We start from the raw sequence: 144,179 nt of genomic DNA on the forward strand, positions 1-144,179 counted from the left end.
CTTGAAATCTCTGCACTGTGCTGTGCGCAGTCTCTCAGTTGGGCCTGACTGTAATCCTTTGGACTAGAGCCCTCCAGGCTCCTCTGTCCATGGGATTTTTCAGGCAAGAATACTGGAGTGGGTTGCCATTTCCTTCTCCAGGGGATCTTCCTGGCCCAGATTTCTTGGTTAAAAGTACAAAGATATTAAACCTGATTTTCACTCTTCCAAGGATAACCAGAAATTTGAAAGAAACTAGTAAAAAGGAGAACCATATAGTAATAAAACAAATCAATTTTAATCAGTGTTTTTCCACAAGTGATATTAAATATATGAAATTACAAATGGACAGAATATGCTTACATGCTTTGAATTTTAGAAATTCAAAAATATACCCATGCATTTTTAAAAGATGAAATTCAACAAGAAGACTTGCTGGTAGTGAAAATCACATCATAAGTTTTTAGGATTTTTAAACCAGAGTCAAACACGTCAACAGTGCTGCCAGTTGTCAAGATTTGCAAAGTTTTGCTGGGTTGAAGCCTTTCTAAAAGACACCTCGCTTTACTAAATCCTCCCAGAATACAGAAGAGCATAGGCAAAAATAAAAACAAATGCTTTGCTGCCTGATCTATTGAGAGATGAACATTTAGATAGAAATTATAAAAAAAAATGAGACTATCAATCTATCTAATGTATCTTGTAGTTTCACATACAACTGATACAGATCCAGTTCCTATTGACTAGAAATAATATATGCACATGGGGGCATTCAGGTCTATCTATCCCACTGACCTCATCATTCCCAACCCCCTCTTTTTGTTGGCTCAACATGAGAGAAGCTTTCTGGAGAAAAAGAACTATAAATTTTCTTTCTACCTCCCTCTATCCCTCCTCTTCTTCTTTCCTTCATTTTTTTTTAAGTTAGAATGATAAATTCCAAATAATACTAGGATGAAAAATAACTGCAGGAAAAGATAAGTATTAGAGTAGATTAAAAACGCAGGTTTAAAAGGATGTCAAGTTAGAAAAATAAGCATTAAAGCCTTAAAATCAGCAATATTTTTCAAGCAATGTTTTATGTCCAGGAAAGGAAACTATGTTCCTGGAGAAAATTCTATCAAATTGTGTGCATCTGTTGGTGGCTCAGATGGTAAAGAGTCTGCCTGCAATGCAGGAGACCCAGGTTTGATCCCTGGGTTGGGATGATCCCCTGGAGAAGGAAATGTCAACCCACTCCAGTTTTCTTGCCTGGAGAATCCTATGGACAGAGGAGCCTGGCGGGCTACCATCTATGGGGTTGCAAAGAGTCAGACAGGACTGAGCGACTAATACTTCCACTTTCACTTCATAATTAACAGAGGGGCACTTTAGTTCAGACACAAACGTAGAGCCTTTCAGAAACTACATAAAGAACCCCTTTCACCTCTGGTACTCATGCTTAGCCTTCCGTATTTAGTTTTGCTATTGTCTCCCTTGGAACTTGCTCTTATTCTGATAGAGGAAAGTCACTTTTGATTTCTCTTGAGATAAGCATCAGTACTATTATTAATAGTAATAGTAGTATTATTTAGCAGTAGCTGCAGCAGCAAACACTTAGGAAATACCAGGTTCAGTTCTGTCTGATCTGGGTGCCTTTACTCACTCTTCACACCACATCATACTGTAGATACTATGACTCCCATTGACATTTGAGGAAACTGTGGTGCTGAGCTATTTATGTACTTGGCCAAAATCACATTGCAGATATCGGAATTCACACTTGAAATAACTTTGCCGTACTAAATGTCCCTCTTTTTGCACATTATTTTAAAACATGATGATTAATTTTAAATTTCTCCTTTTAGAAAGACCAAGGACTGTCTCAAATGTGTATGTCTAGCACCTTACTTACTGTCATTGTAATTATAGATCACTAAACGGTTAAATGAACGGCCGAATGTGGATATCTCTTTAGCAAGTAAGATCTATGTGTATATAGTAGGTGTATACAGGAGACATAAGTTATCAGGTCTGAAAAAGTTTTCATAAGATCCTCTTGGTATGAAATAAAAGGAACTAGTCACGGTATCTATCGGTCTCAGTCATGATTTGGCTGCCCAAATTATGCAGAAATCTCATTTATCATTCTGGTATCTATCGGTCTCAGTCATGATTTGGCTGTCCAAATTATGCAGAAATCTCATTTATCATTCTGGAGTAAAATCATCTCCTGTATAGAAGGGCTTGGGAGAGTAAGTAACGTATATGGAAGCATTTAAAAATATCTTCCTCTCATTTCGCGGGATGTAAGGCGTCAGGGTGCTGATTAACTGAAGGAAGACAGTGACAGAGCTGTTTTCTGTTTTGCCTGAGCATACCAAGGCCAGGCAGCCTCTGCAAAGCCCTGACTCAGGGCTGGGGGTTGGGGGTATCCCAGTCACTGCACACCCCAAGCCTCTGCAATGGGGATGGGGAGGGGAAGGGTTGGGAATGAGGCGCACTTTTTGTCACTTCACTACCCACTTGCTAACCTGGAGACAGCTGAGCCAAAGCGGAACTAAATTAAAAGCAGAGCAAAAGAGGCGGAGGGAAAGGGAGCCGGACTCCGGGTGGTTCAGGTGCGCCCCGCCCCTCCTGCTGCGCTTCCGGCTCGACGCGCTCCGCCCCTCCGATACCCCTTCCCTGCCGACTGTACCTGAAGGAACAGCTCGTAAAGAATCTCTTCCCGCACTCGAGCCTCTAAATTTCCCACAAACACCGTCCTGTCGGCTTCCTCCTGAGTAGGCAACATCCCTCCGGCTCGACCCCAGGATGGAGGAGGCTCCGAGGCCACGCCCTCTCTCCTTGCTGGCGGAGCCGACGAGGAGAGTAAGAGCGCCAGGGGCGGGGCGAGGCTGCGGGGCCACGCCCCCAGCACCCCGTGGTAACCGCCCACCGCACCTTCGCCAAGTCCCATATCCGACCAGGACCATGGGAGAGTGAGTGAGACTAAGATTGGTCTGCAAGGGGCCTTGACATCTTGCTTGTGGAGATCCGTTCGTTTCTTCAGGGCACGACATTATTAATTGATTTGGGGTTTGTTCAACAAACATTTTAAATAAAATGACTTTAGAGATGATTTAAGACATACTAACTTCATTACCGAAGCTCGCAGGCTAATGGGGGAAGACTAATTTCTTTGTTTCCAAAGAGTAAACGAGTAAGTCATTGGGGTTTAAAATTGGTGTTTTTCATAAAACTCGTTTTGAAACAATGAGCGCATACGTGCATGGATGTGGATAGAGTACTAGAATTAATTTAGCCAGGAAGTGTTCCCTAGTGAAGTCTTTGAAAATGGACACAGGATTTAGGTAGACTGCAGAAGGCATTTGAACTTGAGAAAATAGACTAAATCAAGGAATACTGGAAAGATTATAGCAAGTTTTGTTACTGAAGCCAGAATTTTTGAGGATGGCTGCTGGGTGACTGTGGGCTTCCTACCTGGCTCAGTGGGTAAAGTATCTGCCTGAAGTGCAGGAGACACAGGAGACAGGAATTGGGTCCCTGGTTTGGGAAGATCCCTTGGAGGAAGGCGTGGCAACCCACTGGAGTATTCTTGCTTGGAGAATCCCATGAATGGAGGAGACTGGTGGGCTACAGTACATAGTGTTGCAGAGACTCAGATAGGACTGAAGTGACAGCATGCACGCCTGCTCGGTGACTAGTAGGATCTAATGTTTGTATTTTATATCAGGACTGTACTTTGTAAACTGTGGACCGAGGTGAAGAATTAACTCTTACTTGAGGAGGATTGGGGAAAAAATTCCTGAAAACAGTAAAGATAGTTGAAAGGAGGAAGAAAACTTACTCAGAATCTCACTATTTTGATAAATTAATCAAAATATTGTCAACTGTTAATCTGGCTTCCTTTCTGATACCATATGTCTACAAAGAAATGTGGTGATAGTTCGTTTTGAATTGAAAAAGTATTCTTTTACATGGACCAAAGAAGAGTACTCTTTTACATGGTTACTGGACCAAAGAAATCATCTTTTTTGATGGAAAGGGACACATCTTTGGAATCCAGATTTCTAACTGAATTCTGACATTACTTAATTTTATAACTTCAAGTCATTTCACTTTTTAGAATTCAGGATCTATTTCTTAAGGATTGGGTTGGACTAATAAAATTACCTCATTTAATAGCTATTTTCTGAGTGCTCCTTATGTGCCAGGCACTATTTTTAATCCTTGGAAAACAAAGGTGCCTATACAGATATGCCCTTCTAAATCACCTTAGAGCATAATGGGAGAAGCAGATTTCTTGAACATATGAATAGAAAATTATGTGTCAATGACTTCAGTAGTTTACCTTCAGTTGATATATCATAAGTCTTTAAGTCCTGTCTCCACTTCTTTCTTTCTTCTTTCATTGGTGTTGTAGTATAGTAGGAGGGGGTTGTGAAAACGTGCACATTGTATGTGTGTGTGTATGTTCAGCTGTTCAGTCATGTCCGACTCTGCGACCCCATAAACTGTAGCCCACAAGGCTCCTCTGTCCCTGGGAATTCTCCCAACAAGAATACTGAAGTGGGTTGCCATTCCCTCCTCCAGGGGATCTTCCCAACCCAGGGATCAAACCCAGGTCTCTCACATTGCAGGCAAATTTTTTACTGTCTGAGTCATGAGGGAAATCCTGCACATTACAAGCGGATAGCAAATATATGTTGATCAAATAAGTGTATACTTGGAGGTCTCTATTATGAGTAGATCTATTGATTTTTAAATTCATTTACCTCCAAGTTTGTATCCAAACCAAGATATTTTCTCTTTAACTCCCCCTCAGACATTGCTTATCTGGAAGCTGTAATTTCAGGTTTGACTGTAAAATATGCAGGGCATGTAAGTCATCATGTTTTCTTGCTGGACTGAAATTTGCATCTTTTTTTTTTCTTTGTCTACAGTGTGTATGATTTTGGTGTTCTTATCACATCTTTTATTTTGGAAGTACATAAGTTTATGGCATGTGTACCTCAAGAGTAATTATTTAATGTTTTAAGGTCTGAAAGTCAACTCAATGCAGTTAGCTGTTTGCTCAGAATTTGGCCTCTCTTTGTATTTCCTAATTGATACTGAGTAAATGAATGGTGATAAACCTAGTGGTAGCTTAAAAAGAATCCACTTTATTCTCAGCATTTCTTGTACCATCAATCACATATAATCACATAGAAGGTCTAATGGGTTAGATGCATGGATAAATAGTCTTTTTTCACTCATATCAGGATGCCTTATTCCCCTAACTGCATGAAGACATCAAAAATGTGTGTGTGTGTGTGTGTGTGTGTGCACGTGTGCATGCACACACTTCCCTGATGGCTCAGCAGTAAAGAATCTGTCTGCGATGAAGGAGATGCGGGTTTGATCTCTGGGTCGGGAAGATCACCTGGAGGAGGGTATGGGTGACCCACCCCAGTATTCTTACCTGGAGAAGCCCATGAACCGAGGAGCCTGATGGGCTACAGTCCATAGGGTCACACAGAGTCTGACATGATGAAGCGACTAAGCACGCACACATGCTCACATGTATATGGTGATGGTGGTTTAGCTGCTAAGTTGTGCCAAACTCTTGAGACCTCATGGACTGTAGCCCACCAGGCTCCTCTGTCCGTGGGATTTCCCAGGCCAGAATACTGGAGTGGGTTGTCATTTCCTTTCCCAGGAGATCTTACCAACCTAAGGATCAAATCCATGTCTCCTGCATTGACAGGCAGATTCCTTCCTGCTGAGCCACCAGGGAAGCCCATATATGTATGTTTATGTATATATAACTAGAGCGCCAGAGTTCCTTTCTCCCCTTCTTTGTCCAGATGAGTTATTCTCTTTTGTAGTTCAGCCCAAATAGCATTTCTTGCAAGGCTTGCCATTCAGCACTGTAGATTCAGCACTGGTTGCTCCACCTGTCTGGTTCCATAGTTTTCTTGATGTACCTTTTCCAATCCCTCCTCTCTGTGAAATACTATAAGGTAATATGTTTCAGTATCTAGAACAATCCCTGATACCTCTGTAGATATATCATAAATAGTTGTTGAAATAATACAGTTTGACTAAGTGAGTGTCTCTACTTTTTATGTTCAGCAACCAAGTTAAACCTGGGAGTCAGTAGATGCTTAATAAAAGTTGCATAAATGAATGAACACATGAATAAATGAATGGAGAAACTTGGGAAATTAATGTTAAGGGTGTGCAGTGGATGTCTTTGAAAAATTAACCTCTCCTGTCTTCTTTATTTTTCTTACTCTCATTTTGTCTTTGTTTTGATTTCCTTAATCATATTTGTCTCAAGTAAATATAACTTGTTGTGTTGTTTTACTTGCATTAGATGTTTATTATAAAGAAATGCTTGTAGTATTAAAGAGATAACTAAGACAGTGAATTCATCAAGGAGTCTACCATGCAGATATAAATATTCTGGAGGAAAACCTTCCTAACATACATATATACAAGTCAGGATGCATGTCCTTTCCCCAGGAGACTCAACTCCTGCAATGTTCACCAGTCCTGCCCATGAGAGCTAGTCAGGCTGGTCCCCCTTGGAGCAGGGGTTGAGCATCCACACATGTGTGGTGTTGGAGCGGTGTGCAGAGCTGGCGTGCCTGGGTGTGTGTCTGCTTCTGCAGCCAAGAGTGTCCTGAGAAGGAGCCTGCTTTTGTAGATAGCTATGTGATTTCAGAGAGCTTCCCAGGGCGCTAGTGGTAAAGAGCCCACCTGCCAATGAAGGAGATATAAGAGACGTGTGTTTGATCCTTGGGTTGGGAAGATCCCCTGGAGGAGGAAATGGCAACCCACTCCAGTATTTTTGCCTGGAGAATCCTGTGGACAGAGGACCTTGGCAAGTTATAGTCCATAGGGTCAAAAAGAGTTGGACACTACGGAAGTGACTTAGCATATACATAACATAAAACATATTTTAGGAAAATACATGTGTATCTTACTATGTACGTTACTATACGTTTTATCTTTAGCTTGCTTTTTATCAAAATGCCAACAGCTGTTGGATCATAGAAAAAGCAAGAGAATTTCAGAAAAACATCTATTTCTGCTTCATTGACTATGCTAAAGCCTTTGTATGGATCACAACTAACTGTGGAAAATTCTTAAAGACATGGGAGTACGAGACTACCTTACCTGCTTCCTGAGAAATCTGTATGCAGGTCAAGAAGCAACAGTTAGAACCAGACATAGAACAGTGGATTGGTTCCAAATTGGGAAAGGAGTATGTCAAGTCTATATTGTCACCATGCTTATTTAACTTATATGCAGAGTACATCATGTGAATTGCCATGCTTGTTGAAGCAAAAGCTGTAATCAAGATTGGTGGGAGAAATATCAATGACCTCATATATGCAGATGACACTACCCTTAAGGCAGAAAGTGAAGAGGAACTAAAGAGCCTCTTGATGAAAGTAAAAGAGGAGAGGGAAAAAACTGGCTTTAAACTCAACATTCTAGAAACTAAGATCATGGCATGCAATCCTATCACTTCATGGCAAATAGATGGGGAAACAATGGAAACAGCGACAGACTATTTTCTTGGGCTCCAAAAATCACTGCGGATGGTGACTGCAGCCATGAAATTAAAAGACGCTTGCTCCTTGGAAGAAAAGCTATGACAAACCTAGACAGCATGTTTAAAAGCAAAGACATTACTTTGCCGACAGAGGTCCATATAGTCAAGGCTATGGTTTTTGCAATAGTCATGTATAGATGAGTGAAAGTGAAAGTCACTCAGTCGTGTCCAACTCTTTGTGACCCCATGGACTATAGTCCATGGAATTCTCCAGGCCAGAATACTGGAGTGGGTAGCCTTTCCCTTCTCTAGGGGATCTTCCCAACCCAGGGATCGAACCCAGGTCTTCCACATTGCAGGTGGATTCTTTACCAACTGAGCTACAAGGGAAGCCCAAAAGTACTGGAGTGGGTAGCCTATCCCTTCTCCAGCAGATCTTCCCAACTCAGGAATTGAATCGGGATCTCCTGCATTGCAGGCAGATTGTTTACCAACTGAGCTGTGAGGGAAGTGTTTAACCATAAAGAAAGCTGAGCACTGAAGAACTGATGCTTTTGAACTGTGGTGTTGAAGAAGACTCTTGAGAGTCCCTTGGACTGCAAGGAGATCAAACCAGTCAATTCTAAAGAAAATCACTCCTGAATATTCATTGGAAGGACTGATGCTGAAGCTGAAGCTCCATACTTTGGTCCTCTGATGTGAAGAACTGACTCTTTGGAAAAGACCTTGATGCTGGGAAAAACTGAAGGCAGGAGGTGAAAGGGATGACAGAGGATGAGATGGTTGGATGGCATCACTGACTCAATGGACATGAGTTTGAGGAAGCTCCAAGTGTTGGTGATGGACAGGGAGGCCTGGTGTGCTGCATTCTATGGGGTTGCAAAGAGTTGGACACGACTGAGCGACTGAACTGAACTTATCACCCCAAAACCATGTAATGAATGCTTTCTACACCAATAAATATTGATTTCTCTGCATCACTAATTTTAATTCACAGTGTGTATTAACATGTAATTCGCTAGTGGCTCAGTGATAAAGAATCTACCTGCCAATGCAGGAGACGTAGGTTCTCTCCCTGGGTTGGGAAGATACTCTAGGGAAGGAAATGGCAGCCCACTTCAGTATTCTTGCCTGGGAAATCCCATGGACAGAAGATCCTTGTAGGTTACAGTTTATGAGTCAACACAATTTAGCAACTAAACAAACAGCAAAACAATGTATATAATTAGATGAATCCCCCACTGTTCAGCATTTATGTTGTTTTCACTTTTTTTGACTATTATAAATGTGCTGAGATGAACTTCCTGGCGCATATATCTTTGTGCATGGGTGTGATTATACTTCTTTGGCAAAGTATCTGGGATATTTAATTATAGAACCAAAGGGTGAGAACATTAAGCATTTTGACACATATTGCTAAATTACACAACTTTTTGTCCAAACTATATTCTGACAAAAAATGACTCCTTCATCTAAGTCTACTCAACTACCTACTATAACTAACTATAACATGCCTAGAAAGTTACTTGGTATATAGGGCTTCATCAATTTTATATCTTCATTATCATCATCCTCATTTTCACTCTTATAGTATGATTTATACTGTATACATGTCTGGAAGGTCTTAAAATCATTCTTTTAAATACAAGGAGACTAATTAGTACATATATATTAGTAAACTATATTCCTTTTATATAATATTTTGTCTTCCCTCTAGTTTTGCTATTTAATGCAGTGGACATTAATGGCCTCAACTTTCTCACAATTTAGAGTAAGTGAAATGTATGAAGTAAAGCATAATTTTATATTTTGAAATTTGGCCATGAATTGTTTTGTCCTAAATGCCAACATGATATTTTCAATATGAGCTCTTTAGGATGGTTAAGATGAAAATAATATGCAGGGTTCATATTAAAGTATGACATCAAAAGCATAGAGCAAAAGGAAAATGATATGTGAAGAAAGACTTATCTGTTAATTTGACTATAAACTTGTTTAGAGTTTCTCTTAAAATGTATGACATTTATCTTTCTTCCCACATTCTGAAAATATGTAGTTTACTTATATCTTTGTTAGAAAAGTACACTTGTTACAGCTAAATGATTATTTGTTGGTCTCCAGTCAAATTATCATGTTGGCACCCTTTTAAAACTGAAGTCTCACATAAAACTCCCAGAGACTGAATAGGTCAAAATAATGACGACATCTCAGCAGCAGTTACATTTTTCATGATTTTTAAATGAATACCTCATTTTGTTTGTGGCTCCTCTGAAACATCTCCCCAGACCTCAGCATAGTTTATACTGATTGATGTGAATTAAACAGGCCTGTTCTTAAAGTATCTTTTGAAATTTACAGAGACTTGAATTTCCAAACATTTAATTTTTGAACTTACAATGCACGTACATAGAGAATAGCGATTCTCTCTTTTTCTTGCCTACCAACATCTATTGTTAGAAGGAAAATAAGGGAAAAATGAAGTAAATCGTTGAAAAGAAATCTTGTAATAATTTTAAAATGTTTGCTATGTTAAAAACAAAAATATTTTTAAAATCTTCAAATAGTAGATCTCAAGAGACAGGCTAGCATTTTCAATTTTAAAATAGCCACTGAGTTTGGGTTGCAAAATGATATATGTATAAAAAGGCCATATTTTATACTTGGAAGCTTGGTGGATATGGATTTTATTATTGATTTTATGGTTATAAAGACAACTTAGTTTGTAATCAGAATGAACATAAACCACAACTTTTTCTGACTCTTTTTATTTCTAGCATTTCCTAACATCACATTTGGTTTAAGGTTTCAACAAATATCTTCTTCCCAACCACTCCTGAAATCCTGAGGTTAAGAGGAATAAAGAAAGATATAATTATCTTTTTCTTTCCCTTAAATTCACCTCATGTAGTTGAATGTTTGTGACTTATTACAGTGTTTAACTTATAAAACCTTCTCACAAGTACAAGCTAAATGGGAGAAAATGAACTGCCTCACCTTTTCAACAAACAGGGAGGAGCAAAAGCCAAGGATATTTTACATTAAAACCTATCAGACTGTGACAGTCCTACCAAAGAGAAACCTTAATGAATTTTAGAATTTCTTTTTTGGTGAATCTGAGTGCTTCTTTTACTTTTATCAGATTCCAAATGAGAGTATACATTTTCCTCTGTTTGATGTGCTGGGCAAGATCTGGTAAGAACTGATACTATGATTTATATTAAAATATGTATTAAATATTCAGTATGGCTTGAATTCTTGGGTAAAGAATGATATGACATTATGGTGTAAAAATATACTGTAATTATGGGTATTCATATAGAAACAGATTATCATGAAGAATGTGTGCGTTTGGTACATTGTATGTTCTGTATTTTATTTTACTTACTAGAAAGCTTTTTCAAGGAGATATAAATAGAACAAATACAAATATTCAAGAGAAATTTAGAATAATTTAGTACTGGAGAATTTTCTTCAGTACTAGAAATCATGGCTTAATAAACATCTTGTTTTTTTTTTTTCATTTATTTAAATAACCCTACTTTTGAGGACAATTTTTTCATAGGTAAATTGTCAGTTGCAAAAGAAACAATAGAAGCATATTCTACAATGTTTTGTTTTTTCCTATTACGTTACAGCAAAACAAAAACCAGAACAAGTTTATGATAATAATGTAGAACTTGATTGTCCTGGTTTACTGGCTTACGGTAATAAAATTTACTAATTTTAGTAATATCATTTACTACTTTATGGTAATAAATAGTTCAGTAGAACTACTTGTTCTCCTTTATGATAATAAGTAGCAATTTTACAACCACAATGGTTTTCTGTAGAGATTTTGCAAAAGAAGGCCATTTCGTTTGTTTTAAAATTCTCTTAAAAAATTTTTTGAATGCATACTTGAATAACCTTAAAATATCAACTAAAAATTCAAATTATTTCTTGTTTCTTTTCATTTGTATATATGAGCTTAAAAAGAAATTCTGGAAATGTTTGTTTTTTATTCAAATACAGACTTTGAATGGTAATAATATACAGTTCATTATTTATATTTTACTTACTTGGAATTCTTTTGATAGGTATTTTATGTTTTTGTAATGTACAGTGAATGTGAAAGTCACTCATGTCCAAGTCTTTGTGACCCCGTGGACTATATAGTCCATGGAATTCTCTAGGTTAGAATACTGGAGTGGGTAATCTTTCCCTTCTTCAGGGGATCTTCCCTACCCAGGGATCGAACCCTGGTCTCCTGAATTGCAGGAGAGCCAGCTGAGCCACAGTGTACAGTAGTGGTACCTTAATTTGAAAGAATTCTAAAGTAAAGACCCCTATCCTTTGTGTCATGTCATAGTTGACATCATTCTACATCAATATCATGGTAGACTTTCTCAAATTATTGCTTTGATTAGTAGATAGTAAGTTGTTCTCAACTGAGAAAACACAGATGTGATTATAAAGTGTGTTTCTGGCTCCGTCGACAAATAAAATATCAGACCTTTTAGATATTAATAACAATAAATAAAAAAATAAGAAAAATTAAAAGATTTGCTGAGTCTTAGAATCATCCTTAACCCATGCAAGTGTTCTCTCATTTTACATAAGTTCCTACCTACGTAGGATATTTTGTTGAAATTTCAGTGATTTATTTCAGATAAATATGTTTTTATTCAAATTATACATGCTTTTCCCTTCTTCACTAGAGGTTCTGAAATATATTTTTCAGAGAGCATTTCTTACACTCAACGTGAGAATCATTACAATTACATCTGCCTTCAGAAATGGAAAAACATCCTGAAAAACTGGAATTAGATCATTTCAAATCTTAAATAGAATCAAATAGAAGTAGAGAAGTAGCTGAACAAACTTCTGTATATACAAATATATATGTATATGCATATATATTTAAATTATATGCACATGTGTTCTTAGTACACTTTTGAGTCCTAGTATCTGCTGAAATGGTGGTTGTGGCTGTTACTATTATTACTATAGCAAGTGTCAGCAAATATTTCTGTAAAGGGCCGGATAGTGAATGCTTTAGGCTTTGAGGGCCCCACTGTCTTGATTACATCCTTTCAACTCTTCTATCATGACGTGATACTAGCCATAGACAGTTCGTAAGCCAATGAGTCTGGCTGTATTCTAATTAAAACTTATTAATGGACACTAAGTGCTTCCCAGGTGGCTCAGTGGGTAAAGAATTTTCCTGCAGTGCAGCAGATGCAGAAGACACAGTTTTGATCCCTGGGTTGGGAAGATACTCTGGAGGAGGGCTTGGCAACACACTCCCATATTCTTGCCTGGAGAATCCCATGGACAGAGGAGTCTGGCGGGCTACAATCCTTAGGGTCACAAAGAGTTGGGCACGACTGAAGTGACTTAGCACGTATGCACAATGGACACTAAAAGTTGAATTACCAAAATTTCACATGTCACAAAATATTCTTTTTTAATTTTTTTTATTGTAAAATCATTCTTAGCTTGCTGGTCAGATTTAGCCCACAGGCCATAGTTTGTCAACTCCTATGCTCCAGTAAGTAACTAATAGAAGAGATGTTCAAGCTAGACTAGTTCATCTTTCTCATTTCACAGGTGAGGAAAATGAGATTCAGAAAGATGGAGTCATCTTGTTACGATGATAGAACTTACAGTCCTGGACTCCTGGACTCTTGGGCATTGTGTTTAAAATGCAGATTCTTCTTCACAGGATGGAGGGTGAAGCCCAAGATTCTGCAATTTTAATTCACTCCCAGTTGATGCCCATGTGTATGCAGACCACACTTTTAGTAGTAAGAGTATATTTGTAGAACCTTACTAAGTGAACTGTCTATAGGGCAATAGTCATTCCAAAAGCCATGGAATTCTGAGCCCACTGACTCAGCAAAGTCATCATTATTTTTCTCTAAACTTTATAAAAATCTTTCTGATGTGATTAGTAATTTATTTCTATTGATTTACTAACATCAAATGTCCACAAACAACTTTGTAATTTATTGTACCAAAGTTTCTTTAAAATAAGAGTGTTATGAAACAAGCTGGGATTTACAGTTAAAAGACTCAGATTCAAGTCTGGTGGCTGTTCTCCCAGGCCAAATCATTTAACCTCCCTGAGCATCAGTTTCTTCATTTTTAAGTGGAAGTAAAATTTATAATACCATTCAGTGCATTGTCAGGCTCAAAGGAGATAACATAAATGAGTGATTTGGTCAATTATAAAGCAATATAAATTAGGTTAGAATAATCCACTGTTTTCTTCCAGATGCATTTTCTCTTTAATTCTCTAAGATTGATTTCCAGCTGTAGGGCTTCATGCTGTATCTACCCATGTACAGTTATGGTAGACTTGTATGTACTATGTATATCAGAATTCCCTGAGTTGTGCCTTTAAAAATGTAGATGTACCTTCCAAATCAGAATCTCTGGGCATGGCCCAAGAAACCACGTTTGAATAAACTCTTCTTGTCATTTTTTATACCCATTTTTAAACTCATGCTTAAGAATTCCTGATCAAAATATTTATCAGTCACCTACTGTATTTTGCTTGTTTGGGCAACTGTTAGTGTATTTTCAACAGCTTTTCAAATATTTGCACAGTTGACAAGTTACTGATTGAATATCTTGATTTCTTATTACATGTTAAATAAATGTATCTTCTAAATGTGCTTTGTTTGCTCCAGAATCATAAAATTAAGCATACTATGTCACTCTCTCCTGGAAGCCTTCAGGGATTTTAAAGTTCTGCCTAAAGTTTTGTGCCTCAACTGGCTCTATAGCCATGCAAACCTCTGTCTTCAGTTTGGTCAATTGGCTCATAGTATCAAGTTAGTGGTCAGTCATTTGTACCTGGAATTCTACTGGCCCCTGAAAGTCTTCATTTTTATCACACATGAATAAATAATCAAGCTAGTGGACTCCTGGTAGAATTTTATTTATGTTGCTCGACAGTTTACACAATAACTTACACAATCAATAAGCTCATGCCTTTCAGATCTGTCCCACAAATGTTGTGTTGCTTCTGTATATTTGTATATATATATACAAATTTATATTTGTATATAACCTTCCACAGGTTATTTAATCTTTTAAAATTTCACTTTCTTGAGGAAAAAGATAGCAAATATAAAACAGTACAGTGCCTGACATGGAGTGATTGCTAAATAACCACAAACCATCATTAATATCATTGATGTTATTGCTGTTAACAAGTACATTTTTGCTTTTAGAAATGAAGAAAGAGGAGGAAGTACATTTTGCTTTTAGAAATGAAGAAAGGGAAGGAAGGAGGTTTTCATGCAGGCTTTTGGGGATGAATGTGGGTTTCAGAGGATTATCAGAGGAAGAAAGTAAACCTGTACAGAGTGTGTTAGGATTGGTAATTTTTTATGACTGGGTTTTGAGGACTCTTCTGTTATTCATTCTGTCAGTGCTTAAAGTAGCAAGACAGACTAATTTGTGTGCAAGTGGGTTTGAAATCAAAGAATATTAGAATAATAGAAGTCACAGGGGACCATTTATTTCAACTCCTTCCATTTAAGGAAACCGAGGCTTAGAAATGAGAGCAGAAAAACATTTGCTCAAATTCACAAGAGAAGTTTGAAAGAAATTGGAGGCATTTGGGTCTCAATGGTCCATGTCCAAGGTGCTGTTCACACCTCTGAACCCTGTCAGTTTGGATCTCCTTGTTCTCTTCACAACCATTGCAACTATAATGGAAATATGCTTCAGAGTTAGAGCTGAACAGCCTAGAATCATTATTCCTATGTCATATGTCTTTGATATTTTTAAAAAATGTACTGCTTCTATAATTTGAAACCTAGGAAGATTTTCAGAATTCTTTCTCATGCATTGCTCTGTTGAGATTATTGCTAGAGTTATTATCTTTCTGCATATTTGATAATGAAATCCAGTATTGTGCCCTTGCTATTGAATTTCTAATCAGAGTAATTTAGACTAGTCCCCAGAACTTCAATTTGTTAAATTTTCAAACAACATCAATTCTTATTTTTCTGTTCTAAATATCTTTATCTTTCAGCCAATAACATTATTTGTTATCATTTTTTTAATCAACTCGAGTCTATTTAAACCATTTCTTCTCCTTATAACACTCACAAATAAGTATGTTAGTTAGATTTAGAACATTGAGAAATATTAAAATTCAGGAGGGAGAAACACAGAGAAAATACAAAAAGATAGACAAAAAATCTAATATTACCATCACCACAAACTACAATTATCATAGTGGTTTATTTCCTACCAGTTCTAATGCCATAAATATGTGTGTATGTGCACAAATGTGAGTTAGAGTTTACTGCATATATACTATGTATTATAGCTAAAATTAGGACCATATGTGTATATTTATCGACTCTATAGATTTCTTACTTCCTGCATTACTATGGATACATCATAATTTATAGACTCTGCCATGTATTTAGTTGATTCCTAAATAACCACTTTAAAAATAATGTGATATATATCGGTGTTAATGGTCATGGCATAATGGTAAAATGATACAGTCATGTTATTTTAATTAATCTTTACTAATCTTTAAGAAGATTGAGCACATTTTGATACGTTTATGTTTGAATATTTAATTTTGTAAAATGTCTTTATATTCTTCACTTGGTGTTCACTTGGGGTATTCTTTTTCTTCATTAATAGTTCTTTATGTATATTAATTCCTCTTCTACTTTGTATTGAAAATATTGTCCTAATTTTTTTTGTCATTTGGCTAGCTTATCGTTTTTATGTTGTTGTTGTTTAGTTGCTAAGTCATGTCCAGCTCTTTTGTGACCCCACAAACTATAGCCTGCGAGGCTTCTCTCTCCATGGGGTTTTCCAGGCAAGGGTACTGCAGTGGGTTGCCATTTTCTTCTCCAGGGGATCTTCCTGACCCAGGGATCAAACCTGCATCTCCTACATTGGCAGGTGGATTCTTTACCACTGAACCACCAGGGAAACCCGTAGTGTCTATGTGCAGAAGTTTTAAATTCACCTGCTGTGAAATCTATTGGTCTGATACTTTATGGTTTCTTCCTTCTTTTAATGCTAAAAAGTCATTCCTCAATCTGAGATGAGATATGTATATATATATATATATATATAAATAATTGTATTCTTCTAGTTCACATAATTTTACTTTTAAATGGAATGTTTTTTTATATAACTCAAATCAAGTAATTATTGTAGTAGTTATTATATTTAAAAATCCATTCCCTTTGACTACGCATGATGTTGAACATTGGTTTTGAGCCTTGTGGCCATTAGACCACTTTCTTGTGAAGTGCCTTCAATTCCTTTGTCATTTTTTTAAAAGTAACTTTTTAATTTTACATATATGTATATGTGTACTGGAGAAGGAAATGGCAACCCACTCCAGTATTCTTGCCTGGAAAATCCCATGGATGGAGGAGCCTGGTGGGCTACAGTCCATGGGGTCGCAAAGAGTCGGACATGACTGTATACGTGTATACAGGGCTTCCTAGGCGGTGCAGTGGTAAAGAATCTGCCTGCCAATGCAGAAGACGCAAGAGATGCAGTTTCGATCCTTCAGTAGGAAGATCCCCTGGAATAGAAAATGGCAACCCACTTCAGGTTTCCTGCCTGGAAAATTGCATGGACAGAGGAGCCTGGCAAGCTACAGATCATGGGGTTGCAAAGAGTCCAATATGACTGAGGGAGCATAACAGCACACGTGTGTATGTACACACATAAAATATACACACATAATATATATATATTATATATATACACACACACACACACATATGTATTTGGGATATAGGTGCTTTTTCATATGTACATTTTGCAAACCTGAACATCCACATTCTTATCAGTTCTTTTTAGGAGCAGACATTCTTCACTATGACAGTTTCAATTTATTATCTTTATGTTTCATGCTTACTGTATCATATCTGAAAAGTCTTTGCTTACCTCAAGATTGTTAATATTGTCTCTCAATATTTCACACACGTAGCATGTTGTCTGCCAGAGAATGAAGCCAAATCAAAGCCAGCAGAGCTGAGAGAAGGAGGAGAAAGGATGGGCCTTAGTTCTTTTTTGCTCTAGAGCTAGTTTAGCTCCGTTACAGTAAAGTCTGACCCTTCTGGAGTCTCCACTGAATGTCTGTGATGCTCATTAAGTTTTCTCCACTCTGGCTGGTCAGAACTGCAGTGCCTCCTAGCAGGCTGTGGCCTTTGAAGTTGTTGAGCTCACAGCTCTTTGTGGAGTTTCCCCCTCTGCAGGCACGTTTGTCTTCAGCAATGGATTTGAAGGGACTCCTGTCAGAGTTTGGAGCTCTGCCTCTGCATAGCCCCCTCCTTTGTGGTACGCTGTGATACAAATTCTAGTAGATTCAACTTCCTCAAACTCCAGTCTTTGTCCCCAGCTTGGCAGAACCGCCATGTTTTGTTGGGTTCAGCCCTCCTGCACTGAAGTCTGGAAACTGCCTCCAGGTAGAAAGGTATTAGATATAGGGTTCAAATAATTTGTTTACCTTTTTAAAGATACCATAGCTGTGTGCTTTCGTTGTCCAGTGTGTAAACTTTTTTTTCATATATTTTGTCAAGTGTTCTAGTTGTTTACAGAGGTAAAGTAAGTGTGGAATCACATATCCATAATATAAGGATGGGAATTTGATTCTGTAAGATTTTTGTTTTTGTTTTATTGGTGTGTGTGTGCGTGTGTGTGTGTGTGGTCACATAGACATGTCCGACTCATTGTGACCCCATGGTAGGTCACTCATTGTGACCCTGTTGGGCTTCATTGACCCCAGTGTAGCCCTCCAGGCTCCTCTGTCCATGGGATTTCCCAGGCAAGAATACTGGAATGGGTTGCCATTTCCTTCTCCAGGGAATCTTTCCAACCTAGGGATCAAACCCAGGTCTCCTGCATTGGAGACAGATTCTTTACTATCTGAGATACCAGGGAAGCCTTTTTTATTTTGGTAAGACATATATTAAAAGTTACCATTTTAAGTGTATAGTTCAGTGTTATTAAGTGCATTCACACTGTTGTGCCATCACCCATCTCTAGAACATTTTCATCCTCCCAAACTGAAAATCTACACCCCATGAACTCCACATTTACCACTTTTTTCCCAGCCCTTGGCAACCATTGTTCTATTTTATGCCTTGATAAATTTGACTCCTTAGGTACCTCATTTTAATGAATCATATAGCATTGATAATATTTTGTGACTGTCTTATTTCATGTAATATAATATATTTAAAGTTCTCCCATGTTGTTTCATGTGTAAGATTTTCCTTCCTTTTAAAGGCTGTGTAATATTCCACTGGATATATACACCAGCTTTTGTTTATGCATTCACCTTTACTGGATACTAGGGTTGCTTACACCTTTTGGCTATCATGAATAATGCGACAGTGAACACAGCAGCTGCACCTTTCAGCAGTGCACGCAAGTTCCAATTTCTCTACATTCTTGTCAACAATTATTTCCTGTTTTTCTTTTTTTTCCCCCAATAGTAGCCATCCAAATGGCTTTGAAGTGTCATTTCTTCCTTTTTTTTAGTTGATTGTTTTCTGCTGACATATTTTGATCTCTTTATCTTTTTTGCTGTATATTCTATATATTGTATTTATCACAGGGATTATGTATAATATCTGAAGTTATGACAGTCTATCTTAAATTGATACTACTTTAGCTCCAATAATGGCAATAAAGACTTCAGTAAAAACTTTCACTTAAAATACTCTACTCCTTTAAGCTCTGTTTTACTCACTTTATGTTATTGATGACACAGTTATATCTTTATATATTGCATACACATTGACATAGATTTGTAATTATTTCTATACATTTGTCCTTTAAATCCTATGGAAAATAAAAAGTGGAGTTACAACTCAAAATTTCAATAGTATTTTTTATATTTGTTCATAATTTGCCTTTACCAGAAAATTTTACATTTTATATGATTTCAAGTTATTGTATAACACTGTTTCACTTCAACTTGAAGGGCTCCCATTTGCACTTCATATAGAGCAGTTATAGTGTCAATGAATTCCCTCAGCTCTTGTTTGTCTCATTCACACAAAAAATGTGTTAGTCGCTCAGTCGTGTCTGACTCTTTGCAACCCCACCAGGCTCCTCTGTCCATGGAATTCTCCAGGCAAAAATATTGGAGTGGTAGCCATTGCCTTCTCCAGGGGATCTTCCCAACCCAGGGGTCAAAACCCGGGTCTTCTGCATTGCTGGCAGATGCTTTAATGTCTGAGCCACCAGGGACGTGAGTCTGGGGATGTCTTAATTTCTCTCTCATTTTTGAAGAACAGTTTTGCCTGATATAGAATTCTAGGTTGAAAGTTTTCCTCTTTAACCACTCTACATATATTATCTTACTGCCTTCTGGTTTGCAAAGTTTCTGCTGAGAAATCCACTGATAATTTTATTGAGAATCCCTATAAGTATTACTTTACCTACAAAGGTCTGTCTAGTCAAAGCTGTGGTTTTTCCAGTAGTCATGTATGGGTGTGAGAGTTGGACCATAAAGAATCGGATATGACTGAGCAACTGAACTGAACTGTTGAGTATTTGATTTCTAGAACTTTATTTTTTTTTTCTTTTCCTATAATCTACCAGAGTTGAGTCAGTTTGATATTCTTCAAGAGCTTTACAGTACACTAGTTTGAATTTTTTTTGTGTCATTTGAAAAGTTTTGTTTTTCTTTACCTGATATTAATATTATTAATGAAATTGACTCTGTGTGTGTACATGCTGAGTTACTTCAGTTGTGTCTGGCTCTTTACAACCTTATGGACAGTAGCCCGCCAGGCTCCTCTGTCCATGGGATTCTCCAGGCAAGAATACTGGAGTGGGTTGCCATGCCCTCCTCCCTGGGATCTTACCAACCCAGGGATTGAACCAGCCTGTCTTATGTCTCCTGCATTGGCAAGCAGGTTCTTTACCACTAGTGCCACCTGGGAAGCCCAAAATCGACTAAACAATGTCACAAAAAAAGCTAAACAAAACAAAACAAAAAACACAGACACTCCGGGGTGTTTAATGTAACGTAGCTGCTACATTTATGGATTCAGGTGGGAATTGTATAGGCCCTGCTCTTCTTTGTTGGGTTTGCTGGCATGTTTGGCTTTTAATTGGGTGTCAATCAACTAGGGAGACTACACAACTTAGCTCTTTTACACCTGTCTCTCCTTTTCTAGCAGGCCAGACCTGGGGTATTCTCACTGTGATGGCAGACGTATGGGATGCCCAGCTCTAACGTGCAAGCCCAGTTCAGCACCTGTTTCCATTACATCACCAAGGTCCTATTTTCCAATATTTCAAGGTGTAATACTTGTACCCATGTCAAAAATTGGGGCAAGTCATCCCGCTTATGATGGGAGAATACCTCAGACTTACAAGCCAATTGACATAGATTCAGGAAACAGTGATGTATTGGAGCCATGATTGCATCTAGTATATCAACCTAGTTTGTCTTTATTTTATTTGTGTAGAATATACCTACCTATCCATTTATTTAAAATTTCCTGTGTACCTCTTTATTTTATAGCTAAGTTTCTTTTTTATGAAGCTGATTTTTTTTAATAGGAAGACTTTGTTACAGTTACGCAACTTTATCTTTTGTGTAAGTTTATCATTTTGTTTCGTGCTTTCTATATTTTTCGTTTTCTTTGTATCTTTTGTATATGTACACATTTGCTATGCTTTCATATATTTTAGTGTATGGAAAGTCATGTCTATTGTTTTACATAGCATAATGGTTAATTGTTAAGGTTATTGATATTTTTTAAAACCCACACGTATCTATCTATTAACATTTTTTAAACTGAAATATTCTGAATCCCCCAGTTCAGGAATTTTCGTACCACTTTATCTATACCCCTTTTAACCTAAATTCCCATCTTACATTAGTATACGTTGAGGCTTCCCTGGGGCTCACACAGTAAAGAATTTTCCTGCATTGCAGGAGACCCACATTCAATCCCTGGGTCAAGAAGATCCCCTGAAGAGAAGGCTTCCTACTCCAGTTTTCTTGCCCTACAGAATTCCATGGAGAGAGGAACCATCTTATTAGTATATATTGACTTATACTAAACATTCTTATTAAACATTTGAATAAGAATAATTTCTGATATTGCATTTATGTTTTACTCAGTTTTATCCTGTTTACACTTACATTGGTATCTAACTTGTTTTTATGCTCACTTTCTTTTTTACTGTGAGTTTCTATGGATTTTGTCTTCAATAAATCTCTCATTTATTTAATGGTGATGATGTCAGGAACTTTACTTACTCAACTTTTGGTGGTATACTTTAGGAAGAATAGAAAATTTTTGGGCCACAAACTTTTGCACTTATAGTCTTCATTTATTACACTTTTATATGTCTGATGTATTATTTTGGAAGACAAATCTGAAGTCATCATAAATTCATTCTTCTATCTGCAACCTGGATTTTCTGCCTTAAGATGTTTAGGATATTTTTCTTTTTCATTGAAACCAAAACTGATTCTAGGAGGTCTGTTAGTAAGTCTGATGAACTGAATTTCTCCAGATACTGGTGAACCTTTTTCAGTTTGCATACCCTGGTATGCAGTTATTTCCTTAATTGTTTTAACTGCTACCCTCTCTCCCCATTTCCTCTCTACCTGCCAAGGGGAATGATGATTTTTAATTTGATCTTTATTTTCTATCCCATGTCTATGTTTACCTTCATAATTTAAATATCTTTTCTCCTTCATTTCTTACTATATATAAGGTGAGATTTTCATGTTTTAGCATCTGTGAAATGAATTTTTATTCTGCAATTGCACTTTTCCTTTTTGTGAATTGGAATATATTTTTATTCCATTTTAAACTTAACTTATTGTTTTTGCCTCAATACATTTTCTCTTAATACCCTCCTATTTTTGAGATGTGTTTTTTCCTTGTATTCTAACGAGAGTTCTAAAGAGCTTCCTGCAATTACTTCTGCATCTGGTAATAGACAGTAGACTTTTCTGTTGCTTGTTTTAGGTGATTTCTTTCCCATATTTCATCACGGGGGTTTTGTTTATTCATTATTCATTCCAGGGCCAGGTAAAATCTACCTTGGCTTTTAGTGGACCATCAGTTTGGATGTATCAGTTGCATTTGGACTTCTCAGAGTTCCAGCTGGTGGGAAGGTGGATAAGCACAATTGTCTACCCTGTTTGTACTCTGTTAAGCATTGATATTGCCTTGAGGTTTAATTTATTCCTCCTCTCCACTTCCTCATTCCTTTGTACTTAGAACAAATGAAGTATCAAAGTTTTTCACTTGTCCAAGTGTCTCTCAGCTGTTAATCTGGGAATTCAATTTCACTTCCTTCCTTCTTTGTCTTCTTCTGAATAATTATAATATCACATATATAATTTCCCAACTAGAATGATTGCAACTAGTGCATATTATGTATTTTCCAAATATATTTGTGTATAAATAGATGTATAGTTTTAAATGTGTATTTATATATGTTAAAATATATATTTAAATTTATCAAATACATATAAATGTATGCAGTGACTTGACCACATTTATTTCTGTGCATTTAAATCACCTCTATTTCTCCAATATTCAAATAATGTATATTCATTTTTTATGTGTTTTCAGACTATTTTCTTGGTGTAAATTCTTAGAAGTGTAATTACTGGCATAAAGTTTACTAACATTTTGTGAATTTTTTCTATGTATTGACAAATTTTTTCCCAACTCTTCTTACCAAGTTAAATCTCCAGAAGTAGTACAAGTATATGCTCTCATTAAAAAATATTTTGAGATTGTATCCTCATTTTAAAAAAATTACAATTTTTAAAAATTATGAAAAGACAAAACAGCCATGTTTCACTGCCTAGTAATAACGATTGCTTTGTTTTTTTTTTTTCATTTATTTTTATTAGTTGGAGGCTAATTACTTTACAGTATTGTAGTGGTTTTTGTCATACACTGACATGAATCAGCCATGGATTTACATGTATTCCCCATCCCAATCCTCCCTCCCACCTCCCTCTCCACCCGATTCCTCTGGGTCTTCCCAGTGCACCAGGCCCGAGCACTTGTCTCATGCATCCCACCTGGGCTGGTGATGTGTTTCACTATAGATAATATACATGTTTCAATGCTGTTCTCTTGAAACATCCCACCCTCGCCTTCTCCCAGAGTCCAAAAGTCTGTTCTGTATTTCTGTGTCTCTTTTTCTCTTTTGCATATAGGGTTATCATTACCATCTTTCTAAATTCCATATATATGTGTTAGTATACTGTATTGGTCTTTATCTTTCTGGCTTACTTCACTCTGTATAATGGGCTCCAGTTTCATCCATCTCATTAGAACTGATTCAAATGAATTCTTTCTAATGGCTGAGTAATATTTCATGGTGTATATGTACCACAGCTTCCTTATCCATTCATTTGCTGATGGGCATCTAGGTTGCTTCCATGTCCTGGCTATTATAAACAGTGCTGCGATGAACATTGGGGTGCACGTATCTCTTTCAGATCTGGTTTCCTCAGTGTGTATGCCCAGGAGTGGTATTGCTGGGTCATATGGCAGTTCTATTTCCAGTTTTTTAAGAAATCTCCACACTGTTCTCCGTAGCGGCTGTACTAGTTTGCATTCCCACCAACAGTGTAAGAGGGTTCCCTTTTCTCCACACCCTCTCCAGCATTTATTGCTTGTAGACTTTTGGATAGCAGCCATCCTGACTGGCGTGTAATGGTACCTCATTGTGGTTTTGATTTGCATTTCTCTGATGATGAGTGATTTCGAGCATCTTTTCATGTGTTTGTTAGCCATCTGTATGTCTTCTTTGGAGAAATGTCTGTTTAGTTCTTTGGCCCATTTTTTGATTGGGTCATTTATTTTTCTGGAATTGAGCTGCAGGAGTTGTTTATATATTTTTGAGATTAATCCTTTGTCTGTTTCTTCATTTACTATTATTTTCTCCCAATCTGAGGGCTGTCTTTTCACCTTGCTTATAGTTTCCTTTGTTGTGCAAAAGCTTTTAAGTTTCATTAGGTCCCATTTGTTTATTTTTGCTTTTATTTCCAATATTGGAAATAACGATTGCTTTGGTTTGGCGTAGATATTTCATTTTCTGCTCTGCTTTCATCCAGGTTGGATGGCTGCATAGATAGATATGTAGGTATATAGATGATAGATAGATAGGATGCACACATTGATGAAATTACTTATGATGATAACTAAGGTGTTTTAAATTTTTGTGTGATTATGCATAACCCTATAATTAGTATCTTTATATTTAACACAGTGCTTGTTTCGTTAGTATGACTCTAGAAAGAAAATCAGGAAGATTCACAAAAAAAAAAAAAAAGAAAATCAGGAAGAGTAAATATTTTATTATTTTGTATGTGTGGTATACACATACACACATATACAATTTCAAAATAATATATCAACTTTTGCTCTCAGCATTCATATATATGAATCTTCGTTACATTTACCCTTATAAGTATTACATATTGAAAGGATTTTTTCATTGTGTTTAATTTGATAGGAAGAAATTGATATATTTTTGTTTTTATTTGATCACTAGTCAGGTGAAATATATTTTTCCTAATGCTTATTATCTATATCTTGATATTCTTCTGCAAAACTGTTAAAATTCATAATCAACTTGTGGACTTTGTATAACACTGTCCTTATTAACAATATTAATTATTTCAATCACATCATTGCTACTTTGTACTGATAAAACTAATTCTTAATTTTTAGCCAGCCACATTCATTTCTATATTTCATTGTAAATTTTGAATACATCTAGTTCAAAATTCTACTTAAGTAATCAATGAATTACTTTCAACATTGCAGTTGCTCAGTATATTATGTTAAACTGCTAATAAAATGAAATCCTCTACACTCTCCAAGTTCAATTATTTTCTTTGCAGCAGTGACAAGAATAGAATCAAATAAATACTATCCCAATACTCAGCTTAACTGACTTTTTTTTTTTTATTTCAGATAATAAGGCACCATGCCTTGAATTTTCTCAGCTAAGTTTAAAGGATTCCTTCAGAGATCTGTTTAATCCCAAAATGGAGATATCTTTGATGTTGTATACAAGGAACAACCCGACTTGTGCTGAATTACTGTTTGAGAAGAATGACTCACTTAATGTTAATTTCAACACAAGCAAGAAAGCAGTCTGGCTGATTCATGGATACAGACCACTGGGCTCCACTCCTTCATGGCTTCAGAACTTTGTGAGGATTTTGTTGAACCAAGATGATATGAATATAATTGTAGTAGACTGGAACCGAGGAGCTACAACTTTTCTTTACATTAGGGCAGTTAAAAATACCAGGAAAGTTGCTGTGAGTTTGAGTAGGTACATTCAGAATCTTTTGGTAAGTCTGGAATTTTATGGGTTATATATATATGTTATACAATAAATGGTGGCTTTATAATACTACAAAATGGTGATAAAGAAAATACTATTTATTAATAATTTGTTAATCAAAAATTACTGCACAAGTGTGAAGAATTACTGTGTTGATGTGCTTCACATATGCAGTCACTTTTCTTTTGTGTTAATGGATAATTCTATACCTAGACATGACCTATCTTATTTTTTAAAGTTCTCTTAAAGACTCAATTATTGTATTTTATCTTAAAATATTTTAAGATTTTTATTTTTTAACTCTGCCTATGCTGACTTCAGGATTAGTTAGTGATTTTATGTGGACAGAGGAAATAAACTATTTGATCATTAGACTTTTTAGATATATTTTCTAAGATATGTCTAAAATTATAAAAGTGTACATTGGTCAAAGTGAAAAACAGCTTGAAAAGTAGCATACCTTGGAGGCAGGTCTCAGTTCCTTTTAGGCTTATCCAGTTTAAATGAAGTTCATTTAAATAAATTCACGCCAGTTCTAGGTTCATCTGTGTTTCAAATGATCTTTAAGTCAATGCATATGGAGATCTAGAGATCTATGTCTGTTCCAGAGAGAGGTTGTATTAATGGCGCTCCAGAGAAAGAAAGGTGTTATATGACTTGGGGTCATTCTTGAGCTTGAAATCCACCTTCGAGTTATATTATGCTGAACTTCCAAGCCTCTCCTGAAATTCAGCAAGCATCATAGATCCAAGAAGCAGTTGTACGCAGTTGTTAGAAGTCAGAGTAGAGGGATTCAAAGATTACTAAATCCACACCATCAGTGTGAGTCTGAGCAATAGCTCAACCATTCTGCCTCATTTCCTTGTCTATTCATTGGGGATAACAAAACTTTATAACAATATTTTATTTGAGTGTTATGGGAAATTAATTCTTAACCAGTGCTTGTTATGTAATAACCATTGAATGAAATCAGCTATCATTATTATTTTTACATCCACAAATTTGGGCAAAACTAAACCATCCCTCTGGAGACACAGAAGGCTATTGATTCACTTGTTCTTACTGGTAGCCTAAAAATTCCATAATTAATTTTTCTTTTTTGCAGTGGTCTTTTCTATACTTAATACATATACACGTCAAAGTGTGGAACTTGTGAATATTAAATACAGAAGTTTAGGAGAAGTCTAATGTTAGATATATTTCTAACAGTGCTTTTGCTTGCAATGGCTCCATATTAATAAGGAAAGATGAAAAATTCAGTAGCACAAAAGTTGAGAGGGATACTCCCTGGAGGTTGCAGGTACTAGTCTGAGAAATTTTGAAGAAAATTATCACCCTGTGCCTGGGAAACCAGAATCTAGTTTCTCATTAGAATAAATGTTCCACATCTTTCTATCAGCCATCAGATGTGTGACTGTGTAGACTGGACCATGACCTGCTTCCTGAGAGTGTAAGAGAATGTAACAAGAGAAGTTCTCCCTTGTTTAAGCTCCCAATGTCTCCATACTCTTCTCCTGGTCTGAGAGTCTAGGAGGTGATCAAAACTTGGGCTTGAAAAATCAGACTCCATTTCTCTCCAGCTTGTTATCAGGGGAAGTCACTTAAAATCCCTGCGTCTCATTTTATCATCTCTAAAGTAAGGGTGGATATTCACATTGTTCAGTCTTCCTCAAGTTTTTGATACAATTTACAGATAAAACAAGAAGGCAGGTTAGTTTATATTTTGAAGTTAAACAGACCTGGACTTGAAGTCTATCTTTTTCCCTTATAGTAATAAGTATATATGACTTTGGGCAACTCAATATAAAACCATATTTGTTAAGCATTTAATAGGTAGAAGGGAAAGTTGTAGGCAATGGATAAAAATAAATAGCTCATAGGACTTTGTGAATATTAAATATGAGATTTATAAAGCACTTATCAAGGTCACTAGCACAAAGTATCCAAATATGTTTTATTTTTATTACTACAAAATACTTAATTAAATATATTATTTTACATATGCTTTTCTAGATAAAAATTTAATGGTATTAATATGTAAATAAAAATCAGATATTTTATGAAAAAAGTTGAACAAAGATATAGTTGTTTGAAATTATAAAATTGCATTCTCTGTCTCCCAGAAGTGGATTAAATCAGAAAAAATAATGATTTTTAGAACACTGATGCAACGAGGCATAATTTGTGATTTCTGAAAATTGTAACACTGCATTTTGAATTGCAGAAGCATGGAGCATCTCTTGATAATTTTCATTTCATAGGTGTGAGCTTAGGGGCTCATATTAGTGGATTTGTTGGAAAGATATTTCATGGTCGAGTTGGAAGAATAACAGGTAAAATATTTTTAAAGTTATATTTATTTATTTTAAATATTTCTGATAAAATTAATGTTTTATTATACTTTTAAGTTTCAGAAATTGTTACTTTATTTAACAGGGCAATATTTAAGCAATGGAAATGATGCACAAACGTTCATCATTTTTCTATATTATATTCAAAGGCTGGTCTTTGTTTTAGTTAGACTCTTAAGTCTTACTTATTTCTTAACCAAACTTAAGTTACCCATATAGAAATGGAAGGAAAATGATTTATTTTTGCATGAGAATTAATTGTGCATGTGAATTTTAAGGAGACCTTATTGTAACAATCCTGAGGAAAGTTTTACCCATTAAAACTTTTACACATGCAAAACTTTTTTCATGTATTAACCAATAATATAACCTGTTATCATATATTTAATTTTTAGAAATTTGATATAATTTAATTCTTTTGAAATTTTTAATTGAACACCTGAAGAGGGAATCATGAGTTGGTATTTATACCTGGGAGATTCTGGACCCCAGTTCTTATTGTATTTCCTTAACAAAGTTACTGCATTCACAAAGCTTAGTAACCAAATAATACTGACATGAATTTTCAGGCCTCCCTTTAGGAATGGCAGTGATTTTAAAACTAGAAGGATCGTATCCTTCCCCAGTTAATTTAGCTTTCTAGAATTATTGAGATCTATTCCATAGAATTATAGTAATTTCAAATGTTAATACTAGAGTCTTAAGCAAAGGGGGAGGGGAGAAGTGAATAAATTGTTTATAGATATTTAGTCTTTAAAGACTTTAAGTATACCTTACTTGCTTTGATTAGTCTTAATTTTATCTTCCTTATAAAGGATGTGAAAATTGATGTTAACTGAATAAATTCAGGAGGGTCAAGAATTTAACATCTAAGCCAGGATTTATACAAAGATCTCTGGCATCCAAAGCCTGTTCTCTTTCAACCACCATACTAGCTCAGTTTGAACTGTTGGTCAGCCTACTTTATTTTAAGATGTGTTTATTCACGTATTAGACTAGTTAGAATGACTCCACATGCCAAGCAATCATCAGGGTTTAAAAGCCAGCAAATGTGTTTGATCTACATCAGGGCAATTTACAGGAAGAGAGACATTTCTGCTTCATTCAGTCATGTCGGATATAACAACCATTGGATCATAGAAAAAGCAAGAGAATTCCAGAAAAACATCTACTTCTGCTTCCCTGAATATGCAAAAGCCTTTGTCTGGGTGAATCACAACAAACTGGAAAATTCTTAAAGAGATGGGAATACTATACCACCTTACCTGCCTCTTGTGAAACCTGTATGCAAGTCAAGAAGCAGCAGTTAGAACCAGACATGGAACAACAGACTGGTTCAGAATTGGGAAAGGAGTATGTCAAGGCTGTATATGGTCACCCTGCTTATTTAATTTATATGTAGAGTATATCATGTGAAATGCCGGGCTGGATGAATCACAGTCTGGAATCAAGATTTCCATGAGAAATCAACAACCTCAGATATGCAGATGACACCACCCTTATGACAGAAAGCAAAGAGGAACTAAAGAGCTACTTGATAAAGGTGGAAGAGGAGAGTGAAAAATTTGGCTTAAAACTCAACATTCAAAAAACTAAGATTATGGCATCAGTCCCATCAGTTCAGTTCAGTTCAATCACTCAGTTGTGTCTGACTCTTTGCGACCCCATGGACTGCAACAGTCCATGCCAGGCCTCCATGTTCATCACCAACTTCTGGAGTTTGCTCAAACTCATGCCCATCAAGTCGATGATGCCATCCAACCATCTCATCCTCTGTCATCCCCTTCTCCTCCTGCCTTCAATCTTTCCCAGCATCAGGTTTTTTTCCAGTGAGTCAGTTCTTCACATCAGGTGGCCAAAGTACTGGAGTTTCAGCTTCAGCATCAGTCCTTCCAATGAATATTGAGGGTTGATTTCCTTTAGGATTGACTGGTTGGATCTCCTTGCAGTCCAATGGACTCTCAAGAGTCTTCTCCAACATTACATTTCAAAAGCATCAATTCTTCGACACTCAGCTTTCTTTATAGTCCAACTCTCACATGAATGCTGAAGAATTGATGCTTTTGAACTGTGGTGTTGGAGAAGATTCTTGAGAATCCCTTGGACTGCAAGGAGATCCAACCAGTCAATCCTAAAGGAAATCAACCCTCAATATTCATTGGAAGGACTGATGCTGAAGCTGAAGCTCCAATACTTTGGCCACATGATGTGAAGAGCTGACTCATTAGAAAAGACCCTGATGCTGGGAAAGATTGAAGGCAGGAGGAAAGGGGGATGACAGAGGACCAAATGGTTGGATTGCAGCACCTACTTGATGAACATGAGTTTGAGCAAACTCCCAGAGATGGTGAAGGACAGGGATGCCTACTGTTCTGCAATCCATTTTGTCGCGTAGAGTTGGACACGACTGAATAACTGAGCAACAACCACTACTCAATCATGTGAGCCAAATAAACTAAGGTTAATAGAAGATTGAGATAAGCAACATTATATTTTATTTTTAAAGTATCCTTTAAGATAATTATTGCCCTATTGAATAGATGTTCTCAAGGCATTTCATTTCATCTCTTCCTCAGCATTTTTGATACTCTGCAGTAGATCATGAGCTTAGAATTTTGTAGAATTCTGAATACACTAGAACTATTACTATCTTTTATAACACTTTTAATGTATTTTTTCTTTTTTGTGTGCAGTAAACTTTTGTGAGAAATGAATGATAAGCTAATAATAAATATGTTTTATCCCACAGCTCAAATTGCACTTAAAATCATTTTAGCCCTTTCAATAGACCCAGGATGAGCTGGTATAGAATGAGGTTGAAGATAGGACCAGGATAATATTTATTGTTTTTCCCTCCTCAAGAGGAGTAGTAGTTACTTTCTATTAGATAGAATTTTACTACCAGCATATGCTTAATTACTTGTTAAATGAAAGTGCTAAAGAAAGCCACAATATTTTGTCAAGGTATGTGTAGTGTGGCTTGACATTGCATCATTGATAAACTCAAGATTGGGAATAATGTTATTCAAATAAAACAGATACTTGCTATTCATCTAATTTCGTTTATCTTTAGATTTGTTTTTGGACAGATTTAAACTTGTTATGTTTATAATTAATAATAATGTAAGTGTGTGATATAAACTCTGTAATATAACCTGATTAATATATTAATAATTTCCTTCCTGAATTTCAGGTCTTGATCCTGCTGGGCCACAATTCTCTGGAAAACCAGCAAATGGCAGATTAGATTACACTGATGCAAATTTTGTGGATGTCATCCATACTGATACCAATGGTAACAATGCAGGATTTGTTGCTTACTTATTTGAAAATGCAGAAAGTGATGTGGACACTGGGGAAGAGGAAAAAGGAAACAGTAGTGGATGAGGTGTTAAGTCTGAAATTATATGATTATTATATTTCCCACAAGCAACATTTCTTAGAGTTAGTTTATTCTGTGGTGTAAAATGACACTCTGCCCTTAGTTTTCAGAAACTGTCAGGTCATCCTAAAAAACTGAAATTTGATAAAAATTATACTTCATCCTTTCATTCTATTAACAATTTTATTGATTTGATCACAATTTCCCCCATGCTCAATATTCCTGATATATTTAGGTTATTCTTCTCTCTTCTCATTTTATTGCTTTGTTGTGTATCAACTCAAACTAAGCACATATATTGAAGCACAGAGAAAGAATACTTTTCCCTAAAGATTTTAAATTATTTTCCTCTAAATGTCTAACTGGCTATTGATAGTTTTGACCCGAGTACCTTGGACAAACACTTTCCAGAAATATTTTAGATGGCCCTGATCTCCTTCCTGTATTGAAACTGATATTGAGTACTTCCTATACACTAATCACTTTAAATTATTTATGTGGATTAATTTTGGAATGCTCCTAAGTCCCCATGAAATAAGTAAACATTTTCATCCCCTTTTTTGCTGACGTAGAGGCTCGGGTCAAAGTGACAAGGTCAGTAAGAGGCAGAGTCACAATTTGAAATATTATCTTTTGATTCTGATGTGTTCACTTCACCAGTATGTTGCTCAGATTAACTGGTAATTTCCATGTGTTATGGTTGGTGGCATGGGAAAGATATAGTGCCATGATACAGACAGGAGAAAGTGACCCAAAGATGGTTCCCAATTCCCTGTTTCTTCAGGTCTATTTTCTCTTAGACCCAGGTAATTTATTTGCTCCTATATTATCCTGAGTTTACTCTGTGAGAATCAATATCAATGATTTTGTGAGATATAAAGGCCGTTAATGCAATAGGTGACAAGTTTTCAACTTCTGTGTCTACATGCCAGTGTGCTGAGCCTGTAATCAGAACAATTATGCTCTTTATTTGGAATGTAACTTCACCTACATCATACAGAGTCATTGTCGAAAGTTTCATAACTCTAATATGATAGCCTCAGCCTTTTATGTCTTCCTAATCTCGAGCCCTTTATTACACACGACAGCACACCTAGTACCCAGGTACTCTGCAGTTCTTTTGAAATTCCAGCTTCAGTTCTGCTTATGGCCTTTTGAATTAGTGTTTCATACATTTTATTGCTTTTAGTTTTCTTAATAAAATTTTTGGATTGTCTTATATTCTTAATATCTTTTGATGACTCAGTTTATCTAATACGACTTGCTACTAGGTGCCATAAATTGGCACCTTTAATTGACCTTTTTATGACTATCACCAGTGAGGAACATAGATTTTTGATACTGCATATTCAGTGGTTTCAAGGAATCCCTGAATAAGACACTTGAGGTCAGCACATAACCTGACAGATTTCTCTTTCCTGAAATACTAACCCACGAGTGCATTTTCTACTTGCCAGTAATTCTTGTCCTTTTTCTGTTGTTTATGTTAAAGAAGCTTTGTTGCCTTTCATAATTGTTGATTAGGTAATCTGAATAAATATTCTTTCTGGGATATCAGGAAAAAAGTATCAGTTCAATATCCAGAACATTAAAAAAAGCACAAAAAACTCCAGGGAGGTGAACTAGTAATTTAGAGTCACTTGTCTCAGGGATGGTTTTCTGACTCAGAGAGTATGAAAAGTGTCTTTGAAACCCTCATAAGAAAACATCTTATGCTATTTTTTTAGACCCCAAAGGGTAGCACTATAAAAGTAACAGTAAGCTTGAAAAAAACCAGACTTTTTATAGTCTTTAGCAAGCTTTTAGTAATTCGATGTTGTCCAGAAAAATCTCACATATTAAGTTTTGTTTAAGGAGTTCCTACATTATCAGACCTTCTAGGTATCTGATAGAAGCAAATGATAGTCCTTTATGTACAAGGGTCATGTCATCTCTGGTCTCAAATTATTTTTATGAATATATTTTAAAATGCCCAGCATCCATTGGAGATAGCCAGGTACACTTGAAGCAAGAAACACATATGAGAACCAAGAAACAATAGTCAATAGAAAGAGCCCCATAGGTCTCTGACTATTGGAATTATTGTACATCAGCTAAAATGTGCTTATTATTTTCAAAGAGATAGATAAGGTTAGAAATATCAGCAGAGAATGATATTTAAGTATAAATATAACCTATTATATTTGATAAAAAATAGTTCTTAACCTAAGTAAGTTAATTGACAATTATTGAGTGGGTTTATCAAAAAATTTGAATCAGGTACAAAGAGAAAGCATGTGACTTGGAAAATGGTGATAAGTCTATTTCTAGAATGAAGGAAAAAGATCCAATACAGAGCAAAAAGCAAATAAAATAGACAATACAGAGAGGTAAGAGGTTCATAGGATAAATAGCAAGAAGGTCAATCTTATTTCATTCAGATTCCAAATAAAAAGAAAAATGGAACAAAAGTGATATTTAAGGATAATGTCTCTGAATTTCTAAAAACTCAGGAATTATAATCAGTCAAAAAGTTGAAATGCCCAGTCAATTCCAGTGTGAATAAATGGACAAACTCATTGAGACATATGATGATAAATTTACAGAAAAGACCACATCAAAGCATATAACATAAAATTAAATGATAAAAATGATCTAAATTACAACTAATTCCTCAAGAGAAACAATGGAAGTTAAGCAAGAATAGAGTTATATTTTCAATATGTTGAAAGAAAATAGCTTCCTAGTATTGCAGTGTGTTTCAGGAAAAACATGAAACTATACAGTTTCAGACAAGTATATACTGAGATAAATTATCACCAAAAGAAGGAAAATTATCCTTTTATGGCTATTCACGAAGGAAGAGCACTGAAAATGGTAAAACATACTTCAGTTTAAATGTATATTGATGGCATAAAACTGTCATTGTTTTATAGAATTTGGAATATATGGAGAATTAAAATATGTTACAAAAATAGTATATTGTTAGGGCTGTTAAATGAAATTCAAGCATTCTTTGTTCCTTAATTATATGTAAGAAAGTTTAAAAGTAATTGTCAACGTTTGGTGTTCATAAATCAAGGCTTTTTGTTAAATCTCTAGGTATTTAAAAAGATAAAAAAGTATATAAGAATACCTGACTTCCATTCTAATGGAGGACAAAGATGAAATAGTTGTGTTTAAGTCTAAAAGAAGGCAAGGAGAGAAAGAATCACATAGCGCAGGCAAGTAAATAGAAGTAAATAATTGGAAAATTAAACCAAGCTATACTATTAAATGTAAATATTTCATAGAGGTGGAAACATAAAGAGTAATGTTCTCTATAATCAAAGAAATTTTGATCAAATTTCTTCTCTATAATCAAAGAAATTAAACTATAAATAGATAAGAAAAATATAGCTTGAAAATCTATATATTTATAGAACAAACATAGTTTTAGATAACTAATGAGGGAAGAATAAAAAAGACACAGATGTACAGAATAGAATTTTGGACTCTGTGGGAGAAGGCAAGGAAGAATAAATAATAATGGAAATATAAAATATTTTAATTCAATAGTATTGAAGTTACTACATATTAAAATTTGTTGGAATCTTGATTAGAAGTAATGTCCAGCTTTTAATACAGATATTTTTAAAGACTAAAAAATCAATAATCTAAGCATCTATCAAACCTAGACCATGTGTTAAAAAGCAGAGACATCACTTTGGTGACAAAGGCCCATATAGTTAAAGCTATGGTTTGTCTAGTTAGTCATATATGGATGTGAGAGTTGGACCATAAAGAAGGCTGAGTGCCCAAGAATTGATGCTTTCCAACAGTGGTGCTGGAGAAGACTCTTAAGAGTCCTGTGAACAGCAAGGAGATCAGACTAGTGGATCCTAAACGAAATCAATCCTTAATATTAATTGGAAGGACTGATCTTGAAGCTGGAGCGTCAATCCTTTGGCCACCTGACGGGAAGAGCTGACTCATTGAAAAAGACCCTGATGCTGAGAAAGGTTAAAGGCAAAAGGAGAAGGGGACAACAGAAGATGTTTAGATAGCATCACTGACTCAATGGACATGAATCTGAACAACTCTGGGAGAGAGTGAAGGACAGGGGAGCCTGGCCTGCTGCAGTCCATGGGGTTGCAGAGTTGGTCATGACTTAAAGACTGAACAACAAAAAGCATCTATCTTCATAAATTAAGAATTAATCAAAAAGCACACCCATACATATGGAGAAAGAAACTAATAAAAACATAAAAATGGAATAAAAAGTCAGTTAGAAGTGATTTAAAAAGCCAAAAATTTGCACTTTACTTCCAGATTAAGTAGTCCTTGTAGAGAAAAAATAGAAAGGATAAGGAGAGAAAAAATAGTATCAATACTAGTAAAGGAAATAGTGTTACAGATACCATAGGTATTAAAATCATCGTAATACAATATAGTGAGCAACATTTGCAGATAAATATGAAAATATATGACCATCTGCTATGATATGTAAAGTAGAAAAATTCTTATGAAAAAGCAAAAACATTTTCTGACAAACGAAAAGGGAAAATTTGAAAAGTTTTATAATTATTGACAAAACAGACACTGCAATTTAAAGCCTTCCAACTAAATACTCAGGCAAATTTTTGTTCTCTACTAAACAATTAAGTGATAAATAAGACCACTTTTACACACACTTTCAGTTAATAAAAAGTAAATAGGAAATGGTTTGTAAGCGTTTGAGAAGGCCATCACAAACTTAATGTCAAAAGAAAGACATTGCAGAAAAGATAGTTTGCTGGACATCTGTTAAAAACAAAGATGCAAAAATTCTGTATCAAGTATCACACTAGTAAACCAGCAACATATAAAGTTGGTATTGAATCATCCAATTTGGATTTATTATTAACAAGCAAATTTAGTTTACCATTCAAAAATCAACTTCTTAATTCATCTCATCAAAACAACGAGAGAAAATTCATTTAGTGATCTCATGTAAATGCAGAAAAAGCTCTAGGGGGATTTATGTATGGCAAAAACTGGCAAATTGTAAACAAAAGTAAAAGTCCATAATCTGGTAAAAACATATGTATCCAAAAATCAATAGAAAATGTCACATTGCCAATGGAATATGGAAGACTTTTTTTTTGAGACTGGGAACTGGACAAGTATACCTATCATTGTCATTCTGCAGCAATATTTAACTGTATGTCTTCAGTGCAGTAAGGGGAGAAATGTATTAAAAAATATGAGTATAAAATCATTTTCAGATGATATGCTTGCATAAATAGATAACCCCAAAGAATCTCCAGATAATTAATTAGAATTCACAGGAAAAATTAGCAAGGTTGTTGAATATAAGTTATATATACAAAATTCAATTCTTTCTAGAAACCAGCAATAGGACTTAGCAAATAAAATTCTAGAATTATGCCATTGTAATAAGATACAGCATACCTGGTAATAACTCAATAAAATTGCACAAGCACATTATGCAGAAAACCACTAAACATTGCAGACCAAAGTACTGATCAGAAGAAAGCAAACCACATATTCAAATGTGAATTATTATTATATACATGTCAAATTTTTGCAAGCTAACTTGCAGCCCTAGTGCAATCTTTATTAAAGCCCAATCATTAAAAAAAATAACCTCACAAGCTAATTATAGGATTAATGTGGAATGCAAAGGGTCAAATACCGTTGAAGTATTCTTGCAGAAGAAAAAAGCACAAAGACATGTTCTTCCAGTTATCAAATCTTACGGTAGTAATGAAGACAGTGTCATATTAGTGTAAGGGTAGACAAAAAAGTCAGTGAAACAAAATACAGAGTTATGGAAGTTATTAGATTTATTATGATTTTGATACTGCTGGACAGTGTGAAAATGATTCTCATTTTTTCTGGGTTTCATTTTTTAAATTGAAGAAGAGTTGATTTACAATATTGTGTAAATTTCAGATACACATCATAGTGTCTGTTTATTTGTTTTACAGATTATATTCCACTATAGGCTATTACAAGATATTGGGTGTCATTCCCCATACTATGCAGCAAAGCCTTGTTGCTTATCTGTTTAATGTATTAATCCCATGCTCCTAGTTTGTCCCTCCCCCTATTTTCTCCCCTTTGGTAGCCCCTTTGGTAGTTCTGTTTACTGTGTTTGTGACTCTGCTTCTGTTTTTTTTTATATACATTTATTTGTATTATATTTTAGATTGCACATGTAAGTGATATCATATAGTATTTGTTTTTGTTTTACTTATTTCACTCTGCATATTCTCTAGGTCTATCCACGTTGCTGCAAATGGCAGTGTTTCACCTTAAGGCTGTATAACATTCCATTCACTTCTTAACCCGGCAGTCTGTTGTGGGCACTTGGGTTGCTTCCTGTCATGGCTCTTGTACATATTACTGCTGTGAACACTGGGGAGCATGTTATCTTTTTAAATTAGCGTTTTCATTTACTCCAGATATATACTCAGGAGTGGAACTGCTGGATCAATGGTAGTAGTTCTGTTTTTAGTTTTTTAAAGGACTTCCATACTGTTTTCCATAGTGGCTGCACAATTTACATTCCCATCAATAGTGTATGAGGGTTCCCTTTTCTTAACAATATCTCCAACATTTGTTATTTATAGACTTTTTGGTAAGTGGTTCTGTGTCAATCAATTGAAAACTCAAAATGAAATAAAACGTCTCTAATGCCTGTAAAACACAAAATAGGGAAATATAGGAAATATATAGGAAAATTCTTTTCCTATGGTGAAAGGAAAAGCAATAAACATATTATGAGCTATTATTTTAAAAATATTCATAATATAACATTTTTCTAAAGTGTGCATGAAAATCCGTAACCCAAATTGAAACATTAAGATGTTTGATTGTATTAAAATTAAGAACTCATTAAAGAACCCTTCATGAAAGCTAACAGCAAGCCAAAACAGGAAAACATATAAGTAAGCCCTATACATCAGTAATAAAGAAAAATGCAACTTAATTAAATCAAGACTTGATCAGACATTTTACAAAAAGGAAATTCCAACTAGGCAATGGAAAGTTCTTAAAATCTTCAGTAAGCAGAAACATGTAAATTAAAACCTCATGTAATACCACATGCCTACCAGAATGACTAAAATTAAAAAGCCTGACAAGACCATCTATTGGAGGGTATGTAAAACAGCAGAGATACTTTTATGTTGTTGGTAGTGGTATAAATTGGTACAACCTCTTTGGCAATTTATTTAGGATCATTTATTAAAATTGAATATACTTATATTTTATAACACAGCAGTTCTATTCCTAGGTATGTGACCAACACATATACTTTCAAATATGCATTAATGTGTGTGTTCAAGGATGCTCATAGTATTAACACATATGAGTTACTACGTTTATACCTGACAATGTGGTCTAATATCACAAATATACTGATAACTGAAAGAAGCCAGACACAAAAAGATGCTGGAAATATGAGTCAATTTGTATATATTTCCAGAATGACCTAATATAAAATATATTGTTTTGGAAGCATCCTTATAAGGTAAAGAATAGAAATAAGAAAAAGTGTGAAAAGAAAACATGATTTTTATTTTTATAGAAAAGTAAGGTGCTGGTTATTGGGTTATTTCCTGACATTGGTTTGGTAGCTAAGTGGCTGTTTGCTTTATATTCATTAATTAATCTTTAGTTTTATGTTCTTTTCTGCATGTATGTGTTATATTTTACAATAAAAAGAAAATTAAAAAACCATACCTGCTCTCCCTACCCTTCTTGAAACCAAGAGAATGAATGAGCCAAGCAGACTCAACTGCCCTGCCCCTTCCGTCTGATAAAAGGGAAATGACATGCCTGAATCAAGGGCTACTTGTAAGTTAATAATAAATATTTTTTGCTTCTTCCTGATTCCTGAGCAGTCTTCTTAGTTTTGACTCTACTTCAGATGCAGATTGGAGAAAATGATGGCTCTAAACCTGAAAACCCCCTCGTTTTAGAACTCTTATGATGAGTTCAAATATGAGGAGTTTTTAAAGATCTCTAAAATTGTTGGACTTCATGGGGGTTATATTTCAAAGACTGTTCTTCCTTACTAAAATTCCACAAGCTAAGTGGGTGACGGAATGGGAGGAGGAGTTGGTTAGTTTATCCTCACCACTGTCACAATCAAATCCTACATGCGCTTCCCTGGATTCCAGGGGATTCTGAGGAAGTCACCTGAGTTGCCTTTTGTCTCTCCTTATACCCTGTATCCCCTTCCCTATAATGCTCCTGCCCAGTGTCCCCAGGCCCTGGTAATGCCTCTCCTGCGGTTATCTTGTTCTGATACAAACTAGAACTAAATCAAGTAGCTGCATCTTGATCCTTACTGTCAGACCCAAGTATTTATCTTTGCTGTGCTCAATCTATTTGCTGATCTCGCTCAAGAATTCATTATGTTGTAGGAAATTTCTTGAAACCCAAGCCAAAGCATTGTTATCTTACTTGGTAGAGAGATCACAGTCCCAAATATTCTGAGCTTGCTACTTTTTTTTTTAAATTCCTATGGCTCCCCTAGGTTACAGACCCCATATTGGTTAATGTACCTAGAAATTGCACCTCCTCTAATGTCCCAAGGCTGTACAGATACAGTTGGCTGTCCATATCCATGAATGTGGAACTTGTGGGCAAGGGGAGATGACTGTGCTGTACCATTTTATGTAACGGACTTGAGCATCCTCAAATTTTTGTGTCTCTGTGGGAGAGTGGGAGATGGAGGGGCATTCCTGGAACCAATACCCCATGGATGCCAATGGATGAGTGTATACAGAAGTTCTTAAATCATAGCTACATGTTTCATGTCACTCTGGCCCAACTTGTTCCAGTTGAAGTAGCATCTTTTGATTTTTCCAGTTAGTGTGTCTAGCATCAAATGCCATGCATTATTATCCAGAATGAGAGTGAATGATCACACCTAAAAAGTCCTAAATGACTTAGCTTCATTTCCTCCAGTGCGCTTTCTCACATGTTATACCTGCTAAACTGGATTCTTTAATAGCCCATATGCACACAGATACCTGCTTGATTCTGCCTCACTCACATCCTTCACACTTCACATCTTTGTTCACTTCTCACCTCTTCAGTAAGAAATTTCCCAAACTATTTAAAAGTCCAACCTACCACATTCACTGTCCCTTATTCTGCTTAATTTTTCTCTGCAGCACTTATTATTATCTGACATACTGCATTTTTACTTGTTTATGATGTCTCTCTTCCGCTACAGTGAGAATTTTTTGCTCTATTTTCCTTTTTTCAATTGTACTGATATATTCATAGCATAAAGAACTGTTATGGGCCCATAATACACTGATCACATGTAAATGCATTAAATTAATGAAACAATTTGCATGAGAAGTTAAATTGAGGAAATAATACTAAAAAAAGTCATCTTTTGAAAAACAGAATTTTATTTTCAATTCACATTTTGAGTTACTGTCAATGAATTTTATAGGAAACTTTGTTTTATGTGTGTTGCTGAACTGATTATATATACTTTGTGATTCTTGGGTCTTTTCTTCTCAGGTTTAGGCATTAAACAACCCTTGGGACATATAGATTTTTATCCAAATGGAGGGAAAAAGCAACCTGGCTGTCCTAAATCAATCTTTTCAGGTACACAAAAAATATTTTAGAATAAATTGTGCATGCTTCAAAAGAATGAAAGAAAAACAGTTTTTTTTTTCCTTCTTAATCTGTGGGCAACAGTTTTTTCACCACTGCTCATCATCCAGGAGTTATTGGTTGCAATGGTGTAATTTGATCCTTCTGAGTTCATAAATGTTACCAGTAGACATCTCATTTGATTATGGATGAAACCTATTATCTTATAGTCTCAACATTTTTAGTTTATCAGTTTAAACTAAGTTAGTTTATCAGTTTAAACTAACTGATTAACTTTTATTAGAAGTTATGTCAGTGAAGAAGCATGTGTAGCCAAAGTATCATATAACACAATAGTTTCAGGATTTAATTTTTACCATTGTTGTTGTTCAGTTGCTAAGTTGTGACTGTTTTGTGACCCCATAGACTATAGCCCACCAGGCTCCTCTGTCCATGGCGTTTCCCAGGCAAGAATACTGGAGTGGGTTGCCATTTTCTTCTCCAACCATTACCATAGTATTATTGTGTGTTACTCACAGATTATCAACTCTTGCACTTCGTCATTCTGTACATAAAGAGCTGAACAACTGCTCTGTGTGTGGAGTTTGGCTAACTTTAGAGCCACGGTGAGAAATGTCCTGAGATCTACAGTGGGAACTGTCAAGAACCACATCTTTAAAGGCCACAAAAACTAGAGTAGTTTAATCAAAGGGACAGGAATGTGAGAAGTTAGGAAAGGAAAGGGACATGATAAATCTTTAATGTCACCTGTTTTCACAGGTATCTTTGACATTGAGTAGGAATGTTAGGGATGAGAGTTTAGAAGGGAGTTATATGTACACTAATCATTAAATATGGTAGCAGTGTGTGTGTAATTTGTTAACGTACTGAAATTAAACATTTTTGCTACTTTAGAAAAAATTCTTATATATCTCATGTAAAAGGCATACTATATTTAAGCTTTCAGTGGTACCATTTATTAAGTTGCCTGAGATAAAACTGCATTGTAGTCAGCACTGTGATATTCATAAAGTACACAGCATTAGCTAGAATTTAATCTTTAAATTTTTTTTCTAATTTACTTGAACTTGGCTTAATACATCTAACTGCTTGATTTTTTAACATTTAAGGACTTGAATTTATTAAATGCGACCACCAGAGAGCAGTTTACTTATTCATGGCAGCTTTGGAAACGAGCTGCAATTTTATTTCATTTTCTTGTCGTTCATACAAAGATTATAAGACTGGTTTATGTGCGGATTGTGCTGACTTTAAGGAAAAATCATGTCCTAAACTAGGTAAGAGAGACTGTTATAATTACTCTAATTCTTTGTGGAAAGTGAACAACATAATTGTGTTATTGCTTTCTGCTGGCAGCTTTCATGTTTACTTGTTAGCATACTAACATTTTTTGGAAAACTCTTCTGTGGGACAGAGAAAATAATTCATTTCCTAGTAAATGGTTTTAAGATTCTTAGTGAGAGGAACTTGGTCAACCTCTTTTCTGTGCTGCATGTAGTGTGTGCATGTGGTGGCCTCTTGATGATCCTTGTTCTTAATACACAGAAGGATCTATCATCCATCTATATTTCCACTAAAGAGAGGAACTTCATTTTTAGTGATACTGAGGGTTTTGTTTGCTGTTAGTTTGTATTTTTAAGGGAAGTCTTAAGAAGTGAAGAGATATGAGCCATGGTTAGCTTTGCATTTGTTATTAGTAAGTAGACATGAATTACACATGGTTTATACTTTCTAAATCAATAAACTTGGTAAGAACAGTTAAGTATGGCAACTTTTGATTAACTGAAGTCTGACGGTGGGAAATTAAAGAGAAAAAAGAATCCACATAAAAATAGAATTTTAAAGCTGGAAATGAATCTCAGAGGCTATTTGTTCAGTGTTTGCCAAAGATAATGACAGACCCTAAGTATGTCATGAGCATGTAGACATCTAATCGTATCACAACAGGTCTACCAGAAATGTTTCCAAAGCCAAGTAGCTTCAATTAAATGGGTGGCAATGACAAAGTCTGAATTAAACAGCCTCCTGTGATCTTTCATAGGAGGTTTATACTAATATACGTAGAGAATCATTAGAAGAGGCAAGCAGTCTGCAGGCTTTGCTAGACTTATTTCCTCATAGACCCCTCTGTCTAGAATATATTTTAGTTTATATAATATATCTTAGTGGGATTGGTTTTCTTCAGGCCTCATGTTGGGGATTGCTTTTCTAGTTCCATTGCGTTTCCAAAGTAATTTGTGACCCCCATCTGAACATGTGGATTGCTTAAGGGCACAAGTGAAAACTAGAGTTAAATCTCTGAATTTTCAATTCAATATTTGGTCTACTGCATTCAGATTTCAAATTTGGAGGTAGCAATGTAGAAATAGACACATACATGAAGTAGAAAGCATCTTAGATATGTGTGTATATATTACATATTCTATATGTACAAATAAGGTTTATATCTGAAATATATATTATACATACAGTAATAGTATTGTGTGTGTATATATATATATATATAGCAGAGATGATATATATATTTCATATATAATAGAAGTGATATCTATACTATATACCTTGTATGTATAATATGTACATATACATGCTGTATCAGCATGAATATGTATATAAGAGAATTGGAGGCTGTGCTTATGGAGTTAAATTTTATGTTCAAGTTTTATCTAATCAGTTTATTCTGCTGAATTCACTAAAAGGAGTTTCAAGTAAAATTACCAATTTATAAACAAAAACTTTGACAAATGGACTTTAACCATATGGAGTATGCAAAGATCTGATATGATTTCCAGGGAGTAGATTTATTTGTGAATCTTCAATGTAAGAGTTGTTACAGTTGAAATAAATAGGATGTGAAATTATTTGAAAAGTGATTTTTAAGTTATAAAAATGCATAAATTGTAATTATTATTATAATACATTGATCCTTTAGTTCTTTTCAGTAATTTGATATTTTTGTATGCTATTTGATGAAAGTTCAATGACTAATATTCTATTTCTCAAATCTCAGGTTATCAAACTGAGCTATGGAAAGATATTTTAAAAGAAAGGATAGAAAACACAACTCTCAGGACAACTGTATTTTTGGATACTGTTGGAACAAATCCATTCTGTAGTAAGTTAATATTTTTTAACAAATGAACTAATTATTAGTTTTATATACTAATTTCAATTTTTATCCAAAATTCAAATTTCATAATGTGCTTTCAAGGAACTTTAAAATTTGCTAGAGGGTCAATTGTACAAATTCAAATAAAACTTAATTTTTAAATAAAATGAGCATATGCTTTGAGTAGTATTCTTCCAAAAAACAATTAATGTCTTTTGTTTTCCCCCCCAATTTCCATGATTATTCTCCCATGTTTAGTATTATGTCAGCATATAACAACTCACAGAGTTTAAGACATCTATCTACACTGTTAGTGCCGCTTTGGAAACTGAAACTAAATCATATAAATACAAAATGCTCAAGTAAATAATAATCTTCCCAATTTATTTAGAGTTAAAAGAGAAAATTTGGAGAACAGGAGAAAATCTCAGAAACTTATTAACTAATTAGATTTATGAGGAAATATTAAAAAAGTAAAATTATTCTGTTTAGCGATCGGGAGCTTAAAGTGGCTTAAATAAAGCACATCCTATTATGTGAAAATATTATGAAATACATTTCCATAAGTTTGCCATTGGTTCTGGTTCCTGAGGAATGAATATTTGAAATAGACCCAATAAGATATTTTTGGTAAGTTATTGTAGATATTTTGCAGTCAAAGTTGTTATCAATTTTTAAGATATTCTTTAAACGTTTATGATGTGTCCTGTCATTCAGAATTGTTCAGTTGCTAAGTTGTGTCCGACTCTGCAACCCCATGGGCTTCAGCATGCCAGGCTTCGCTGTCTTTCACTATATCCTGGAGTTTGCTCAAACTCATGTCCATTGAGTCAGTGATGCCTTCCAACCATCTCAGCTTTTGTCGCACCCTTCTCCTCCTACCCTCGATCTTTCCCAGCATCAGGATCTTTTCCAATGAGTTGGCTCTTCCCATCAGGTGGCCAAAGTACTGAAGCTTCATCTTCATCATCAGTCCTTCTATGAATATTCAGGGTTGCTCTTCATTAGGATTGACTGGTTTGATATTCTTACTGTCCAAGGGCCTCTCAAGAGTCTCCTCCAACACTAGAGTTGAAAAGTATCAGTTCTTCAGCGATCAGCCTTCTTTATGGTGCAGATCTCTCGTCCAGACATGACTACTGGAAAAACCATAGCTTTGACTCTGTGGCGCTTTGTCATCAAAGTGGTCTTTGCTTTTTGATAACATTGTCCAGGTTTGTCATAGCTTTTCTTTCAAGGAGCAAGTGTCCTTTAATTTTGTAGCTGCAGTCACTGTCAACAGTGATTTTGGAGCCCAAGAATATAAAATCTGCCAGTATTTCCACCTTTCCCCCATTTATATGCCATAAAGTGATGGGACCAAATGCCATGATCTTAGTTTTTTTGAATGTTGAAATTTAAGCCAGCTTTTTCACTTTCCTTTTCTGCCCTCATTAAGAGGCTCTTTCAGAATTCAGAATTGGGCTCATCCATTTTTTTTCATTAAGATTTTTATTGAATTAAATTTAGATTCACATGCAGATGTAAGAACCAATGCAGAGGGATCCAGTGTGCACTTTACTCAGTGGTAAAATTTTGTAACACTATAGAATAAATATAATATCACTATGACATGATATTGTGGCAATTCATCCATCTTATTTATATTTCCTCACCGGGGGTGTGTCTAGTTCTCTATAACTTAATCATCATATATAGAGCTCTGTGTCTATCACCCCAGTGAAGATATTTAGCTGTTCCATCACTATCAGACCTCTTGGGTGGCACTTTTATAGCCATATATATTAATACCACTTTCATATCCTGCTGTTTCTAATCCTTGACATCCATTAATATATTCCTAAAAATTTGTCATTTTGAAAAATATTTTATAAAGGGAATTATTCACTATGTTACCTTTTAATTGGACTTTTTAAACTCAGCATCATTTCTGGAGGTTCATTTGTGTTGTGCTATGTATCAATAATTCATTCCTTTTTATTGCTGAATGGTATTCCATGGTATGTATGCACTAAAGTTTGTTTAATGGTTCATATGTTGTAGAACATTAGGGATGTGTTTAGACTGGGCTATTATGATTAAAGCTGCTTTGGATATTTGTATACAAGTTTTCATGTGAATTTATCATTTCTCTGGTATAAAGTCTCAGGAATAGAAATACAGCATCAGAAGTTAATTGCACATTTAGCCTTATAAGAAACTGAGAATTTTTTAGTGTGGCTGACCATCTTATATTTCCCGCAGCAAAGAATGAGTGATCCAATGAATGATTTCTTACTAGCATTTGGTGTTTTCATTATTTTTTAAAAAAATTATCCTTCCTGATAGTATATAGTGATATCTTGTTAAGGTTTTAATTTTTGTCATCCTAATGGCTTATGAGTTTGCATATCTTCTCTGTATGGTGAAATGTGTGTTTGTGTCTTTTGCTCATTTTCCAATTGGGTTTTTTAAACTATTGGCTTTTGAGGGTTCTTCATATATTTTTATTGGTAGTTCTTCTTTCCTTGTTGAGGATTTGGTCTGCAAATATTTTTTCCTAGTTGAAACTTGAGTGGCTTTTCTTCTTCCTTACAAGGGCTTTCACAAGGGCACAAGGGTTTACTCTTGATGAAGTCTAATTTATCACTTTTTCTTTTCAAGGAACATTCTTTTGATATTTAAGAACTCTTTGATGAGCCCTCCATCCTGAAGATTTTCACTCAAATTTTTTTCTAACAGTTTTATAATTATATATGTTCCTTTAAACATAGACAGTCTTGTTTTAAATTTATATTGAAAAGCACATATCTTAGAATATCTAGAATAATTATTACAAAGAAGAATAAAGAAGAAACAATCACTTTGACCTTCCTTCTGCATTGCAACTCTTTTTCTGATTCTCTTCTTTTGTCCTCCGCTTCCACCTTTAAAGGCTTTGTGATTACAATCTTTGGAACTGTATGGTGCCCACTTGGGTAATTCAAGATAACCTCTGTCTTCTAAGGGCACCTTATTAGCAACCTTAATTCCATTTGAATTCTTAATTATTCTTGGCCATTTCAGGTAACATATTCACAGGTTCCAGAGATTAGGACATGGACATATTTGGGGAGGTCTACTGCAGTTAAATATTCATATGTGAGTTTTCACAGTTTACTGGTATCAATATTTACCGCTTCAAGTGAAATGTGAGAACTTCACTTCCATTTAGGTTATTTTACGTTCTCCACTTTTTAATATTATTGTCTTGAGTATCAGATCATGTGGTAATTTTTATTTCAGGTATCAAATATGATTTATAAATTCACAAGGGTAAGGATAATTTATTGTGAAACTTAGTCACTCAGTCCTCTGCGACCCCATGGTCTATAGCCCGCCAGGCACCTCTGTCCATGGAATTCTCCAGGCAAGAATGGTGAAATGGGCTGCCATTCCCTTCTCCAGGGGATCTTCCCAATCCAGGGATTGAACCCAGGCCTCCCTCGTTGCACGCATATTCTTTACTGTCTAAGCCACCAGAGAAGTCCACTTTATTGTGTGTACCCATATTTTTTCTTTTCTCATTTTCCCCTTTTTGTTTCTGATACTCCAGAATTATTTACTTCATCAATTCCTCTGTGTTCCTTCTTACAATATATAAGAATGGGTCTGCTAAAGAGAAATTGTTTGTTTTCTTTGAAAATGTCTCTATTCGTCCTTTATTCTCAAAGTATAGTTTTTCTGTGTGTAAGTATTAGAGTTGAGTCCCTTCTTTTAGCACTTGACAAGTGTTATCACTTCCTTTTGGCCTCTGTGGTTTCAGATTCATTGTAACTCAATTGGTTGTTCTCCTGTAGATAACACATCATTTCTCTTTGGCTGCTTTCAGGATATTTTTCTTTTTTCTTTTAGTGTTCTGAAGCTTGATAATAATTTTTTTTGCTATAGTCTGACAGGTCCCTGGGGCTCTGTCCTTTTTTTTCTCAGTCTGTTTTTTTCTCTGTTTTCAGATTGAATGGCAGATTGATCTGTCATCCAGTTCACTGATTTCTGTCCTCTATTATTTGCACTCTACTGTTGAGACTATCCCATAAGTTCTGTGTCCATTATGGTAGTTGTCATTTATGTAATGTCTACTTTATTTTCTTTTATAGTGTTTATTTCTTGGCTGAGATTTTTCTATTCCTTCATTTTTTTTTCAACAGCCTCTGACTCTGAAGCATTTTTATGATGGTTCCTTTAAAATCCTTGTCAGATTTTCCCAGCATCTAATTCATCTCAATGCTGGCATTAATTGATTGTCTTTTCTTACCAGAGTTGTGATTTTCTTTGTTCTTGGTATAACAGATAATTTTCAGTCACATCTTAGACATTTTCTCTATGTGACAATTCAAATGCTGTTTAAATCTTTTATTTTAGCAGGAGTTACATTGTTTAGGTTTTAGCTTTATGTATTCTGAAGCTGTGAGTTTTAGCTGTATAGTTTCAGGATTTTCATATTTTCCCGCTGACTTGCTTTTTTTTGCTTCATAATTAGCAATGCATCATTTTTTGCCTCACAGACATTTATCAGATTCTGACATAACAGCAATTTGTTTCATAGAGCCTTTAAATCTTGTGCCTTTTTTTCTATCTTCAATATTATATTCTGTAGTATTTTATTTTACTTATTCAACAATGAATAATTATTATGAATATTATCATTAATCAAATGCTCACTTATATTTACCAGTTTATTTTCTACATTTTAACTTGTCCTTTTTTCCCTCCTCATCTTCTTCCTTTTGGACTTAATCTTTATCTTGCTAAAATAGATCCTTAATAACTTTTCACTAAGTAATGTCTCTCAGTTTGTTTTCCTGAAACTGTCCTTATCGTTTTCTTACTCTGGAGTGTAATTTTAGTCTAGAATAGAATTCTACATTGAGAATTATTTTCATTGAGTACTTTAAAGATATTAATTCTCTTGTTTTAATATAAATTTATATTTTCATTTATTAGTAATCTAATGCAGGTAATCTATAGTTTTCTTCTTGTTAAATTTATATATGTATATATGCATTTATTTATTAGTCTGTAAATTTAAATAATCTATTGTTTTCTTCTGGTTAAATTTATGTGTATCTATATTTATTCATCTAATAATTTAGTCATGATTTCTTGTTATTTTCTAGTCAATGGTCAATCCAAGTCTCTATTAAAATTAAATGAAAAATGTTTGTGTTATTTCAAAATAAATATTCATGCCACATTTTATCATAGAAAACTCTCATCACTCTGCTCTTCGAAATTCTCCCTTCAGAACAAGGTGGATTTTGTTTTTTCCAGAATTTATGTACCATAACCCTGGAGGATTTTTCATGTAAATTTATGGAGGTCCTTAACCAATAGGGACTTATAAATTTAAATTCTGTGTTACCTGGAGTGTATTTTAGTCTCAGGTAATTTTTTTTTTTCCACTTAAGACTAATACACAACTGGTAAGAAGAACTTTCCAAGTTTCTCTTTCAATGACAAAGCAGAGGGTTAAGGTCCCTGACTCTGTGCAGGGTTTTTCATTTCAGCTCCATCACTTCGTGTTGTGTGGAGGTTGACACTCCAGTCTCCGTCTCTGTGCTACAACCAGTTCTCAAGTCCTTTAGAGACCCAGGGCTTCAATTCTTAAGACTTGCCTTTAATTTCTCTTCATTGCTGCCTCCTAGTATTTTGTATTCATCTCTGCTTGGTTATATATCTAAGTTATGAATTTTAACCCAGAGTTTCTATGTAATTATACCAGGAGTCAGGGTGATTTTATAACATCTCAATATATCATACTTCCAGGAATCATCTGAGCAATATGAGCACCCACTTTTTTGGGTGAGGGGACCAAGATATTTTATCTAATGCTGGGCAGTCACTACAAAGTAAGAAGTGTTCCTTTATGTCTTTTGTGCTGTCAATTGATAAGGGCCAATTACTTTGAGGTGTACTAAGGATCTAAGTACTCTTAGCTGTTTAATAGAAACATTTAACAGCTAACATGCACAATTTTTGTACATGTGTGTCTCAGAAGAAAGGTTCATCTATTCCACATTCTGTTTATATACATTGTCTTCTAAGAGTTTTGCACAACACTTGGGAACATTCACAGAGAGTAGGAAATTTCTGTGTAGCCCAGACAGTAATGGGTAAGGGGATGAGTTCAGCATCTTTTCCTCTGAAAGATATATCAGTTTTTGTAATGACATTTTGAAAAAGAGATACTATGATCTCACTCTGTATAGGATTGTCTAACTTTATTGTCTGGCTTCCCTGGTGGCTCAGTGGTAAAGAACCCACCTGTCAGTGCAGGAGATGAGGGTTCCATCCCTGGCTTGGGAAGATCCCCTGGAGAATGAAATGGCAACCCACTCCAGTCTTCTTGCTTGGAAAATCCCATGGACAGAGAAGCCTGGCAGGCCATGGTCCATGGAGTCGCAAAAGAATTGGACATGACTTAGTGACTAAATAACAATTTTACTGTCATTCCTAAACAGCCAGTGAAATTGGGAATTACATTTGTCAGGCAAATTTAGGTAGGACTATTAATCATACAATTAAGGAACCTTATGATGTTTACCTTAGATGTACTGATAGAGAAAGATTAATTGATTTAAATTATGATATTTTTTGTTTTTTTTTTTCATTTATTTTTATTAGTTGGAGGCTAATTACTTTAGAATATTGTAGTGGTTTTTGTCATACATTGACATGAATCAGCCATGGATTTACATGTGTAGACCAGTTAGTATTTACTAATTATTTGACCAACTTTTCACCATACTTATGAATTACTGGCAAGCTTTCATTCCTCATTTTTTCAAGACAAGTTAAAATTTAACAAGAGGGAAAATATATTACCTGTGTGCCAAATGAATGCCTCTCACTATTATTTGTGGATATAATGTGTGCCAAAATTATATAAATATATATTTACATACATATCTGAACCAAAATAAAGTTTAAAAATAACATGAATTGCATTCCACATTTTTGTTTTGTAGCCTATTATTTTGTTCTCAGTATAGTTGTTCTGGATGAAAATATGAAGGATGGCTATGTTACATTTAAGTTATTAAACCAACTTGGAATCGTTGAAGAGCCAAGGCTCTATGAGTAAGTATAATTTAGTGTCTCTTACTTTTGTAAAATATATTTTCCCAAGCATCCACTGTGCAAGATAATCCAAACAGTATAAATTTTCTATGCAGTGAGTCTTAAATTGTTAAACATTAAATGGATCCCTGGTTGTCATATTCTAATTCACTCATTCTATGAATGGAGATGCAAAATATAGAAGAAACTAAATAATTTGTTCATGTTATACATCTAGATACTGCAAGAGTCAAAAGAAAAAAACTTTCCACCTAATTCTGAGCACTGCTAGGATGTGTTATAATAACTATTGATATTATTCCATAATATTGGGTTGGCCAAAAACGTTCTTTCACATTTTTCTGTAATGTCTTAGAGAAAAACCCAAATGAACTTCTTTGACCAACCCAATAGTTTATTACTTTAAATTGCTTAAAATTGTGTATAAACATATATACCCATGCACACATATATGTGTGATTCATTACTTATTCTTATCAGACACATGCTTTGTTAACTTTTAAATTTACTTTTTCAACAAGTGTTATTTAGTACCAACCAAATGTATTCAGGTGCTTCACTAAATAATGGGGGTCCAAACTGATATAAGAATGTTACCATTCTCGAGGTCACAGAATACTGGAGGAGACTAATGCATAATTACAGCTTTGAGTAATAAGTCTTGGAGTAACAGAACATTCATGAGCTATGGGAGTCCAGAGAGAGAAGCAAGGAAATGTTCAAAAGGATGGTATTACTGTCAGAGAATGGATGAGGGTGCTTTCAAAGGCATGGAGATAGAAAGTGGCTGAGTTCAGTAATAGCACACAGACTGCAGTCCTAGAGCAATTGTTTCAAACTTGTTCAGAAGGCAAACAAATTATGATTCTTGATTTCAAAGAATCATGTTCTGTGCAGAACACTATTTTAAATACTGATGCATTTTATTCAAATACCTGATGAGTACATTTTTCATGAAACATGTAAAAATATGAAACCCATACACAAGGTAAATCTGTCCATCTAAGCCTGGTCAATGACCTTCATGTTTTTCTATCAATAATTGTTTGCTAATGAAGTTAGTCATGCTTTGGGATATTAACTGTTTTAGATGCCATTAGAGTGAGATACTTTTAAATGATCTTTTATTTCCCTTTTCAAAATTAAAATAGGAGTATTTTCTTGCTGGAGAAAATGTGCTATACAGTAGAAAGTGAGAATAATCTATAATTACATCATGCAGGGATATTCCCATTTACCAGTTAGTTTATAACCATTCCTTTTTCTCCTCCTCCTCCTCCTATTTCTCCTTCCCTTCCACCCCCACCTCTTCCTTTTCCTCCTTTTTCTTCCTCTTATATATGCCCCTGTGCATGCATACATTATTTTTCACTTAGCAAAATTAGGATATTTTTGCAAATGTGTTCTGCTTTCTGATTTTTGCACTGGATGCTATAGCGTTCTTTTTTTTTTTTTTTACTATGTCACTAAAGATCACTTACACATTGTAATATGATGCCAAATATATTGATATGCCAATATAGGATTTTAAACCGAGTGTCGATATTGTGTATTCAGGTTAGAGTGACTCCTCACGTGATGAGTAATGGGGAGATTGGTGTGAAACAGGTGCAGAGTGGTGGCTATCATAATAATTTATATGAAAGATAATGGGGGCTTGGATCAAGTCACTGAAAGTGGGATTTTAAGATTTAGAATAGATTTGTTTTTGTGTTTAATTAAACGTGAAAGTGAAGGGAAAAGTGATTAGGAGTGACTTTGAGTTTTAAAGTTGGTGCCTATTTGAATTATGGTGTCATTCATTGAGCTAGGAGATACAAGGAGAGGAACCAATTTAACCATTCAATAACATTTCTTGAAGTGTACTAGAAATTAAGGACAAATTTAGGGAAAATTAGATTTCTGTTCCTTCATACTTTCAGTCTAGTGAGAAGATAGAGTTTATAAACACAGTAAGTTCCCTACATATGGATGAGTTCCATTCTGAGAGTGTGTTCATGAAGCCAATTTGTTCAGAAGTCCAACGAAGTTAGCCTAGGTACCCAACTAACACCATCGGCTACCTAGTACTGTCCTGTAAGGTTTATAATACTTTTCAAACAAATAATACATAAAACACAGACACAAAAATAAAGAAGAGGTTTTTAATCTTACAGTACAGTACTTTGAAAAGTACAGTAGTACCAGCTACATCACTGCTGCTTTTACACTTGCTCTCGGACTTCCTGCTTGAAATAACGATGCTGGACTACTGTACTCCATACAGTGCTTTTGTGTACTTAATTGTGCACAGCTACTTGTAGCAGATTAAGCATGTGACAGTCTACACCAGACACATGAACTAACTTGTGATTGGACGTGAGAACACATGTTCACATCTTCGAAACTTTACAACTTGAAGATTCGTATGTGGGGAACTTGCTGTACATAATACAAATAAAATAATGATATTCACCATTTCCATTTCCAAACAACTTTTAATATCTATATTGAGCTCTGGAGAAGGAAATGGCAACCCACACCAGTATTCTTCCCTGGAGAATCCCATGGATGGAGGAGCCTGGTGGCTACAATCCATGGGGTCACAAGAATTAGACATGACTTGTGTTCATTGGAAGGACTGATGCTGAAGCTGAAACCCCAATACTTTGGCCACCTCATGCGAAGAGTTGACTCATTGGAAAAGACCCTGATGTTGGGAGGGATTGGGGGCAGGAGGAGAAGGGGACGACAGAGGATGAGATGGCTGGATGGCATTACCGACTGGATGGGCATGAGTTTGAGTAAACTCCATGAGTTGGTGATGGACAGGGAGGCCTGGCGTGCTGCGATTCATGGGGTCGCCAAGAGTCAGACACGACTGAGTGACTGAACTGAACTGAACTAGCAGCTAAACCACCATCACCATATTGAGCTAGGCACTGTACTAGGAGCTGAATATCCTGCTGCTGCTGCGGCTGCTAAGTCGCGTCAGTGGTGTCCGACTCTGTGCGACCCCATAGACCAGGCTCTGCTGGCCCTGGGATTCTCCAGGCAAGAACACTGGAGTGGATTGCCGTTTCCTTCTCCAATGCATGAAAGTGAAAAGTGAAAGTGAAGTCGCTCAGTCGTGTCCGACTCTTTGCGACCCCATGGACTGCAGCCTACCAGGCTCCTCCATCCATGGGATTTTCCAGGCAAGAGTCCTGGAGTGGGGTGCCTTTGCCTTCTCCAGCTGAATATACTAGGATGAGAAAAACATGATACTATCCTCATTAAATTTATAGTCTAATAAAGGATATAAAATAAACAAGCAATGATAAAATTATGTAAATAAGATCTGTCTGTGAAAAATGTCTAGAGGCAAACCATAGAACGTATGGGAACATAAAATAGTGGAGTCACTAAAGCTTTTTCTAAGGACTTTTTATATTTGTTGAGACAAAACTGAGGAGCAGAAGTTAATCTGCTCTGCTGATTCCAGGCAGAGGTGCCAACAAAGGCAAAACTCCTGAAGCAGGAGGAAGTGTAGTCCATTTCAGGAGCTGAAGGAACTTTAATATGTCTGAGAACAGAGACAGGGAGAGGAAGAGGATGATGAGACTGGTAGAGAGCACCGAGATTTTGTAGGAATTAGAATTTTTAGGGCGTGTTCAAGGGTTTTTATTTTAGTCACTGAGTAAGTGAACACCAATAAAGTATTTGCTTTGGGGCAGTCTGGATAGAGCCAGGACTGGGGTTTTGTTTTGGAAAAACAGTTTGACCAGAGTGGATTGGAGAGTGAAAAGACAGGATGCTGTTACAAGAACAAAGGCACAGAACAATGGTGCCCTGAGATAAAGTGTTCTCAGTGGAAATGGAAAAATGAGGATGAGGATGGATGCAAAGGAGATTCAAGATATTCCATAGAGTGTAGGCACATAGGATAGATTAGATGTAGGAGTTGAAAGAGAGGATGATCTGAAGCATGAAGCCTAGTTGTCTGGTATGGACAGTGCATTGTGGTGCCATGTAAAATTATAAGGAAATTTCTAAGTTTTAGGGTTTTTGGTGAGAGGTGAGTGTTGGGGAAGATGTCATTAAATTTGAACTTACTGAGCTTTAGGCATTCTTGAGATATCCAAGTAGACATGGTGAATAACAGTTGTCTGGGTCTCATTAGACAGGGCTCAGCTGAAGGCAGAAACATGGTGATCAGGAGCAGACAGTTGGTATTTGGAATGAATGGGATAGATATGAGTTTTGTGGGGAAGACAACACGTTTCCATCTGGATACACTGACTTTGAAGTATCTCTGAGAAATCTAGATAAGTTCTTGGACAGAAGTTAGAGATGTGACCAATGACATTATGTTCCGTGAAAGAGGAGGTAGTCACTCTGACAGGGATGGGTTTTGAGGGGACTGATAACAACCTTTTTGGGGTCTAGATGCTTAAACAGGCCAAATATAAGATGGCACACGTGCTGGGTGTGCCGCCGGTTGGTTTTCAGCCATTCTGCGTTTGATAGTTGCCTCAAGGAAATTATTTAACAGATTTAAAAAAAATTTCCTGTCCTCTACTTTCCTTTCCCTCCCCTCCCCCGCCTTTCCCCTCTCCTCTCTCCTTCCTTCTTTCCTTCATGTCTCCCACCCATCCTCTCTCCTTTCCTCCTTCCCTTTCTTTCCTCCTCCTCTTCTTTCTTATTTTTTCCTCCTGCTCCTTTGTTCTTTCCTTTAGAGGCTGGCAGACCCATGATATGATAAAGTGGCACAGAACAGGCAAGGATTATTATTTGTGGGTCCAGTCTATTCAAAGAATGGTGATAGCTATTCAGGGGCTTATAAAAAGTAGCAAAATATGGATTCTCTAATCTTAGACAAGTGTAGAATCTAGATATTGAGGTGGAAAGACAAGATGTCCCAATTTTTCTCCAAAATATATTCCCAAAATATTTGCATGTGGGAGTTACATATCTTTTTGTTTTATCTTGCTTTTAATTAGTTTAGATTATTTTAATAAATGTCGCATATTTTATTGTTTGGCCTTTTCCCTGTAAGATTGGTATTTCTAACTAACATTGATAAGGTTATATTGATTTTAAAGTTGTCTTACATTTCAAATTACTAATATGATGAGATATCAAATTTTATGTTTAGGAGGCACAAAATATTTTACAAACTTCAAGAATTCAAGATTCTTGGTCAATTTTTAAATGATGTTGCAAATATTTCAAGCATTGGTTTGGCATATTTTCAAAGTTCAAATCAGCAATGTTCCACATGCAAGTACACTATTCGGCTTCTCAAGCTAAAATCACTTACATATCCAGAAAGGTAAGAAAACTAAATTCTGATTCCAATGTTATCCTTTAAACGTGAAAATATTCCTTTGCTAAGGAGTGGTTTAAAAATTCATGTTCTCGAATGTTTATTGTATATTTTAGATTATATTTATAAAAACAGTAGACAATCTAAAAGATATATAAAATTGTTTGGCTTAAATGAGATTTATTTTGGAATCACATTACCCAAGCAGAGAAAAAAGATATATAATTACTTCATGAGATACAGTAAACATGAACAAAAGTTAAACAAAAGTCTGCCTTCGAATTTTAACAGTTATTTCAATAGGGTTCTGGATTGCTAAAAAATGTCTCTGCCTTTGTTGACTGCAACACTTTCTCTTTATGTTCCTATATTTATATACTTGATTTCCCAATTAACTTTTTGTGAATGTTGACATAGTAAATAAGAATTTTTGGAGAATAAAAATGATAAAAGTGGTAAGTGGTAAGAATATTCATTTAGATGAGGTCTAAATTCACAGAGGGGAGGGCTGGAAAATTCTTTGAAATAATTTATAAATTATTTTGTAAGCTTTTGGCATGAGAATATTTAGTCATTCAAAAGTTAATGAGTGAAAAGTTATTGTAATGGAAAAAAAATCAAAGGGTAATTTTACTTTTGCCATTGACTGAAATACTTACAAAAATATCAAGTATGTGGGCATCTTCAGTTAGGAATATTAGCAACACCATTCCCTGACAAGTATATCAGACAGAAAGAAACTTTGGTAGCAGGGAAGGCAGTCATATATAAAGGACTAGAGCTGCAAGATTTTTAATCTTCAACTGATCTCTATATCTATTATTTTAACTATGTAAAGTCTATACTAAATATAAGAGTAGAAACTATATTTGTAGTGCTCAAAAAATAGATCTTAGAGAGGTCAAGTTTATTGTACCATCATATTCCCCTGGTCTCCTCCATTAATACCTCTCTGAGCCTCAGGATGGTAAATATAAATAAAGAAGTGTAGTTGTTGTAGTTTTACATCCTCTGTTTCTGGCACTTAAATGGAATCAATATACCCCCACTGTACAGATTTCACCAGATGACTTGCTCATTAAAAAACTTCTCCCACTCTTCAAAGGTAAAGCAAGAGGCCAGCTCCCTCCTTCTGCCCGCTTTGTCTAACTAACTTATTCATTGTTGTCATCATGGTAAGAAAACTTAAAGAGAGATCTACTTTCTTGGCAAAGTTTTAAGTGCACAATACAGTATTTATAATAGGCACAAGGTCTACAGCAGGCAAAAACAAGCAAACAAGAACCTCTTACAGGGCTTTCCTGGTAGCTCAGTAGTAAAGAATTTGCTTACCAATGCAGGAGACGCGGGTTCAATCCCTGATCCCATGGGATTCCACATGCCCGGAGCAACTAAGTCTGTACTGAGCCTGTGCCCTAGAGCCTAGGAGCCACAGCTACTGAGCCCATGCAACTACTGAAGCCTGAAGCCCTAGAATCCATGCTCTGCAACAAGAGAAGCCACTGCAATGAAAAGCCTGCACAGGGCAACTAGAGAGGAGCTCTCATTCGCCGCAGCTAGAGAAAAGCATGTGCAGCAACAAAGACCCAGCACAGACGTTAGTAAATATGAATTTTTTTTAAAAAATGCTGCACTTCCACCGAAGGGGGTGAGGGTTCAAAAAAAAAAAAAAAAAGCAACTTACTAAAGACGGAAAATCCAACCACAAATTCCAAAAGATAAAGGGGATAATGTGCATGCTAAGTTGCTTCAGTCATGTCTGACTCTGTGACCCAATGGACTGTAGCCCGCCAGGCTCCTCTGTTCATGGGATTCTCTAGGCAAGAACACTGGAGTGGGTTGCCGTTTTCTTCTCCAGGGGATCTTCCTGACCCACGGAAGAAGCCTGCATCTCTTTGTCTCCTGCATTGGCAGGTGAGTTCTTTATCACTAGGGCCACCTGGGAAGCCCAAGGGGCTATGTAGCCAGTTGTAATTGAAAACCCCATGGAAGATGTGGTTTCTGGCTTGGCCACATTCTGAGGATGAAGGATTGTTTGCTTGGCATCTCTTGGCTCAGGCATTAACATTGCTTCATTCTCAGTCTTCATGGTATCGAATCAGCTGCCCATACCTACTTGATTCCAAGTTCAAATCCCACAGGAAAAGAAATAAAGTTTTAAGATCCCACTGCATCTCACTGATTTTCATTAGGCAAATTCATATCTCTGGACCTCACAATGTGTTCAGGGAATTAGATTCTTCTGATTGTCCAGGGAAATAAGTTCCTTCATTGGTTTATGCTTAACTTTGAGACAAGATGGGATCAAATTTATCCAAAGTTTATAGACTGAGGATAGAGTAAAGGAAGATGAGGGTATTATTACATGAACGGGATAGATGGTTGGTGACAAAAATTACAGGCCACTACAGAGAGACTGAAAATATTTTGATATCAGGCAAAACATTAATTAAACATAGATTGTCCTCCTTGGAATATAGCCTGTGTGTGTGTTAGTCACTTAGCCGTGTCTGACTCTTTGCAACCTCATGGACTACAGCCCACCGGGCTCCTCTGTCCATGGGATTTTCCAGGCAAGAATACTGTAGTGGGTTGCCATTCCCTTCTCCAGAGGATCTTCACAACCCAGGGATCAAACTGAGGTCTCCTGTATTGAAGGCAGATTCTTTATCATCTGAGCCACCAGGGAAGCCCAATATATCCTACTAAAGTTAAATATTGATTTTACTAAAAACCATAATTTTGATTGGCTGACACAGTTAACTTGTGAATGAAAGCAATAAATGAATAGTTATGCTAGAGAATGCAAATTAAGATCATTTAAGATCTGGGTACTTCAAGCAGCTGGGGGTTAGGTTTTTTAAATAGATATGTTTATGTTTCTGCAAGGCTATAGTTTAATATTTTGACTTGATAAGACAGGTGAGAATAAGCATTGAAGTAACTCCTCAAATAATTTAATCCAGTGTCATAGAGGGTTTATGTACAAATTTAGACATTTTTCTTTTTTCAAATTAATTAAACATTTAAATCTCTAATTTTGTAGCTTTGGCCTCTATGTTTGACTTACTTTAGGATAACTTCTCTTGTTAATTCAGTATTGGTTTCATTAAATATTTTCAAGGTTCTTTTGAAAAATATAAAAATATTGAATTTTATATTGAAAACATTATAAATGAAGCTTAGATTTAATGAGGTTAATTAAGTATTTGGCTAAGAAGAGCCAAAAACTATCTTTAGAGAGTAACCTCAGAAAACCAGTTCAGTTACGCTATTTGTGCTGAAGTCATTCACACGTCATTTTGTCTTTTAAACTTCCCAATTAAAAGTCCAAGGTACCTTGGGAGAATGTGGGAATTGAAACTCTAGAATTCTGAAGGGTGTTTAAAGGAAGCAATTTTGGCAAAACTGTTTTACATTTTTGACAAAGTTTGCTCATTTATCCTGAGACTTGTCCACCATCTTCACTATCCACACTCCATTTTCTTCTGGATCCTCAAATGATGTTCTAGGTCAGGGTAATGTTGAGAGGTGATACAGATTAAGAACTCTAAACAATGTCAGCAGTGTGAACAACCGCTGTGTGTTTCTATTGATATATGCAATGTAAGCTATGCCTCGTATATGAAGAATTCTGTAGTTTTAGGATGACTGGATATGAGCTTTTTTACATACCATTAGAGTATTGAACATGAAGGTTATTATACCTAAATGTTTTTAGAAATCCAGTATTTTAATTGCCATATTAAGGGACAAGATATTATTTTCTACTTCTAAAATTGTTTTAAAGTTTTGTTGAAGTTGTATATGATTTTTGAAAATGTTTGATAATTAGGATAAGTGATTATCTTTTTAAGTTGTCTAAAATTATGACATAATTTTACCTGATAATTGTATAATTGGGCAGTGTAAGCAGAAAGTTTCAGGTTAAAATCCTAAAAACTACAGCACATGTATTTTCAATAACTATGCTTACCCAGTGGCTCAGTAGGTAAAGAATCCACTTGCAATATAGGAAACCTGGGTGACACAGGTTCACTCCCTGGGTCAGGAAGATCCCCTGGAGGAGGAAATGGCAACCCACTGCAGTGGTCTTGTCTGAAAAATCCCATGGACAGAGGAGCCTAGTGGGCTATAATCCAAAATGTAGCAAGGAGTCAACTGAGCAACTAAGCATGCAATGCTGTAAGATGTAATTATACTTATGTAAATACCAAGTAATCAATACACATCTTAACACAATTTGATTAAAAGTACATTATATAAATAAATATATAAATAAAATAGTAACTAAATATAAATGTATTTTACAATCAATCCTCATTCATAAAATAGTTGCTGTTCTTTATGTTTTTGCCTTGTAATATGTTCTGTAGGTTTTCAGTGTCATTTATAAAATATATATTTGTCTCTTAGCAGATGCTCGACTAGGGGCTTCCCAGGTGGTGCTAGTGGTAAAGAACCCAGCTGACAATGCAGGAGAGATGCAGGTTCAATCCCTGGGTTGGGAAGAGCCCCTGTAGGAAGGCATGGCAGTCCACTCCAGTATTCTTACCTGGAGAATCCCATGGACAGAGGAGCCTGATGGGCTACATCCATAGGGTCACAGAGAGTTGGACACGACTGAAGTGACTTATCACTCATGCACAGATGCTCAATTTATAGCAGTCCTTTCTTTTCATTTTCATTCCCTTCTCTTGTTGGTCCCCAATTTAACTTTTCTTATACTCATTTTGTCTATACACATATTTTTCAAGCAACAGACTGGACAAGTCAATAACTATATGAAAGATATTGGTCTGTTTTGCTGAAATAATTCATCAATAAAATGCTTTGTTCCCCAAAATTCTATGAAGCTATGTCTCATTCTGCAACCTCATAAACACCTCTACCTTTTTGTAAAAGTTCATTCATTGCTAATTTGTAAACTTCTTATCCAAATACTGTATTCACTTCTACCACACTTCTCACTCTTATAATTTAGTGATCAGAATAATCCTCATCCATCAGAGTTGTTGGGGATATAGGAAGACTCTAAGCAGAGTTAAGAACTTCAGAAAAAGAAATCTGCATTGATTGCAAATTTATCTGATAAAATGGAATTTATCTTGTGAGTTATTTGCCCTAAAGTCAATTCAAGCTTCTCCTTTAGGGAACAAATATTTTAAAAAGTGTTGGAGAAGACACTTGAGAGTCCCTTGGACTTCAAGGAGATCAAATCAGTCAATCCTAAAGGAAATTAGTCCTTAATATTCATTGGAAGGACTGATGCTGAAGCTGAAACTCCAATACTTTGGCCACCTGATATGAAAAACTGACTTCTTGGAAAAGAGCCTGATGCTGGGAAATACTGAAGGCGGGCCAGAAGGAGACAACAGAGGATGAGACGGTTGTATGGCATCACCAACTTAATGGACATGACTTTGAGCAAGCTCCGGGAGTTGGTGATGGACAGGGATGCCTGGCATGCTACAGTCCATGGGGTTGCAAAGAGTCGGACATGACTAAGCAACTGAACTGAACTGATATAAGAAAGATTTTTAATTTTTTTCCCAAGGTGTATTTTTTGGATGATGTATATGATTTAAGGAAAAATTATTGTATGTAAAGGATTAATGACTTAATTGAAGATTTAGGCATTAAAGGGAATCCCAGAGATGTTTGGCTTGTTTTACTATTAGTGAACTTCTTATAAGATGAATAATAGTAGTTAAATTTATTTTTGGTTGTTGTTCAGTTGCTCAGTCCTTGTGACCCCATGGACTGCAGAATGCCAGACTTCCCTGTCTTTCATCATCTCCCAGAGCTTGCTTAAACTCATGTCCATTGAGCCAGTGATGCCATCCAACCATCTTACCTCTGTTCTCCTCCTGCCTTCAGTCTTTCCCAGCATCAGGCTCTTTTCCAGTAAGTTAGCTCTTCCCTTCAGGTGGCCAAAGAATTGGAGCTTCAGCTTCAGCATTAGTCCTTCTAATGAATATTCAGAGTTGATTTCCTTTAGGATAGACTGGTTGGATCTCCTTGCAGTCCACAGGACTCCCAAGAGTCTTCTCCAACACCACAGTTCAAAAGCATTAATTCTTCAGCGTTCAGTCTTCTTTAAATTTATTTAGCATCTACTATATCTCAAATGCTATTTTTACAATCTTTGTAACAACTCTATAAGTTAAGTATTTTCTTTGTTTTGTTAGTAAAGGAACAGAAACTCAGAGTTTTAAAATAACATGTCTAAGGTCTCTTAGCTGAGAATTGCCTTTGTCATGACAGGAAGCCAAACTTTTCTTGTTGTTGTTTTTTTTTCTTGTCTTGGTTTTTTTCATTTGTTGTTTCCTTCATTTTTAGCTGCTGCTATTTTTATAGGAATAAAGTTTTTCACTAATTAATATAGTCAGTTATTCCAATTGTGGGACATTTGGAAATTTTAATTCACATGTAGTCCTATAACTAAGAGATAACACCATTAATATTTTGTCATGTTTACTTATAATCACACATGCTACAGTTGAATCATGAATTTAATTATTTGATTCACTGTCTTCTTAATCATGTTTTACATAGACAAGTGTTACATACAACTCCATCGCTCGTTAAGTAGAAACAGGGTAAAGTCATTAGGATATGCCACAGAGGAAAAAATAAGCATGTGTGTCATTTTAATTTTTATGTAAAAGTCTAATCTATTTTTTTACATAAAAATTTAATTTTTATGTAAAATCTAAAATCTACAGTCTAAATAGTGTCATTTTAAGTTTTATGTAAATTCTAAACAGAAAGTCACTAGGATATGCCACAGAGGAAAAAATAAGCATGTGTGTCATTTTAATTTTTTTGTAAAATCTAAGCAGAATTTTGATGTAAAATCTATCTAAATAGATAGACTATGAAAATTTGCTAAATTTATAAAATTTAGATGCAGTTACTTGTACTCAGGGAAAAAACTAAAATACCTTATGTGGGTGGTTAACAGAACTCTTAACATTCCCTGTTGGCTGTGGATGCTAACAGATGCTTGAATGAAATGCTTGCTTTAAGTTTAATTACCTAGATAATTGCAGTAACCATTTAGTTGCTTTTCCTGTTTAGATCTGTCCATATAGATAATGTGCGATTAATGAGAATCAGCACTGCCAAACTATTGGGAGTGTGAGTGATAAAAATGTGATGCCTCATGGTCCAGAATAAACTGTGTGTCTAACTCAGTCAATAATTAGCTGTCTGTAACAAACAGTGATGGAGACTACACAAACAATATAGTTCTTCTGAGCATTTCCAGTAGACTGGCCTTCCAGACTTAGGGACTGAGAGGAATATTTGTAGTGGAGGTACCTGTGTGACTTCTTGAGAAAAGTTGAATTAAATCTACTTTAAAATTTTTTGCTTAATAAGTAAAATGTACTCTTTTCGGCATATAGTTCTATGAGTTTTAGTAAGCACATAGAATCATGTAACCACCACCACAATTAATATACAGAACATTTTCATCAATCGCAAAAGCTACTTATGCTGTCCCTTTATTGCCAACTCCCCACAGCTACTCTCTCGCAACCTCGGCACCTAGATTGGCCTTTTCCAGAACTTTATATAAGTGGAATCATATGGTATGTTGCCTTTTAAATATTGCTTCTTTCATTTAGCTTTAGACATTTAAAACTCACCCATGTTGTTGCTTATATCAATGGAATGTTATTGATACATAGTATTTCATTGTGTGTATATACCACAGTTCCTTTATCCTAGTTGGAGGAAAAATATAACTTGTTCATAATTTTTTATATCTGTCCAGGATAAAGCCAAAAGAAATATTTACCTGCAGCTTTTTATGTGAACCTAAGTTTTCGTTTATCTTAAATACTTAGAGATTGTAAGGTCATATTATGAGTGATGGGGCTTCCCTGGTGGCTCAGATGGTAAGAATCTGCCAGCAATGCAGGAGACCCAGGTTTGATCCCTGGGTTGAGAAGATCCCCTGGAGAAGGGAATGGCTACCCACTCCAGTATTCTTGCCTGGAAAATTCCAGGGGCAGAGAAGCCTGGTGGGCTACAGTCCATGGAGTAACAAAGAGCCAGACATGGCGGAGCAACTAACATGTTCACTTTTCACTTTCATTGTGAGTGTATGTTTAACCTTATAAGCAACTGCCAGACTGTTTTCCAAAATGACTGTACATTTTGCATCCCCAATGGCACTGCCCAGAGTTCCATTGCTCTCTTACACCCAAAACTGCACCTTCACCAGTTTTTTGTTGTCTTTGCTCTTCTAACACGTGTGTAGAAAACGAAAACACTTCTGTTCACTATGTTTTTAACTTTGTCATTAACTCTAATAACAAATGATGTTGATGACCTCTGCCATTTAATTGAGGGTATCTGCATCTTTAATGTAATTGTAGGTACAGTTGGGTTTAAATCTGCCATCTTGCTATTTTGTTTTCTGTTTGTCCCATCTTTTCTTTGTTCCCATTTTCTCATTGTCTGCCTTTTGGATAAACTGAGGAGTCTATGATTCCATCTAGAGGAGGACATGGTAACCCACTACAGTATTCTTGTCTGGAGAATCCAAAGGACAGAGGAGCCTGGCAGGCTATAGTCCACAGGGTTACTCGGAGACGGACATGACAGAAGCAACTTAGCATGCATGCTTATGATTCCATTTAATCTTCTTTATCAGTGGAAGAAGTTGATTATTTAGTGGTTCCTATGGAGTTATATTATAATCTTCATTTTATCACAGTCTACCAAGTGAATTTTACCACTTCACATATAACATGAGGACCTTACAGTAGTATACTTCCATTTCTCTCTTGTGCTGTTCTTGGCATATATTTTAATTATACATATGCTAAAATCTCTATAAAGTGTATCACTTTTCTTTAAAGAGACATTTCTGTTAAAATACATGAATAATTAGAAAGTCTTACATATTTTTTCCATACATTTACCATTTCTGGTGTACTTCTAACCTGTATTAGATGCGTATTTTCATCTGGTACAATTTACCTTATGACAAAAGGAGCTCCTTTAAGATTTTTTTGTAAGATCAGATAGTTGTGAATGCTTTCAACTTTTGTGTGTTTTTATGATGTCTTTATTTTTAAAGATGATTTCTCTGGGTGTGGAATTCTAGTTTGACAGTTGTTCTTTTACTTTCAATACTTTAGGGATGTTACTGTGCTGTCTTAAACCATGCATTGAGTTTAATGAGAAATATATTATTACTATCCTTCCTTTGTTGCTATGAACAAAATAAAACTCTTCTGTGACTGGTTTTAAGAGTTTCTCCTTATCACGGATTTTAAGCAGTTTAATTCAATGTGACTTTTTAAAATTTTTTCCATACCTCTTGTGATTAGTGTTTGTTGACCTTTATTGGATCCACGGGTTTATAGATTTCATCAGATTTTATCTAAACTTTTCACTTATTTTGAAATATCTCTTGCTGGTGTCCCTACTCTCTAGTATCTCTTTGGGGACTCTAATTTTCAAATTTATTAGGTTATTTGAAGATGTCCCACTGGTCACTGAAGCTCTGATTTTAAATTTAATTTTCTCCCTGCATTTCATTTTGAATGTTTCTCTTGCTACGTCTTCAAGTTCATTATTCTTTTCTTCTGCAATATCTAAGCTGTTATTTAACTATTATAGGACATTTTTCATCTCAGATATTGTACTTTTCATCTATGGATGTTTCATTTTAATCTTTAAATATGTTTCATGTCTCTACTTACCTATTTGAACACATGAAATACAATTATAGTAGCTCTTTCAATACCTTTACCATCAGAGCCACCAGGGAATTGCCATCTGTTGGATCATAGAAAAAGCAAGAGAATTTTAGAAAAACATGCACTTCTCTTTCATTGACTATGCTAAAGCCTTTGACTGTGTGGATCACAACAAACTGTGGAAAATTCTTAGAGATAGGAATACCAGGCCACCTTACCCTCCTGTGAAACCTGTATGCAAATCAAGAAGCAAGAGTTTGAACTGGCTTTGGAACAACAGACTGCTTCCAAATTGGTAAAGGAGTATGTCAAGGCTGCAAAGAATATAATCAGATTTTGCTGTTGACCATAAGGTGATGTCCATGTGTAGAGTCTTCTCTTGTGTTGTTGGAAGAGGGTGTTTGCTATGACCAGTGCATTCTCTTGGCATAACTCTATTAGCCTTTGCCCTGCTTCATTCTGTACTCCAAGGCCAAATTTGCCTGTTACTCCAGGTGTTTCTTGACTTCCTACTTTTGCATTCCAGTCCCCTATAATGAACAGGACATCTTTTTTGGGTATTAGTTCTAGAAGATCTTGTAGGTTTTCATAGAACCGTTCAACTTCAACTCCTTCAGCATTACTGGTTGGGGCGTAGACTTGGATTACCATGATATTGAAATGTTTGCTGTGGAAACGAACAGAGATTGTTCTGTCGTTTTTGAGACTGCATCCAAGTACTGCATTTCAGAGTCTTCTGTTGACTATGATGGCTACTCCATTTCTTCTAAGGGATTCTTGCACACAGTAGTAGATATAATGGTCATCTGAATTAAATTTACCCATTCCAGTCCATTTTAGTTCATTGATTCCTAATATGTCAATGTTCACTCTTGCCATCTCCTGTTTGATCGCTTCCAATTTGCCTTGATTCATGGGCCTAACATTCCAGGTTCCTATGCAATATTGCTGTTTACAGCATTGGACTTTGCTTCCATCACCAGTCACATCCACAATTGCGTGTTGTTTTTGCTTTATCTCCACCACTGATCTCCAGTAGCATATTGGGCACCTACCGACCTAGAGAGTTCATCTTTCAGTGTCCTATCTTCTTGCCTTTTCATACTCTTCATGGGGTTCTCAAGGCAGGAATACTGAAGTGGTTTGCCATTCCCTTCTCCAGTGGACCATATTTTGTCAGAACACCCCACCATGACCCGTCCGTCTTGGGTGGCCCCACATGGTGTGGCTCATAGTTTCATTGATTTAGACAAAGCTGTGGTCCATGTGATCAGATCTGACCCAAGAAAAGGAAGTTCAGAAAAGCAAAATGGCTGTCTGGGAGGCCTTACAAATAGCTGTGAAAAGAAGAGACACAAAAAGCAAAGGGGAAAAGGAAAGATATACCCATTTGAATGCAGAGTTCCAAAATATAGCAAAGAGAGATAAGAAAGCCTTCCTCAGTGATCAGTGCGAAGAAATAGAGGAAACCAATAGAATGGGAAAGACTAGAGATCTCTTCAAGAAAATTAGAGATACCAAGGGAACATTTCATGCAAAGATGGGCTCAATAAAGGACAGACATGGTATGGACCTAACAGAAGCTGAGGATGTTAAGAAGAGGTGGCGAGAATACACAGAAGAACTGTACAAAAATATCTTCATGACCCAGATAATCACGATGGTGTGATCATTCACTTAGAGCCAGACATCCTGGAATGTGAAGTCAAGAAGGCCCTAGGAAGCATCACTACGAACAAAGCTAGTGGAGGTGATGGAATTCCAGTTGAGCTATTTCAAATCCTAAAAGATGATGCTGTGAAAGTGCTGCACTCAATATGCCAGCAAATTTGGAAAACTCAGCAGTGGCCACAGGATTGGAAAAGGTCAGTTTTCATTCCAATCCCAAAGCAACGCGATACCAAAGAATGCTCAAACTACCACACAATTACATGCGTCTCACATGCTAGTAAATTAATGCTCAAAGTTCTCCAAGACAGGCTTCAACAATACATGAACCGAGAACTTCCAGATGTTCAAGCTGGTTTTAGAAAAGGCAGAGGAACCAGAGGTCAAATTGCCAACATCTGCTGGATCATCAAAAAAGCAAGAGAGTTTCAGAAAAACATCTATTCCTGCTTTATTGACTATGCCAAAGCCTTTGTGTGGATCACAATAAACTGTGGAAAATTCTGAAAGAGATGGGAATACCAGACCAACTGATCTGCCTCTTGAGAAATCTGTATGCAGGTCAGGAAGCAATGGTTAGAACTGGACATGGAACAACAGGCTGGTTCCAAATAGGGAAAAGAATACATCAAGGCTGTATATGATCACCCTGCTTATTTAACTTATATGCAAAGTACATCATGAGAAACGCTGGGCTGGATGAAGCACAAGCTGGAATCAAGATTGCTGGGAGAAATATCAGTAACTTCAGGTATGTAGATGACACCACCCTTATGGCAGAAAGTGAAGAAGAACTGAAAAGCCTCTTGATGAAAGTGAAAGAGGAGAGTGAAAAAGTTGGCTTAAAGCTCAGCATTCAGAAAACTAAGATCATAGCATCCAGTCCCATCACTTCAGGGCAAATGGATGGGGAAACAGTGGCAACAGTGGCAGACTTTATTTTCTTGGGCTCCAAAATCACTGCAGATGTTGACTGCAGCCATGAAATAAAAAACGCTTACTCCTTGGAAGAAAAGTTATGACCATACTAGACAGCATATTGAAAAGCAGAGACATTACTTTGCCAACAAAGGTCTAATCAAGGCTATGGTTTTTCCAGTGGTCATGTATGGATGTGAGAGTTGGACTATAAAGAAAGCTGAGCACCGAAGAAGTGATCCTTTTGAACTGTGATGTTGAAGAAGACTCTTGAGAGTCCCTTGGACTGCAAGGAGATCCAACCAGTACATCCTAAAGGAAATCAGTCCTGAATGTTCATCGGAAGGACTGATGCTGAAGGTGAAACTTCAATACTTTGGCCACCTGATGTGAAGAACTGAATCACTGGAAAAGACCCTGATGCTGGGAATGATTTAAGGCAGGAAGAGAAGGGGATGACAGAGGATGAGATGGTTGGATGACATCACCGACTCAGTGGACATGAGTTTGAGTAAACTCTGGGAGTTGGTGATGGACAGGGAAGTCTGGTGTGCTGCAGTCCTTTGGGTTGCAAAGAGTTGGACACAACTGAGTGATTGAACTGAACTGAACTGAATTGATATCAAGGCTGTATATTGTCACTCTGCTTGTTTAACTTATATGCAGAATAGATCATGCAAAATGCCAGGTGGATGTAGTACCACCTGGAATTAAGATTGCTGGGAGAAATATCAATAACCTTAGGTATGCAGATGATACTACCCTTATGGCAGAAAGCAATGAGGAACTAAAGAGCCTCTTGATGAAAGTGAAAAAGGAGACTGAAAAAGTTGGCTTAAAATTCAGCATCCAAAAATTTAAGATCATGACTTCAGGTCCTATCACTTCATGGCAAATAGATGGGGAAACAACAGAAACAGTGACAGACTTTATTTTCTTGGGCTCCAAAATCACTGCAGATGGTGACTGCAGCCATGAAATTAAAAGACACTTGCATTTTGGAAGAAAAACTATGACCTAGACAGCATGTTAAAAAAAACAGAGACATTACTTTGTCGACCAAGGTTCATATAATCAAAGCTATGGTTTTTGCAGTAGTCATGTATGGATGTGAGAGTTGGACCATAAAGAAAGCTGAGCAATGAAGAATTGATGCTTTTGAACTGTGGTGTTGGAGAAGACTCTTGAGAGTCCCTTGGACTGCAAGGAGATCCAATCAGTCAACCCTAATGGAAATCAACTCTGAATATTCATTGGAAGGACTGATGCTGAAGCTGAAACTCCAATACTTTGGCCACCTGAAGGGAAGAGCTGACTCACTGGAAAAGAGCCTGATGCTGGGAAAGACTGAAGGCAGGAGGAGAAGGGGACGACAGAAGACGAGATGGTTGGATGGCATCACTTTTTCAGTGGACATAAGTTTAAGCAAGCTCCAGGAGATAATGCAAGACAGGGAAGCCTGGTGTGCTGCAATCCATGGGATCGCAAAGAGTTGGACACAATTTAGTAACTGAAATCCACCACCACCACCAACAATGTCTTTGCTGCTTCTCACATCTGTGCTAGCTCTTGGTTGATTTCAATTGGTTGCCTTCATATGGGTCAATTTTCCTGCTTTTTTGCACGCTTGGTGTTTCTTGATTAGATGCCAGACACTGTATTTTATCATGTTAGGTGCTCCATATTTTTGTATTCTTATAAATCTTCTTTTATTCCCAAGGTACTATTTAGTTACTTTTAGGAAGATTGGTTCTTTCTGGTTCTGCTTTCAAAGTTTTTTAGGTAGGACCGGAATCATGCTAACTTTATGGGTAATAATCCCCACTACTAAGGCAAGATCATTCTATTCTCTTTACTCAGTTACCTGCAGGTAGGAACAGATACCTTTGTTAGTGCTAGGAACCTTATCCTAAGTAACTTTTTAAAAGAACCCTAGATGCCTAAATGTGATATGTTGTACAAAAGCCTTAGGGGAGATGTTTTAGAAATAAAGAAGCATGTATACTTATTGTATTTTGTAAAATATATATGGATTAAAAGTAAAAAACTAATTATATTTGAATTCTAGAGATTTTTTTAATTCTTGGATTTCTTCTGTATTTTCACTGAAGTTTATGCTTTATCAATGTACTGTGCTCATTTCTGCTAATTTGTGGTAAACAAAGCTTTAGAAGTGTAACATTCGATGCTTTTTTTATTTAAAAAAAACACTAAATATTCTTATCCCTATAATATTTCAACATATATCACATTTTTTTCTAATTATACAGTTTAACTTTTTTTTTTTATCCTGGGGATAAGGAACTAATAATAACATAGAATAAATGATCTCAATATTAGAGTCTCCTGGCAATAGAACTATATAGGCTTTCACAATGTAAAAACAGGAAAATTATTTTTCCTCATATATTATGGTAAAATTTAACTCTGAAGCTGTAATGAACCTGACCAAATTGTTTTATAATGCTTGTGAAAGCTTTGTAAAATGTGGATATTTAATAAAATATATGCATTTACTATATTGAACATATGTCAATCGTAATAGGATAGTGAGCTTTCATTTTATTGTAGAAAATAAACAGAAACACACTTGCTTTAAGGTTGTATTAAAATATGTTAGTAGGACAATTACTTGATGACAGATACAATTTATTATTAGGTTGGTGCAAAACTAATTGCAGTTTTGTGTTGTTGAACTTTGCCATTTGATATTGGAATACATTCTTAAATAAATGTAATTATGTTATACATCATTTTAATGCATATTTCTCACCATATTTATTTATATTTTTGCTAATGACTTAACACTTCCTGTTTATTTTATATTTATTTTAGACTAGGGAAATTATGTTAGACAGAAAGCAATTCGAGAGATTTGAGTTCAAAATGGGTCAGAAAGCAGCACCATCAACAACACGTTTGGCCCATGCGCTGCTAAGGAGCATTCAGGGCAGTGACGGTTCATGGAGCTCTGCGAAGGAGACGAGAGCCTTAACGCGAGGAGCGTGGTGGCCGGCCGTAGGAAGTTGGCAACAGCAAATTGAGAGCCATCATCAAAGCTGATCCACTTACAACTCACAAGAAGTTGCTGAAGAACTCAGCATTGACCATTCTATGGTCGTTTGGCTTTTGAAGCAAATTAGAATGGTGAAAAAGCTCAATAAGTGGGTACCTCTTGAGCTGACTGAAGATCAAAAAAATCATCCTTTGAAGTGTTGTCTTCTCTTACTCTATGCAATAATGAACCATTTCTCAATCAGATTTTGATGTGCAATGAAAAGTGGATTTTATATAACAACCAGTGACTATCAGTTCAGTGTTTAGACTAAGAAGACGCTCCAAAGCACTTCCCAAAGCCAAATTTTCACCAAAAAATGGGCTGTTTGGTGGTCTGCTGCCTGTCTGACCCACTAAAGATTTCCGAATCCCAGCGAAACCATCACATGTGAGAAGTATGCTCAGAAAATGGATGAGATGTACTGACAACTGCAATGGCTGCAGCCAGCATTGGTCAACTGAAAGGGCCCAGCTCTTCTCCGTGACAACGCCTGACCCCACATCACAAAATAAATGCTTCAAAAGCTGAAGGAATTGGGTTACAGAAGTTTCGCCTCACCCACTATATGCACCTGACCTCTCGCCAACCGACTGCCACTTCTTCAAGTGTCTCAACAACTTTTTGCAGGGAAGACACTTCCACAACCAGCAGGAGGCAGAAAATGCTTTCCAAGAGGTCATCGAATACTGAAGCATGGGTTTTTATGCTACAGGAATAAACAAACTTATTTCTCATTGGCAAAAGCGTGTTGATTTTAGTGGTTCCTATTTTGTTTAATAAAGATGTGTTTGAGCCTAGTTACAGTGATTTAAAATCCACAGTCTGAATCCGCAGTTACATTTTCACCAACCTGATAATAAATCTGACAACCTTGTCTGACTATGACAACTTAATACTGAAGTGAATCAGGGACATCCAGACCATTGAAGGCTCACTCAGTGAAGAAAGTCTTTAATTTAGTAGGCTAAATGAAAAATTGACATAAGAATATATGCATTTGTTAGGGGAAGTGTTAAAGTCTTTCTTCCACTTAATAATGGAGAAAGGATTATGTCTGATTTTTCAATTACATTCTGGTCTCTGACAATTTACCACAAAGCTACTTTTGCTAATATCTAAGAATCTTTTAAGATTGAAGTACTGATATTTCACACTTCTATACTATTAAATTTTCAAATGTATTTATTACTTCAAGTGGAAAAATACTGTAATATTCTATATCAGCTTTTATAATTAAAGATAAATGTGTCCATATTTGATTAATTTTCAAATGTTATCAGATATAGGAAGTTGATGTAAAATGGAAGAATTTAACCTAACAATATTGTTGAATATTTTAAAATATGTTTAGTCAGGAAGTTGATGTAAAATGGAAGAATTTAACCTAACAATATTGTTGAATATTTTAAAATGTGTTTAGTCATGTCCCAAGTTAGAAGAAGATGGGGAGAAATGTATCTCTTGATCTAGAGCAGTGCACTTGTCAAATAAGGGTGAGCTACCAGCACCTGTGCAGTTGAATTGTCCCCTTTTCCTTGATTACATTAGTATGGCTGGTACTGGAAATTTCCGTTTATTTCTACCATTTTTTTTCCTTTAGCTCCTTTCCTCAACTTTGACCAATCTTTGTTTATTTTAGTTGATTACTTTTTTGAGGGTTTCAAGATATTAACAAGAAGATAAATTACTGGACATGATTCACCACAGTGACTTGAATTCTCAGAAATCTTGAAATACTGAATACACAATTTCTCCAAGATATAGAATGATTTAAATGTTATTATTTCCATTTTAACAGGTGGCAGAGGATTGATTAAATATTTTGGCAAAATTGTCTGTGAATTCAGTCCAACTCTTCCGTGGTGGCTATCATGATAGAAGTGGCCTAGCCACTAAGAGTTGAGTTCAGTTTTCAGCTGTTTCAGTATCCCAAAATATTTCCTATTCAGTGTGAGTATTCCAGTGAAGCAACAAGGAGAGAGGGTGTTGAAGTACAGAGAATTTTTTCTTTCTCACAAATATTATGTCTGTTCATCTCTACATAGACAAATGAGATGGAGCAGAAATGATCCTGTAGGTTTTTTTCCACTCCCTGCTTTTAGAGAACTTGTTAGTTATAGGCATGTGCTATGCTTAGTCCATGTCCTACTCTTTGTGACCCCATGGACTGTAGCCTGCCAGGCTCCTCTGTCCATAGGGATTCTCTAGGCAAGAATACTGGAGTGGGTTGCCCTGCCCTCCTCCAGGGGATCTTCCCAACCCAGGGATCGAACCCAGGGATCGATCATGCATTGCAGGCAGATTCTTTACTGTCTGAGCCAGTTATAGGTATAGGATATTTTTATATTTATGAGAAGAAAGTAAACTTTGCTGTTATTACTAACAGTTATTTTTTCTCTCTTTTTTTCTCTTTCACAGACCACCACTGTGCATCTATAATTTTGTACTTAAAGAAAGCAAGGAACTATTTCTCACTCCAAGCACATGCAAACCACATGAAATATAAAATGCCTTCATCCATCAAATGTAACAGCTTGTTTGTGAATTGAAAAACTTGTAAATGGAAACAGTGCAATTAGTATTTCTTTTAGACTGCATTGTTCAATCTGAAATTTGTATATTTATTTTTCATGTACAAGTTTTTAAGAATCAAAAATATAGAATACTTTAAGATGCATATAGTAAAGCATTCTGAATATATTTTAAAGCTGTTTATTTCTGTTTACCTTAATCAAATATTTCTCTTTGAATGTTTCCTTTTTTTACTTATTATTAACAGATAAAATGTCTTTAGAAAAAAAAGAAGCTTATTGCTTCAACACACCGTCTAAACAGTATCGTTCTCCACTCAGAATGCAGTAATGAAATAAATGAACTTTTAAAAAATGTGTAAATTTTGAGAAGTTCCTTGGATTCATGTAAATCCTGTAAACAGAAATATGCCTGTTTAGTGATCAATTTGGCATTTTATAATGCATTGTAAATAAAGGCTTTGTTTCATGGAGCACAATAATTTATAGGCCCATAATCGTTAATGTCAGATCCGGGGTCTGCCACTTATTCGCTTGCTAGTGGTGTGATCATGAGTAACAAAATTTACCTTACCATATTTCAGGCACCTAAAAATTTCTGTGAATATTGATTCAACACTTTGACTAGTGTCTGCCTTTAATGATAATAAATAATAACAGCTAACACATGCATCACTGTATTCTTGGCCCAGTTTAATACTATATATATATATATATAAATTAATTCGATCCCTACAGAAATCTTCTGAGATTGGCCTTGTTATCTTCACTGATGAATAAACTGAGACATAGAAATATTAACTAACTTACCCAGGATTGTGTACAAAATAAAAATTGAAACCTAAGTCTCTTGAGTCTGTGGTTTTTAACCCCTATTCCTGTTTCTCCAGGCTTCCCTGGTGGATCAGTTGGTAAAGAATCTGCCTGCAATGCGGGAGACCTGGATTCTATCCCTGGGTTGGGAAGACCCCCTGGAGGAGGGCATGGCAACCTACTCCAGTATTATTGCCTGGAGAATCCCCAAGGACAGAGCCTGGTGGGCTACAGTCCATTGGGTCACAAAGAGTCAGACATGACTAACTTTCACTTCACATGTTTCTCAAAGTTCAATACATGATAATTGTGATATTTATAAATGATCACTTTTGAAATACAGTCATCCCTCGTTATCCTGGGGGATTGGTTCCAGGACCCACCACAAATACCAAAATCCACTGATGCTCACATCCCATAGTTGGTTTTCATTATCTGTGGTTCCACCTGCGTGGATTTAACCAGGCACAGATTACATAGTGCTATAGTATATTTTGGGGAAAAAAAACCCTCTGTAAGTGGAACCCATGCAGTTCAAACCTATGTTGCTCAAGAGTCACTGGGAATAATCTAAATGTCCTTGGCATTCCCCCATTTACCCATTCAGTCCAGGAATTCCTATTCCTTAGCTCCCCCTCACTTGTGTCTGGAAGCTCCCAAGATTTGTTTAATGTGTGTTTCTAAACTCATCTGTCAACTACAGTCACAGTCTCTGTGCTTTTGCTTTCCTGCTATATTAGTTTGCTGGAACTTTCATTAAAAAATTCACTGATCGGATGGCTTAAACAACATAATTTATTTTCTTACAGTTCTGGAGGCTAGAAGTCCAAGGTCAAGTTGTTGGCAGGTCTGGTTTCCTTGAGACCTCTCTCTTTAGTTGCAGATGGCTACTTCCTGACTATGTCCTCACATGGTCTTTCCTCTGTGCTGGGTGTCGCTTTTCTGTGTCTTGATTTCCTCTTTTATAAGGACTAATAATATCACTTACATATAACACTGTATTCTTGCTACAGTTTAATACTTTATATGTATATATACATATAAATATATAGATGTGTGTATATATATATATATGTATATATCAATTATCATATATCAATTCATTTAATCCCCTACCAGAATCCTATGAGACTGGCCTTTTCAATCTCCACTGGTACAGAAATGGAGGCCATAGAAATGTTGACTTAACTTACCCAGGATTTCATACAAAATTAGAACTGACTGGTGTCCTTATGTGGAGAAGGCAATGGCAATCCACCCCAGGACCCTTGCCTGGAAAGTCCCGTGGGTGGAGGAGCCTGATATGCTACGGTCCATGGGGTCGCAAAGAGCCGGACACGACTGAGCGACTTCAGAGATTACAGCATATCGAATGGGCTCGTTTTATTTATTTATTTATTTTTTTATTTTATTTATTTATTTTTTTCCAGTGGGTTTTGTCATACATTGATATGAATCAGCCATGGATTTACATGTATTCCCAATCCCGATCCCCCCTCCCACCTCCCTCTCCACCCAATTTTAATTTAATCCTTTAAACCTCTTTAAAGACCCTGTCTCTATATAAAACCACGTTCTGAGGTACTGGGAATTCATCTCATAACACCATCCATCACTCATTAGCACCACAACGATTGTTGATGTTGTTCAGTTGCCCAGCTGTGTCCAACTCTTTGTGACCCCACAGACTGCAGTATGGCCGGCCCTCCCTGTCCCTCACCATCTCCTGGAGGAGTTTGCCCTAGTTCATGTTCATTGCATCGGTGATGCCGTCCAGCCATCTCATCCTCTGATGCCCTCTTCTCCTTCTGTCCTCGCTCTTTCCCAGCTTCAGGCACTTTTCCAATAAATCATCTGTGAGCATCAGATGACCAAAATACTGGAGCTTCGGCTTCAGCATCAGTCCTTGCGGTGAATATTCAGATTGATCTCACTTAAGATTGACTGGTTTGATCTCCTTGCTGTCCAAGGGAGTTTCAGGAGTCTTTTCTAGCACCACAGTTCAAAGGCATCAATTTTTTGGCATTCTGCCCTCTTTACGGTCCAGCTCTCACAACCGTACATAACCACTGGGAAGACCATAGCCTTGATTATATGGACATTTGTTGGCTGAGTAATGTCTCTGCTTTTCAACATGCTGTCTAGGTTTGTCATTGCTTTCCTGCCAAGAAGCAATCATCTCTGATTTCATGGCTGCAGTCACATATGCAGTGATTTTGGAGTCCAAGAGAAAGAAATATGTCACTACTTCCACCTTTTCCCCTTCTATTTGCCATGAAGTAATGGGGCCGAATGTCGTGATCTTAGTTTTTTAATATTTAGTCTTAAACTGGCTCTCTCACTCTCCTTCACCATAATCAAGAGGATGTTGAGTTCCTCTTCACTTTCTGCTATTAGAGTAGTATCATCTGCATATCTGAGGTTGTTGATGTTTCTCCCACCTATCTTGATTCTGGCTTGTAACTCATCCAGCCTGGCATTCCTCATGATGTGTTCAGGGTATAGGTTAAACAAAGAGGGTGACAGCAGACAGCCTTTTTGTACTTTTTTCTCGATTTTGAACCAATCAGTTGTTCCATACAGGGTTCTAACTGTTGCTTCTTGACCTGCATACAGGTTTCTCAGGAGACAGGTAAGATGGTCTGGCATTCCCATCTCTCTAAGAGTTTTCCAGTTTTTCATGATCCACAAGAGTGTTAGCCTAGTCGATGAAACTGAGATAGATGTTTTTCTGACATTCCCTTGCTTTCTCTATAATCCAGTGAACGTTGAAAATTTCATCGCTAGTTCTTCTTCCTTTTCTAAACCCAGCTTGGACATAATGGAAATTCTTGTTTTGCAAAATGCTGAAGCCTAGCTTGCAATATTTTAAGCATAACCTTACTAGCATGGGAGATGAATGCAATTGTCTGATGTAGCACATTCTTTAGTACTGTCCTTTTTGGGAATTGGGATGAGAATTGGCCTTTTCCAGTCCTGTGGCCACTGCTGGGTCTTCCAGATTTGTTGACATAATGAATGAAAAACCTTGATGGCATCCTCCGTTAGGGATTTGAATAGTTCTGCTGGAATTTCTTCACATCCATTAGCTTTATTAACTGCTGTGTTTCTTAAGGCCCACTTGACTTCATACTCCAGGATGTCTGGCTCTGGGTGACTAACCACACCATCGTAGTAGTCTGGTTCATTAAGGTCTTTTTTATACAGTTCTTTCATTTATTCTTGGAGAAGGAAATGGCGACTAACTCCAGTACTCTTGCCTGGAAAATTCCATGGATGGAGGAGCCTGGTGGGCTACAGTCCATGGGGTCGCAAAGACTTGAGCATGACTGAGCGACTTCACCTTCACCTTCCATGTATTACTTCTATCTTTTCTTGATCTCTTCAGCATTTATCCTCTTCATGGATCACTGCCTTGTCATGGCGAAGGGGCTTGCATAACTCAATGAAACTAAGAGCCATGCCATGCAGGGCCACCCAAGATGGACGGGTCATAGCAGAGAGTTCTGTCAAAATATGATACACTGGAGGAGGAAATGGCAAACCACCCCAGTGTACTTGTCATGAGAACCTCATGAACTGTATGAAAGACCAGAATGATAATCTTAGCCTCATGTGGTATTTGAAGGTGAATCAGGACCATTATTGATGCCTACCTGGAAAACACTGATATGTGAAGACTCGATGTACTAGATATGTGTTCCAGGCAGAAACTTGTAGAAGGGTTTCCACATTTTGCTTAGGGATTTTGGCAGTGCTCCCTTCATCTCTACTGTCAGACATTCCTTCCTCAGTGTCTGCCTCAGCCGTTCGGTCCATGGGCCTCTGACTCCAATTGATAGAAACACATCCTCTCTCCTGTCTGTCATTTAGCCATTTTATCACGAACTTCTCATATTCTAAAGCAAAACCAGAAACCCTTTTGTAATTTCACTTTTCCAACACCCCTCAATTAGTTTTCCAGATATCCCCGGAAATTCTGAATCTTTGTGATATTAATTAATTTGTGATATTAGTTTGTGATATTAATGACATTTAAAATTAAATAAAGTGCATTAGAGATATCTTCCTAGGGGGAGAATTCCTATTCCAGTATTTGAGACTGCCTTCATAGCTTGTTAAAGGACCCTGTAACTCTCATAACAAAATTTCCTTGTCATAGGTGATGGAATCCTTCAAGGATAACTTGAGGATATAAACTTATGAAATGTTTATAGGTTTCCATACTGCAATATCTGGGAGAAATATCAACAGCCTCAGATATGTAGATGACACCACTTTAATGGCAGAAAGTTAAGAGTAATTAATGAGCCTCCTGATGAAGATGAAAGAGGGGAGTGAAAAAGCTGGCTTAAAACTCAACATTCAAAAAACTAAGATCATGGCATCCGGTCCTACCACTTCAAGGCAAACAGAGGGGGAAAATGTGGAAACAGTGTCAGATTTCGTTTTCTTTAGCTCCAAAATCAACGTGGATGGTGACTGCAGTCGTGAAATTAAAATACACTGCTTGGAAGAAAAGCTATGTCAAACCTAGGACAGTGTTTTAAAAAGCAGAGATATCATTTTGCCAAAGGCAAAAGGTCCATATAGTTAAAGCTGTGGTTTTCCTGCAGTCATTACGGATGTGAGGGTTGGGCCACAAAGAAGGCTGAGCACTGAAGAACTGATGCTTTTGAACTGTGATGCTGGAGAAGACTCTTGAGAGTCCCTTGGACTGCAAGGATCAAACCAGTCAATCCTAAAGGAAATCAATCCTGAATATTCATTAGAAGGACTGATGCTGAAGCTGAGGCTCCAATACTTTGGCCACCTGATGGGAAGAGCTGACTCATTGGAAAAATTGATGGCAAGAGGAGAGGGAGACAGCAGAGGATGAGACGGTTGGATGGCATCATTGACTCAATGGATATAAGTTTGAGCAAACTACAGGAGATAGTGAAGGACAGAGAAGCCTAGCGTACTGCAGTTCATGGAGTCGGAAAGAGTCAGACACGGCTTAGCAACTGAACAACAACAACAATGCTGCAATATCTTCTCCAGTGTCCTAATTCCCTCTACTTTTTTTTTTTCATGATGAACAATGAAAGGAAAACTTTGGAACTTGTCTTGGGGATGAGAGGAAGTAAACTCTGACCCACAAGTTTATAGTCTTCAAACAATATTTTTAATCACGTTTTCCCCAAATTTGTAGAAATCATAGATCAAAAATAGTAGTGAGAGGGAAAAGTGCACTTTTTGGAGGACTGATGAAGCACAGATATTTTATAGCAATCATGTACGACAACAGAAGGAACAGCTAGCCATTCTGCACAAAATGGGTTACACCAGGCTACTCTGAAGAAACTCTGTCTGGGTCAGATACAGAAAACTGCAGAGAAGCACAATTATGTAGTAATGCTTATAATCAGCTATAATCATGTAAGTGTTGTTGTGGGTCATAACATCTATGCATTAATCCTGTTTTTTCACATAGTAATGATAACAGTAACAACAAATACATAATGAGTAATTACGATGTGCCAATCTGTGTTTTAAATCTTTGATTTTCAATATTTCATTTAGTCCTTACAAATGCCTCATCAGGTATGTAGCTGTTTTACCTTCTGTGACAGAGGGGAGAAGTGGAGAAGAAAATCTATTAGACTATTTCTTTCAATACCTGAAAGGTATGTTTGTTGTGTTTCGATAGTTATCTATTGGGTATATATTAGGCATTCTGTAAATGCTTGTGAATGAATCAAGGGATGGGTGGGTGAACAGGAAGTCAATTCCTCTGGATAAAAAGCACAGGACAAAAGGCAGCCCCTGGCCCTGAGAAACTGTAATGTGGTTAGTGAGTGCCTGCCAACAGCCATGGAGCAGTAGCCTGGAAACATCCTGGCAAGTCCTCAGACACATGTGTTGGTTTTCCATTCTGTTCTGTCAAGATCTTAGGATGAAGACACTGCGAACAGTTACCCAATACCTGAATTCTTCCCCAAGATAATATAACCTGCCTCTTCAGGTGGCATAAGCAACATTGTCAGAGAACATTTGGGGATGACGTTGGCATTATGCAATGTAGGACTTCGAAGCACAGATAACATTTTCATTCATGATTTCTTTTTTCCCTATGAGCATGCGTTACATGTAAAAAGAAGGAAATTTGGGAGGTGAACAGCTGGTTATGCAGATGGTGTTGATGAGTTGAATTTGGATCTCTGTGCCATGACTTAAGTTTCTGGAATGTGGGTCTCTTGGCTAGGGGTAGGATTATATATCTTATAGGGACATGGAAGAATGTGTTTGCATGTAGACTAGCAGTCATGATTAAAGTGCTTTCACTGGAACATAACATTACAGGAAGTGTTTGAAGATTTAAAGCAATAGATCACTCACCCAGATTCACCAGGACCCTATTGAATATTCTTCCAGATTTCCTATTGATCCTGTCAGCACGTTGCCGTTCTTAACTCAGGTTTGCCCTCACAACTTCCTTCCACTTCAGCCCTTTCGTGGCCTTTTCCGTTGTTAACTGATCTCTCCCAAACTCATTCCTCACTTTGCTTTTCTTCCTCCTCTGCTTCTTAAAGGTGATATTTCATGTCTCTGTTAAGGCACTTGCTTACTTGTTTGTGTCCACCACTAAAACATAATCTCCTTGAGAGTAAGAAATTCTGTGTTACATACATATTTTTGTATTTTCAGGGTCTAGATAAATGCCTGGACTATTCCAGGGGCTCCAAAAACATTTGTTGAATGATAAATGCAAAATTTTAAAAATTAAGCAGCCTCTTTTTTGGCTTAGCTGGGGAAGAGTGGGCAGATACAGTGTCTGCTGGCTATTTAGAAGAACAAAATGTTTCAAGTGGTTCTGGTTTGAGATCAGGGAGCTCTCACAGTACAGCAGACTTAAGATTTTCTTTGTCTTACATTATTTTCTAAGAATGTAGTAAAACCAGGTATGATTTTAATATTAGATAATTTTAGTCAAGACAGATATAGTACTGAAGAATAATTTGCATTTATAATTAAATTTGAAACTTCTTTTACATATATTGTTAAAGTGTTAAAATGTTAGCATTCTAAACACAGATGAATTATAAATTTCAGGTTTTTCCTTAATAGTTCTCTGGGAAAATAAACAATTTGAAGATTTAAAAAAATAAAGTCTATTGCAGGCATAGATTCTGAAATCATTGAAGCTTTGTCAGTGGAACTTGTCATCAGTTTCCAGAGCATTTTTTTACTCTTTAATATTTTTTTTTTTTTTTACTCTTTAATATTTAATGTTATGTTTCTCTTTAACACTGGGTAGGAGAGATGTTTAATTAGGAAAATGTCTATGGAATGAACATGCAAATATGTGTTTTCTCCCCTTGTGATGAACAAATGTATGGGAGAAAACAACACAGTGCTTCTCACACTGTCACAGTTTTTTCCCCCGAAATCTCATTTTACAAAATAAGCTGCAGGACGACATTGGTCATCCTTCAAGACCTTCATGTCTTGAGCAATTCTGAATGCATTTCGCAGAACCGGAGTATCTGGGGTTCTGACTTTGTTGGAAGATGGCTCCTGCCACAGGGATGTGGTGCTCAAGAGTGGTTTCAAATACAAGCCTGGGCAACAGTCTTCCTGAGTCCAAATCTTGGATCTTCCATTTGCCATCTGGGTGCTTTTCACCAGACTACTTAAGTCCTCTGTGTCGCAGTTTCCTTAAGTGAGAAGTGGTGGTATTAATTATACTTTCTTTGCAGGGTTGGTGTGAGAATTAAATAAGTAAAATGTCTAGAACACAATGACAGAATTCACAGAGATATTGTAATTATTACAACTATTACCTGTATGCACAGTGGAGATCAGAAGCAGGACCTTGGTCATTGGTGTCAGCTACTGCAGGAGCTATGGAGTAGTCGTCAATATGTGTCAGGGTAAGATTCTGTTCAGACATCACTGAAAGCTGGTCCTTTGGCCTCATCATAAGCGAGGTGGTCTCAATTTGAATATTGCCTGAAAATTTTATTAAGACTTAACATTTTAAAAGCAGTTGAAGCTTCACAGTAAAACTGAGAGGAAGGTACAGAGATTTTCCACATGCTCCCTGCTCATGTGCTTACAGAGCCAATGGCATTATCAACACGCCCCACCAGAGTGGAACATTTGCTACAGTTGATGAATCCACATTGACACATCATAAATATCAAAAGCCTGTAGCTTACATCGTGGTTCAATCTTAGCATTGTACATTCTGTGTTTGGGAAAATTCCATAGCTGTACTTTTTCCGGAATGCTATATAGTTGGAATCATACAGTATGTAGCCTTTTCGGATTGGCTTTTTCCCTCAGTTATATGCATTTATGTTTCCTCTATGTGTTTTCGTAGCTTGGTAACTCATTTCCTTTTAGTCCCCAAAAATTATTCCATTGTCTGAATATATCACAGCTTATTTATCCATTCACCTACTGAGGGACATCTTGGTTGCTTCCAAGTTTTGGCAACTATGAATAAAACTGTTATAAACATCCACGTGTAGGTTTTTGTGTAGACATAAGTTTTCTGTTCTTTTGAGTAAATACCAAGGAGCACAATTGCCGGATCATATGGTAAGAGTGTGTTTAGTTTTGTAAGAAAACCATAAAAACTGCCTTCTGAAGTGGCTGTACCAATTTGCATTGCTACTGGTAATGAATGAGACTTCCTGTTGCTACACATCTTACCAGCATTTGGCGTTGTCAGTGTTCTGGACTTGGGCCATTCTTATAGATGTGTAGTAAAATCTCATCATTGTTTCAATTTAAATTTTTCTGATGACATATCATGTTGAGCATTTTCAGTACCCTTATTTGTCACCCTTGTATCTTCTTTGGTGAGGTGTCAAAGTCTTTTTCCCATATTTTCTTATTGTTGAGTTTTAAGAGTTCTCTGTATATTTTGGATAAGTCTTTTATCAGATGTGTTTTTTGTAAATATTTTCTCCCAGTCTGTGGTTTATTTTCTCATTCTCTTGGCATTGTCTTTTGAAGAGCAGAGTTTTTAATTTTAATGAAGTCCAGCTTATCAATGACTTCTTTCATGGATCATACCTTTGGAGTAATGGACATGAAAAAGGTCATCTAGGTTTTGTTCTTTGTATCTTGGAGGAGTTTAATAGCTTTGCATTTTACATCTAGAACTGTGATCCATTTTGAGTTAATTTTTGTGAAGGGTAAGGTCTTTGTCTAAATTAATTCTTTTGTATGTTGATGTCCAAATGTCCCAGCACTGTTGTTGAAAAAGCTGACCTTTGCTCATCGTATTGCCTTTGCTCCTCTGACAAAGATCTGTAGACTATATTTAAGTGGGTCTGTGTTCTGGAATGCCTGTCCTGTTCCATCAATCTAGTTGTCCATCCTTTCACTGCACCATCTTGATTACTGTAGATTTATAGTAAGTCTTTGCTCCCCTTGTGGCTCAGCTGGTAAAGAATCTGCCTGCAATGCGGGAGACCTGGGTTCAATCCCTGGGTTGGAAGGATCCCCTGGAAAAGGGAAAGGCTACCCACCCCAGTATTCTGGCCTGGAGAACTCCATGGACTGTATAGTCCATGGGCAAAGAGTCAGACACAACTGAGCAACTTTCACTTTCACTTTACACTTTCATAGTAAGTCTTACAGGAGAGCAGTCAGTCCTCCAATTCTGTCCATTTCCTTCAGTATTGTGCTAGCTAATCCTTGAAACAGGTTTGAGAGAGTATACCTCTGAAGACTTATTTCTTCAGCTTTAAAATATTTGTAAACACTCATGTGTTCATTGTGTACCTGTCTGAAAGGAATGAGATTAATGTGTATTTGACAATGAGCCTTGCTCAAGTATGACAGGTATTTGGAACATAGAAAAGAGAATAATTTGAATCCTTAGACTCCACGAAGTTATATTCTATTAGGAAAGCTACCTGGTTGAACACATGTTGTCATACCCCTTGATTATTGCAGAAATAATGATGATTCTGAGGGCTAGTGTGGAACAGAGGCTGAATATCAGCTGCAGTGGAGGTGTGTGAAGGTTGGACTGGACAAAGATGATATTGGATGGATGTTTAGGGACTAGCTCATGTAAAGAGGGAGCTAGAGAGGAGAATGTAGCTTTTTATAGATGTAGAGTATGAGGAAGAAGGGAGAACAGATGTGATGCATGTAGGTCAAATTATATGAAGTTGTGTATATCATGGAAAGGAGTTATTCTAGTCAGGAGCTATTTAAGATTACCAAGTGAGAACAGGGCATGACCATACTTGTGTTTTTAAAAGAGATACCTCTCAAATGCCTAACTGGAGAGGATGTTACCAACCCCTCTGCTGGTGTTCTGACCAAGGCAGGATAATAAAAGGAGACATGAGGAAAACAAGTGGGATAAGATGGAGAGACTCAGAACAGAGATGCACTGGAGTTTTGCCACAATAGCCTGGCAAAAACAAAGGAAACGTTCATATGTTGTATAGACGCGGCCCTTTCATGTGACATGATTTTCTTCATCCCTTCTCTAAAACATGTTGAGACCCCCTTTTGAGCTCCAAAGGGAAAACCTAGTAGGAGTTCTATTAAATGTCCTCAAATGTAATGAGTGAAAACAAGAGAAATGATTAAGGATTGCTATATGCCATCCACTTAAAAATTGTATGGGTTTTAATCTGAAAGAGCACATAGGCTTTTTTTTTTTTTTTCTGACAATAGCAGGGACTTGAGGAACGTGGCAGATTGAGTTGACTTACATAATAAAGTCAGGATGGGACCCGCTATTTGAAGGGCCACTAATAGTGGTGGTTTGAAAAGCCACGCCTGCCCAACGTAGAGATCCCAAAGGAGTTAGATCTATGCTCTCTAGGTCAAAATTGCATCATATCTCTGCAATTCCTTCTCCAGAACAGGGTAACTTTCGTTTGCTCAGTTTTTTAAGGAAATCCTAATAAGAGTTTTAAGTGTTATTTTTTTTTTCTCTTTCTTCCAATTAAAAAAATCGCATACTCACACACACAACACACACACACACACACACACACACACACACACACACACACTATGTCCCTGTGTGGGGAAAGGGAGGGTATTAGAGGCATTAGAGATCTCCCAAAGTTTCCCACTGAGAAGATCTTGTTTTTCATGTGAACAATATTGAATATGTAAATTGAATATAGAAGTTACGCTGTACAGAAAAATTAAATATCTAAGATTTATGAATTATATACATTATGTAGGATGGCATGCTGATTTAGAAATTCTCACATTTTATGAACAATTTACCCAAGCTCTTCACAGGCATTTTTTTATATAAATATATCTTTTAAATCAATTAGGTCCTCTTTAAAGTTACCTAACAGGGTTTTCTAGGCCATCGTTTTTCTGTGTTATCTAAGTTGTCTGAGCTGCAGAACTTTTGGAACCTATATGTAATGTTATAGGGAATTTCCCATTGCTCATTTAAGGGTTTCTCTCTCAATATGATGAAGAATAAAAGTGCACCAGAAGGGCATATATTTAGAATTCCTTGCTCCAGAGATGAAACTATTACCAATTTCTTATATATCCAGCTATCTGTATCTGGAGTTAAAACTAATCATTTAAATAATCATGAAGTGCCATGTTAAATTGCAATTTTGACTTACACTATTAGGATTCATTATCAAGTGTTTGGTAAATTAATTTACTCCTCTTTTGACTCTGAGGGGGCCAAAAATTTCTTCCAAATCAGAGTAAAGAAGTCATATCTTTTAGGCCCACATGACCAGTCCTTGGCTATGGGCTGTCCATGGGAAGGGGCTGTGAACGTAGATGAGATCGTTTTATTTATCTGGGGGCATTATTGCAAGGAGTCAGCTGCCAACACTCCCAGGAGCCAGAAGAATGGTGCCCTAGTCCTGAAGATGGCATGAGGTGGCAGAGCATAGCCTTGGGGAACAGAGCATGGGGGAGGGGTGGTGGGTAGGCATTTAGAGCTTGACCATCTGTTCACACAGTCTGCTGGCCTTTTTTCGTCCATTCCTGCATAAGACATTTAGGACAACCAGCTCAATTTATCATACTTGGAGTGCAAAAATCCTCCATCAGTCACCACATGGCCCCTTCTACCTACCCCTTCTACCTTGTTGCTGTCATTTTTTTTTCTTTTTCTGGGACCTTTACATATCCTAGGATATTTCTAGAGACCTATTCTTAGATCTCTGTGGTCTATCAAGAGGCCCCTCTGTTTTCGCTCATCTGAACTACGGGGAGAGAATGTAGAGATGTGGAAACTGAATTTTTTTCCCCAAATCTGGGGACAATCTTTCTCCTTCCACATTTGTACAAGTCTTTCTCACTCAGCAAAATACTTATCTCCACCAGTTTCCTGATGCTTCTAAATTCTCCCTAAGGCTTAGGCTTCAAGATGTCAAAAGACGGAAAGAGTTGCAGGCTTTACTTTCTTTCCATGAAATTCTTCCTTCTTTGCTCTTTGTCTAAATCAGTGAGCCCAAAATAGTTTTGCTCCTAGAACTGGGGAAGAAGACCTAAGCCAGGAGATAGGTACCATTCACCATTCCATTAGTGATGTTTACTGATTTTAACTGATTCTTTAATCTGGAGGTGACATTTACAGTTACAGTAAAATAGATGATAAGTTATTAAGTTATATGATGTGTGCCACTGATACACGATCTAGACTGAAATTTATTTATTTATTTTTAAACAGAAGAGTGGTTTACCAATGTTAGAAATATATCCATTAGGTAAGTTAAACAATGAGAGAAGTTTAAACCTTTAGTTCCCTGGAACATTTATGTAATCAGAACTATCCATTATCCAAAATTTCCATATAAACAAATGTTTTTAAAATACTCCAAAATACAATCAAGTTTTATTTCTCTTTAATACTATTATGAGTTGATTTCTAAAGGGTATAAGGTCAAGTTTTACCAATAAAACATACAACACATTGTCACAAGAGGGCAGCCTTTTAACATGGATTGTTCCTCAATCTGCAGCCATTCCTTGACAATTTAAGACAGTTACTTTAATCCATGTAACTAAATAATGATAAAACAATACAAAATATTCAGGCATATATTTTTCATTGTGCATGTTTTTTGTATTATTATCAGTAAAATATTTAAAACCCACAAGGAAAATAAGAACTGAATTGTTTCATGTAGAAAGAAGGGTTTATATAGGTTGTATCTTTTAAATATCAACTGAAGGTCAGTGGCTGGGTTGAGTGCACCAAAATCTCACGTGATCAAATGTGAAATTCTCCTCTGAGCTACCCAAGATTCTAATCAAGAAAGGGCAAGCTGGAAGGATCCAGACTGATATATGATCCACGGGCAAATGAATGTCAGTGGATGTGTGTTTCTAATTTTTAACTTAGAAACTGCCTAAAGACACAGTGCTATTTGGACATATTGATCAGGAGTACATTTTCTTGGTGGATGGCTGGTCTTGTCTATAAGACACAGAGAGTGCACCCTCAGATGAGCAGGGTCACGTCTCTCCCAGGCTGTCTGTCTGTCCCTGTCCGAAGCTGACCAGTTACTTCTCTCCAAGTCAGTGTTCTTCTCAGGAGTAGCCCACAGTGCTATAAATGTCCATCTTGCCCCGACTTGATCCAATCTGGGCTTCTTACAGAACTGGAAACTCTCCCAGCCAACTGTGGTTTCACAAGCCCTCCAGGTAACTCTGATTGAGAGCTACTGGTAGCTGCTGGCAGACAGCAGCAAAGACCAAATAGCCCTGTGGGGTATGAAGACTGCGTAAGTTTTTAACCTTAATACCTTTCTCCTATCCTTAGCCTCAATCCTTCGGTGAATTCTTTGCCGAAGGATTGAATCTTTTGAACTGTGGTGTTGGAGAAGACTCTTGAGAGTCCCTTGGACTGTAAAAGATCAAACCAGTCCATCCTAAAGGAGATCAGTCCTGAATATTCTTTGGAAGGACTGATGCTGAAGTGGAAGTTCCAGTACTTTGGCCACTCGTTGCAAAGAACAGACTCATTGGAAAAGACCGTGATGCTGGGAAAGATTGCAGGCAGAAGGAGAAGGGGATGACAGAGGATAAGATGGTTGGATGGCATCACCAACTTGATGGACACGAGTTTGAGCAAGCTCCAGGAGTTGGTGATGGACAGGGAAGCCTGGCATGCTGCAGTTCATGGGGTCACAGAGAGTCAGACATGATTGAGACCCTAAACTGAATGGATCCATAGCCTGGTCTCTGCTGCTAACACACACTTGTCAGTAGGTTTTCTCTCTTTCACAGTCTCTAGGACCAATCCAGGGATTTTATTTCTGCATCACCTCTGACAGTTATGGAGTTTTCCAATGATGTTCTTCGGCTACCCCATTTATTTCCAGTCTTCTGCTCTTCCTCTCTACCACTTTCTACCTTATAATTATCTGAATAATTTGGCAAGTAAGTTTCTGTCCCCAAAGAATCTATATTCCTGCACTCCTGTTTTGGTAATTGGTTTAGTAATCCAGTCATTCTCACTGCCTGGAGGCCCAGCAGAAAGCCTTCTCTGCCTTGGCTGCTTCTAAATTTTTGGATTATACATCCTCGTAGGGTCTAATTTTATTCTAAAACTGGATCTCTGCTTTTTTCCTGCATGTGTCACTCAACCTAAAGGTCTAAACGCTTTCTGAATTTCAAGTATTGACTACTTTAAATGTCCTTTTGTGGGAGATAGACTTTTTCATCTGAGACACTGTTGCTAATCCACTTTTATTGGATGTAACTGATTAGTTTAATCTGTATTATTTTCCAGTAGCAAGGACCTTCTTTCCCAAACCCTATAAGTGTACACGCTAAATCACTCAATTGTGTCCGACTCTTTGCGACCCCATGGACTGTAGCCCACCAGGCTTCTCTGTTCACAGAATTCTGCAGGCATGAATACTGGAGTAGGTTGTCATTTTCTCCTCCAGGGGGATCTTCCTGACCCAGGGATCAAACTCAAGTCTCTTGTATCTCCTGCATTGGCAAACAGATTCTTTACCACTGTGTTCCCCCACTGTGCCGCCCCCCACCCCAGGAATCCAACTCTGAAGGCGGGGAGGATTTGGGGGCATCTATCTAATAGCATGTGATCTACTCCTTGTGCGGACTTCATGTCCGGGAAACTCCTTACCTAGCTTGTCTCCCAGTAACTAGATATGCCCCACAAAATTCCAAGATAATGCTCATGAGTCTGCACAGTTCCTGGGGTTAATACAAACTGAAATAAGCCTCACTTACATATGGAATTGTAGTGTAAAGGGGAGGGAAAGAATTATTTTTTTCTTTCCTGATAGATCTTTAATTGTTCAACTGTATTCATGGGCTTGTGAGTTTTGAAAGCTTTTTTCTTTTTGCCTTTAATTAGTGAAGAACTATTCTTCCTCTTAATGTTCCTTTTTTGGATTGCAAGTGGAAATTGTAGATGACCTTGATACCAGCTAAGCCAGTTTGAAAGAATTTGAGTATTACTCTAGGATTTCAGGTAAAATATCCATTCCTTGAGAGGAAACTAAATTTTATTACCATTTATACTCAGATGGTAAAGAATCTTCCTGCAATGCAGAAGACCAGGGTTTGACCCCTGGGTTGGGAAGATCCCCTGGAGAAGGGAATGGCTACCCACTCCAATATTCTTGCCTGGAGAACCCCATGGACAGAGGAGCCTAGCAGGTTACAGTTCATGGAGCCACAAAGAGTCAGATAGGACTGAGCAACTAACACAATGTATTTAAAAATATATCATAAGAAAGCGGCAGGAACTTTTTCCAAAATAGGAGACAGAAATACACTACAAACACCAATTGTTTGGTGATATGGCATAACTGTGAAGGCAAATGTTATTTAATTTGAATATGGATGACACTGCATAGGGTAAAAAAAGGGAAAAATAAAACAGTCAAGTTTTTGTCAGGCTCTTGGGTTTTAAAACCTGGGTCAGGACTCAAATATTTTGGTGTGAAAGATGTCTTCCCCTTGATTCCCTGGGTTAGGTTGTGGGTAAGGAAGGGAAAAGACAGAAGAGAAGCCACATAGCAAGCAGTTTCTAAGATAGCTTAGAAATGGATGGTGAGAGCCTCTCTTCACTTCAGATTGAAACTGGTATTCGGGAGTGATTGTTGGAAATGGATTTGGAGAATTCAAGACGAGTGGTTAAAAAACAAGTTCCTGCAGTTCCCCTGTACCAGCTTTTAGACAAGCAGGAGACATATCAGCCATGTGGTGGAATCAGATTGGCCTGAGGGCACTCTGTGCCTTTATTCTGGACACTGCTCTCAAGAAAAAGTGAGGCATCTCAGTCAAATTAGTGCACTTGGTTCAGTCAGGGGCTTCATCATGAGCCTGTGGACCTGATCTCAGAAGTATGTGCTCCACTGACCTGGCAGGTCTGAAGAGGTCTTATGGTTGTGTTTGGAACAAAGTGGACCCGGCAGTGATCCTCATGGACTAATGACTAAAAATCCAGTAAGAATAAGTCTATCTCAGTGGTTAACATTTTGTACTACTTCCTACCCACTGCAAAATCTCAACAGTATAGGAGAAAAACCTTCCATGGTCCTTGGAATCTATGTTCAATTCCGGGGAGAGGGTGAAGGAGAACATAAATTGACAGATTTTCCTACCCAGTGGCTGTGTACATGACGATACATGAATCAGCCATTGTCACCCTTTGGGGGCAATTTACAGCAATTCTCAGCCTTGCCACCAGGAGAAAATGACTTTCTGAGCATAATGTGACCCTCACCTTTATAAATTTAAAAATGATGGAAACTTTACATACTTGTCAAGGCAGATGTAAGCATAGAGCACAGGATGGTTTTTGCTCTGAAAGATTGACACCGTCTACACAGTTAATCTTTACGTGAGATAGAGTGGAACTTATTTAAACTAGTAAGATTTAAAAATCTACATTTTATCTTCTGATGATAAAAATCATAGTAACTCATCAATTTTCAATCAAAAATATAAATATTTCAATGCATTTTAAGCTTCATTAAAGTTATTTTATATCAGGGGGAAAACTCATTAAATTCTGGAAGAACTAAAAGTGAAAGCTTAAAATATAATTTATGAGGGCTCTTGGATAGTACATCTGTGAAACATGTAAAGCATTTAATCTAATCACTATAGTCAACTTTGGTCTCAAACTAGAACAAATTTGACTAAAGCAGAAGAGAATTATTAATGATAATCATTTTAAATATGTATATATCATGTATGTTATGAACTTGGCTAATTTTTAAAAATCTCTATTTTATAATCCAAGCCTGCACCCCATTAATCAGCATTTCACAAATTGAAATCAGGTAAACATTTATCAACTTATGATTGAAGGATTTTTAGACCAGCAAACTCCAAAAAAAAATACTCTATAAATAAAATATCTTTAAAAGGCATTGATAGTAAGTTTTTAATGCTTGAAGATTATTTACCTAAAAGTTAAACCATTTCTATGTGACATGGTGTAGTCATAATCTTGTGTATTAGCAGAACTTCAGCCCATATCATAAAAACAGTTGGGAATTTCATGAAATAATGTAGTTCTATTCTTGGAACTTTACATTTCTTTTTAATAAACTGAGTATACTTCTCTTTTTGTCTTTAAACCAACACAAAATAACTTAGATAATTTTCAACTACATTTCTGGGTCTAGCATATAACTGAAAATATAGTCAGTTGTCAATATTGGTTGAATAAATGGATGTACTATAGTTGCAAAGTAACTAAATGGTCAAGTTTATGGTTGAAACTGGCTTTCACATAGAAAAGAAAATTGAATTTGGAAAAAATTAATGAGGTGCATGTGGTTGAATAAGGCAGAGCTAGACTGCATAGTGGAATCACTAGGGAACTGACAACAACAAAAATTTAGAAGCCTGGGTGTTACCCTCAAAGAGACTAATTGAGTTCTTACACATATATTAAATTTTCAAGCAAATCTGCTGTGGTGTGAAAAGCACTGGATTTTAAGTGAAGAGAGTTGCAAATGATATGACAATGAACATTCTAGTCGATTTAAGAAATTACATTCCATTATTTAGAAAGTGTAGAATTTAATCAGTATTTTTTCCTCTGTATTTTTCATATTGGAAAATTCCTCTTGACCTGTCTTCAAGTTTACTGATATTTTCTTCTGACATTTCTGGTAAGCCCATCAAGTAAAATTTTCATATCAGATATTGTATTCCTCAGTTTTAGAATTTCTATTTCCTTATTTCTCCACAGTTTTTATTTCTTGCCTGAAATTCCCCATATATGTATGAAAACACATTCCTTTAATCTTGAACATACTTATAATAGTTAATTTAAAGTTCTTGTGTTCAAATTCCAACCTGTACACCATCGCAATGTCTCTTTCTATTCTCTGCTTTTGTTAAAATATCATATTTTCCAATTTCTTTTTACATTTGGTTATTTAAATAATATACTAGATTTTGTGGCTCATATATTGTAGAGACTCTGGGTTCTGTTATTTTCCTTGAAGAGTGATCCTTGTCTAGTATTATCCACCCATCTGTACTCAAACATCAGAATTTCATTCCTTTGTAGTGGGTGGTATTGAATTCTCTGCTCTAATTCCCGAGCTATTGGTTTCTGCTGAGGTCTAATGGCATTTCCTCTATGGGTGTGCAATTTACAAGTTACTCATAATTTGAATGGTGCTTAGATACATAGTTCAAATCTTCATTCTCCTTTGTAACTTTCATTTGCATGATTTCCTCTCCCACCCCATTCAATTTCCCAGCTCTTCTGTTCTTTTAATCTGTAACCATGTACTTATTCCTCAAACTGGAAAAACTTTGCTGCTTTGTATAGTCATTCAGTTCTCCACAGAATGCAGAGTATCGTTAGATATAAAACTGAATTAGTGCAAACTTATCCAACAGTGTTATCTCCCTTTGTACTCTGAGAAGTTCTATACAGTCAGCAAAAACAAGACCGGGAGCTGACTGTGGCTCAGATCATGAACTCTTTATTGCCAGATTCAGACTTAAATTGAAGAAAATAGGGGAAACCACTAGACCATTCAGGTATGACCTAAATTGAAACACTTACGATTATACAGTGGAAGTGAGAAATAGATTTAAGGGACTAGATCTGATAGACAGAGTGCCTGATGACTGTGGACTGAGTTTTCTGACATTGTATAAGAGACAGGGATCAAGACCACCCCCAAGAAAAAGAAATGCAAAAAAGCAAAATGGCTGTCTGAGGTGGCCTTACAAATAGCTGTGAAAAGAAGAGAAGTGAAAAGCAAAGGAGAAAAGGAAAGCTATACCCGTTTGAATGCAGAGTTTCAAAGAATAGCAAGGAGAAATAAGAAAGCCTTCCTTAGTGATCAATGCAAAGAAATAGAGGGAAAAAATAGAATGGGAAAGACTAGAGATCTCGTCAAGAAAATTAGAGAACATTTCATGCAAAGATGGGCTCAATAAAGGACAGAAATGGTAGGGACCTAACAGAAGCAGGAGATATTAAAAAGAGGTGGCAAGAATACACAGAAGAACTGTACAAAAAAGATCTTCATGACCCAGATAATCATGATGGTGTGATCACTCACCTAGAGCCAGACATCCTGGAATGTGAAGTCAAGTGGACCTTAGGAAGCATCACTACAAACAAAGCTATTGGAGGTGATGGGATTCCAGTTGAGGTGTTTCAAATCCTAAAAGATGATACTGTAAAAGTGCTGCTCTCAATATGCCAGCAAATTTGGAAAACTCCACAGTGGCCACAGGACTGGAAAATGTCAGTTTTCATTCCAAGCCCCAAGAAAGGCAATGCCAAAGAATATTCAAACTAGCACATAATTTTACTCATCTCACACACTAGCAAAGTAATGCTCAAAATTTTCCAAGCCAGGCTTCAACAATACGTGAACTGTGAACTTCCAGATGTTCAAGTTGAATTTAGAAAAGGCAGAGGAACCAGAGATCAAATTGCCAACATCTGCTGGATCATCAAAAAAGCAAGAGAGTTTCAGAAAAACATCTATTTCTCTTTATTGACTATGCCAAAGCTGTGTGACTACATGGGCCACAATAAAATCTGGAGAATTATGAAAGAGATGGGAATATCTGACCACCTGACCTGACTCTTGAGAAATCTGAATGCAGGTCAGGAAGCAACAATTAGAACTGGACATGGAACAACAGACTGGTTCCAAATAGGAAAAGGAGTATTTCAAGGCTGCATATTGTCACACTGCTTATTTAACTTATGTGCAGAGTACATCATGAGAAATGCTGGGCTGGATGAAGCACAAGCTGGAATCAAGATTGCTGGGAGAAATATCAATAACCTCCGATATACAGCTGACACCACATTTATGGCAGAAAGTGAAGAAGAACTAAAGAGCCTCTTGATGAAAGTGAAAGAGGAGAGTGAAAAAGTTTGCTTAAAGCTCAACATTCAGAAAACAAAAATCATGTCATCCAGTCCCATCACTTCATGGCAAATAGATGGGGAAACAGTGGCAGACTTGATTGTTTTGAGCTCAAAATTCACTGCAGATGGTGATTGCAGCCATGAAATTAAAAAACACTTACTCCTTGGAAGAAAAGCCATGACCAACCTAGATAACATATTAAAAAGCAGAGACATTACTTTGCCAACAAAGGTCCATCTAGTCAAGGCTATGGTTTTTCCAGTGGTCATGTATAGAAGTGAGAATTGGACTATAAAGAAAGACGAGTGCTGAAGAATTGATGCTTTTGAGCTATGGTGTTGGAGAAGACTCTTGAGAGTCCCTTGGACTGCAAGGAGATCCAACCAGTCCATCCTAAAGGAGATCAGTCCTGGGTGTTCATTGGAAGGACGGATGTTGAAGCTGAAACTCCAATACTTTGGTCACCTGGTGCGAAGAACTGACTCATTTGAAAAGATTCATGCTGGGAAAGATTGAAGGCGAGAGGAGAAGGGGACGACAGAGGATGAGATGGTTGGATGGCATCACCGAGTCAATGGACGTGAGTTTGTGTAAACTCCAGGTGTTGGTGATGGACAGAGAGGCCTGTTGTGCTGTAGTCCATGGGGTCGCAAAGAGTCGGACATGACTGAGTTACTGAACTAAACTGACTGAACGGATCTCTACCTATTTTCTTTTTCATTCTGTTACATCAAATGTGTTTTTTAAATGGTTTGATCAGAGTTTATCAGTTTTTCTCTGCATTTGAGTTAGTCACATATGAGCTACTACCACATCATTGTAATTTAAACATTTGAACATCATATTTTGAAAAACTTTTCTAAAATTTAAAAAAGTTTCCAAGTTGTCAATCCTTCTGTAAATAAAATCAAGTTTTGAGTTATCAACATCTCTTGTAGGCAGATGTGCATATGAAACTTCGGCTCAGCTAATCAGATATGCCCATACATTTGAAAGTAAGAAAAGTGATAAAAGATATTGTTCATAGATATTATTTGACTTGATACACAGAATGAAAACAATAATCAACTTTCACCAAAGAATTCTGTCTTCAGTGACTGTGGATAAGACGTTAACTTCATGGTGAAAGTGAAAGTGAAGTCACTCAGTCCTGTCCGACTCTTTGCAACCCCGTGGACTATAGCCCACCAGGCTCCTCCATCCATGGGATTCTTCAGGCAAGAATATTGGAGTGGGTTGCCATTTACTTCTCCAGGGGATCTTCCTGACCCAGGGATCGAACCCAGGTCTACCTCATTTCAGGCAGACGCTTTAACCTCTGAGCCACCAGGGAAGCCCTTCATGGTACAGAAGTGAAATTGTTTTTGTGGTAATGGTTGATTTTGGTAACATTCTGGTTTTTTCTTTGTATTCCTGCTACTTATTATATAATCAATCCCTCACATATGATTCAATTATAGCCTTTTGTTCCCCAGTTTACACTAGATATTTATGGGCAGACTTCTCACTTTTGAATGAAAAAAAAAATGGTTCTGGTTGATATTAGAAATGATAAAGGAAAATAAGGAAATATGGCATCTTATTATGTTAGTGCAACACTGAAAATTCAACAATCCTCTTATCTAAAAAATAGAAAGTTTCTGTTTCTCGTCATCTTAAAATCTATATCATTAAATCATGAAGAGTTTTCAGAAATGTGTCATACTTAGTAGCATCCTGATCACTGAGGGGGAAATGAAGTGAAATTTGAAAGAGGTAGCACTGTGCAGTAATCTAGTTGGGACACAGGTGTGCATGGAGCTGTGTCATCGTGACATTTGTAAAATTAAAGTTAGGTTCCCATGAACTTGCTAATTAGTATGACTTTCACAGACATTTCATTAACCTAAATAGTTTAGATTTCCTGTAGATAGACTGCATGTATTCTCATCTTTAACCTTTTCATAATGGTCCCTAATTATAGATTTCATTGATTCCTAATAGCAAAGGAACAGTAGTGGTTTATAAAGTTATGTTCTAATTTGTTTTTTTACTAATATGTGAAGTGATTTTTATCTTTCACTTCACCTCTAGAGCTAATTAAGCATTCTAGGTTAATGAAATTTCCTGATCATGCTAGCATTGATTTAAACTTTACAATGAAATCATTATTTCCATGTATTACTCACTTGCATTATGGTGATATTTGGCTAATGAGTTCTCAAAATGTTGTCTGAGAGGTTAAACAGTCCTTAAATGAATGCCAACATTAATTTATTTGTGTGAATTTTCAAAAAAAAAAAAGTTTTCTTTTTAACTCTAAAGGACATTAATGAAGTTAGGGTATAAGCACTCTCTGGTTAATGAAATTTAAAAAGTTAAAGTAGATTATTTCATTTTTTCCCCTCATCCTCTGATGGTTATATAATTTCTTAAAATAGTTAAAATATTTAATTTTAAAGACTGTCTAGTATTTTTATTCAAAGGGATAAGCTTTTCACTTCGGCTGGTTGTTGAAATTTGAGCAATCTTTCTTTCTTTTGTTTAATATAGTTATTGACTAGCCCAGGCCTCCAGAGTTTCTGGTATATATATAAAATTATACAAACAGTCATTAAGCACATGTATATGGAAGACAGCTTTCTGTAGCAACCTTTGTGCTTATATTATAAATCCTATGCAACTGGACATTGATTCCTTCAATTTCTAAACTTTGAAATACAAGTGGAAGCACTGTATAGTAACAATAGCAGGCAATTTAAATTTTGTAAAACTTTTGATGTTAAAGGAAATTCTTCCCAAACGCATATACATAGCATATGGGATCTATAAATAGTTATCTATAGGTGAGCATGTCAAGACATCCATGAATAAAACAGAGTTTAATAAAGTGCTTTTTTTCCTGTATCTAACACGTTTATGTTGAAGGGTTTCCAGATTATTTAAGGCTATAAAGCACAGATCATGAGGTAAAGGCAGGAGGCAAAAGATGAGGCGGGGGGGGGGGGAGGTGAAAATGTGGAGAAACAAAAATAGGCCTTCAAGTGGATATGTTCTTATAAAAAATTATCAGAGGAAAGGAAACTTCAAAACTCGACTTTACCAGGTAGGACTTTCTGAATATACCGCAGAAGATGGCTCATCTTTTTATGTAGATCATGCCAGTGCAATAAGCAATAAGCACTGTTTATTGGACTCTTCAAAGTGGTTGATAGTGAATGAAGTAGTTATATTTATGTTAAAATCAGTAACTTTGATTTACAGGTGGTGTGATGACCTCCTGAAAATATCCCTAACAGATTTCCGAGGCGTATCTAATTTGCAAAAGCTCAACTCGAAACAGCTACCTCTATCAAAGTGTATATCACACTTAGTTTGATTTTCAAACAAGTTTCAAGTTCTACTATTCTTACAGGTTTTTAAGAGGAATGCCTACCAGAATAAAATATTAAGTGGCAAATTTAATTGGATCTTACAAGTGAAAAGCTAGGTTACAAAAGTTCTTCCTTTGTAATTATTAATTTTCCTAAGTCTATTCATTCATGGCCTTGTAGGTGGAGCAACACTCGTGAGACCTTTTTGTGAGACCCATGCCCACCAATATAACTGTGATGTATACTAACTAGCCCACCTCCAGGGGACTGGTTAAAATAACTTGAAAGTAATCTCCCAATTGGCATATCCTAATATGCCATAAAAATCTAATGACAGCATTTGTAAGAGTATAAACTTAAAATGAATGCATTTGAGCAAACCATGGGAGACAGTGAAGGACAGGGAAGCCTGGCATGCTGCAGTCCACGGGGTCTCAAGAGTTGGACACAACTTAGCAACTAAACAACAACAACAACAAAAAATATTTTTACCAAATTTTATAAAACACAAAATATACATTTTGGTCTCTTGTTTTGAAGTCTGATGGTGTGAATGTGCCAAAGTACAACAGTTGTTTAATAAGCAAATTTATGCAAAAGCTTTGGGATGGGTCCAGCTCTATGTAAAGTTGATGCTTGTGTTCAGAGTTTTTCTTCCTTAGAAGTAACTCACATATCAAAAGATATATGCACTGTGGGTAAAACTTCTCAAAATTACTTGTGGGAAATGTGCCTTGCATAAGCAAAGCTCCATAAGCCAGCATTTCGATCTCACAGGCAACAAACACAACATTGCAGGCTCTCTATCTCCACACACTTCTGTACAAAGCAAGACCAAGGAATATGCCTGGTTAAGATGTGCCCAGCTTCCAAGACATATTTATTTGTTACAAAAGAAATGTATTATTCTCACTGTTGAGTTCAGTAAATCAAGTGTTGATCTAACAAGAATCAAGAAATAAGCAGAATCTTAACAGCTGTTCCTTATCAAGACAAGTAAAGTTTAGGGTTTAAACCTAAATTAGATAATTGGAACACACAACTATAGATAAGGGCAGTCAAAAGTACAGGATGAGGTTATCAATATTCAGTAGTATTTTCTCTACATTTAGTAACTTTGGCGGTGGAAAGTGTAGCCCAGATATACCTGGAACTATTGACAAGGCATAAATAACAACAGCACTTTGAATCTATTTAGCTTTGGATTAAGCAGGAGGCCAGGTAGCCTATTTCTCCTTTGCTAACCCTTTATTATTGCATTTTTATCTATCAGTCAGTTCAGTTCATTAAGTTCAGTCGCTCAGTCGTGTCCAACTCTTTGCTACCCCATGAATCACAGCAAGCCAGGCCTCCCCATCTATCACCAACTCCCGGAGTCCACCCAAACCCATGTCCATTGTGTCGGTGATGCCATCCCCTTCTCCTCCTGCCCTCAATCTTTCCCAGCATCAGGGTCTTTTCAAACGAGTCAGCTCTCTGCACCAGGTGGCCAAAGTATTGGTTTCAGCTTCAGCATCAGTCCTTCCAATGAATACCCAGGACTGATCTCCTTTAGGATGTACTGGTTGGATCTCCTTGCAGTCCAAGGGCCTCTCAAGAGCCTTCTCCAAAACCACAGTTCAAAAGCATCAATTCTTCGGTGCTCAACTTTCTTTATAGTCCAACTCTCATATCCATATATGACCACTGGAAAAACCATAGCCTTGACTAGACAGACCTTTGTTGGCAAAGTAATGTCTCTGCTTTTTAATATGCTGTGTAGGTTGGTCATAACTTTCCTTCCAAGGAGCAAGCATCTTTTAATTTCATGGCAGCAGTCACCATCCACAGTGATTTTGGATCCCAGAAAAATAAAGTCAGCCACTGTTTCCCCATCTATTTGCCATGAAATGATGGGACCAGATGCCATGATCTTAGTTTTCTAATGTTGAGCTTTAAGCCAACTTTTTCACTCTCCTCTTTCACTTTCATCAAGAGGCTCTTTAGTTCTTCTTCACTTTCTGCCATAAGGGTGGTTATCTATGGACTCTCCCATTTCAGTGTTCTCTAGATGGTTGTAGGTATGGCTGCGTTTGGCGTTAGTAGAATATGGTGTCATATATAAGCAAGACTTCACTGGCCAGTGCCTACATCATATCAATGAGTGAGACCCATTTTTTTGTTGCTCAAGATGGCATGGTGACATTATATGATTCAGTAGTTAGGACGTTAATGTAAGAAGCTTCTATAACAACTCACAGAACAATGGAATCAAATGTGAATAGGTGAACATACAGGAAAGCTGATCAGACAACTAACTCATTATCAGTAGAGCTAATAAGTGAATTATCCGGGAGATGTGATCCTACAACTGTGCTTTTATGGGGATTCTTATCATTAACAAGACCTTGTTTCTATTCGTGATGGAGCTCTAGTGACCATTTCCCATGAAGTTCTCGTAGCATTATCTTATAATGAAATAATTAATGATAGCACTGAAGTACCCATTGTAAATTCAATAAAGGAAGGGTGCTTGCTAAGTTCTGATTACCTGAAATGAGAGTTGACTTTCTTCCTTCCCTCATGGCTTCCTCTTGAAAGGTCAGCTTCCTGAGAAACTGGAATCTCACACATTCTAGAATTCTCTATTGCTGCCTAATGATTACCTGTTATCAACTAAGATAAAATTTTGCATTTTAAGAGTGTGCACTTTCTTTTTAATCTCTAAAGAGAGGAGGCATTGATCTCTCTTGAGTGTTTTGGCAGTCATTATAGACTAAGCTTGGGTCATGACTTTGTGGCTATTAATCATGAAAGACAATGCTTAATTTGAGGAATGTTGTTTTGATATATGATGTGGATAGTAAGTACCATTTTTGAGTCTTTCAGTCATTTTAATTGTTAAATTTGGTGTAACCCAGAGGCATGGTTAGAGGCCTTTACTAGCACTATAAAATAGAGATCTCTATCTATGATAGGGCAGGGTTTTAGCCTTTCTTCTAGATTTCTGGGTTGGGGAGCTGGGGATATGTATTCCTTTTACATTTTTCCAAATAACCTTTATGTATGTTTTCCATGGGCTTGAATTTGGAAACAACTGATGAAGGAAATAATTAGAATTTCTATGTTCAGGAAGATTTCTACACCTTTTCATATATACAATGGTAATTTTCCCAGATCAATATCCAATTTTTGAAACAGTAAATTTTGGGTATTAACTAAAGAGTGTTATTCCCTAAGGCAATAATGTTTGACTCAGGTGAACTGTGTTCTATGCTAAAGTTGTATGGGCTCTGAATCACCATTTACTCATTTGCTGGTCCTTTGTTTCCTAAGTTTCAGGACAAGCTTTTCCCTATAGACAGTCATAAATCAGATAGTTTATGTAATCATTCTGTTTATTAGAAACACATACTCCAAACTCAGTGTCTAAGGTTTGACAGCCATTGAGAAAGTATCAATTTAACCTTTCCAGTATTTACAACTAAATTTATACTCATGTTATTGCTGTTCATAATATTTAAATACATCTCTACATACAATGACAAGAGAAAATATTGCATATATTAGAGAGCAAGTTAGGCATCCTTGGCAAACCTATACATCTGCTGGTATTAGCAGAAATACGTGAATATAATAGCAAACTTGCTATCCAGAAGTGTTGAGAAGTTTTTCAGACTGAAACGTATGTTAATTCAGGAGCTATATAAGTAAAGATCAGTTAAAAGATCAAGTATTTGACCTTTTTAAAACTTAAAAAGTTTTACTTAGGTTTCCACTAAAAAGGTAATATAACACTCCAGTAATTTTCTCCTAAGTTCTCTGGTTGTTACCTCTCTATCTTTTGTGAAAGTTACCATTAGACTCTCGGTTATCTACCTCTAGCCATGGGTCATACTCAGCACTTTTTCCTCTACTTCTACACACACTTGCTCTCCACAGCCCAACTCTTTCAACTCTTTGGCTTCTATGACCCTTTCCTTCCATCTCCACTGATGGTACCTGATTTTAGAATCTCACGTCATTGGAAGATTTTCCTCCTTCCTCAACATCTTCCAAACTGCTGTGGGACTGCTCTAAGATACACGTCTAAGCTTGGCTTTCTTGTATATCAAGTTCTTCTAGGTCTTCTTACAGCCATAAAGAAGTCCAAATAGCTTGGCATTTTATGTAAACACTGTTGTCATAAAATTTAATTATCTGTATATCCTCCTCTCATGGTTTTCCTTTCACAAACTTTTCTCCAGCCATATCATGCTAATGAACTTTCCTATATGTTCTCAAATCTATCTCATCTCCAAGATCCTTTGGCCTAGATGGATATCCTTTCCCTACACTCCTGTCCATATAATCCTCTGTTTCCAGTTACTTCTATCTTTATTGTTCTTCTGGTCACAGCACATTATCATCACTTTTGAGAATTTTCCTAAATAGTCTCAATTGGGTACATGCTCATCAGCTTCTGGAGACTTACCATTTTGCATTTTCATTTCTTGTCAGTATTTTAGACTGGAAACTAGTTGCTTATAGGCAGAGACTAGGATTTATTCTTACTTTATAATGCCTAATATAGGGTCTATTGTCATAAATACACTGTGGGGCCATAATTCCTGAGGAAATATACACATTGTAGGGACACATGGCTTGGAGTAAACAAAAAAATTTGATAAGTTAGAGGGTCAATAAATTTTGCATTTGTAAAAAGCAGGAGTAGAAGAGGTAATAGGTGATATGCGGAACACTGGGAAAGAAAGTATAGTCAGAAAGCAAGAAATTGATTCTAGGGGCTTAGAGGTAAAGTTCAGAGAGAAATACTTAAAGACATAGCTCAGGAAATGGAGTGGGAAACAGAACCAAGTAACCGCAGTCACCACTAGAAATACAGTCAAGAACATGCATTGGTGGAGAGGACTGATACAGGACAAACAGAATTCAGGATTAAACAGAAGACTAAGCAAGAGGCTGATGGTCTGCGGATGACAGACCTAAAAGGTGCGGAGATGCCATGATCTTCACAGAAGATGTTTTGCACAGGAAGAAAGAATGTCAGGAATGTGACAGAAGATAAATAGTTACATTGTTAAGCACTGTAATATGATCTGAGAGGTCTTTCCAGGTGGTGCTAGTGGTAAAGAACCCCTCTGCCAATGCAGGAGACTTAAGAGATGTGGGTTCCATCCCGGGGTCAGAAAGATCCCCTGGAGGAGGGCATGGCAACCCTCTCTAGTATGCTTGCCTGGAGAATTCCATGGGCAAAGAAGCCTGACAGGCTACAGTTCATAGGGTCTGAAAGAGTTGGACATGACTGAAGCAACGTAGCGTGCGCATGACTTGAGAAGCCACTAAAGGTAAAGGTGTTGGTGGTAATCCCCACTTTACTCACTGACAATAGGTTTTTAAATCTTAAAAGTGGCATTTAAAGACGATTTCACCCTAACTGTTAAGGGTTTCCTCAGCCCTACAAGATATTACTGATACCTCTGATTAGATGTTATTGGTATTCTGAGGCACAGACAGTTGATCTCACATGGCTAGGTGACCTAGCTGTAGCTGTATCAGCCAGGAAATGATCCTATAATCATAGTAACTTACATGTCACAGGTTTTACACACGTTACCCTTTAGAAAGCACTTCAAGTATGTTATTACTTGTTTCCCTTTACTGCATTTGTCTTGCTTGTTATTGAACTGTCATATCTGCTGACTTCAGAAATGTCCTTTCCCAACACTCTTCAATCATCTTTTTTCCTCTGTCAAAACTTTTAAGTCTCAGGGTCTCTAAGAGATAATTCCAGACAAGCCTGGTCAGTTTCCAGTCACTGATTCCCAACTGTGATCTCATCCTTAGAGGCTTTCCCTTCCCCTTCTCAATTTTACAAGCTTTCAATAGTCTTTCCAGTAAAATGTAGTTGTTTATATGGTTTTATATTTCCTTCTGTTGCCTTTATAAGCATTTATCCATATTGACATTGATTTCTATCAGGCCATAAACTATTCAAGGTAAAGAAAATGGTACAGGATGGCTAATCTTTATCAAGAGCCAGGCACGGTTCCGAGTGTCCTGTAAGCATCAGCTAGTATAGTACCCACCAGCTCGCAGGAGAGGCACAAACTGATGTGTATGTAAAGCTAAGACATAGAGAGGTAAGGGAACTTTCCCTCAGATCACACAGATACTAAGGGAGATGGTCTAGAATTTGAATCCAGAGCCCACACTTTTATCCACCATTTGCATTTGTTTCCTAAATTAATCTCTAATAGTTGATGACTCCAGGCCTCAACTATGCCACTGATTATCTGGATGTCATTACAATGTACTCTGTATAAAGTCAGTGTATACCTCATAGTTTTATTGTAATTATTGCTTGAAATAACATGTACAGGATTTAGAAGGAACTGGAAGATGGTAATCTTCTGTTTTCTCAGTAGTATATTACTGTTGTATATGGCTGGTGTTACGTATGTTTTGGCTCAGGGAATGAAATGTTAATGCTTAATAATGCTAACATATTATTAACATAAAGGTAATAAATGTAATTAGTTGTTGACTAATACTTATTTTCTATTTCTTTTTATTTACTTGTTTGCCAGGCCATGCAATTCTTAAGTTTGATAGAAGAATTCTAGAGAATCTAATTTTAGACTTTCCTTAGTAAATGCTAAATTCCATCATGTAGGAGAAAGTTTCATTATTGTTGGTGCAGTGGTTTAATATTCACTTTTATCCCGTGTGTGGTGGTTCTGATTTGATTGGTGTTTAAAATAAAGCTTGCTATTTATTATATGTTTTTATAATTGCAAATATATATATATATACTATATATATACACTATAATATATATATATATATATATATATATATACTGTGCTTTCCTTTATTTCCTTAAATCTTTTTCTGTCTCATAATCATGGCATTTGAAATCTCATAAAACATTATTTGGGGACTTGCTAGAAATGTCATCTACATGGCAATGGCTCAAGTTTGTAGCATTCTTAAAGCATAATAGGATATAGAATTCATAGCAGAATAATAAACATCTCTCTTTTAGGGTCTATGTTTGTGGCTGGCATGAATTTGTTCCCAGAGGGCAGTTAGCAAAACAGCATTAGGACTGTGTGCAGAAGCATAAAACAGACAAGAAAAAAAAATCTTTGAACTGCATAGAATTATTTTTTGTTAGATTCTGAAGTCTGTGAACATTACACTTGTAACCTCTTAGTTTAGCTTTATAAACAGGATTTTCAGGGTATGCTTGGATGAATAAATGAATCTGAAAGAACATTGTTTGTACACATCTTTAGAGCTTGCTCTAGCTTGGCTGTATCAAGCAAAGTATTCCTGTTGGGCGCTGGGTTTTCCATTCCTTCCTATGGAAGTAGCTCTGCTTGTACAGGTAGAAAGTTTATTACACATCACCTGCAAAGGCAGAGAGTTTAGAAGAAAGTGCTAAATTTAATCCAGAGGAATGCCAAATCAAAGAACAATTTGCTTTCCATATGTTCTTTTCCCCAGGGGTCCTACTTTCAAGATGCCTTGTGTTTCTTACTCAGTCTTATCCAACTCTTTGCAACCCCAAGGACTGCAGCCCCTGTCCATGGAAATCTCCAGGCAAGGATACTTGAGTGAGTAGCCATTCCCTTCTCTAGGGGATCTTCCCAACCTAAGGACTGAATCCAGGTCTCCCACATTGTAGGTAAATTCTTTAAGATCTGAGCCACCCATGAAGCCCAAGATAGCTTAAATCTATTTGAATTCTATGAATAGTTACAAAAAAACTTTACTAGTGACATCCTAGCTAAAGAAATCTCTTGCTTTGTGAGCCCAAGCACATGGATACATAGTTTCCCTTGGATATCATGAAGTTTACAAAATAATCAGTTGATTTTCCTCTTTATGTTTATATGCCCATGTTATAATTTAGAAATGAGCATCCCTCATAGCTCAGTTGGTAAAGAATCTGCCTACAATGCAGGAGACCTAGATTCTATTCCTGGGTCAGGACTATCCCCTGGTGAAGGAAATGACAACCCATTCCAGTATTCTTGCCTGGGAAATCTCATGCAACAGAGGAGCCTGGTGGGCTACAGTCCATGGGATCACAAGAGCCGGACATGACTTAGCAACTAAACCACAACCACATAGTTTAGAAACTAGAATTACTCAAAGTCAAATTGTTGCAGCAAGTTTGTTAGGCTCTTGAATGACTGAGTATCTATGGATTTTTGCATGAAAAATCAGGATCTTCGCCTAGTTATGAGAAAAGGAAAAAAAAATCCTATTCTCAAATTAATCTAATTAGAAGATTTGGCAGGTTTTAGTCTTTAACACATTATATAATTCTCATAATAGCAGAATACAAGTAAAGGATTTTGACTAAATTCATAGAGAAGCCAGAAATTATTTCCAAGACTAAAATTTATAAAAGAAAGTGCTGTACTTAGTTGTTCAGTTGTGTCTGACTCTTTTCGACCCCATGGACTGTAGCCCACCTGGCTTCTCCATCCATGGAGATTCTCCAGGCAAGAATACTGGAGTGGGTTGCGATGCCCTCTTCCAGGGGATCTTCCCAACCCAGGGATCAAATCCAGGTCTCCCGTACTATAGGCAGATTCTTTACAATCTGAGCCACAAGGGAAGCCCATGAATACTGGCGTGAATAGGAGTGGTTAGCCTATCCCTCCTCCAGGTGATTAAACGGGGATTTCAGGCATTGCAAGCAGATTGTTTACCAGCTGAGCTAAGACAAGATCTCTGGTATTAAGGATAAGGTCCTCAGTAATGATACAAACTGTGTAATTGTGAGTTTAGGTTGGGGAAAGATAGTGTTCTATCTTCCTTGCTATAAAAGGATTCAAATGGAAGATAAATACACTATCAAGAAGTCTTCTAAGAATCATACTGGAAAAAGTGTTGGCGATTTTGAGAGACTCAAGGAGAGGGTTTAGGCTATTAGAACCCTGAAGATATGTAAGTATCCCAGGTTTAATGAAGAAGCAAATGATGAATTCCAAAAATGCCCTATCAGTGAACTTCATATTGATTGTGAGCACAATTTCAGGAAGGTCCATTAAATAGGTGTTTTGTGAGCACTTATGATAAAAAGCTGGCAGCAGAGATTCACTAAGAGTGAGTCACACCAAGCTTACCTCATTTCCATCACTAACCTGACTGATAGAAAGAGGTAGACTTTAGATATTGACAGCCTGAATATTCTCAGAGTGAAGTTATTATGGGGCTGCAATCGCCTTCTGCCACTGTTCATAGTTTCTCTAGAGCTGTTTTCTGAGGAAAGAATGGCTGACTTTTTTGATCTAGAAATCTATGTTGGTAGGCAAATAAATACAATAAACTATCCTTTATGCTGTTCTATGCTGTTATAGATCATATAAATTGCGCCTTAACAGGAAGCAAAAAAAGTTCAGATGGCAGACAAACAGAGATTTTCTTACATTCTCTTCTGGTTACTGTTTGTCAAAAGATCTGTTATTTTGCTTCAGCAATCAGACTGCCAATTACTTGAAAACACAGACTATATTTTTGGTTTCAAAGTACTTATTAAATGTCTTTCACATTATGAGGCTCTAACTTTTAATTATTTGGTTATTAGACATGCATAGGTTATAAGTCATAGAGGATGAAAGTGAAAGGATTAGCTGTTCAATCTTCTCTGACTCTGTGATCCCATGGACTGTCCATGGAATTCTCCAGATAAGAATACTGAAGTGGATAGATTCCCTTCTCCAGGGCATCTTCCTGACCTAGGGATTTAACCTGGATCTCCCACAATGCAGGCAGATTCATTACCGTTTGAGCTACCAAGGAAGCCCAAGAATACTGATTATGCTTTGCTTAATCGCTCAGTATTGTCTGACTCTTTGTGACCCCATGGACTGTAGCCCACCAGGTTCCTCTGTCCATGAGGACTCTCCAGGCAAGAATACTGGAGTGGGTAGCCATTCCCTTCTCCAGGGGATCTTCCTGACCCAGAGACTGAACCCAGGTCTCCTGCATTGCAGGCAGATTCTTTACCGTCTGAGCCACCAGGGGGAGGCCCATTGAGGACATACTTGTTACTTTCATAAGAGATGTTCTCTATTCCTCGGGTTAATAGAACCCCTATTTTGTATAAGATTTGGACACCATGTGCTTCAGTGGGCACTCTTTGGCCTATATCCATATATAGAATCCCTGTGAATACAATACAATATAGTGATGCATCTAAGTTTCATTGGAGAACTGAAAAACTGAAACTTCCATCTGCATTTTTGACATGACTGATCTGGAGTGGCACCTGTGAGATATTCTATGTGCTCCTTATTCTGAGTTGTACTTCACACTTTACTCCATTTCCATCCAAGTAGAATGACCTGTATTGAATATATCAGTGAGCTCCCTCGCTCTTTGGCTTCTATCTGTGTTCAAGACATTAGTGAGAAGGAAGAGAGAAGGGTCAGGGGTTATTCCACAAGCTCTCTGCCTACTAGGTCTCCTTGGCCAATCTGTGTCTCCTATGAAGGTCATGTTCCCTTTCTGTCTCAAGGTGGCTTCTTCCCCAGGATTCTCTGCTGTGAATAAAACTCAAGAGTTATACTACTGTGGTGTCTCTTCTCCTATCTTCCCACACCTTTGTAAGCAGTCTCTCTGTAAATAAAGGTTTGCTTTATCCCTTCTCCAGTGGATCTTCCTGACCCAGGAATTGAACCAGGGTATCCTGCATTGCAGGCGGCTTCTTTACCAACTGAGCTATCGGTTGTGCCTTAAAGGTTTGCTAAGTTATCTTAATTGGAGAATGCTCTTCTTTTTTGTACTCATGCAATACAGATACTTACTTGAGATAATTATTTTGTTAGGAATCATAACAGACATTCTGCCTTAACCTGCAATGACATTTCTTCCCTTTTACCTGCAAAATTACCATGACAATAGCTTTAATAATCACTTTGCATGTTTATAAAACATTTTATATGTCACATTATACACCCAATATTGGATTATATTAGATATACATATATTGTTTAAATCTATGATGTTCTTAAGTATCGATTGGGAAACAAAACACATTTACCTGTAATAGGCTCCTATTGACTTTTAATTTTACAAAGATTACATGTATGAATATATTCAACCTCTTCTGAACTTTCAGCTTTTGATATAAAGGTTATGGAATCCTATGATTCTGATTACCCATCCAACAATGTGTGTGAACTTTTCTCTACATTGTGCGTGTACGTAATATCACACTGCGTACTGTTAGAAAAAGTGCATCTTTTGCGACATGTCTATGAAATTGCCAATCTCATTACACCTTGCTATTTTTTTAAACCTTGTCTCTCCTAAGAGAATTATTGATAGCAGACAATAAAGAAAGGTTTAAAAAGAGAAAAATCTCCTAAGAGAGGAGCAAGCAGTGAAAACGGGAACAGAACATTAATCTAAGTAACTAGCTCCCTTATCTCAAGAACTGTTGTTTTCAAGTAACTAATTTTCCTTTTTTTCAAGTTTTGTTTTTCTATACCCTTTCCAACACCAGACTTTCCCATTTGTTTTCTATACCTTTTGAAAAGACACCTACAGTAAGGAAAAAAATATACTGACATTTTCAATGCAGCTGCAAATTTTACATGGCTACAGAAAAGCATTATCTGCTTAAAAGGGGAAAAAAAAAAACAAACCCAAAACAATAAACACGTGAACCAAGAAAGCACAGAAGGTAGTGATCACATTTAGTTGTTTATCATGGAATCATCTTTATAATCCATCTGTTTTGATTTCACAGAGCAAGTTGCGAGTAATTAGAAAGTTTCTCATTTTATAGATTTGGGTTTGGAAGCTTGTAAAGTCAAGACAACCCAAATTTTGCTTACTGGTTGTTTTTTTTTTTTTTTTTGGTATTTGTATTTCAACTTGGGTAAATGGCCAACAGGTGCATGATGGAGCCTTATGGAACATACAGATAGCCTTCCTGTAGCTTTGATGATATAAACACTATAGTATATTCTCCATTCTCTTTTTATTTAAAAAAGGATATTTCATTAAAAAAAAGATAGCATCATATCAGCAACTCACAAAATTTAAGGCTCACAAAATTCGGTAACAAGTGTTACCTTCTGCCTAACTCACAGGAAGCCAAAATGGCGAGCCGCCGAAGTTTGCAGCAAAGATAGGGCTTATTCGCAAAGCAGCCAAGAGAGGAAAAGAAATCTCAAAACTGCCTCCCTGAAGGCTAGGAGTTCTGAGTAGTCAGGAGATAATGCAAAAGCAGCAGGGCTGTCTGAGGTTTGGGGAGTGCTGAAGCCTGATTGGAAAAAGGTGCGGTAATTGCCCTCTAGGCTAGAGGGTCCTGTGCGTGGAGGTCTAGGCCCTCTGAAGTCGAGAGGTCACTGAGCGGACACTCACGCATGCCCAGTAGAAGGTTTGGGCGGCCCTATCTGGTTTTAACCAGCTCCACTCAAACTAGATGCAGCTGACTCCAAGTTCCTGAAAAATAATTCTTGGATAAACATTGTTTACATGAGGCTCAGAGGGCATCCAAGTCTTAAAATGACCTTGATTAGTGTGTACTATGATGTGTGCGCAGTTGCTCTGTCGTGTCTGTCTGACTCTTTGTAACCCCATGGACTGAAGCTCACCAGGCTCCTCTATCCGTGGGATTCTTCAGGCAAGAATACTGGAATGGACTGCCATTTCCTCCTCCAGGGGATCTTCCTGACCCAGAGATCAAACCTCCTGGGTCTCCTGCATTGCAGGCTGATTCTTTACCCGCTGAGCCAAGGCAGGTGAAATGGATTTAACCCACAGTATCACAAGAAGAGCAATGTGTTAAAAAATAAGTTTCTGTGTAAAATTAGTTACCATTGTTGTCTTCAAAAATTTTTAGCCTCTTTAAATGTAAGACTGGTTTTACCCCAGGTATTATACTGATGGTATTACACATTTGAAACGTAAAAATCTCTATTCGGCATTGTCTACATATCTTTCTCTAGATGTTAAATTTGTATTTTTAGCCATTGTGATGGTAGGGAATCAGGAACTCCAGCTTCTGGTTGGGCCTGATTGGTCCTAATTACATCTGGCCTGTGATGAGAGCTTGGGCAGGATGCATGATGGGTAAGATAGCCCTGAAACTGACCTACTGAGAGGTTGCCTGGAGGTGTAAGAGGACAAGAGGAGAAGGCCTGGCAAAATGGCAATGATTTTAAACTCTGGGTTGTCATAAGTCAAGCTTCCAACACCATGAGGCACCACCGCGAGACAAATAAAAAAGGATGGTGAGTTGAGCACTTTACTTTTTTTGTCTTGGTAGTTAGGTTAGGGAAGTTTAGGTAAAGAGTTTTCCAGTCTTTATTCCTCTGTCTAGAAAGTGAAAGCATTAGTCACTCAGTTGTGTCTGACTCTGCAATCCTATGGACAGAAGCCTGCCAGGCTCCTTTGTCCATGGGATTCTCCAGGCAAGAATACTGGAGTGAGTTGCCATTTCCTTCTCCAGGGGATCTTCCTGACCCATGGATCAAACCCAGGTCTCCCGCATTGCAGGCAGTTTTCCTGACCACCTGAGCCACCAGGAAAGGAAGTTTGGGTAAAGAATTTTCCAGTCTTTATTCCTCTGTCTAACTTGGGGCCAATTTGGGATGTGGACTTAATGGAAAACAGTGTTGAGAGTCAGCAGAAATGCTTGGTTGAACCTAGGAGACAGTATGGTGGCGCAAAGGGTGCTTATTTTCTGAAACTTTGTCATCTAGAGTGGGATTTCTTCGTGCTTCCCCTCACCCCATCCCAGGAGTTGGGGAGAAGTGAGGCTGGCTATATTGGAGAATGTTAAAGAGGGTCTAGCAGAAGTGGAAATGAGCTGAGAGCCACAAAGCCGTCCCTTTGTGGACCAGGGGAGAGGGCTGTGGAAGGCAGAGGAAGGCCAAGAGAACCTCAGCACTTTCTCTGCCTTGCGAGAGTGAACTTGTCAGCAATATATATAAATATCAATAATTAATTAGAGGCTTTTTAGAAAGTAAGACTCCTAATAGATACTTTAATAGCTGAAGTCCCTCCTCAATATTACACATGACCTGTGGACAGGTTTTAGTCATCATTAATTATTCATTTATTCAACAAATAGATATTAAGTTCAAAGTCCTAAAGCATGTGGGGAATTAAATTTAAAAGAAAACTTGAAGGCTCTCCGTGGCTCTGAGGACATTAAAATCCTAGGTGCTAACTGAGAAATATAGGGATCCCATGTCATATACTTGGGCTCTAATTATAACTGGAACTCTGTGGTGATCTGTCTCCTTGCGCTTGCAACCTGCCTGTTGTTTGGCTCACTCCCTACCCCTCACATGACCAACTCGCTTGTAGATTAACGTCCCTCACTGTAAATACTGATCTAGATACTTGTTTTTAAATTTCTAGCTAACTTAAAGCCGCGATAGTGTGTAGTTTGGAACATGAGATTTAACGATAAGTAATGGCTGAAGTTGTCTCAAGTCAAGGTCCTGTTAAAGAAGGAAATTAGTAGCCACACTGCTTTGAAATTTTCTGTCTCACGCATCTGGGGCTGAAATTTTAATTTCTACATCAGTGATGCTTTAATAGGCATTCATGCAGGTGGGAGTTTATCATCCTCCTCCAGTAACAAGTGGTACATTCCTTACTTAAATTCAATGGAAGGATAAATTCCAGATGGTATATAAAGTTATCTTTTTGAATTACAGCTACAGAATATTCTAGACTGTACAGGTTTTAGGACAGTCCAGGTGATTTTCACACACTTTAACCTTTTCAGGAAAGTGTTCCTTTCATTTGAGTTTATATGACTTTAAAACTTGTTTAAGTTGCCATCTACTAGTTGGAACACTGGCTTGTTTCATCATGCCAGAGTTTATTTTCCTGTTTATCAATTTATCTAAATGCTTCCTGTGTCCCTCTTATGGCTTTTTGAAAATAATAGAGAAGTAAACTAAGAATTGTTTAAAACCAGAATCGTATAGTGGGCAAGGGTATATATTTTTTTCGGGTGTTCCTAATGGATACATTACATTTTCAGTGTAATCGTTTGTTGATAAAAAAAGTCACTCAACGTGGGTTTTCATCTAAAAATGTTATATAAAGTGAATTTAGGCAGTGAGAGGGCTTATGGCACCACCTATATTTTACTAGAATGTGCCAGTCATCAAACTTGAATGTCTGTCCCTAAACACGGAATATTTTTTTCCAGTTGCCAGGAGTTATCCCAGATTTTGAGGTTGGATCAAGAGCTAATTTGGTATTTGTTCATGATGATAAACTACCTGGCCCTTGAATGTATTAATAAGACATCTAGAGTAGTTCAAGGATGCTTGATAATTTCTGCTCTCTCAAAAATATGTATCATTTCCAAGATACTTCAGAGTAAACTACCTTAAAATCTCAAACTAAATTGAGTCTCCAAGGTGGCCTTAGAGCTACCTATCTCAATGGAAGCGTCTCCAGAAAAAGAACCATCTTTCAATCTTTAGATGATAATTGGTAAATTTCTGGTTTAAATATGCATGGCATTCCATATCAGTTTCTGTATCACATGCCTTTGTTAGTGAAACATGATGGCAGGAATGGTGGCCTTCATGGGGCAAGTGGCTAATTAGACTTTTTAGTATCAAAAGTCCTTTCATTACTAGAATATCTACATAGTCTTATAATAGAGAGTTGGACTATAAAGAAAGCTGAACGCTGAAGAATTGATGCTTTTGAACCGTGGTATTGGAGAAGACTCTTTAGAGTCCCTTGGACTACAAGGAGATCCAACCAGTCCATCCTAAAGGAAATCAGTCCTGAATGTTCATTGGAAGGACTACTGTTGAAGCTGAAACTCCAATACTTTGGCCACCTGATGTGAAGAGCTGACTCATTTGAAAAGACCCTGATGCTGGGAAACATTGAAGGCAGGAGGAGAAGGGGATGGCAGAGGATGAGATGGTTGTATGGTATCACTGACTCAGTGGACATGAGTTTGAGTAAACTCCGGGAGTTGGTGATGGACAGGGAGGCCTGGTGTGCTGCAGTCCATGGGGTTGCAAAGAGTTAGACATGACTGAGCAACTGAACTGAATAATAGTAAACATAATCTGTTCCACACTTGTCTATTTTGATTCCTTTTTGCAAGTTAATTTTAAATGTAGAAGTTTTATGCCCTTGGTTCACACACATGGCTTATTTATAAAATCATGCTTTGAATTGGAGGTGGATATGGCAACCCACTCCAGTATTCTTGCCTGGAGAATCCCACAGATAGAGGAGCCTGCCGGGCTACAGTCCATGGGGTCGCAAAAAGTCAGACACGACTAAAAGACTAAACAACAACAATATCTTTTTTGAAAACGTAGCTATCAAGCTATTCATTTTGTCAGAAAAATATATTCAAATATATCTCTAGATCAAGAAATGCTTGATATAACTTTTATTCTTGTGACCCATGCATGTTTTATCAATCTATGTTTATTTCTGAATACTTGTAAATAATAGCTATTTCTACTAGTCAGACACATGTGTGGTTAACATTTAAACGTGCATTGTAAATGGAAATATACTTCAGTAGAAACAGTATTCTGCAAATATTGCCCTAATTAGAACTGCTGATTTTCCAAGGATTGGAGATCCTAGGTCTGTTGTTTTCTTTTAATTTTGGATTATAGGAACATAATAATGAGCTAAGTGCCTGCCAGATAATGATATTAATGCTTCTGAATAACTGCTTAGGACACAGCTAATTTGGAATAGGATTTTGAAATGAAAATTGTGTATTTCTCTTTAAATAATGGGAGTAAAATATGGACTGTATCCATTTACACAACTAACTTAAATCTGTCTCTAGAAGACAGCTTTAATTTTGCAGGTCAAGTCCACAAAACAAGGTGTTAACTAGCTTCATATTTATTCTAATTTTTATTAACATCTTTTTAATCATAGTACAATCATAGTCACTACAATTTGTATGGAAACAACTTTTCATGGTTCCTTAATGGGGTCATTTACTTCAGTCATATTCAGGAGATATATAGTATATATATTGTATGTATATGTACTTTAACAGTGGTGACAGGAATTCATAGCCATTAATTACATTCCACAGTCCTTCCTGAAGATGTCTCTAAAATTACATTTTCCTTATTACATAGCTAGTTTTCATGTATTTACAAATGAGGAACATTGTAATTATTAACATAAAAGCATAGCATAAAGTTTAGGGTATAAATAGTTTCACTTGGACAAAGAACATAATGAATTATCCGAGCAATTTTATTGGTTCTTAGATTTACCACAGAAGAAATAAAGCACCCTTATTAAAATTTCCCAGCACTTAAGTCCACTTAAGGTCTATTTCATATGCCCTTAAGTTCTTCAGTTGTTATTGCCAGTAAAAGGAGAGTACCTGATGAAAAAACCATTCTTCTCTCGTAATCTTCTCCTAATGAGTACGCGGAATACTGTCTCCAATTTGATGGGAACACTGCCTCTCTGTCTGTTCAGAGTGTGTGTGGATATGAGGAGAAAATATTGGTTAATTTTACTTCCTGTGATGTTCTCAATGGTTGAAGATCAGTCAGCAAACTTTTAGCTTCATACTAATGTCTTAAAATTGCCAACTGGCTTCTATTTAGATGTTGTGATATTGTGATTTATTATACATATATATATGTGTGTGTGTGTGTATAGGTCTTTGTCCATGGTTCCTGGCTCACAGCTCCCCCAAACCCTTGGAATTTCGTGAGCAGTAAGAGCATCTTTTATATTTGGTCCCTTGTCCTCAGTTCCTGAAGCTTCACCTGCACCTGAGTTTGTTAATGAAGTCTGTTCTGGAAATTCCCTTAAAGATGCCAGGGGATTTAAAATTAAATTTAAAGATTAAAGTTACCAGGAGAACCCAATCAGGAACAGAAGGTTGAAACTTTCAGTCCCATACCCTGATTTCTGGATTTGATTCAATCACCAAAAATGGCCACTAGAATGTCTATGTAATGAAGCCTTATTAAAAAAAAAACAGAAGGTCAGAGAGATTCTGGGTTGGCAAACACATGGAAATTTGGAGAGAGTAGTGCACTTGGAGAACATGGAAGTTCCAAGCTTTTCCCCAAAACTTCCCATAACTTCTGCATCTCTTCATCTGGCTATTGATCCACATCCTTTGATATTGTTTGTAATAAACCCATTATCTAGTGATTGGTTTCCTGAGTTTGTGAGCTTTTCTAGCAAATTAAGTGAAACCAAGGAAGGGGTCTTGGGAACCTTTGCCTTATAATGAGTTGGTCAGAAACATGGGTGACAATGTTCACTTGAAGTTGAACTTAGGGGATAGTTTTGTGGGACTGAGCCCTTAACTGGTGAGATCTGAATCTATCTCTGGGTAAGCAGTGTTAGATTTGAGTTGAATTGTAGGACACCTAGCTGGTATTGGGCTTCCGTGATAGTTCAGTTGGTAAAGAATCTGACTGTAATGCAGGAGACTCCAGTTTGATTTCTGGGTTGGGAAGATCCGCTGGAAAAAGGATAGGCTACTCCCTCCCTATTCTTAGGCTTCCCTTGTGGCTCAGCTGGTAAAGAATCTGCCTGCAATGCAAGAGACCTGGGTTCAGTCCCTGGGGTGGGAAGATCCCCTGGAGATGGGAACAGCTACCCACTCGCATATTCTGGCCTGGAGAATACCATGAACTGTATAGTCTGTGGGGTTGCAAAGAGTCGGACACGACTGATTGACTTTACTACTAGGTTAGGTGGTATCAGAATTGCTTGGCCTGAGGGGAAAAGCTCACATTTTAGGGTTGGGTACAGAATCCTTAGATGTTGAGACATAAAATAGGAAAGCTAAGGCTTCTAAGGACTGACATATATTCCAGAAATTGTATTGATAACTATTTCTTTTAATTAACAAACTCCTTTCCAATTAGCGTAATTGCTTCTATGCTTTGAAAGGTTCTCTAACTAGTTGTAGATTTCATAGCTCACTAGAGGAAGAAACTGCAGTGAACTCTGGTTTATGGAACTCTGGCTGTTGGACTTTAAAATTCACTTTTGTATCTCCACTGATCAGAGAAGAGAGAAACAACTCTCCTGCAAGTAGAGAACCAAAACCTCCAATCTGAAAAATGGAAATCCTGTTTAAACTTTTAGTTTAAATCCTCTTTAAACTTTGAAGATAAAATCTCAAGTCATGGCTAGGTTTCCAAGTAGTGACATGGGTAGCTGGGCATATGTCTAGAGATGTATTATCATAAGGTTGGTGTGAATACCTGATGAAAATCTCCCTCATGATTCCCAAAGCGTATGTACAGCTGCATTTAATAGTTACATGAATCATTAATATTGGGCTATCAGGCCCTGAAAGCTGAATTGTCAAAGATTAAGATTTTCAACAACAAAGATCTTGTCTAGATAGTAAGAAGCATACATGAATCAGAGAATTCTCCAGGCAATTTGGTTAATAATTCATCTTGCTCAATATTATAAAATATGACAACTGAGAAAATTATGAAAGGTCTTCAGAGTGCTCAGTGTAATTGGCCATACTTCCTCTTGGGAGTTAAAAGGACAAATTTTCTGTCAAAGGTTTTTGCTATTTTCTTCCCATTTCTACTTCTGAGGAATCAAAATTGACACAACTTAAGAAATTTTTAAAAATCCAAATCCTAAAACCACTGAACCCTAACTGTCAAATCCAATCATCTCTTTCTCATATATTAACAATTTTTAATCCTGGCTCAATGTAACCTTCTCCCACATATTCCTGTCTTAATTCTAGTTTTATGCATTTTGTCATGGATGACTTCTCAGACTCAGTTCCTCCACCCTAATAACAATGTTGCTACTTACATTCTTGATACATGGGTGTTTATTTTTTTTTTTCCCCTCACAACAACCAATTGTCTCCTCTCCAGACATCAAAAGGATGTCCTCCATTTCAATTCAGTTGAAAATGTTTACTTGAGATTAGTGTCATTTCCACAAAACTGCCCTCTATTTCAGACACCGATGGTGAGTTTAGAACCTCTGTACTTCTGGCACACCTGCTAAAGATCAGGGGTTCCTACAACTCCCACCACAAATTTGATAATGCCCAGTCTTGGTGTATTATCAACCCAGAAGCTCTCCAAACTCGATTGTTTAGGGGTTTTCATAGTTTTCAGTACATAGTTTTGTTTGCTTAAATCATTGGCCAAATGCAAATAGCTTAATCTCTAGCCCCTCTTCTCTCTCTAGAGGACAGGGGGCAGGAGTGAAAATTCCATCCGTGTTAAATTGTGCCTTGGCCTTTCTGGTGACTATCACCTATCCTGAAGCTGTCTAGAGTCCCCCCAGTTAGACTAGTCATCGCATTAGATGTAAACTTAGAATAAATTCATTTACCGTTGAAACACCCCTCTCACCCCTGTCACTCGGGAAGCCACAGGGTTTTAGGTTCTCTGTGCTAGGATCTAAGGACAGAATCCAAAGATATATTTCTCATTATATCACACCACCCTATCTTGTTCACTCTCCCTTACAGGACCTACCCTAGACCTGTGGTTCTAATTACTGTATGTGTGTGTCCCTGAAGCTGTGTTGAAATAGAGACTCCTGGACTGTGTGTGTGGATTTTCTGGGTCAGTGGATTTTTTCGGGGTGGGGGTGGGGTTGCCTGAGAATATGCAATTCTAACAAGTTCCCAGATGATATTGATACCGAAGGTCCAAAGTCACACTTTTCAGAATGACTAGCTGAGATACTGTCGCCTCAGCAACTCAACATGCTCACAATTTCATGTACCCCATTTCCTAAAGTCTTCCTTTAATCAGTTTTAAAAATATTTATTTATTTATGTGGCTCTGTCTGGTCTTAATTGAGGCATGCAGGATGTTTTGCTGTGGCACATGAATTTTCTATTTGTGGTGGGTAAACTTCAGAGTGTGTGGGGTTCAGAGTAGTCCTGGCAGCCTAGGTGCTCTGCACCTTCTGGGACTCCTGTTCCCTGACCAGGATCAAACCAGCGAGCCCTGAATTGCAAGTCCTCCCAGCCCCACCCCCGCCAAAAAAGCCACACTTTTCAGAATGACTAGATAAAACATTGTCTCTATAGTAACTCACCATGCTCACAATTTTATATGCCCCATTCTCTGAGCTCTCCCTTTAATCATTTCTTTTAATACTAACTTTGCCATCTTTCAGTATCTCTGGGACTTCCAAATTACTTCTAACATCTTAACACAAGACCCTCATTCCTTTGATGTCCTCTCTAGCTTCTTTTCCTGCCTAAATTCCATGATCAATAATTTCTTTGCCTACACCTTGAACTTTCTGGTTTCTTTTTCACTTTGCTGAACCAGCTTGGAAAATAATCGATCCTAGTTAGTTACAGATTTCCAGTTAATCTTCAGTTATTCCTGAGAAACTGGATGCATCGAGTACAGCGTGCTGTCATCTTCCATTTAAATTCACAACTGAGAACCTCAGCACTGCCTCTCAATCAGCTCAGTTCAGTTCAATTGCTCAGTCATGTCTGACTCTTTGCGACCCCATGGACTGCAGCATACCCAGCCTCCCAGTCCATCACTAGCTCCCAGAGTTTACTCAAACTCATGTCTATTGAGTCGGTGATGCTATCCAACCACCTCATTCTCTGTCATCCCCTTCTCCTCCTGCCTTCAATCTTTCGCAGCATCAGGGTCTTTTCCAATGAGTTAGTTCTTCACATCAGGTGGCCAAAGTGTTGGAGCTTCAGCTTCAGCATCAGTCCTTCCAATGAATATTGAGGGTTGATTTCCTTTAAGACTGGCTAGTTTGATCTCCTGGCAGTCCAAGGGACTCTCAAGAGTCTTCTCCAACACCACAGTTCAAAAGCATCAATTTTTTGGTGCTCAGCTTTCTTTATGGTCCAACTCTCACATCCATGCATGACTACTGGAAAAACCATAGCTTTGAATCGGTGGACATTTGTTGGCAAAGTAATGTCTCTGCTTTTTAATATGCTGCCTAGGTTGGTCATAACTTTTCTTCCAAGGAACAAGTGTCTTTTAATTTCTCAATCATCTAGATATGCCCCAGTACATTCCCTCTCTAATTCACCTAGGTAATAGTTTTGTATCTTTTCCTATTTCTTATACCTGACACCTCCCTAGAAATTATTCTTTTTGGTTCCCTCTTCCCTAGGAACATAGAATCAAGCAGAAAATTACTTTCATGGACTCCTGACACCATTTATATCTACTTTACTGTGTCTGCACCTATATTAAAATTGCCTTCTCCTCATTATTACACATTAACTACATGGCCCTTACCTGCACATTCTCTGATGACCCTTAATTTACAGATAAAAGCAGCGGGAATGGAGTTAATTGTTTTCTTATAACACAGCTTAAATTTGTTATGTTTCTAGAGCTGGGGCTCAAAATCAGTGTATTTGAAAGGGGTGGGCCTGTTAGAAAACCAGTGGTGGAAAAATTCTAGATGAATCTGGTGACTGAGAAAACACTTTCACTACTATGATACCCTTGAAATAGACCTTCAGCATTCTCATCTGGACCAAATTCAGTCACTCCAGAGAGCTCACTAGGGTTTGAGATTTCTGAGGTCAGTGAACAAATACCCTCACTCAGAAAATAGAGAGAAGACTTACCAGGTCCATCATTTTAATGACATTTAATTTAAAACACACTTCATGGGATTGACATACACTATGGATACTATGTATAAAACGGATAACTAGGGAGAACCTACAGTGTAGCACAAGGAACTCTGCTCAGGGCTCTGCCGTGATTTAAATGAGAAGGAAATGCGAAGAAGAGGGACATATGTAAACAAATAGCTGATTCATTTTGCTTACAGTAGAAACTAACACAACATTATAAAGCAATTATACTCCAATAGAAGTTGAAAAAATATTAAAGCACTGCCTGATTAGGTCAGGCTCAGCCAGAAAAATAAACACATAAAACCTACTTCATTAGTCAAATGCAATCTTAATAACTATCTGCTACCTAATCATTTCCACTCTATAACAGTGGGGAGAGTGGAAGAGCCCAGATGCTTGAAGTTAGGGAAAATTTTGTATCCTTGGAAGAAAGCAGCTCAGAAAGTTAAGCTTGAAGATGTAGAAAGTAAACCTAAAAAAAAATGTTATCTTTTTGAGAAAATGTTGATTCTCTGCAAGAACAACTGATTGTGTGAAAATAATTGTCATTTATATCTGTCGATGTGTTTGGCAATAATTTATATAATGTGTATGCTCTTTTTTAACACTAGCTTAAGAGAAAACTTTGTTTCTGAGAAATTTATCTATCAAAATCTTTAAAAACATCTTTCATCCTTAAAATGCACAAACTGTCAAATATTGTCAGACAACTCTGCATATAAATAACTTTATATAAATATACATAATAGGTGACAACAATGCCACAGGTGGCTGGTGTTTTTGCTTTTATTTCATTTTATAATGATAAATCCAGTTAAAAATCCAGCTTCTGAACTGAATTTCAGAATGAGTGTCTCCGAGATCAATATATATGTAGTCTAATCTTTAGAAATCTTTTCTAGTTTCTTAAAATATTACATAGGCTCTGACTTTGGTTATACTCTGAAAAAGTACCTAGATTTATCTACAATTAATGCAAGTTGGACACTTAATATCTACTCCGTTTTGGTGGCTCTTTAATTACAATAAAATACTTATATATTGGTTAACAAATGGATAATTTGAACATTATATAGTTAAATTTTTACTTTGTGTTTTCAATTCTTTAAATTGGTGCATATACTTGGAATGATATGCATTTTACTATATCATATTTCAGGCTTTTTATCTTCAGCTACAAAATTTTTTTCCATACTTTTAATTATGTTAACAGCCTTGAGTCACCCAGCATTGCCCATCCACCTCCACTAATTCACAACTCTATTATATTTCTCCAGGGGATGCATTTCCATAGTTGTGCCTTGTTATAAGGTTTATTTTTTTTTTCCGTTCATTTTTTTTTTGACTGCCATCCAAATTTTTTTGGCTTTCTCTGGGATTTTCACTTTATTGTTTGCCACTTCCTTTTTTTCCCCTAGCTTTTCGTAATGTACTGCTGTTATATCTGCCTTGGCTTTTAGTTCCCTTGCAGATTTGTTTTTAAGACTTCAAACTTTTTCATTTTATTTTTAGCTCCTGAAACTTGCAAAAGTCTGTACCCTTTTGATTTTCACTTGCTTCATTGACACATTCTTGTATTTTGTTTTCATTTTAAAATACCAGAAAGTAAAATGTCTCTGCAGCTTGATGAGTGGAATAGTTTATTTAGAATTCCAAAAAATTTTTACTTTTTGTGAGATAGTTGCTTATAGGTTAAAACCTTGTGCATAAATTCCTTAAAATAAATTTCTATGGAGTTATCTGACCCACTTTTGCTGTACAATACAGCCATCGATGCAATATTTTAATTCTCCCACTCGGGGAATAACTCACAAAGATGTGTTGCTATTAGTTGCATCCACCTGTGAATGTATTCAATTAGATGTTATTAAAACTCCTTTGAACTTAAGGGGATGTGGAAAAGCATTAAAAACAAGGAAAGTATATATTCTAACTTTATTCATATTAGACTTCATTTCTCTTCTGGAAGTAAAGAGCAATCAGTCGTGTACTGGCAAAGTGGCCAGGAGAGGAGGAAGTGAAAAGTCATAGAGTTAGCCCGTTTCTGTGGTGTGAATACCATCACCACACCCAATCTGAAACTACTGTCAAGTTAACAACCAGCTCACAACATTTCTGAAAATTTAGTATCAGCTGACACAAGTGGGTATAGGCCAGCACAATCCAGCTCCAACACAAAACCGTTATTAACTTTTACTAGAGCACAGATATCTTTGAACATCCATTGAAGTCTGTGACCCTCAAGCAGTAAAAATGGTTGTAAACAGATTTTGACACAACTTTGTTCTACAAATGAATCCCTGTATAAAAGTCCCTTTTCTAAGTGTATTTGTAATTTAAAGGGTTTAATCATTCTGATTGATATAATGATAATTTACTATTTAATCTCAACAGTTTGCCTTTTGTATTTTGGGAGCCAGATATTTAACTGTGCAGTGAACAACGGTACTTCTACAGAGAAACTAAGGAATTGTAAAAAGAAAGGGGCCTTCCTCTCCAAATAGTATATTCCTATTCTTCCTGAAGCTCACCATGTAAAATATTAATTTTCTTTCAAGGAATATATGTGATTTTTGTACTTCCAATTTCGGGACTCCTTTTGACTAATTTCTATCAGATAATGTGACTAAGAGAGCAACTGCTGGTATATTGGAAAAACAAGGTTTTCTTTTCATATTTTGATAATTTTGTCAAAGTACAAAATTGTAAGTTAAATTAAGTGAACATCTGAAAATTTCAGCTCCACTGTTCTAAAAGTAAATTTTGGATGTCTTCCGTGTAAGGAATAGCCAAAATAAATAAGGTAATTCTCAAATGCCAATTCAATGATTCTTTGCTTATGGTGTATCTAATTAAAAGGCAAAGTTCTCCATTTCAAGTTTTGTATACATCAGTTAATTGATTAGAAAGTAAATTCTCATTAACCATATAAATCTGGAGTCAATAAACTTGTAAAGAAAACACTTTAATTTCATTGCTGATAAGTTTGAGAATTTAAATCTCAACCTACTGTGATGAATTTATTTACTTTGTGCTGACAGGACAGTATCTTGCGGCTTTGTTTTCCAAGTCATTTCTAAAACTGCAGTGTATCAAAGTCTCTTCATTATGCTTAGGATGCTATGGTAGAAAAATGGTATCTTCACAAAGATGCATTCATTCTCCTATTGAAAATGCCTACTTAAAATTCTGTGTGGATAGTTTTATTGAAAAAATATGTAGGCAAGCCATTAATTATATGCAAAGACTTGGAACAAATTCTTATAAGAAACATAGCATGCCTTCCATTAAATGTATACATTTTTTACAAAGTTACTGAAAGTCTTCCTGAGATTATACAATAAATCTTAGAAATTTAACCACTCTGTTCCCCCGAAGGTAATTTGTTTGTCTCTATGACAGACACACAGGGCATACACTCAGATCTTAGCCTAGTTTAACTCGACACTATTTTTCAGTGCAATTTTGTTTCCTAGAAATCTAGCTGCTGAGACTAAGTTATTCAGTTATTGTGCTCAGTTTCTTTTTGTTTTTGTTTTCTGTAATTATTGTTCTATTTTGGTTCTCCTTTAGAATTGTGAAAAGATCTTGTATCAGGAAATGCAGAGAATATATAAATGAGTGAAAATGCATCCTGCCATAAAGCTGAATCTGGAAAAAGTGTTTTGTTATAGATTATACCTTGAATTTTAAGCACCATTTTATTCAAGGCACATTAAACATTTTCCAGCTCATATATTTCACAACAGTATAGAATTTACTGCTCTTTTTTTTTTTTTTGGAAAAGAGATTCAGCAGATAAATCATCACTTTATTTCTTACATTTATAACTTTGATATTCTAAACTCATCAATTTATATGAGGTTAATGAAGAGTCTTTGCATGTAAAATTGACAAACCTTTTTTTTTTTTTTTTTCAGTTTAAAAATGCAAATGGTAGCTATATGGGGACAAATAAGTTTAAAAGAAACTAAAAAACATGATTAATTGGTCAAAAAGAAACCTATAAACATGCTTTGAAATCTTGAGGACCAGAATGGATTGAAACAAACATTTCAATGTAGGGAGTTGCTAAATAGCTGAATATATGACAAATAAATGTATCACTGTCATCAGATAGAAGACTTAACATGGCATTTTAATAAATGCTGTATTTCTCTGAAAATGTACCAGATGGTAGAATTTCAAATGTCATTCATGATTGGTGTGAAAGAATTGTCCTCCTCATTTATTGTAGTGGGCTCTGGAAATCAGAGTTCAATTCTTACCAAGAAGTCTTAGAGAAGTTTCTTCTCTATAAATATATGAGTCTTACTGCTTATTCAAATTCTAATTAGAAAATTCTCTTTATTCCCTCTGTCACATGAAACATGCAGAAGCACTTCACTTTCTAGGCAAGTAAATCTCACATCACTTCAGAATCCTAAGACCAGGGATACATGATTCCCTAGTTGAAATTTCCAAAACGATTTCTCAGGATGAAATAATGGACCTAACATTGACTGCTCATGAGGCTAACACTTTGAATCTATGGTTTTAGCTATTTCACTCTGCCACTAAAAAATATGTTACAGAGATGTATTAATCACTCACCACACGTCAGGTGTTGTGGTATATATTGAGAGAATGTTACTGTGTAGTGGCTAAGTCATATCTGACTCTTTCCCTACCCCATGGACTGTAGCCCACAAGGTCCCTCTGTCCATGGGATTTCCCACGCAAGAATACTGGAGTGGGTTGCCAGTTCCTTCCCCAGGGGATCTTCCAGACCCAGAGATCTCTTTACCTCTGAGTTACCAGGGAAGCTCACTGAGGAAACAGGAAGGAAAAAAAGAGTAACTGAAAAATCGTTGACATCAGTTTGCTTGATCTCATGTGCCCTGTAGCTGAATTCCTGGTAAATCAGGAGACAGTTTCAATTGATATGAATATTGTCCCTACCAGGATGCCTAATGCTGGCCTTGAAATGTTAGCCAAACTTGATTCCTGGCTTCATTGGTTTACAAACTCAAAGTTTTTTTTGTAAGTAAATAAATGGATGTTGGCTGCTCATTTAAATTCTCTCACGTTTAAGCTTCTGTGATGCCCCTTTGGCTTGGCTTCCTTATGCCTCTAAATTTACACAATATTCTTATTTCTAGCTTTTTCTTCCCTCATCTAGTCTTTAATTTCTGATGCCCTGAACCCTCCTCTCCCAGCCCTCCTCCACACATGCCGCCCAAACTTGGTTACTCTTTTCTCACTCTTAGTGATACGTACTCCCCTTGAGTGAGGTAAACTACATCCTGCTCCCACACCCTGTGGTCCAGCTGGCTTCCCTTCCTTCTGTCCTAAGGCTGGCTGCTGAGATCACACACCTAGTCACCAACACGAGGCACCAGAGCTTCAAGGTGACCTCCTATTGCTTGTCTCACACCCTGCCTCATTGCATTCAATGCACCACCAAATACTCTTGATTTCACCAGTGAGATCTATCACCCTGCCTGTCCTCATTACCTTGCTATTGCTATATCCCTCTTTGCATCTCACCTGGACCCTGTCACATACTCTTAACAGATCTGATTCCTTCATCCATTTTTACTCCTCTCCAGATGTTCAAGCTAGATTTAGAAAAGGCAGAGGAACCAGCGATCAAGTTGCCAGTGTCGAAAAAGCGAGAGAGTTCCAGAAAAGCATATACTTCTGCTTTATTGACTATGCCAAAGCTTTTGACTGTGTGGATCACAACAAACAGTGGGAAATTCTGAAAGAGATGGGTATACCAGACCACCTGACCTGCCTCTTGAGAAATCTGCATGCAGGTCAGGAAGCAACAGTTAGAACTGGACATGGAACAAAAGTCAGGTTCCAAATAGGGAAAGGAGTACATTAAGGCTGTATGTGGTCACCCTGCTTATTTAACTTACATGCAGAGTAAATCATGAGAAAAGCTGGGCTGGATGAAGCACAAGCTGGAATCAAGATTGCTGGGAGAAATATCAATAACCTCAGATGTGCAGATGACACCACCCTTATGGCAGAAAGGGAAGGAGAACTAAAGAGCCTCTTGATGAAAGTGAAAGAGGAGAGTGAAAAAGTTGGCTTAAAACTCAATATTCAGAAAACTTAAGATCATGGCATCTGTTCCCATCACTTCATGGGAAATAGATGGGGAAACAATGGAAACAGTAAGAGACTTTATTTTTGGGAGGGCTCTAAAATCACTACAGATGGTAACTGAAGCCTGAAATTAAGACACTTGCTCCTTTAAAGGAAAGCTATGACCAACCTAGACAGCATATTAAAAAGCAGAGACATTGTATGCCAACAGAGATCCGTCTAGTCAAAGCTATGGTTTTTCCAGTTATCATGTATGGATGTGAGAGCTGGACTATAAAGAAAGCTGAGCACTGAAGAATTGATGCTTTTGAACTGTGGTGTTGGGAGAAGATTCTTGAGAGTCCCTTGGACTGCAAGGAGATCCAACTAGTCCATCCTATAGGAAATCAGTCCTGAATATTCATTGGAAGGACTGATGCTGAAGCTGAAACTCTTTGGCCACCGGATGTAAAGAACTGACTTTCTTGGAAATACCCTGATGCTGGGAAAGATTGAAGGCAGAAGGAAAAGGGGACGAGAGAGGATAAGATGGTTGGATGGTATCATCGACTCAATAGACATGAGTTTGAGTAAATTCAGGAGTTGATGATGGACAGGGAGGCCTGGCATGCTGCAGTCTATGGGGTCACAAAGAGTCAGACACGACTGAACAACTGAACTGAACTCTACAATCTACCATTTTTTACAATGTATATTTTTCTACAAATATTCATAATAAAACCAAGGCTCTTATTCTGAAATTCATGTTTTGGAGCTGGCAGCTAGCAGCTTTGTCTTTGCGTCCAAAACACCTGAAATTTTTTTAGAATTGCAGGTTCCTAGGCCGCTCTTCTTGAGATTCTGATTTAATTGGTTTGGGGTGGTTCTGTGCACCAGTATTTCTAAAACACTTCAGAGATCCAAACGAGCGTAAAGAGCAGAGCAACTCAGATTCAGTCCTTTTCACCTTTCTCACCTGGGGACCGCCATGCTCCTCCACTTACTCAGGCTCCTGTGACTGTCCTCACTTGATACTTGGCCAACACACCCATTCTTCTTTCTTAACCCACTTCTTGTCCTTCTTCCTCAGTAACCTGCTTGAAAAAGTAAAGTGAAAGTGTTAGTTGTTCAGTTGTGCCTAGCTCTTTGTGACCGTATGGACTGTACCCCGCCAGGCTTCTCTGTCCATGGGATTCTCCAGGCAAGAATACTGGAGTGGGTAGCCATTACCTTCTCCAGGGGATCTTCCCAATCAGGGCTCTAACCCAGGTCTCCTGCACTGCAGGCAGATTCCTTACCATCTGAGCCACCGGGGAATCTGCTTAAACTGTACTCAAAACAGCTGGAAAGTCATATCATTAATACAGCTCCAAATGAGACTACAGAATGCCCTCGACTTCTCTTTTTAAATATTGCTTTATTGTATTTGTTATGTCTCTCTTCTGCTGGGCTGTGAGCTCCTCTTTAAGAAAGAGGCCTGTTTGTGATTTATTTCGCTCTGAGGTCCTCATTGTATCCTATTGACTGGAATGGAATAGATACTCATTAAAAGATTTTTAAGCTGATTTCAAGGTATCACATCTGCATCTGATCTTCCTTAGGGTTGGATGATGTCAGTGTAATTAAAATCCAACCCGCCTCTTACTATTTCCTCTGCTCCCTTTTAGTCTGCCTGCAGACTCCTAACTGATCTATCTGCTTTCAGTTCCTTGTTCTGCAGTCTTTTCTTGACACCGTGGCAGAGTTATCTTTTATGATGAGACATTCCAGTGATTTCCGGTCAAGATGGCAAGGCTCTGTTTTGGCTCTATCCTTGCTACCTGAGCTGAAGCCACACTGGCTTCTGATTCTTCTTCATACCTCTTGTGCCAAAGATGCTCCACTATCGTCTCTCCCATACATTACAGTTCTCTTCCTTCTTTCAGCTGTAGGCTGTACTTTGTGGTTTAGGCACCTGGGTTCCTTTGCCTTCTGGCTTTCTGTTAAGTTCAACAAATAGAAGCCCAGAGCAGGATACTGGAGGACTGGACAAGAGGGAGTCTGGGGTATTTGTCCCCATTCTTTTCCTCCGTTACCTCACTCTGGCATGGATGTGTTTCCTTATAGCTAAAACCCTTGGACAGAATTCTTCTTCCAAGGCATTGACTCTTGCCGTATTCCACTCAATCTGTTTCTCCTTTCTTTTCCCCCGTTATATGTAGAGGTATTAAGTATTTCCCATGGTTGCTAGCCCCTTGGTGTCCCTCACCAAACCATGTTAGTCTGCCATAGCTCTTTCATTAAATTTGTTAAAACCTTTCACGTATGCCACCGGCTTCCTACAGCATGTTGATCATACATACGGAGCACGCTTCTGTCTCAAAGCCTTTGCCCTTGCTGTTCACGATATCGGATAGGTGCTTTTCATAAATAGTCTAATGGCTCATTCATGTTCATTCACATTGTTTATATCTCTGTTCAAATGAAATCCTCTCAGAGGGACCTTCTCTGGTCACCTTACTAAAAATAGCCCCTTCTACCTAATCTCTATCCTTGCTCTGTTTTCCCCATGGAATATGTTACAATGTTAAACTGTCTTATTTATATTCAGTTACTTGCTCATTCATTCACTCACTTCTGCTTTGTAGTGTAAGGTCCTGGAGAATGATGCTGATCCTAAGGTAGCTGCTCAAAAATTAAAAAAATAAATAAATGACTTTCATATTTGAAATCTGAATCCAGTAGAGTTCTGACTCACTTTTAATCAGATAAATTGGTTAGATTAACAAGTTCTCTGCTCATTTTTATTTGCACTATGTTCATCGTAGATTATTTTACTCATTGGCAAGATTTACATAGTAATGCTTTGAAGCAAACAAGAGTCATGTAAATATCAATTGCCTATAGCTCTAATTTTTCCTCAAAATCTAGTTCAGTGTATTTTATTATGTGTCACATGGACTTAAATGCCTTTAACTTCTGGTATATGCCCTTGGGAGGAGATCAGCATTGCTTCTTTGATATAGTACAAGAAATGTCAGGCAGGCAGAAATAAAATGATTTGTGTCATGGGCTTGGTGTGCCTAACCGTCCCCTTCTTTCAGGAACAGGAATCCTTAACAGCGGCTTCCTTGGTGCTGCATTTTTCTTGTTCTACTGCTGGTCTCATGTTCTCTTCCTTTTTTTTGACTGAACCCTGAGTTGTCATGTTTTGTCACCACTGAGGATGCTATTGCATTTACTGTCACCGTCTCACAAGATTCTGGTCTCAGCTTCCTGATAAACACAGTGTCACTCACTCCTCGGCAATTTGGACAGTAACGAGTGAGAGACTGACTTCTTCAGATTCACCTTTAGACTATCCCTCTCACCAGTTCTCAGACAGTAAAGCGTCTGCCTACAATGCGGGAGACCCGGGTTCAATCCCCGGGTCGGGAAGATCTCCTGGAGAAGGAAATGGCAACCCACCCCAGTACTCTTGCCTCGAAAATCCCATGGATGGAGATGCCTGGTAGGCTACCGTCCATGGGGTCGCAGAGAGTTGGACACAGACTGAGCGACTTCACTTTCACTTCACTTACTGGTTCTCAGACACTGTTTACTTGAACCTATGAGTTCTAACCCTGGATATCAAACAAGGACGTTATGTCTCTCTTACCCCTTGTTAGAGGTACCGCTGCTTTGCTTTTTTTTTTTCTCTGCTTGTTTTATTGTTTCCAACTTTTTTCTCTCCTAAGCCTCAACTTTTAATCAATCACTTTTCTTGTTTTTCTTAGTGTCTATTCTAATCTTCTTAGCTTTTTCCATGATCACTATTCACATGTAAATCTTGGTCACCTATTTCCTAAAAGACTACAATGATGGTAAGGAAAACGAGTACTCTGCTACGTAGGTACTATGTGCCATCCAGTATCCTAAGCATTTTGGGTGTCATTTCAACTCAAAAACATAAAAACTTTCCTGGCCCTCTTAACCTAGCAAGATTTGTTGGTTGGCCTTTAGTTGATATTGAATAAAATCAGTCAACTGTAATGTGAAGGTATAAAAGATGAGACCTAATGATTGAAATAGTTTTTATAATATCATTTGAGATTCAATCTCACATTGTGTCTCAGCTAGTTTGCATTTCCTTCACCACATGGGTTGTACATCTCAACGTAATGAGACGTACTGTACTACACTATGCTATTATCCCAGTGCCTTGTTCAAAATGTTCAGTCACAAAACAGTAGCTTCCCTGGTGGTCTAGTGGTTAAGACTTCACCATTCAATGCAAGGGGTACAGGTTTGATCCCTGGCCAGGGAGCTAAGATCCTACATGCCTTGCAGCCAAAAAATCAAAACATTGGGGTAGGGATACATGTGTCTTTTTGAATTGTGTTTTTCTCAGGGTTTATGCCTAGTAGTTACTCCAAAGATCACTGCAACACTATTTACAATAGCCAGGAAATGGAATCAACCTACATGTCCTTCAACAGATGAATAGGTAAAAGAAGTTATGGTTTATATATATACATATATGTATAGATAGATAGAGATATATAATGGAATATCACTCAGCCATAAAAGGAACAAATTTGAATCAGTCGTAGTGAGGTGATTGAAACTAGAGCCTGTTTAGAGTGAAGTCAGAAAGAGAAAAACAAATATATTAATTCATACATATGACATCTAGGAAAATGGTACTGATAAACCTGTCTGCAGGGAAGGAATGGGGATGCATACGTAGAGAATGGACTTGTGGACACAGCAGGGAAATAAGAGGGTGGGACAAACAGAGAAAGTAGCATTGGCCTTTGTACAATACCATATGGCAAACAGATAACTAGTGGAAAGCTGCTATCTAACATAGGGAGCCCAGCCTGGTGCTCTTTGATGACCTACAGGGGTGGCATGGGGGTGGGGTGGGAGGGAGGCATCAGAGAGAGAAGATATGTATATATATAGTTGTGACTAATTTGTGTTGTTGTATTGCAGAAACCAACACAACATTGTAAAGCAATTATCCTCCAATTAAAAAAACAACAACATAAAACAGAAGCAATATTGTAACAAATTCAGTAAATGCTTTAAAAATGGCCCACATAAAAAAATCTTTAAAAAGTAACAGATACTGCTTGATTTTCTGCGTTTATTCTTCCTTCTGGTTAGTCCTGCCCATCCACAGTAGAATAGTTTTACCATCTTACCATTTACCACTTAAAAATTATTGTATTCCCCAGCTTATTAACTTGTTCACATCTCTGGGTAAGGTCCCATATCTCTGACCTTGCATCATTATTTGTAGGTTCATGATGCTTCTTATCCATAACTTTCCCTTATATTAAAAACTCCTCCCAAAAACTGTTTAACCATGTTCTCTTCTCTTACACACATGTGTGCTAAATCACTTCAATCGTGTCCGACTCTTTGCAACCCTATGCACTGTAGCCCAAGAGGCTCCTCTGTCTATGGGCTCCTCCAGGCAAGAATACTGGAATGGGTTGCCATTCCCTTCTCCAGGGGATCTTCCCAACCCAGGGATCGAACCCATGTCTCTTACATCTCCTGAGTTGGCAGTCAGATTCTTTACTACTAGCTCCATCTGGGAAGTACAGCAAATAATCTGTTGTCTTCATCTCACAACATTTAAGTACCAAAGTTAACCATAGGCTGTAGAATGAATTAATTAGGATTCTATATGTTAATACTTATTCAGATCATGAAATAACACAACCTTGAATATGGAATTGGAAGGCCCTAAAAGTCATTTCGTAGAGAACAGATCTCCTCTGTGACATTAGTAAAGGGTAGTCTGTTTGAATTCTATTAAAAACTATGCAACTTTGTTGAAATAGTGGATATAATTGCTACTAATATTATTTGAGAATTGACCTTGATATTTTGAGATTAATTGACTTTTGGATCTACAAAATTCTAAAGCTTTGTGGTTGAAATATGCCAAGATCAGTTGCCTTTACATATGTGTGGACCAATTTCTTATTTTTTGCTTTGAATTAAATGTAGAATAACTTAAAGTTATGTACACCTTTTATGAATTTCAAAGCACTCATAATATTTTGAAGTATATTCATTCTCTGCATTGTGTTAGCATATCCCTTGATAGAGGGCCAAAAACCAATCAAAATATTTGGCTTGAGGTCTGACTATGTATTAACTTTTTAATCACTCTTTTAAAATAAAATACTTCTATTTTTCTCACTACAATTTTATCTTTTAATACTAAGTTTAATGATATTAGTTGAAATTTAGCTTATAGTGAACTAATTCACTGTGGTCTTTGCAAAATAAAATACTTTTACATTCTATATTAATCTATTCATGAATGAATTAATCCATCCAACATTTATAGTTGAACAATTCTAGGCAATAATTTTTATTATAGCTGCTAGGTATACTGAGAAAAATATAAAAACCTTATACTAACTATATAGAGGGAGAGCAAGATGGAAGAACCAAAACTTATACAATACAGTGATATGTGTTTCAAGTTTGGGTACCTTAAATACTTATATTTGTTAAACCTAAATATAGAACTCAATGGTTGTTGCTACTAAATTTAGTTTTATATACTTAGGCATATTAGTTTTGAATCTGGGATTAAATAATCTACATAACATATGTTTGCTGTCCATAGCTTTATACATTCTACTGATAACAATAATGAATAAGAAAAGTTGAAAGTGACAATCTGAGATGTTACTAGAAATTTCTCTCCAAGCTGAAAACGGAATAAGCACAAGGATTTAAGACATATGTTCCCAATGAGGCAGGTGCATTAGTCTGGATTCTCCAGAGAAACAGAACCAATAAAATATATAAAGCATGTTAAGAGTTTATTGTGAAGACTTGACTCCCTTGATAATGAAGGTGAGAAGTCCCATCATGTGTTACCTGCAAGCTGAAGATTCAGGAAAAATGAAAGTGGGGTGTTTACTGTCTTGAGTCTCAGGACTTTAGAATCAGGGAAGCTGATAGGATAAATCCCCACCCAAGGGCAGGAAAAGAAAGAGAACAGTGGTGTTCCAGCCCAGTCAGAAAGGCAGAAAGGGAGTGAATCCTTCCTTCCTCTGCCTTTTCTTTTACTTAGTCCTCCAGTGGATTAGATGATGCCCACCCACAACGGGGAGGGCAGTGCACTTAGTCCACAGATTCAAATGTTACTCTCATGCAGAAACACTCTCACAGACACACACAACACACATAATCTGGGCAACCCCACTGCCCCATCAAATTGACACACAAATTAGTGATCATAGTAGGTAAAACCAATATGTACTTGAAACCCTTTCTCTATAGTCTACTTTTTACTCTGCCTTACAGACAAAACTAAAATGTTCCTTTTAGTAATAGTATTTACCAAAATTTCTTTTATCATGCCTATTGTGATAACAGTATGCTATCTCTCTCATATCCTGACCAGTATTCAAGGCAAATTGGTATAGTGATCAAGAGTGTCGGTCATATTTCTGGGCCCACCCCAACCTGATGGTTGCCAAGCCCCATTTCCAGAGCATGAAATGAGCAGGAAGGCAATAGTTGTCCCCAAGAGAGAGGGCTTCCCTGGTGGCTCAGACTGAAAGAATCTGCCTGCAATATGGGAGACCTGGGTTCAGTCCCTGGGTCAGGAAGATCTCCTGGAGAAAGGGAATGGCTACCTACTCCAGTATTCTTGCCTGGAGAATTTCATGGGTAGAGAAGCCTGATGGGTTACGGTCCATGGGGTTGCAAAGAATAAGACACACCTGAGTGACTAACATGTTCGCTTTCTTTCAAGAGAGAGAAAGCCTCCACAATCAATAGGTCCCTGGAATCAAACTCACAAGTCCCAATCCAAAGATCTAATTCTTACAAACGTTAGCATAAGTGACTCCATTTTTAGCCTGTTGTCTTTTATTTTTTTAAAAACAGTTGTTATTTCCTTAAACTTCAGTGAAGACAAAGCATAGAAGTTGAATCAAGATAAGGCTAGAATGGTGCTGAGTTTGGGTCCTGTGAGGTAAAGTGCAAGTTGCTCAGTCGTATCTGACTCTTTGCAACCCCACAGACTATACAGTCCATGGAATTCTCCAGGCCAGAATACTGGAGTGGGTAGCCTTTTCCTTCTCCAGGGGATCTTTCCAACCCAGGGATCAAACCCAGGTCTCCCACACTGCAGCCAGATTCTTTACCAGCTGAGCCACAAGGGAAGCCCAAGAATACTGGAGTGGGAAGCCTATCCCTTCCCTGTGAGGTAAAGAGTCATGATAATTCCTTTGGCAGATGAAATCCTAAAGTAGAATCTTGGTGCTCAAAATCAGCTTTCAGAGCAGAGAGATAATGAAAGCTGGAAATGGCATAAAACTATCCAGGAACTCTTGAGAGTTTTCTTCCAAGTCTATAACTTAAAATAATCAAAGGAATTAGCTTTTCTTCACACAGGAGTCTATCTTTGTTAAGCCGTTCTGCATGCAAATTCCTTTGAGTTTCAACATAAAATAATGATGTTATTTACCTGGTCTTTCCTCTAGGTTGATACAAGGTCATTCAGTTCCTCAAATTAAAATCGATGTATGGAAATATAAAACAATTTTTTCATGATTGATCAAAAGTGAATTTTCAGCTTGATGTAATTGCATATACAGATCTCTGAATACTTACTCTTTTGAATAGGATACCTTAGAGTTTCCCTTTAAAAAAAAACTTTTTTATTTTGACTATTAATAAAATTCAAACTACTATCACTGGGTCATACATAATCAATCAAATATACTAAAAAGCTATTTGAAGTAATTTTCTGTCACTGAGCTACCTTTTGGGAACTGTATAATTGGCCTGTTTCCCTAGATAGTCAAATGCATGCAAATGTGTTGAATGTTCCTGATTTTCTTCCAGGTAGTCCCTTGGGTTCACACTATCAATTCTTTTATGCTTTTGTAGGTAGGTGACTTTATATATTTTTAGGCTTTCTTTGTATGATAATAGTGAAAGGAAAAATATTCATCAGAGTTAATGATAATTCTCAGGTCACTATTTTAAATGATATTTAATCACAAGGACTGTACTGTTTGAGTATTAAAAAAAAACATTTTGAATAATTTCCTTTTCTTCAAACACTTTCAAAGGTTGAATATATTTTTTCTTAACTATCAGTTAAAATATATTTTGCATTCTCTCTGATCTTGGGGTTTTGATGTTGTGTGCAGTGAACTGAAATGTTGCATTACAAAAAGAAATCTTTATACAGTTGACAGCTTGTATGTCTCTGAGGAATCTATTCAATTAGTGTCATATCCTGGCTCCCCACAGTATCAAAAATTCACACAGAATTGCAGATGTCTTAGAAATTTTATTTAATTTCTAGAGAAATATCACAAAATTCTTTCCTTAAAATAAAAGAAAAAAGAAAATGGGTTGCTATATAACGTACATAAAAGCTGTAGCCTAGAACTTGGTGTTTAGTTGACTCTCTGTGAAGGTATGCTTTTTTAAAATGGGCTCACCAAGACTATATGGCTATAATTTTATTAGATATGTCAAAGCCTACCTAGGCATACTAGGCCAAAGTCAGATTTTCCCTCAAGGGCAGCTGGGAAACTCTCATTTCTGTGGAAGGAGATTCTATCCATTAAGTATAGATTGGAGTCCATGTTCCTGGGGTCATGTAGGGTGGGACAGATTCCCAGTGTGACTCAGACCTTCTGAGTGTCAACTTCTATACATGGAAGACTAGAGACGTTGAAACTCATTAAATATTGACTCATTAGCAAAGTGCTATGAGTAAGATTAAATCTTACCATGAAACGGGGTATATAGTTAAACACAGACATCAGATAGGCAACAGAAACAAAGGAGGAGCAATCAAGGAAAAGTCTAGTTTTGGGCTCCCCAAACTCACTTTTATTGATTGCTGATTGTGTGGTTTGGGCTTCCCTCCCTGTTGGATCACCAGTAAAGAATTTGCCTGCTAATGCAGGAAATGTAGGTTCAGTCCCAGGTTGGAAAGATCCCCTGGAGAAGGAAATGGCAACCCACTCCAGGATTCTTGCCTGGGAAATCCCACGGACAGAGCAGCCTTGGCAAGCTATAGTCTGTGGGGTCCCAAAAGGGTTGGACACCTCTTAGAGACTAAATCACAACAACCCTATAGGAACAGGAAATCTGGGACTTCCCTGGCGGTCCAGTGCTTAAGATTTTGTGTTTCTAATTCAGGGGGTGTGGGTTCCATTCCAGGTGTGTGGTTGAAAAGGCTTGGTGAGAAAGCATAGTTCCTACGTGTACACGTTTCCTTTTAAGGCTGAAGTGATGGCATGTCTTCTCACACCGGTTTGCTAGGGGCTCCTGCTCCAGAAGAATGGAGAGCAGCAGGTTGTGGCTTTCAGTACCACTGATGCCCCAGTGGCTTGAATAGTTTCTGAGCTCTACCTTGATCTACTCTTTGACTTCTTTAGATCCTTGGCTTTCCTTTCTCAGGCCAATGTCCTTCTAGTTTTCCTGATTTTTTGCCTTGTTTGATATACATCCGCTCATCTTCCCTTTCTGGTATAACCCCCATTCCTGCTTGCATACTTGCCTTTTCTCCAGCTATGTCTGGATCTCTGCTATGTCACCCATCTCTGAGTGTCAGTCCTAACTTTACACCATTCTGGTGATCACAATTTATCTATCACTTCATTGGTTGAATGTCTCTAAATGTCGTTAACTCTTGGTTCTTCATTCGTTTAAAGGGGCTACTATGTGCCGATTTTTGTTATTATCTTACTATCCAATGAGGAAATAAATAGTTAAGCAGCAGGCACGAGTTACATTATTTCCCTTTCTTGGAATTTGTTCACAGGAAAAGAAAGTGACCCAATCAAACATACTTGTAAACATGCTTCTGGTAGATATCCTAGTAAACTGATTGCATTCTCTAGTGGGAGAGTTCTTTTCTTAAGAGTGCTTTTGGCAAGAATTGCTTAATTGTCTAGAATTGCCAAATAACACAGAATCTCTGGATTTATGGGGCATGATTATTTGAATACAAAATGGTGAAATTATGTATAAAAATGGATCCTGAAAAAAAAAAATGGATCCTGTGTAATTGGTATGGCTGTAAATATGTCCTGGAAATCACATATTTTGACCTGGTGCATCCTGATATGAGTTATTTTGGTGGTCTTGGAATTCTTTGTGTTGTCTTTGTCCCATGATTATTGTTTCCTTGAAACCTAGATAAGCTCTGATTCATATGAAACTGACTATACAATCTAATGCTTTTTGCTTTATTGCACTCACCCAGTATTTTTTAGTTGTTATTCATCAAGGCCCACAGTTGTAACGTTAAACGTGTATTTAAAAATATCAGGAGTAAGGTATTTTCATTATGAAGTTTGTGCTATGAGAAATTAATCACTGTGGATTTATGAAATAGCTTATTTGATACAGTGCAAGTCAGATCATGGATATTATTTAAGGTTAGTTAAGATATAAATTCTATTATTTCTTTCATAAAGATTCATCCAGAGAAACTACTTATGTTAATATACTTTCTAAAAGCTACCTTTCCTTATTCTAGAAATAGAGGAAAGTGGTGAAACAAAATTATTAAATGTAAATATTTTATGTAAATATAATTGTACAGTGGTGCATATTTTAAACATTTTAATCATTTTTAATTTAAAAGAAAAGCATCAATTCTTTGGCGCTCAGCTTTCTTTATAGTCCAATTCCCACATCCATGCATGACTACTGGAAAAACCATAGCCTTGATTAGACAGACATTTGTTGACAAAGTAATGTCTCGGCTTTTTAACATGCTATCGAGGTTGTTCATGACTTTCCTTCCAAGGAGTAAGCGTCTTTTAATTTCATGGCTGCAATCACCATCTGCAGTGATTTTGGAGCCCCAAAAAATAAAGTCAGCCACTGTTTCCCCATCTATTTGCCATGAAGTGATGGGACCAGATGCCATGATCTTTGTTTTCTGAATGTTGAGCTTTAAGCAAACTTTTTCACGTTCCTCTTTCACTTTCATCAAGAGACCCTTTAGTTCTTCTTTACTTTCTGCCATAAGGGTGGTGTCATCTGCATATCCGAGGTTATTGACATTTCCCCCGGCAATCTTGATTCCAGGTTGTGCTTCATTCAGGCCAGCATCTCTCATGAGGTACTCTGCATATAAGTTAATAAACAGGGTGACAGTATACAGTCTTGACGTACTCCTTTTCCCATTTGGAACCAGTCTGTTGTTCCATGTCAAGTTCTGGCTGTTGCTTCCTGACCTGTGTACAAATTTCTCAAGAGGCAGGTCAGGTGGTCTGGGATTCGCATCTCTTGAAAAATTTTCCACAGTTTGTTGTGATCCACACAGTCAAAGGCTTTGGCGTAGTCAATAAAGCAGAAATAGATGTTTTTCTGGAACACGCTTGCTTTTTGGATGATCCAGCAAATGTTGGCAATTTGATCTCTGGTTCCTCTGCCTTTTCTAAATCCAGTTTGAACATCTTGAATTTCACGGTTCATGTACTGTTGAAGCCTGGTTTGGAGAATTTTGAGCATTACCTTACTAGCGTGTGAGATGAGTGCAATTGTGTGGTAGTTTGAATATTATTTGGCATTGCCTTTCTTAGGGATTGGAATGAAAGCTGACCTTTTCCAGTCCTGTGGCCACTGCTGAGTTTTCCAAATTTGCTGACATATTGAGTGCAGCACTTTCACAGCATCATCTTTTAGGATTTGAAATAGCTCAACTGGAATTCCATCACCTCTACTAGCTTTGTTTGTAGTGATGCTTCCTAAGGCCCACTTGACTTCATACTCCAGGATGTCTGGCTCTAGGTGAGTGATCACACCATTGTGATTATCTGGGTTGTGAAGATCTTTTTGTATTGTTCTGTGTATTCTTGCCACCTCTTCTTAATGTCTTCTGCTTCTCTTAGGTCCATACACTTTCTGTGCTTTATTGTACCCATCTTTGTATGAAATGTTCCCTTGGTATCTCTAATTTTCTTCAAGAGATCTCTAGACTTGCCTATTCTATTGGAATATCTGTTTATTACTGAATCACATATTGTCAAATTAGTTTCAGCACATTATTCATCATATTAAATTAATGCTATTTTAATTTATTGATTATTTAGTTATATAGTTATTGAATCTGTTTCATAATTCTCTAAGAGATATAATCATTAGCAGTTTGATAGAGTTTTGCATTTAGACAGCTAAAAGGATAATTTAAAATCAACACTAGGATCCCATGAAGTTTTTATATTTTCCTTTTAGAAAGGTTAATAGATTAAATTTTTAGAAATGGAGATGGAAATTCTTGTTCTTTGACATTATGTTGGTGAAAGCAACGTATGTTGGCCAAAGTGAAGTGGTTATAATTTGGAAGAGAGTAGAATGCTCAGGCATTATGGTTCTTGTACTTCCCTATAGTGATCAATAATTTTACCATTAAGATAATTCCCCAAATTTGCATGCACAGTTTTGCTGTGAGTTTCTTAGGCCTTGATTAACTCTAGGCTGACACTTGAGAAGTGAAAAATCAGGTAAAGGCAAATAACAATCTAATGTTGATATTAATAGCTCATCTTCAACTCTAACTTAAAATTTGCACAAAAAATTTAAAATTTATTCTGTATTATTAGGTAAAAAATTCAGGCATGAAATGCTTGCCAAGATCAGGGTACAGTCATGTGGTAAAGACTGTCTGTGTGTTTGAGGAAAGAAAGGGAGTTTGGAAGGACAAATAGAGAAGAATGTGTCTTAAAATTTGGCTTGAAGATGGAAATGATGTTTTAGAAATAACTTCATTAAACGTCTTTGACTAGTAAGAGTTTGAGTTAATCAGCTATTGATTCTACTCAACCTGTATATTTCTTCCAAGCCTGGCCCGTTTTAACTGAATGTTTTTTTAATAGAATGAATTAGTCTGAGGGAATCTATCACCATTCAAAGTTGAGATACCATTTTAATATGAAATCTATTAATAGGAAACTTGGTAGTAGTACTTAAAAATGATTACATTTTAAGTCTAAGTAATATCTCAATATTTCAGAGAGATAGGTTCTGGACTCATGCTCATCTTATAGATGGAGAAGTAGAAGAATAGAGAGCTTGTGTAATTTAAATAGGCAGTGGTGCCAAATTCAAATTCTAGCCATCTGATTCCTGCATACATGTGCTTAGCCAAGTATATATTACACAGCCTCTTAATGACCTAGTAAATGAACTTCACCAGCACACTGTTTGGCTTTTTTAAAAAGTCTCATTAGCAAACATATTTATAGATTGTTTAGATTAAGATATGAAATGTATAATGGTTGCTGTTAAGGAGAATTGATTGATGCCTGTGTCTTAGCCAGCTCTTACTCAGCAACTAAAGCTGGTCTGTGATGCCAAGGATGGGATGGAGCAGACAGTGCAAGTCCACTAGTACACTATTTATAACTGTTCTTAGGTCTGGGCATTAAATAGCTTATGTTCTATTATAATATGTCTTTACACATAGTGTGTGATGAGATATTTAATCTCTAATATACTCTACATTAAATTTAACTTATACTAAAAGATTTCAAATAAATTGATTTCTGTTTTCAAAACTTGTGCTTTCTAGATGAAAAATGTTATAATAATGTTGATTTTATGAATAAAAGTAAAGACTGTTTACTTTAAAGTTTAGTTAAATAATTGGAAATATATACATACAGTGGCAGCTTTATCTTCAACATTATCATAAATCAATTGATGGAATTAACTTTTCACATGATGACATGACCACTTTAGCTGTTCAGTAAATCTGCATCCTTATTTACATTTACAAATGAACTATATATGAAATTAAGCTTATGTATAGAAATCTGATCATATTATATTTTTATTAAATGCATATTTTATTTGATTTACATATATATAATCGGTTTATGAAGTTATGCTACTTAAAAATAATTATCATATACTTAACTATTATGAATAGAGAATCCCAGTCATAAGTTAATTGTATTTTCTGGTGGTAGTTATTTCAAACTGTTTTGTCATTATTTATGATAGACACTGGAATTTACTCATATATACCTTATCTGTTAATGACTTGACTATGAAAATCAAGTTTATTTCTGTTGTGGCTCTTATTTGTGGTAGGTTGCCAGATGTATCTTTCTCAATTGATGGGATTGCAGGAGATAGATTCACCCACACTCCTTCTGTTAACAAGATGATATAGCAAGAAGAGTGCTTATAAAAAACAGCATGTATAGCATCATGATCAGATTCTTGAAAAATTATAATGCCAATGGAAAATTCAATGAAATTTAAATATGTCTTCACATTTAATATATTTTCAAATGCAAGTCCATTTCATTCCTTTATAAAAGTATCACATCACGGCTGTGTTTTCAACACATCAATAACTGGCAAACATTTACTTCTGAGTAAACTCAGTAGTTCTGTCTGTAGCCAGTTATTTCTATATCAGCTGCTTGGTTGTGAAAACTTCTCAGCTGATGTTGAAACAGATTATGCTCTTCATTCTGTTGAAGAAGTTAATATATGTGAAATATTTAAACCAGTGTCTGATATACAGCAAGGAATGTAGAATGTTAGGGCTTCCCAGATGGCATTAGTGATAAAGAACCTGCCTTCCCATGCAGGAGACTCAGGAGATGCAGGTTCGATTCCTGGGCTGGGAAATCCCCTAGAGGAGGGCATGATACCCACTCCAGTATTCTTACTGGGAGAATCCCATGGACAGAGGAGCCTGGTGAGCTACACAGTCCATAGGGTCACAAAGAGTCAGAAATGACTGAAGTGATTGAACATGAACCCACGTAGAATGGTATGTATTACTTTTTTTTTCTTCCATGAATTTAAGCTTGGTCCTCTTGGAGGAGGCTGCCATTAACCCCACCAGAGAGCCTCCAGAACTTACACAGGACTGTGGAAACAGACTCTTGGAGGGCACAAACAAAACCTTGTGTGCACCAAGACCCAGGAGAAAGGAGCAGTGACCCCACAAGAGACTGATCCAGACTTGCCGTGAGTGAACAGGAGCCCCTGATGGAGGTGTGGGTCAGCAGTGGACTGTTGCAGTGTTAGGGGTGCTGAGTGCAGAAGTGCTTGCATTGGACTTTTTGAAGGAGGTCAATATTATCTGCATTACAGTCTGAGCCACCAGGAAAGTGGCCATTAGCTGCATTACCTCCACCATAGTTTGGCCTTAGGTCAAACAACAGGGAGGGAACACAGTTCTGCCCATCAACAGAAAATTGGATTAGAGATTTACTGAGCATGGCCCCGCCCATCAGACAAGACCCAGTTTCCCCCTCAGTCTCTCCCATCAAGAAGCTGCCATAAGCCCCTTATCCTTCTCCATCAGAGGGCAGACATAATGAAAACCACAATCATAGAAAATGAACCAACC

At 36.9% G+C, this 144,179-nt stretch overlaps 2 protein-coding genes across 5 annotated transcripts in view; one reads left to right on the forward strand and one right to left on the reverse strand.

The window, feature by feature from the left end:
* The window catches only part of RBM11 (RNA binding motif protein 11), a 17,739-nt gene extending 14,919 nt beyond the window's left edge, over positions 1-2,820 (reverse strand). Inside the window, exon 1 of the mRNA XM_043893065.1 lies at positions 2,657-2,820. Coding sequence (XP_043749000.1) covers positions 2,657-2,752 — 96 coding nt within the window. The 5' untranslated portion in view covers positions 2,753-2,820. The remainder of the gene's footprint in view (positions 1-2,656) is intronic.
* Positions 2,821-10,390: 7,570 nt separating this feature from the next.
* On the forward strand, positions 10,391-75,424 carry LIPI (lipase I). Of its 4 annotated transcripts, XM_043893062.1 has the most exons (11): positions 10,391-10,699; positions 25,480-25,865; positions 28,083-28,191; positions 31,403-31,504; positions 41,105-41,194; positions 42,313-42,480; positions 44,214-44,318; positions 51,299-51,410; positions 56,527-56,703; positions 64,229-64,295; positions 74,482-74,574. In XM_043893062.1, exons 1-11 carry the CDS (start codon positions 10,591-10,593, stop codon positions 74,500-74,502), a joined length of 1,446 nt encoding a protein of 481 aa, XP_043748997.1. In that variant the 5' UTR covers positions 10,391-10,590; the 3' UTR covers positions 74,503-74,574. The 4 variants fall into 4 exon arrangements, with proteins under 4 accessions (XP_043748997.1, XP_043748996.1, XP_043748995.1 ...); XM_043893061.1 differs by lacking the exon at positions 64,229-64,295 and having other exon boundaries at positions 74,482-75,424; XM_043893060.1 differs by lacking the exon at positions 74,482-74,574 and having other exon boundaries at positions 64,229-64,621.
* Positions 75,425-144,179: the final 68,755 nt, after the last annotated feature.

Source organism: Cervus elaphus, chromosome 31 (genome assembly GCF_910594005.1).
Source record: "Cervus elaphus chromosome 31, mCerEla1.1, whole genome shotgun sequence".
NCBI lineage: Eukaryota > Metazoa > Chordata > Mammalia > Artiodactyla > Cervidae > Cervus > Cervus elaphus.

Bases quoted from the DNA above. Each gene is read 5' to 3' on its own strand.
- LIPI (XM_043893060.1), top strand. From the start codon at position 10,591: ATGAATTTTAGAATTTCTTTTTTGGTGAATCTGAGTGCTTCTTTTACT. The intron at 10,700-25,479 runs GTAAGAACTGAT...TTTTTATTTCAG, and splicing joins GATGTGCTGGGCAAGATCTG to ATAATAAGGCACCATGCCTT. The intron at 51,411-56,526 runs GTAAGTATAATT...TTTTATGTTTAG, and splicing joins GAAGAGCCAAGGCTCTATGA to GAGGCACAAAATATTTTACA.